The sequence below is a fragment of the Manacus vitellinus genome, unplaced genomic scaffold (genome assembly GCF_001715985.3).
Source record: "Manacus vitellinus isolate BGI_N305 unplaced genomic scaffold, ASM171598v3 scaffold_1_pilon, whole genome shotgun sequence".
NCBI lineage: Eukaryota > Metazoa > Chordata > Aves > Passeriformes > Pipridae > Manacus > Manacus vitellinus.
The window spans coordinates 36608422-36752295 of NW_021939396.1; the positions used below are offsets into that span (position 1 = coordinate 36608422).

At 37.3% G+C, this 143874-nt stretch overlaps 1 long non-coding RNA gene across 1 annotated transcript; it reads left to right on the forward strand.

Annotated features, from left to right (window-relative positions):
• The first annotated feature begins 55994 nt into the window (after positions 1 to 55994).
• Positions 55995 to 121687, forward strand: LOC108640338. Its single transcript, XR_003915743.1, has 5 exons — positions 55995 to 56185; positions 109495 to 109718; positions 110310 to 110385; positions 113594 to 113728; positions 121569 to 121687. It is a non-coding gene; the product is annotated as an uncharacterized LOC108640338 (long non-coding RNA).
• The last annotated feature ends 22187 nt before the right edge of the window (positions 121688 to 143874 follow it).

Consider the following 143874-nt stretch of genomic DNA (forward strand, 5'->3'; position numbering starts at 1 on the left):
CGTCTTCTGCCTACATTTAATGAAATATGACCCAAATATCTAGTCAATGGATTCAAGGTTTCAATGCTGTCCAAAACCACACTTCCCACCTCCAGTGTTCCCAGCATGTGGATGTAGCAACTTCAGTGGCTGCTTCCCCTCTACCTTCAGCAAGGACTCCCCAAGCAACCACAGGCAGAGCCCAACACTAACTCACTGATCACCAGAGCCTGGCCTCCCACTGATCCACATTGTACCACAGGGCAGGGAGAAATCTCTTCTGCAATGGCCTGGAATGGCTAGGCTGGGCTGTCTGCAGTTTTGGACAGGAACCTGATAATTTGTTCTAGTTATCAGGTTTGGTACTAAAATCTTGGTAAAATGAAATAAAGCTATATGAGGTGGAAGTCAACTGATTTCTACCAGCTGAAGGTCTGTTCTTGTCTTCTTTCACCCAGCAACGAGAGAACCCTCCAAAAGTGCAGTGAACAATCTTCCGAGCCTGATAATTCTCAAGTTATATCCACAGCTCATTCAGAAGGTCTTGTCCTTTTCCACACAACTTATTATTAACTACTGAGTGTTAAGTGACAGGAACTATAGTAGTAATATGGCAAATATTGACATTATGATGAAATCTGAACTATTCTCTAAATAAATACATTCCTTATCTTGGAGCTGGCTGATATTATTTTGGCTGTGAAATACGGATACATTGCAAAGCAAATGATGTAATGTCTCCACCAAAAAGTCCATTATTTCCCTTTCCTGTGCTCCCTTCCTCTGTTTGCTGTTCTTTCAAGCACTGCCTTGTGCAGTGAACTTCTAGTCATATAAATACTACTACTGAGGAATTGAGGTTAGTAAATTTGCCTCAACATTTGTCAGGCTTTTTTTTTTTTTCTAGGGTTGGCTTCAAAAGAAAAAAAAAATCGGTAGAAATACTTATAACTGCATCTTTTCTTAAGAACTAGATCTAATTCTAACAACAAATTCATTCACAAAACACACCCATTCTAATTAAAGATTGGTCAACCCACATTCGTGGTGTGTTGGGAAGAATCAAATTATTCTTTCTGGTTTTGGTAGGAATCCATAGGGAGGAATTTGCAGAAAGGGTTCTCAGTGTATTACTTCAGTTACACTGCACCCATGAGAGGTTTTATTGAGTGTGACAAGGCTCTGCTGCTCTCCAATTAGAGTTCCACATGCCTGCCTTTGTATTAAAATTTTTAAGAAATCATAAAGACTGATAAAGGTGTTCTGAGGTAGTGTAAGGTCCTAAATTAGTAACTTCCTCTTCAAGTCTATAGCTGCTAAAATTCTGAATCCAGTTGCTGTCTGGAAGTATTTTTAAAGGTAAATATTAATTTACATAATGCTCCACATAATTTTAAAGATTTATTAGAAATGTGAATTGTAACTTTCCAAGAGACATTGAGCAGTTAGACTCTTGTTGATCAAGAAATCAATGACATAATACTTAATAGCAGCTATGTGACTCATCAGGCAAAAGCTGACTCCACAGGCTTCTGGTAAACTGTGGGAAGGTATTGGGTAAAGGAAGAAATCCAGGTCTTGGGAGAAGGCAGGTGAGTTGGGGCAGGATGTCTGCTGTTGATGATCTTTCTTCTGCAGGCAACATGTTCTTTGGATCCCTCTGCAGTTTTCGGAAGCTCCCAGGAAAACACAGAGGCTTTAAACTCTTAGCTTGACTTCAGACCATAGTGCGATGTGCTTTGCACTCTGGGCTGTGATCATGGGCTCCCATTTTTCCATACCAGAGGAGCTGCTTCTTAGTACCATACCTCCCAAAACCTGCATTCTACCCTGGCTCCCACCTTTCTTTTGTGTGAAAATGAAGGCATAGGTGGAGCAATAATGAATTCTAGACCTGCTCCCAAAATACACCTGGGAGGTAACCAGGCATAAATTACTGTGGGTTAAAGGATAGGCTCCACCCCAGACATTATACTGGCAAGCATGGTATAGTGGTTGTGTATGGAAACAGGTGTGAGCTAGGACACTAATTCTAAGAGGAAATAAGAGTGGTCTCTGGCCAGCACCCCTGTCTGCCTCCTAAAGGTTGATTCATCAGTGTTCCTAATCTCAGATGGTAATTGAAGACTACTGTTACTGAAGCGTTAAAAGTGCTTAACAACAAGGCAACATAAAGAAAAAATAATTTTACTGAGAAATTTCAGCTGAATTTTTTTGAGACTGGAGAAGGAGCAAGGAGAGGACATCCATGCACATGCAGCTTCACAAGAAGTCATAGATATCAGTGTTTCCCAGACTCTGCCAGGGTGCAGCTGCCATAAGGCCAGAATCACCTTCATTGAGTTTGACTGGTGGGCACAGCACTGGTGCAGCAATGGCCTAGTGCAAATTAATTCTTTCATGGTTGTCACATCAACTCCTATGAGAATGAAGAGAAATTTCCTTCCTTGTAGAAATGAGGGGAGCTTCAGGGGGAATGATGGCTGTAGAGGAAAAGGGGAAAACCCTCTAAGGGTGGAGAACTGTGGAAGGGGGACAAATTTCAGCCTACCTTTTTCTCCTTGGCTGGGTTTCATGGTGGTATCATCAGCCATGACTTGCTTTGAGTTGTGTTCTTCCTTTATAAAGCAGTGCAGCCTTCTGAAATGTCAGGTAGCTGGAGAATCTTCTACAACCCCTCCTGAGGCTGGGCCATGCAGAGCATGTTTGGAAGTATTTAGGTGCGGCATTTATTTATGAAAATGTAACTGCCATTGTAAGCACACATCTGTGTGTGTATTCATCTCTTTAGAATGCTATACATAGAAGAACTATTTTTAAAACAAGAACAATTTAAAATGAACAGTAGAACTTCTAATTAAAGTTAACAAATTCCAGTATAAAGACTGTATGCCTAACATCATCTCACCAGCAGTTCACATATACTGTTGGTATTTGTATGATTGGGTTTCTCCCTTTGTTTAATTAATTCATGTTAAAGTCCTGTTCCCTTCCCTTCCCCCCCATTATTCATTATTCATCCCTGGGTTATTCATACTGAATGATTTTTGAGACTTGCTCTGAAGACATTATTCATCTATTCACGAGGCTTTCTCTCAGAGTATTTGTTTGAATGCATTAGACGTATTAAGGAACTTATCTTTACAATCACTTTGCATATGCCTTCTCCCCTGTATCATGTGAGGATTCCTCTCTGATCACAGACTGACTATCTGTATGATACCAGGCACAAGAAGAAGACCCAGAAGTCAGAGACAGACTCTTCATATTGACCTGCAACACATGTAGTCTTGTCCAGGAGAACTTGTTATACCTTAACTTAGCCTCATCTGCAAAGTTAAAAAAACCCAGCATTGACTCAGTAGTCAGAACACCTCTTCAGTCTTCTCCCTGATTGGCTGAGATGATGGCTTCTAAGTCAAGGTTTGTTTTTCAGTGCTGGGTTATTTTTTGTGACTCTTCGGTTTGTTGTAGTCAAATCCTTCTCACTGCAGTTTTTCTCATGCTGTTTACAGAGACAGTGTCAGTTCTTTATTTCCACTTGGCCTTCCCCACAGCCTGACCTCATCTTGATCCAAAGAGGCCCTCTCCTCCCCAGATAACAGGGAAACAACTGAAGGTGGGCTAAAAGAAGGGGAATATTAGGTAAACTTGAGAAGAATTTGCCCTATAAAGTACACAATGAGCTGTTTAAGCCTTGAGTAACAAAGAAAAAAGAAAGCATAAGGATAACTAAGCCAAAACAGCATAAGGAAACTTCCTTAAGTGTCCTTTTCACTAGCAGGGATGTGGTTGGAAATATTCCCTCTCTATTTACATCTCAACTTGCTTGTGTTGGAAATCGTCCATTCTGGATTGCATAACAACAGCTGACTAACTCACAGCCACCCAAATCAGTGATCAGAAACCACACCTAGCCAGCCTTATTCCCCGAGACTTCTGCTCTCCTGCTCCTCTCCCACCACGGATGGGGAATTGGCTGCTTGTCCTTGGACAGCAGTCCTTATCCCAAACCCTGTCTGTTCACCACGTTCCCTGTATTGGGTTACTTTCCCACTCCCACCACATCCCCCGAGGTGAAAGACAATAAAAAAACAAGGTCATAACACAAACTCCAGTCTTTTATATAGTAAAGCACTCAAGAAGGCAGGAGATTCAAGCACATAAGCAACTCCTGTGCTTATTATTAAAGGTGATGTTTGTGTCTGAGATGGAGAAAAAAGCAACTTGATCTGCCATAGACATAAACTCTTTTCCTCCCTTAGGGTCTAATATAAATATACACTACAAACAGTGCTTTCTGAAGTGCCTCCCATGTAAACATCTGACAGTGGTGAGCATGAAACAGATGAAAGCTATGATAAGTCAGTGAAACACATGCAGCTGCATGTGATACACCATGTCAGCAGTATTTTAAATAACAGGTATGAAGCAGCTCTAGAAAATGTGTGTTTAAACTCATGTTGTGAAGATACTAGGGTTTTTTTGTTTGTTCGTTTGTTTGTTTTTAATGCACTATGGGTCAATTGGAAGTGTCAGTTGGAGTTTCATTATCTTGAATCATAATTTAAAAAAGGTTTGGTCTCTTTAGTTGAGTAATTGTATGTGTGGCTGAGCAAAAATAAAAAAAAGGAAAACCAAAGGTAGCTGAAAGATTTATTCGTGGATTAGAAACATAGCAATTCACATAGATAAGGAGAAGTTTACTCAAGAGAAAAGTAAGAAAACAGTCACAAAAAAACTTGAGAGCTGTGTGCTCTTGTCAAGAAAGCCAGTAATGATTACCAAGAGCATGCGTCTCAGTGTGGAATTATAGGCTGTGATTTAGTAGATGTTCTGCAGCATTCTGAACCTTCCTGATTTCTTGGCATTTTATGTTTTGACCACCCCCGTTCCATGCAATTTAAAATGGAATCCTAGAAACACATGAAGCCAGAGCATCTCAAAATACCCGTGACTAGGGTTGTAATGAATGAAAAAGGTCTTGCAGAGACAAAGAATCCATTTGCAACAGGACCCAAGGTATCTGGCCTTCAGATGATGAAGTGATGGTGCAAAATTTTTACAGGTGTCCTGTATAGATGTTTAATTGCACTATATTATCCAACCACTAGATGTCTGCATACTATAGAGCTTCAGGCAGGGTTTGTTCCCCAGCATAAAAGGCAAACAAAGAAAATGTGTATCTGCCGATGTCTCTCTCTATATCATAATTTGGCATCTGTTTTTTTCTGACCTATTCCCCTTCATCAAGGAGGGGTCTATGGGCAAAGAGATACTCTTCATGAAAAATTATGTGTATGAAAATTGAGACTGGTTTCTATTAAAACTGGAAAGTAAACTGTAGATTAAGCCATATGTCAAGATCACATCTACTCAGATTAAATCACAAATAAATACCAGAAATCAAATACAAATTGCCACTATGTAAGTCATCACAAATTCCAGGTCATATGGCAACTTGAAGAAGCAGTAATCCCAACAGAAACAGAAGCAAGTCAAGGTTTGGAACTGATGTCCTCAGGAGTAGTGGTGGCTGCAAAGTCAGTCCTGTGGCCCCAGTGGGGTCTGGGCACACCCATGGCTCAGGGCACCACTCTCCCAGCATCACTGTGGTTGCAACAGAGATCTCCATGGTGTTTGGGCCATTAGCAGCAAAGCCACCAGTGGTTTTGAGGAGCACCATGAGTCCCAGTGCTGGTTTGACTTCAACTCTTAAGGGAACCACACTGTTTCTTGTTGCTTTTTACTTGAAAAATGGAGCCTATCTGTTTGGTTTTAATGGAATCAGAGCTGTTCAAGAATATAAAGCTGAGCTGTGAGCACAGTGAGCCCAAGTGCTTTCTTTGTAATCATTTTAGAGCAATGACACATTGTTCCTGAAACCTAGGACAGCCCAGGCTAAGTGTGCTCTGCATGGGCAGATGTTTATATACGTGTTTGGCATAAACACTTTTCTCACAGGGTTTCCCTATGGCACAGTGGTCAGCAGCCCTTCCTAGGTGCTCACTGCACTGAAATGCCAAGAATGGGATGGGAAAAAAAATTCCTGTACTTTCAGAGGTTTTGCCACTGCCTGGAAAGAAGATTTTGCTTGAGTTTAGATACCCGGTTTCAAAGGTCCCTGTTATCTGAGTTCATGGGAATAAGTGAAGTTTGTGAATTTTTGTGAAAATTACTGGTTTACACATGTCAGTACCTGCAGTGTCTCAAGTGAGCACCACTAAAGAGGCAGATTAACTGTAATCCTATAATCCTTGAATTTGAACCCTGTCTCTTTCCTCCAAACTCCTCTTCATACCTGTATCAGGTTGCTTTTTTTGCTGTTCCAAAATACAATCTCCTCTTGCTTCTCCTGACCTGACACCTTCCCTTGCTGGTGTGCATTCTTTCCCAAATGAATTTAATAGTGGGTGGCTGCAGAGCAGAACTACTTTTTGTGTGCTACTTGATAATACAGTTTTGAGTGGTGTATTATGTTCAGGCTTTCCATACGTTACATCTCTTGGTTGGTTAATCAAGCAACAATTCCTAAATCCAGCTTCTCATTAACAGAATTGAATCTAATATTAAGGATTCATTCTCATTTTAGGGTTGATTACCACAACTGTGGTTAGTGTTCCATTGCAATTAACTTCGTTTTTAATCACTAAAGAGCTAGCAAGCTCATTTCATACCATTTTCATTTGAGGGTCATAAATACAGAGAAGGAAGGTCTGATTGGTGTCTTGAAATTGCAAGCTGCAGAAACTTTCTTTCACTGTCCTTAATAGTGAGTGTCAAATTTTGTAGAATCACAGAATCACAGGATCATTTAGGTTGGAAAAGACCTTTGAGATCATCAAATCCAACCTTTGTCCTAACACCACCTCATCTACTAGACCATGGCACTAACTGACACATCCACTCTCTTCTTAAATACCTCCAGGGACAGTGACTCTACCACCTCCCTGGGAAGCCCATTCCAATGCCCAATCACTCTCTCCTATGTTTAACCTAAACATCCCCTGCTGCAGCTTAAGACTGTGCTCTTTTATCCTACTGTTGGTTGCCTGGGAGAGGAGACCAATGCCCACCTGGCTAAAACCTCCCTTCAGGTAGTTAGAGAGCGATAAGGTCTCCCCTGAGCCTGCTTTGTGAAGCTGAGGGACAGAGTGATGAGTAATTTCTTTCTGTTTTTAAGAGATGAAGGAACAACCAATAAGTTGCCATTGCCACTTCTTTTATGAGAATGCTAAGCTGTGCGTTTTTTTTTAATTCACAAAACCTCTGAAATTATTTTGGGAAGATTATTTTTCTTGAGAGAAGAGCCCACAGTATGTGGGGTCTCAAAAGTAAAGGAGCCAATGAAGCCCTTGGAAGGTGCGTCTTTGTTCCATCTGCAAGGAAAGAAAATGCCCTTCTTGGCATTTCTAGAATTTTACTGAATGGGAATGAAGTTTTATTTAAGTTAGAATACCCTAAATTACCGAGATGTTAAATTTCAACCGGTTTTAGTCATGCTTTATGGGACTTCTGATATATTAGCTAAATTTCTCTTTTCATTTAGCCTTCAGTTCCTCTCTAGACCAACCTGCATTATAGCTTTGTTTTGTTGTGTAGTTGTTTTTATTTATCAAAGAGAGAGAGAAGAAAAAGGAATGCTTTTTGAGAAAGTATCTATCAGTTGTTCTGTAAATGAAAAGGGTGATAATATGTGGTTACATTACCATCTCTTAAAAGGAGATACTTTGTGATCTCGAATACATACCTCCTCTTGCTAATTAACCAGTTAGAAAAGAGCAATCTGGTGTTACTTTGGGAATCTTTTCATATAGAAAGAAATTTAGCTGCATTTAGATGAGATTGATTTTACAGTTTTTTAATAATGCTGATTTCCCAACAATTTCTAAGAAGGAAGAATCAAAATATATTCAGTTTTGGGCAACAAAGACCAGGTGATAAGATACCTCTGCTTCCCTCACTTTCCTTATGCCTGTCCCTTTCCCTAGGAGCCAGAAGAATGAGAGAAAAGAATCAAAACATGGTCTGATTCACAGCAACAAATTTCAGCTGACATTTTAGCTGTAGGTGGTGCACACCTACATGCAGAAGTGTCACTCAAACCAAAGAAGTTGCACCTGTAAGAGGAGGGCATTTGGCTAGAGCAAGGGAAGAGTTAGGTATCTCTCAAATCTGTTAAATCTGCTCTCAAGAGTTTTTCAATTACTAATTTAATGAGATCACGAGGGTTCTTTTTATCTCCTTAGTCTTTTAAATTTTCTTTCATTAGATTTTAATGAGATTTTTTTCTTCTTCTTCAGATAGAAGCCTTCCATTTTCTCAGTACATTCTTCCTGTTTGTACACAGCAACACAACCTTTCATTCAGAGCTGTGGTAAAAATATATTCAAGTCTGTACGTGCAATACAGACTGCATGACCAAAGTGACTTGCAATTACTTATGATCACCCAAACTAAAGTAGATAGGTTCACTCTATTAAGCCTAGTCTTTATAAAAGGGACCACAGATTGTCACCCATTATTTCCTTCATCAAACTGAGAAGCTTGCATTGGCCTTCTGCCTAGTTTTGAGTTACCTTTAGTCCATATTCTCAATGCTTTATGTTTGGTACTATGTGTAACTGTATTTGCACTACATGCAGTGTTGCATGTGGTTTTCACATCTTTCGTTTCATATGCTTTTTTTTAACTTTTTTTTTCTTTTAAGTCATGTCTCATTCCTTTTTGTTCATCAGCCTTCCTCCAGCTTTTATACCTTTTACATCTTTTACTTTCCTTCTAGATTCTTTCTGTCACATACCATTTCTGTCAACAGGGCGTACGCGGGCTGTGCTTCTACTGTGTGAGATCTGTGTGTTCCTGGATCAGCCCGTGGTACAAATCCAATCTGAATGAGGTACAGGCATATTTCTGATGAATTAGCCATAGTACAGTGTATGGATATATGCCAGGCTTTATCCCAACTACGGGTAAACAGATGATGTGTATTCGGCATAAAATTAGAGTGGGCAGGATGAGCTAAAAACTGATCTGTCAAGACAGATTGAAGTTGTACTAAGAATTCAAAATATTTGGAGCAAATTAGAACTGACAGACTGAAGTTGTTTTAGTGCTTTGTGTCATATGGCCACAGGGTTTCTGATCTTGTAGTAGGCATCTTAAAACAGGTTTACCATCTTTTCTATCTACAGCCTCAGTAACACTAATGTCAGCAAAGTAATGAACTTCCTGCTATTAAGACCGGAAAGAATCATTCAGTTAACTTCACCTGATCCCTGAATAACACAGACTGTAAAATTTCCTTCATTAATCCACAATGTGTTCAATACTCTCCCATAATTCTTTGATATCAAGGTCCCATGACAGAAAATATGTGAAGCATCTAGTAATACAGTTTGGACAACACAGTCAACACATCATCTAGGAAGCACATGCCTGGGATTTGTACCTAGAGTCACACTTTCACACAGAACCTTAGCAAACCTCTTAGCTTAGAAAGAGCCATGCTTGGGTCCCTGAGACCCACTCCTTCCAGAGGATATTTAGCCCAACACAGTGATCCATACTGTGCTGTAGGGTGAGACTGGTGAGACACATTTGACCTAGGACATTGCTCTGAGCTGCCTTTCGGTTGCTCCTTGCAACTGACCCCTGGAGCACGGTAGGAGAGGGCTCTGCTGATTTTTTTCTTTTTGTGAAACTGATTTTTAGGAGACAGGGTTTAGGCATGCTCCTATGGACCGAGGAGGAGAAGTCACTCATTTGGACCTTGCCAGGAGATAAGTCTTTTTATTCCCTTTTTCCAGCAGATGTGAGGCAGAGCAGAGTGGGCTGCTTGGCTTGGCTCAACAACCCTCTGCTCCCCTGATGCTGGCAGCCAGATAGTCACTAGCAGAGCACAAGGCACTTAGGCAAGCACTGGTCTTATCAAGGAGAGGCAGGCATCAGCAGCTGTCTGTGCTCAGCCTGGCTGTGAGAGTGTCAGCCTGACTGTGAGAAGGGGACTGCCAGTGCTGCTTCCCACATCTGGCTGGTGTCTGTAGCTTAGGGCAAGGCACTAGCCATGGATAAGAGACAGCTGTTGTGGATGGTTGCCACACCAGGTAACTCCATTGCCTGATGCTTGCCTGCTGAGATCTGCGTTTGGCCATTGGAGTCAGACCATACTTTCGAGGGGTTTACAGGCTTGGCACATCCAGTGCTTGTGCCTCAGACAGACACAGGATGGAGATGCAGTCTAAGAGAGCATCACTGGCCTCAAAGACTTCAAAAGAGAGCAACCTAAGGAAAAGCTGCTCCATCCCTACCAAAGATGAAGTCAGAAGTGACACTAAACTTTGAACTCTATCAGATGAAAGGAGGTCAGGTATACAATTAGGGGGGCAGTTGAATGAGAATATGAGAAGGAAAACAGGAGGGACACAAATTGATCAAAATAAATCCAGAATCTTTCCTGTCACTGCAATCAGGTGATGGGTCTCAGGCCAAGAGCCAGGCAAGGGTGCTGAGCACTTCAGACAGGAATGCAGGAATCTCATTGTAGATTCAGTGAGAGTGACAAAGATAGTTTTACTTTCGGAAGTTTTAAATAAAAGGATAAAACTGGGGACTAATGGCATATAAAAGAGCTTAGGCACTTCTTGGGAAAAATGTTTATAATTTTTTGCCCATTTCATTGTGTAAGATACCTTGATATGATGGTAGAGTGATTGGATTTGGCCAAAGTGTAACACTTTTCTCCAAATGTGACTAAGTCACCTTTCAACCAAATAAATCACCTACCTCTGTGCATGTCCAGACATCATCTTCCAGAAAGAAGTTTCCACTCTTTGTCACTCCTATTAGTCCTTCAGCAACAGCTGCAATATGAATGGGTCTGTTCTCTTTTCCTGACTTAGAGATCTCCAGAACATGTGTTTTTATACAAAAAATTTCTCTTTATTTCCTGTTTTGCGGGAATCCCTACAATCAGTAGGGATGGCCCAAATGCTCCACTTCTCCAAAGTTCTGTCAAGGATCTATCTCTTACATGCTACTTCAGGTTAAACATCTCTGAGCAGTAGGAGATGGCCTGGAAGCTATTTATTGCTGGTTTATCATGTTTTATCACAAGTTTTCCTCTTGCCAGAGCTGTAGTAAGACATTCTAGTACTCAGAGTATCTAACAGTTTATCCTTTTAATAATGCACTTTGAATAAATACAAAATCATAGAATGGTTTGGGTTAGAAGGGACCTTAAAGATACTAGTTCCAAGCCCCCTGCCATGGGCAAGGAGACCTTTCACTAGACCAGGTGGCTCAGGGCTCCATCTAGCCTGGCTTGAACACTTGCAGGGATGGGGTGGGCATCCGCATCTTCTCTGAGCAACCTGTTCCAGTGCCTCACCACCCTCACAGTAAAGAGTTTCTTTTTAATGTCTAATCTAAACCTACTCTCAGTTCAAAGCCATTGCCCCTTGTCCTGTCACTATATACTCTTGTAAGTAGTCTCTCTCCATCTCTCTTGTAGGCTCCCTTCAGGTACTGGAAGGTTAAAATGAAGTCGCCCTGAAACCTTCTCTTCTCCAGGCTGAACAGTCCCAACTCTCTCAGCCTTTCCTCATAGGAGAGGTGCTCCATTCCTCTAATCATCTTGGTGGCTCTCCTTTGGACTTGCTCCTACAGGTCAATATCTTTGCTATACTGGGGACCCCAGACATGGAACTAGTACTTGAGGTGGGGTCTCATGCAAGTAGAGTAGAAGACAGAATCACCTCACTTGACCTGCAGGCCATGCTGCTTTTGATGCAGCCCGGGATATGATTGGCTTTGATACGTGTTCAAATACTTAAATTCTCAAATAAATAATTCAATAGTAGAGTTGCAGGCAGTAAATATTGATTTTTCACAGCGAGTTACTACAAAATGGTGTTGGTTCTGCCTAGCCATGTAGTCAGTCTCTTGAAAAAGGTTTACTGCTGTGTCTGGAAATGGATGGTTCTCAGTGGTACCTGCAGTGAGATCACGTCTGCTTTGGGAGGGAAAGGCAGAGCCACCCCAGTGGCCCTGATGGACGTCTGAAGTGTCACTGCTGGATCCAGGTGCTCATGTCTTGAGCTGAAAAGAGTAGTGAAAGAGCTTGATCCTTCCTGGGTCGTTGAAGGAAAGTTGTAAAGGAGTAGCCAAAATAAAGCTTTTTCCTCCTTCATATGTTCCTTACTTCGGCGAAGTTCAATGAGACACACCTTGAAGCAGGCTTGGCCAGGAGAATTTGCTCAGCAGAGGAGGTCTCCCCTTGCTGTAGATGAGCCTGTTTCTGCTGTAAAAACACAGGGATGTTGATCTGCACTGTCTAGTCCTATCCCATCACTGAGGCAAGAGTGGCTAATGGGTATTTGTATAACTTGCTTTAGAGACCTTCCCTTGTGAGCCTTCCTCATCTCCTTAAAAAGGTTTTCCTCTGGGCTAACCACATTCAGCTAAAGTGACCATGTCCCCATGCCTTTCCCTGATTCCTCTTGGGTCCTTCAGGATATCGCAGTGCAGCAGGGTACCATGAGGACTGGGGGCTCCCTGGGGTGTCAACACAGGGCCTGGGAGACAGTCTTGTTCCACCACCTCAACCAGGACCAGCCAGGAGACAGGAGCAAACACTGTCCCATATCAGGCACCTCCCTGGGAACAGGAAGAGTCCTGGCAGTGCCCTCAGGCAGTGACACAGAAATTTGTCTTCTTCCTAACAACCTTTTACTTGTTTTAAAGCTGTGTTTGCATCTGTTAACAGTCCTCTCCCCTGACCAATGCATGGTGCCCATCTCCACTATTTTCTGCACCAAGAATTTTTCTTAATTTTGTTTAGTCAGTAATCTCTGTGGTACAGAGAAGCCACCATCCCACCTGAGGACAAGTGGTGCAAGTGACCATCAGATACTACTGATCCCACCTAGTACCACCTCCTAGTGGTTCCTGATGTCCCTCTTTCCTGTTTTCTCTGCCTCCCTCATGGTGCTCACTTTGGCAGACAGAAATTTGCCATTGATAGCATCTACTCTCCTGGACTGCAAAATCTGAACAACTTAATTTCATGGGCTTCATCAGCAAGTCTTGGGAAGAAAGCAGCTGATTAAATAGTAACTAATCCTCCTTTGTTGTTGGAGTGAAAAGTAGTACAGTAAAACATCTTGCCTGTTGCCCATATCCTGAAGGTCAAAGGGTAAAAAAAGAAAAAAAATTACAAATAACTATGTTTTGGATAAAACAGTAAACTTCCTGATCAGAAAAGAGACTATTAACACATACTCCTCAGACAATCATGTGCTAATCAATTTTAAATTAATATAATTTCACACCTATTTCACAGCTCTTTCTTAATTCCTGGTGCACATTTTAAATCCATACGTGACATTGTCCTACTCACTGGCTTTCAGCATTGAGAAGGAGTCATGCCTAGGCCGCCTGGGAAGAAGAAGCAGAGAGAAAGGTGAGGGGACTTTGTGGTGCTGGTTCTCAAAGCCCAAGCTGTCCCCTTCTGCTCAGTCAGGCTCATCCATCCTAGTGGAAAATTGCTTCAATCCTCCTTACTTTGTTCTTACTTTGCATTAAATACTGAGAGTCGCCTCAGTGTATTAAATACTGAGAGTATGTCCCTCCCTGGCATGGGGTTTCACCACCTGCTCTGAGTGCCAGCGCTTCAAAAGGGCTGCTACAGTTTGTTTGGGCATGGGTGGCCTGCCAGGGATAATAAACCACAACTGACTTACACAATTTTGCTTCTCTTCCATAAAAATGTAATAGTTTGAGGTGGCAGGATGGCATGGAGGGGTGAAAATGAAGAGTTGTGGCATGATCGTGCTGTGAGCCCTCTGAACTCCTGTGGTGAACAGTTCTGTGATGCTGTCCTGAGGCAACCTGGCCTGAGTTGAAGGTGGTCTGTTTTCCAGCAGCTCCTCTTGAACACTCTTGCCCATGAGTTTTCCTCTGCCTAAGCAGGGAAAAGGCAGCTCTAATACGTGAAGACAGAAACTGAAGAGTCAGTTTTTTTGCACACCCAACTGATGTTTCCATGTGTTGCCACCAGAGGATGTACCAAGCACATTTTTGCTGGATCAACACATAAACACATAAACAGATTAAAATAGCCAGATTTACCAGCAGAGGTAGCATAACTTCTGTATCAACACAGGAAATATCAGTGTAAACAACAGTTCTTGAAAGAGAGAACACAGAGGTAAGGAAGTTACACACTGTATTTTCTGATGCATTTATCTGACCAGCTCTAGAGTCATTAATGTATTAAATGGTAAATGCATTTCTGATTTCTCTAATGCGTCGCTAATACTGGGAATATTTAGGTTAGGCCACTTTCAATCTTTAAAGCAGTTTCTATCAAACGCAGCAGCCATTTTGATGTTTGAATATTTTTCATTGCAGTAATTCGTCTTCAAGATTTGGGGTACTCAGCAATTTAGGCACTGGGCAAAATAGAGTGTTCAAAGACACAATGGCTACTAGAGTGAGGCACTGACTCAAAAGGCATTTGAAAAATGGTCATTATAAAAAGGAACAGTAAGAGCATCAACTGTAGATAATGAGACAGCATTTAGAATTGGTGTTTTATGTAATTTTCTCAAAGAGAAATGTCAAAGATTTCTTAGTTGTTACACCCGGTAGGAAGAAGAAAGTATACACTTTTAACTAAAAAAACCTAATCAATCTCATCCTGGCATTTCCCCCCTTATTAGAGGTACTGAATATTTCTAGGAAACCACAGGTATACTTCAAAATGTTCATTCTGAAGATGTATAATGTAGCAAGCTATTCTGAAATACTCATTCTGCATTAATTGTTTTCAGATTTCAGTAATGGTCTGACTCGGACTACTCAATGCCTGATTCAGTGACAAACCACCCCATTCAGTGAAAGAGGATCAAGCCTCTAAAAATATATTTTAAAAATTAAAAACTACTTATTTTATATTATACCCTGAAATAAAGATGACTCCTTATAGGAGTTTTATCTTCCATGGATAAACTGAGTTATGTAGTCGTAATCCCTTCCTGGAACTGACTCATTTATATCTCTCTGTTTGCTTAGGTACCAAGTCTCATCTAATAACTCAAGACGCATTAACTTTCTAAAACTACCTGTTTACTTGGTACATGACCCCTCTGTATTATGATAAACAAATATGAAATCAGATGGATTGAGGAAAGACTCACTGGTCTCTATTGAAGTCTGCAGAGAAGAACGATTCTGGATACACAGTAAATTGCAGTTATTGTTCATTTGAATGGGATTTTCAGTATAAAAGTTAGCAGAATAATTTTCCTTCAGTTACAGTGCTTGCAACATCTGCAGTTGCTGTAATAGAGAGCAGTGGATGAACAGGTTCATCTTCTATACTGTAAATACAATCAGATTCCTTCAGCCGTCAGTGTACTACAGTTAATTTTTTAACCAATCGTACATTTTTCAGTTGCTGGTACTATCACTAGCCCCTTAATCCTGTCCATTTGAACTCAGCATGGAAACGGTAGGAAGCTTGAATGTTGCAGTAAATTTGTTTATTGAGCATCCAATTACAAGACAAGTAGTTTTCACTTCGTCCTAGTGAAAAACAAACAAATCCCAAGTACTTTTTCATACTTTGTGTTCTCATGGTCAGTGTTAAGCATCTGTCCGTGACAGCTGGAGCCCCTGGCAGACCTGTAACATGTCAGGTGCCTTGATCACTTCTTCCGAAAGTGGCAAGTCACTCTTCCCTCTGCGGAGGGCAAGTGCCCTCCCTCTGTGAGAGCAGATAGAGAGGAAATTTGTAGCCCTTGGCAGCCCAAGTCCCTGCTCACACTTTGGCCCATGCAGTTCATAAGCCATCACCTAAAGCTTCTCATAGTACTTTCTCAGAAATCCCTTAGCTCCAAGAAGTTAGGATATAACTTCCCTATTCTTGACTGCTTTTGAATTTTCTGTTTCCCTTATTTGAATAGCACAAAAGGAAATCAAACACATCATAGAAATCTTATACACAACTGAGCAAACAAAACCTAATCAACATTTAAGGCATAGTGGAAGAGTACAGTTCAAATATTACTGTTTAATTGTTAGAACATGACTGTAACTGACTAGTTAAAAGCACATTCACATCCAGATTCCAGTAGGGGGGAAGGCGTCCTCTGGATAAAGGATCCTCTGCACCCAGCTGTACCCCAGGCAAGTCTATTACAGCAAGCAACACTGAGTAAGCAGACACCAGAGGCTCCACAGGACAGAATGGGGAAGTTCCTTCTGAGAGCCCTGTTTATGAAGAGACTGGAGAGCCAAGTACACCTGGTCTAGTCAAGTCATCCCTTGTGACGAAGTTGTTGCTGCTTGCTGCCATCAGGGACACAACTGAGCAGTCCCACACCCTCTTGAGTCTCCACCTGAGCCTCAAAGAACCACAACCTCCAGAGGAGCCTTCAAACGGGGCTCAGAAATCCCGAAGCCCTCTCCTCAATGCCCTTCTTTCTCCTGCTAAACCGTACATACACCCAAAACAGGATCCAACTCACTCTCCTTGGGGCACCTGGCACATGTGCTCTTTTGCCCTTTTGTTGTTTGCACAGTGTCTGCCATGAGGTATTGTCACTTGCACAACTGAAGAGTAGGCAACCCACCCCCTCACCCCTCCCCCTGAGATACAATAGGTAGGACAATGCTCCATCACTTGGGTAAACAGTGCCAGACAGAGCTGGTTAGAGCAGCCTTTCATCCTGGCAACACTTTTAGCTCTGGGGTTTGCATACATGCCCATAAAACTGAATTTCTCTCAGAACTGTTATGTCAGAAATCTCCAAAGTGTTTTGATTAGCTCGTTCTGGGAGATTTCAGCTTCACATGGTCTTCTTCTCTGCAGTGGACATATTTGGAGCCAATTTCTGGTGCTTAGTTTCATAATCGCTAGCACTTCTGAGACTTCTCAGATGGGTGGCTGACAAGAAGCTGCCTGGTTACATGAGTTTTAACACATCTCTCAGTGAACTCTGAGACCCAAATGCAACATCTGCTAGAACATGTACGAATGTCATGTGGATTTATGATATTTGCTTGAGGATTCTGGAGCCATAAACCAATGAATGGATTACAATGAGATAAATACAGTATTGTCTTCTGTCAAAGGCAATTCTGTCCTGATACTTTTCAATGCATTATTTAATTGAAAGCAGTTTCCATTTTGCTCAACCTAGTAAGTTGAAAGTTTAAAAGATAAGCCACATTTCTTTGTTTGAATATACTGTCAAATGCATTTGAAAATAAAACGCTCAATAACGATAATGTTAAGACTGCTCCTTATGTTTGTGGGTTTAAAATGTTAAATCTAATAATACTCCTTTGTTGAAACTGGGCCAAACCTACTTCACTTGAAATCAATGGGAATTTTGCCAATGACTTAAATGAAAGCAAGGTTGGGGCCCATATATTAGCTTCAGGCTTTAGGACTCCACAGGAGCCCAGAACTTCCACTTTCTGGAAATTAAATATTTCCAACTGTACTGATCTGTCTCATTGTAAATTGCTGCCACATCTCCAAAAAAGCATTAAAATGAACTCTGACAAAGAATGAAATATTTTTTTATACTGCTGCCAGATTCTGCAGTTTTAAAGCAGCAGGGGTAAACTGGAAAAATACCTTTCCCCATCCCCCCTCCCTGAACAGTTGCATTTCTCAAAGACATGAGACGCAGTGCCAATCCTGCAGGCAAATACATACAAGGAGAATTGTGAAGCACAGGTACCATCTGCTTGTCTTCAGCAAGCCTGTGCACAGCCTGGGAGCTGGCCTACACACAGTAACTGGGTAGCTATAGCTGCTGTAGCTACTTCAAAGGTTTTTTGAAGACCAATGTCTTAAAAAAAATTACTAAAAATTATTGATGTATTTTTGTAGTATACTGATCTGTTTTGTTTTGTCAGAATGGCTCAAAAGAAAGGGTAAGAAAAGTTTAAATACTTTTCTTGCCAATTCTAATCAAATTAATTAAGTAAACTCTTTTTCAGTCACTATGAAATTGCAATAAAGTCAGTAGGCAGATGAAAGACAGACCAGATAAGTTTAAACTGATGTAGAGAATGAATAGTCCTTTCAACCCTCAGTCTTTTCAAAGAACAGTCAACGTAGCTCACGGAAAATAGTTTCTTCATTTGGACCAGTACCCTATGAAACACCAAGTTATTGCAACCAATGTTTTAATTATGGCCTGAGAATGCAAGTAAACATAAAGGAAAGCAAGAAAGAGACAGGACCAAACTTACAAATTGAATTTGTGATTTTAGTCTCCCCAGATACCAAATTAATCTGGTTTTGGAGAGACTTCCTTCCTCTCCTCATTTAGTGATCAGAGAGCTCAGAGATGAGCATTACAGAACAGCTACAAATCAGATGGTTCAGTGACATAGTGCCGGTATCCCTGCTTGCCTGATTTCCTAGCCATCACGCCTTCAAGGCTGCTCAAGCTGAGGGTTTATCTGCAAGTCAGAGTTCAGAAAAATTGTGAAGGCACTTCAGGAATCATAGAACCAAAAGGTTTCACTTGGAAATGACCTTTAAAGTTTAGACAGTCCAACACATAAATATAATAAAAATATTATATTTTGTCTACGATTTCTTTTTTGTACATCATTACAGCACAGAGGAACACTAGAAGTCATGTTCTGATTGCTGTGACATACCAGAAGACATGATCTGTCTCCCTCTGCCCTGCAATCTTAAGAAACTCGAAAAAAACCCCAGCATTTTACAAGTAACTGAATAGCTCTGCATGCTTTTCAGGGAAATTTACGGAATTCATCCTCTCCTTCCCTTTACTGATATCACAGTAAGTGGGGCCTGATTTAGAGACTCAGAATAGCAACAGATACAACAGACTTTGAGCACTTTTGAACAGCAATGCCTCCTGAAAACCAACATAATATGTTTGCATTGAGTTCTTTCCACAGCAGGATGCGCATTTGCAAGTTCAACTTGAAGCACATTAAAAGTGTGTTATTACATCTTTCTATAGTGAATTATATGTATGAGGTAATCATTTCTTCTTGCTCGGGATGGATAATGATGGACTTGTTTTATTTATCTGGGAAAGATGGAGTTTGGGGTACAATGTAGTGGTTAAATAATTGCCAAGTCACCATAAAGACATTACTCCATCTACTGTGCACAATCACACATTCAGTCAACTGATGGTACAAGCCAAGCAGAACTAATAGAAACATTGAAGGTGGATGTTTGCTGCCAGCATCTCTCCTGCATTTACCAGACAAGCTATTTACAAACCTAGAATGTGAGCTACTTAACTATGACTGAATTGAGTTTTAAAAGTAAAACGTAGCTAAAATTAAATAAAACTGTTCACTTAGAAGAGCTAGAGAGTTACAGACTGGCTACAGATTAGATTTTCAGTAGGCATATAATTCACCACTGATGATATCTTCACTTTTAGGCTGTTAACTGCTCTTCTGAAACCACATATCCATTATTACAGAGAAATGGATATTGTCAGTAGATTTCCCAAAATCTTAGGAAACAAAGCTGAAAAGAAGCTCCAGACATCATCTGCTCACCTCCTCAAAAGTATCGGGTGTCTTAAACCTTTCCTAAGGGAAGTTTATGCAGCTTGTTATGACTTGTCCAGTGTTGTAGCCCATTACCCGGTGAGCTGACACAGATCTCTTCAGCTGATTCCTCCAAGCTTGCACTGGAGCTGATCTCTTTAGGTGATCTTACTAGCTCAAGTGTACAAACATAAGTGTTTTTTCTATGTGTGATACCATGACAAAAAAAAGGTGAAGGAAATCTGTCAGTGAAACTCACCAAATTAGTGATTTGGTGATTATGGAGTTAGTTAGATCTATTGACCTATTTTGCTTTTAGTGACAATCTGCTGCCTTTTCATTTTCAGCAGCAATCTACTGATCCCTCTATTTGTGGTTCTTTGATGAGCTGGCACATATTCATGCACAGTGATGGGGTTTATGGAGCTGATGGCACTCATGCAGCACTGTTTGTCACCCTTGGCAGATAGAACACCTGTAGGTGCTACCTGCCGGGGGTGAACCTGGGGAACCTAACACACCTTAGCACCACTGCACAGGCTGAGGGTTTGAATCTATAGAACCATAGAATGACTTGGGTTGGAAGGGACCTGAAAGACCATTTCTTTCCCACCATACTGGCATGGGCAGGGGCAGCTTCCACTAGACCCGGTTGCTCAAATCTGCATCCAACATTTTTTTGAACACTTGCAGGGACGGGGCATCCACATCTTCTCAGGATGACCTGTTCCAGTGCCTCACCACCCCCACAGTAAAGATTTTCTTCCTAATACCTAATTTAAACCTGCTCTCTTTCAGTTTAAAGCCATCCCCCCTTGTCCTGTCACTACATGCCCTTGTGAATAGTCTCTCTCAATTTTTCTTGTAGGCTCCCTTCAGGTATGAGAAGGCTGCAATTAGGTCATCCTGAAGTCCTCTCTTTTTCAGTATGAACAATCCCAATTTTCTTTTCCTTTTCCCATAGAGGAGGTGGTCCATGTCTCTAATCATCTTGGTGGCCCTCCTCTGGACTTGCCTCAATAGGTTGATGTTATTCCTGTGCTGAGGATTTGGTGTTTTGCTATCTATCAAGTTAGAAATAAAGAAAAAAAAGAACAAAAGAACAGGAATGGGGAGTAATAGCCTGGTATTTTTGGCTTGATTCATTGCAGTAACTAAAAGCTTCATGAATACTTATGCATCTGTCCTCATGGTAGTGAGATGCAAGGAAGGAGAATCATTGCATTTGGTATCTGTGGAGCTTGGGTGCCAGGAGACTGAATGACATCTGTGAGCTCACAACCAACCACAAGTTATTATAGCTTTGGATAACTGAAAAATGTGAATGCCAATTTGTACACGTGTGAGAGTGGAGTTCTGCTTCTTCATTAGAGGAAATAGTTTCTCTTGGGCTCTGAAAGCAGTAGATGCTTATTGACTTCCTCAGAAGAAAGAATAGATCCAATCTGAAGGTAGGAGGAAGTTTTTCTATTTACTGAACCTTATTTGTATCATTTGTAGAGTCTTTACAGAAGATTTCAGACTTATTGCTTTCACCATTGTAATTTCTAGACAGTGACATTCTTTCAGAGTTGCCTATTTGTGCTCAGTTTACCTATTTATTGTCTTCTTACATATGTGACAGATCATATGAAAAAGAACATAAAGAGAGACTTGTGGGTCTTCTTGATTTTTATTTTGGTAAAAAAGTTTCTTGCAAAAACTAAATAGAAAAGTTTGTTTAAATTTTTTCCCAACAAATTCAAGCAAACCTTTTCTAATAATTCCCTTCAAATGAAGAGATTCCAAAATATATGTCCAATTTAATCTTGATTACACTAACAGTACCTAGCTGGTGTCAGAACAGATAATTTGTTTATTCACAAGACCTATAAGTTTATACAATAAGTTTATATATTCTTCTTATGTGTTCCCTTTTCGCATAAATAGTAGTGTCTGTTTGGTTTATTGAGCAATCACAAGCAGCTCATCAAGTTTTATTTCATAGTAACATTTAGTGAGACATATATTTCACTAATGTCAGCTCACCTTTTCCTCTGAATGTTCCAGCTCATGCAAGAAGCTGAGCTGTTTTTTTTTGGAATCCCCTTAGTCTCAATTCATGTTCATATTTCTCTAGAGCATAATAAAAATGGCTTCTCAGATTGATAGTCAATTAGTGTTTTGCATATACCTGTGGGTTGACCTTGGCTGGCCACCAGGTGCTATCCAAGCTGCTTGATCACTTCCCCTGCCTCAGGAGGACAGGGGGAGAAAAGGCCCATAAATGCTTGAGATAAGGACAGGGAGATCACTCCCTGTTTACTGTCTTGGGCAAAACATACTCAGCTTTGTGAAATTCAATTTATTGACAACTAATAACAGAAGATGATAGTGAGAAATAAAATCAAAACCAAGCCCACCTTCCATATGTGCCCCCCTTCTTTCCCCACTGTCTTCCCAGTCTCAACTTTACACCTAATCTATCTACCTCTTTTCTTCCCCTGAGTAGCATTAAAGGATGGAGAATGGGGCTTGCCATCAGTTCAAAAATCTTTTTCTCTGCTACTGCTTTCTCCTCACACTCTTTCCATGCTCCAGCATGGAGTCCCTCCCATGGGATACAGCTCTTCACTAATGGGATACAGTTCTTCACCAGCTTCTCCAGTTGACTCCATCCCACGCGCTGCTGTCCTTGAAGAACTTCTCCACAATGAATACTTTCCACTGGGTATGGTCCTTCAGGAATAGACTGCTCTAGTGTGGATCCCCTGTGTAGTTACAGGTTCTGTGAGAAAACAAGATCCCGTGTGGGCTGCTCTTCACAGGCTGCAGCTTTTGCCAGGAGCCTGCTCTGGTGTGGGCTATCTATGGGCTGCAGCTTCCTTTAGGCTGACATGGTTTTCACCCTTTCTTAAATATGTTATCACAGAGGTACCACCTCTGATGGGCTCAGCATTGAGCAGGGGTGGGTCCGTCTTGGAGCCAGCTGGAACTGACTCTGTCAAACGTGGAGGTAGGTCATGGCGTCTTCTCACGTACACCTGCAGCCTTCTGCTACCAAAATCTTGCCACATAAAATGTCTAGTATTTTCAGTACATTGTCACCATTTTTACAGCTGCTGCATGAACATTACACTATTTTGATGTTCTCTTTAATTTTTTTCCTTCACCCACTCTCATGTTTTCAGCATCCTTTCTGCATTGAGTTAGCTGAAAATCTTTCGCTTTCCATTCTCTGTTCAGTTTATGCAGTCATTGGATTGACTAATCACCAGTTAGTGGTACTGTCCTTGTCTAGCTATAGGCTTTTCCAGAAATGATCACTACTGTGTCCTGAGCTACTCAGTGATGTTCTACTACCACTTTACAGCCCTGTTGGACTACGTATGCCATAGCTAAGGTACCAGAGCAGCAGTCCCTCTATGAATCTGTGTTCCAGAACGAATACTCCGTTACATTTTCTTGTGACAAATGTTGCATAGAGTTGAAACAATGATAGCTCTAACTTTCTGGAATACATTATATTACTAAATTCTTTACCATAAGCAAAGCTTAAGTATGCATGCAGTTTACTTGTATTAACTCTGTAGTTGTTGCTTATACTCTTTTTCTGCACACATATGGAGAGACCCACCTTTTCTCAAGAAAGTTTATCAACTATTAGATAATTTTTTAGTCTCTGTCCAAAGAACTTATGGAGAGAAACCTGGCTGGTAGATCCTATTACTGTTTTTGTGCTAAGTAAACATCTTGGCAACATTAAAATAATTTGATCATTTTGCACCACGTACTTTATATGATTATAATACTTAAGCTGCATGTTATAAAAATGGGGTATGAATAAAGTAGAGCAAGGAATAGCATGATTACTAGAAGACCTTGAATCTGAAATAACCATGAAAATATTAAAGTTGTAATATTTATAAAAATATGGACATCCTATATACCAAACTAATTCATAATCTTAAAGTACAGTTGATAGCAGATGTTCTTTTTATAATGTGTGTGTACATCATGCACATTAAAATCAACGTTTCTAAATTGAATATTATGTGCTTATGTGATTATTTGAAATGAATGGACTCAGGATCACTACCTAGTAGACTTAATTTCAGAATTTTCTAATTTCTGAGTGTTTTAAATGGAATCTAGTATTCTGTTGTCTTATTTTTTATCCAAAAATATCTCTTTCTAGTAACAACCAAAGTATGCCTTTGGTGCTGAGCTGGAAAAAGGGTTTATGTCTGAAAAAAAAGTGTCAAGGAAATAGATGATGGGATGGAAATACAGCAATATTCCAATATCACCACATATGTATGCTTCATAAAGCTGCTAACAATTTGTGTATAAATCTTGACATTTGGTTTCATTATTTGTTTGGTTTTTATTTATATTCCTCAGTGGGCTTATAGATATTCTCTAGTGTATATTTTCATCAGCTATCTTTCTTCTTAACCTGTAAAAGCTCATTTTCATTCTCCTAGACAAAGTATCTTCATCTGATATCAGCCTTCTCATATCAGTAATTCTATTTTCTTCTGTGAAAGGTCTGATGATCCGGCTACCATGATTATCTGACACGCACTATATCTATACTACTTCTTCATTGCTTCCCACCATTAAACTGGAGGGGAAAGTGATGTCAGGAGACAAGAAGATGAGAGAATTATTTTGCATTAATAAAGCTCACAGCCATGACTGACTGATAAGGAACTAGGTGGTGATTGCAGAAGTATAGTTTCACTCTCTGGATGAAAGGAAAAGTGAAGGTATGTCTAAAAGTCATCGCAGGAACTGCAATTGGTCATAATCAGACATATTAGTACATGATAAGTGCATGGCTTAGTGAAACGCTGAGTGACAAGTCAAAATTGTCAACATGTGCCTTGTTAAATTCATTGCTCAGTTACAAGCAATTCAGAAAGACTAGCACTGAAGACCCTGTTTATCTCTTCAGTTAGGATATTGCTATTTCCTTAAGCAGAGGATTCTAAGATCAAAATAGGAAGCAAAACTATCTTTTTTTTAAACAAAAATGAATAAACCAAACATTGGTAACGTGAGATCCAGAACTGCTGGATTTCACAGGTTTCTGGTAGGCAAAAGAAGACTTCTTGGATAACTGTTGGAAGGACAGACCTGAACCCTTTTTGTTTCACATCAGTTATACCAAGACTAACTTTACGTAAGAACAGGAAGCTGTTGGTGATAAAGTATTGGTAATTTTTTTTTTCTTTTTATTCATATTACAGCCAGAAATGAGCTCCATAAAATAGGAATTCTGACCACACTGGTTACGTCTGGTGATCGTGACTGGGGGTTTGGCAATCACACAGGGTATGACTAAGCTAGGGAAACCAGGACTCTTAGAAGGCTCATGGGCAACTGTGTGAACCAGACTGTGTCCTAAATTCAGCTAAGTCAGCAAAGATATAGACGAAGGCACATGGACTGTCAACAACCACTGTTCTGCTTTGGTTCCCAAACTGGACACATGCATGTGTGCCCTTCTGACTTCTGCCAGATATAACCACTGATGTGAATCCATCAATACTTATGCTTTTATTCAGATTTAAAGATTAGGTAATTTTGGCTGTAGGAGTGAGCCAAAAATTTCTTTTGGTAGTAGTCTGTAGCTTTAATTTATAACAAGGGTTTAAAGCAATACCCACAATACTTTCTGATATTTTCCCCTGCAGAAATACGTTTATGTTTGCCATCCATTCAATTAATTTACATTTTCTTTAGAGATAGAACTAAGTCATCATCATGGCTAGGCTTCATGAATGAAGATTTGGGGAGGGCTCTATCCATGTTTGTTACAAGCGCATTGATGTCTAAAAAGACCAATACTAGATAGACACGTCTGGTTGCAAAATGCCTTTTGCAACCAGAACTAAGTATTACATTACTTAAATGATGACCTGTAATGAATATTAAACTGGTGATTTGATGAGAGTCTTGGTTAGAGCAGACCAATTTACACCAGAAAAGAATATGAAGCCATGAAAAAGTATTAACCTAAGAGTAATAACTAGCATGTAGAAATTTTTAGGTAAGAAAAGCAAAGAAGGAATCCAAAATACATTTTCACAATAAATCTAGTATTCTCATCTGCTCCTGGTTTAACATTTTCACTTGACAGATTAACAGAGATGCATAGCATATGGATTGCTGTGCAATGAATTATTGCATGTGGTATTCAGGCCTAAAGTACATAACTCTTTAAAATGATCTACAATAGAAAATTATAAGTAAATTTTTCCTGCTCAGATTAATGCTAGTATTAGTGACAGTGACAGGAAAATCAAGTTAAGATTTGGCTAAATTCCACAATTTCTTGAGGTTCATAAGTATACGGCTAATTTTATTAATATAATTATTCTGTTTTATAATTTCTGGTGTTCCTGGTTACGGATCTCACCAAAACAAAAAAAGTACCAAAGTATGCAGAATCCATTCCCCAGTCCTTCAAGAAAGACTTTTCTCATGCTGTTTATGGATAAAACTGCAATGAAATGTATTTCAATTAGACATAGATGCACACTGACAACACTATGATGACAGCTCAGTTACTATAATACATTCAACACAGAATGCACTTGTGAATTTGTGACACTTTTCTTTTTTTTTAAATGACCCTAGAGAGAGGTTCCATAATTTTTAGCAATGTTTAGCCAAGGTCCTGAATGGCAGTTTTAGACACAGTGAGTAAAATCCAGACCTTGCAAAGTAAATGCAACTTTTAATATATAGGTAGTGGGTCCAATGTCTGCATATTCAACTTACTAGATGTCTGCTGAAAATACAGTACAAAAGAGAGGAAACAGTCCAGGAGGTTACTGGGTGTGTGGAAGAAAAGATCCTGACATGGCTGTTGAGGGAGCCAACTAGGGAAAGTGCTCGCTGGACCTGCTCTCACTGGACCTGCTCTTTATGAACAGAGAAGGACTGGTGTGTGATGTGATGATGGGAGGCCATCTGGGACACAGTGATCACATACTGATAGAGTTTTTGATTCTTGAAGAAGTAAGGAGAGGAGTCAGCAGTCCACCTTGGACTTCTGGGGGACGGAATTTGGCCTGTTTAGGAGACCGATTGATAGAGCTCCTTGTGAGGCAGTCCTAAAGGACAAAGACTCCAGGAAGGCTGGATATTATTCAAGAAGGAAATCCTAAAGGTGAAGGAGCAGGCTATCCCCATGTATCAAAAGACAAGATGGCAGTAAAGAAGAAAACCTGTCTGAACAGTTTTGTCTAGAACTCAGGGTAAAAATGAGAGTTTATGACCTTTGGAAGAAGAGGTAGGCAACTCACATTGTCAAGTCGTGCGGGGAGAAAACTAGAAGATCCAAAGCCCAACTAGAACTTAATCTGTATTAAGTGCTGTAAAAGACAATAAAAATGTTTCTATAAATACATTAGCAACAAAAGGAGAGCTAAAGAGAATCTCCATCCTTTATTGGGTGTGGGGGAAAACATAATGACAAAGGATGAGGAAAAGACTGAGGTACTTAAGGCCTTCTTTGCCTCAGTCTTTAGTAATTACAAAAGGGGAGGCTTAGTTTCGGTGTTAGGAAAAAGTTCTTCACTTGAAGAGTTGTCAAGCACTGAAAAAGGCTGCCCAGGGAAGTGTTTAAGTCATCATTCCTTGAGATATTTAAAAGACATGTAAATGTGACACTACCTGTGGCACGGTTTAATGATGGACTTGGTAGTGCTAGGTTAATGGTTGAGCTTTATGATCTTGAAGGTCCAACCTATATGATTCTTTGATTCTATGATTTTATATTCTGATTCTGTCTCCCCAAGAGACTATAAAGAGAGATCCTAAGAGTTTATGGGATTGCCAAGGAACATTCCTCATGAAATCCAGACAGTCCTTCATATGCTTGATAGAGCATTTTTGTTCTTCACCTCAAGAACTGGATTACCAGTGCTGTGGTCTTATATCATACTATCTTTAATGACTGCAAAATAATTACGTTAGATCTTTATTTGAACTCTCAGGGGAGTCTTGTCTTTCAGCATTACCCTTTCATTTCACTAATTTCTGAATTTCATTCACTAGGTTTATTTTAAGGTCAAAACTAATAAAAACTATTGAGTGGGTGGTCAGAGCTCTGTTACAAGAATTTTCCAAGCAAAGCCAATAGTCAAAATGAAGTATCTATAATTCAGTTAAAGAGAACGAATTTCACAGGTTTGAAAAAAAATTCACTTTTTATACGACTCATGTCCATGATGGCAATTACTATCGTCAGATGTACTTGCAGTAAACATGATTATATACCTAAAATCTCTACCAGTTTAATTTAATGAATAAAAGCATTTTATACTACTAATAATAGCTGTGAAAAAATACAATCCCTCCCATGTACATCTGTGGGGTTTTTTTAACCCAAATACATGAAAATGAAAATACTATTATGTTGATATAGACTATGTTTTAAAACATGTTTAAATAGCAGTGCAGATCTGAGGGTGTATGTTGCTGGACCACATAATTTTTTACATGATTAGTCCACACTGGACTATTTTGAGACTTGGAGTCTATAAAAATTCATGCACATAAGGCATCTGACTATTTAGAAAATGCACATCGAATAGTTTTATAAAGCCTTAGATACATAATATTGCTATCCAAGTTAAGGTGAGTCTGTTGTGTGGATGAGAATTATGTAACTTGTAAAAAAAATATGGTTAAGTTCATAGTCTAACAATTCTGAAATTTTATTAATTTGAAACTTGCTCATGAACATTTAAGCTTATGATCTGTTTCTTAAGCATAATATCTTTCTGAAAAAATGCCTTTTGGAGTATACAACAACAACAAAAAACATTAACTCAACTCAACACTGGTTATTTGAAGTGCTTCCTAAATTGAAGTATCGCATGCCAATACTGTGTTCATCTATTGCATCTGAAGTGTGTTACAAACTTTGAAAATCAGATTGCCTCAACCACACAAAGCATTTACTCTTCCTTCCTGCAAAATAAATAGCTTAGCTCAAGTGGCTTCTTTTAGTCATGTATTTCTTCCTTGGGGAAGGGAAATTGGTATTTTACTTACAAGTGCTGGTACTTGCCATGTATAAAAACTATGTTGCCGAGCTTTTTACAAACTCTCTTCACAGACCTCATTGCTCTTCTACGGATAGACATGTTGCCCATTTCTGACATCAACAGATGCAGTGCTTTGAGACTCTACAGAAAGTAATGGTGCCTGACATTTCTAGGGTGAAAGCCTCTCTTTGGTTTTAGTGCTAATGGAAACAGACTTTTTGTCTTCTTGAGAATCCAAAGGCAGAATGTAAATGGCTAGGTAGTAAACAGAACAGATTTTTTTTAATCCCAGAAAATAAAGAAACCCTCTTATTGTAAAGTTATAGAAGTTTTTTAAAAAAAAAAAACCAACACTTTTTTTCCAGAAGTTGTCTTCTTAAATATCTATTAGATATCCATTCATACTGAACAACTATCCACATTTATGCTTTATACATACTGAAATTTGACATAATTTGCATGACATCAGTGACAAGTATTTTTGGGTGAGAACAAATCTCAGCCAGATCGCTATAGCAATTCACAGAACCATTTTATGTTAGGATGGTGTGTTCAGATGGCTTGTACTAAAGTTACTTTGAGTTACTTCTACAGCAGTTCAGAAGACTAGATTCTCTACTTAGTAAAAGAGACCTGATAAACAACATTTTTTTCTGTTCTTAGGAGCTAAGGATCCAGTGAAAAGAATTCTCTATGGTCCAAAACAGGAAGAGAAAATATAAGGTATTTTAGAGGATAGTTTGAAGGGCAGGGAATTTTCATAACTGGAGGTTTCCTAACAATGGTAAATGTCCAGGCTTAGCATCTGGGAAGTGATCTTTCTTGAGAAATACGTACTGAACAACGATCCTTGTATATCATTGAATTCCTGTAATAACACAGTTTCAGTGTATAGGATAGCTTCTTTTGAATTCTTGCTTTGGAGCTGAAAATCTGATATTCTCAGTGTTTGATTGCCATCGTATTTACATTAGATTGAAAGAGGCTGCTAAGAGTGCTGTAATTCTTAATATCCCAACATACATATCCATTCTGGTGCATCTGCGTAACACGTGTGAAACTGAAGAGGATGAGATTCACCCACACTTGATACTTCACATTTTGTCAGACAGTGGCCTAGGTCCATAAAAGTCACCAATGGTCAAAATTTCAAGCTGACCATAAAGTCTCCAGTTTTATAGAGGTACTAGATTTTGCATGATGCACTCAGCGTTATATCACTGAGATTTTGCTCATCATTGTCTGCTTTGTCTTACTGTCTTCTGGAAAAAAGTTCTGCAGAGGCCAGTTCTCAGGCTCAAGAAACTTTCAGCGTTCAAAGAAATAAGGCCAATATCAAAAAATTTTTCAAATAAATGTTTTAGGTTCCTTAGTTCAATGAAATTTTTCACTTTGGGCAAAACATTCTGAAACAATTCTCAATGAGATGAGAAGACATAAAATCTAACTGAAACAGTGGCATGCAAAATATTAATTTACAAAAACTGTATGTTCAGAAAAATTTTCTGATGGAAAAGATCTGTGCAGGTCTTTTTGAAACTTTACTTCAGGTAATATGCAAGATAATTCCTTCCAGCTTTAGACCTCTTAAGAAGCCATGTATTGATGTCTTAAATCAGAGTGCCACTGATGTCAGAGCAACAGTTTGGTACCATTAGCAACTGCTCAGAGATATGATAATATAGACATAAAAGAAGCAGGTTCTGAACAATTGATTTCTTGTTAGTTGTGCTCTCCTGGAGATTCCAAACCCACATGAGATCATTAGGTATTCTTCAGAAAGCTGGGAGTCAAATGCCTTATTTTAATTTTGGTTTTTTTTCACTGAAGTTTTCTCTGTTTTTGTTTCATTTAGCTTGTTTCTTTCTGGCCTCTATGGCAACAAGAGACTCCTATGATGACCTCAAAGCATTGAGTCCATCATTATCTAAGTCTCCTTGGTTTTTGGAATGACTCTTTTAAAATCTGTGTCTGTCAGATGTTAATGTCATGTTATTTGGATTCATTTTTAGAAGGGAACAGTCCTGCTGTCTAGATAATGAAAAGAGTTGCCCTACCTATTAAACCAGCCACTTAGCCTGCCTTTGTGTGCCCTGTTCTCTTGACTGTAGAAATAAAATTTTTCTGGTAACCTCAATTGCATCAACAAAGCAAAGAGTTAATCTCAGCTAAGTAACTTTTTTTTTTTTTTTCTTACACCGATATGCACATACAGAGAGTATGAAGTAGAAGAAGAGCAGGAAAGTTACACACATAGAAAGTCATCAAACTCCCAAACACTGTCATTAATGCAGAATTTTGCCACCCACAGAAGTCTTGGTTTTGATCTGAGTTACGTTGGCCATTTCAACTCTCAGTCTTTTTAGGCTGATCAGCTTGTATGTGACAGTTTATTGGTTACCACTGACTTGGAAAATTTGTATTTGAGAGTTTTACACTGTATTTTGTATATTTTTTTTAAAATGTTCTGATGAAATTTCATACTTCAGTTTTCTGTTCTCATCTGAATACAGAACTCTTCAAAGTTAGCAACCATCAGCTGGGCATAGTTACTTCAGAGCTCACCAGGAACAGTGACTCAGAAGGTGTCATGTTCTTGCTATAAAATGAACACCCAAAACTGAATTAAAGATTCAACTAGAAAAGAAGTCACAAGATAGAAGTGGAATATATACACTGACACGGATGTATTCCACAAATGGTCACATCACCTTTGTTCAACCTGGATAAATGGAAGTCATAATGTCAATGCAAACTTATCTTTTATGTGAAAAGAACATCTTGTGCAACACTAGACATGATTTTCTTTCGAACGAAATGATATTCAGTGGTCCCAGATTCATGTGAGTACTAAAAGTTCGAGCATTTCAGTACTTTCAAACAATGGAAAAGAACTGCAAAGTATAATGATTAGGACTTAAAACAGTTTAAGTGAAATTAGAAATATGACACTACTATTTTAACAGTGAGATAATTAATTTATGATATAGCTTATCAAGAGAAATATGAACATTTTGAAGGAAGATTTTGTTCCCTTCCAATTAAGATTTAGTATCTACCTCTGGGAGAACCCTCACTCTAACACAGGAATGCAGAAAGCATCCTGTGCTTGATTCAGGAGCTAAACCAGGAGTGTCTAATGGCATCTGAGATGCTCTAGGAGGTGTGATCTGATCTCCAGATGCTGTGCAAGTACAGATCTGTCTTTACAGCAGTGGCACACCTACTTGTCCTGGATGTATGTTTCAAACCCTGCGGCACCCAAACTGGCACAAGATGCTCACGTCTGAGTACCTTGTACAATAGGAAATGGAGCTGGTCTGTTAGCAGTTGGACTTCCTGTATTGTTTCCTAACATTTTCAGAAGAAAGTGAAAACCGGATTGCATTTCATTTTTCTGTTCTATAATATCAAACTTGCAAATCCATGGAGAGAATCCAGTAACTTTATTTTTTGAAATTTTCAAGAAGGCATATGAACTTGCTTTCTCTGAAACATTCTTAATGGGTTTATTCTGTGCTGCCTAATAACAAAGATAAATTTAAAAAGGACATGCATGTAAAACTGTTTGAATCTAACCTTCCTTTTTTTTCTTCCAAGCCTGTTCAAAAATCCTTAACTAACTAGCTATCTAATGACAAAACTGACTAAAGATCAAGTAATGGACACATTATTTTCCTGTTGCATTTCTTATCTGGATTTTTTGGTCATTCCTGAGTAATGCTATTCATCCAGGAGAGGTCTATGAAAGTGGGAGTGTGCTACACACAGTGAGCCAGTGACAAAGAGAGAAGCAGTAAATTCAAGGCTTTTTTGGCTATAATGTGCTGCTTTCTAGATAATGGTCTCTCTTGGTGTTTTAATGAAAAGCAAACTTATCATTAAGAAAGAGCTCCATAAAAACTGTCTGTCAAATATTTTAAGCTTCATTAGTTTAGATTAATGACTTACTTGATATACATGACAATAGGTGAAGCAAATCTTTGTTTATTTATTGACAATTCAATGTAACTGTGACATGCACAAACAGGCTTCCTCCTGATTAGTTCCATGTTTTAAAGTAACTTTGTGTTATAGAACTTGTTAACTACAGTATCATTTTATTGAACTCTGCTCTGTGAATGATGTGATCTACATTGAAAGGCATCAATATTGCAGCCATTCCAGGCAGGCACTGGAGCATTATGTACACAGATTGGAGTAGATATCTCATTGTTCAAATCCATGGACCCATAAAATGTCCAGTTATTGAGACTGCACAGAGAGGACAATGTTTTATTTCACAGGATCTGTGATGGAAGGTCAGAGAATGAAACCTGAACTAAGTGTAAGGTTCAGATTAGTTTCACGGTTTTGCAGAAGACCTCCCTGAAAGTTCGGACTCTGAAAGCTCCAGTTCTTTCCCAGAGATCCATGGCAAGGGTTTGTAGCACACAGCGTAGCACTCCCATGAATAAGTAGTTGGGGAGTAATTTCCAGTATGAAGCTCTTGTAAAGTACAGTGAGAGGGAGAGAGAGAGAGTGGTAGAAACTAAGTTATGTGAGCCTTTTATAACAGAACAGCTTTTCCAGGAAATGCTTGAGGAGTAATGGTACAAAGATGTTGAATATTGATATGTGTTTTGCTTGTATGAAATAATTTATATTTTCTTTCATTTGCAGTTTGGAAGCTGTAACTGTACAATTGTGGTTCTCCCTTATTAATACCCCTGAAAACGCATAGCTGAAAGTGGGTTTCTTTAACAGTAGCTATTTTAGGCAGAAGTGGTCATGTTGTCTCTTGTTATGCTGCTTTCATGCTTTCGATTATAAAGATCTATTTTTAGTGACTTGTAAATTCGCCAACTTGTTTGGGCTGATATTTTACAGATTGGACGTTGACTTTAAGTTACAATAATTGGAAAAAGCCAACCAAAACCTTTCAAATGTTCTGACATAAAGATCAAGGTCAAGGGCAAAGAAGGGGTCAAAGAAGGGGTCAAAGAAGGGGAATGGGAAAAAAAAGTCTTTGTCCAATTTGCACACTGCTGGGTGAACACAAGTGTCCTGAGTCTCACTATTGTTCTGTTGCTGGTAAAAATGACAATGCAATGGCAAACTGTTATCTCAGGGCTCCACAGCTGACCTGCAAGAACTACATTGCTGCTATTTGCTCTCTGCTCAAATCCCCAAAATTCTTCTCTACCTCTGTTGTTTGCTTCCACAGGACAGAATTTCCTCAATTTTCTTTTCTTATAAACACTCAATGGGTCACACATAAAAACACACAGGAGAAAAGCTAATAAAGTAAAAATATGAAAACAATTTTTTCTCCTAAAATGTGAAGGAAATGTCTTCAAGAAAATATGTGGGTCCAGCAGTTAATCAAGTTATAAAAGGAGCATTCACTAAGGTGATGCTACTGGAGGAAAAAAAAACTAAAAATTAATTGTGTCAACATTTACCGCAGAAGAGGCCAGAGAGATTCTTACTCCAGAGCTACACTTTTCCAGAGGATAAACCCTCAGGATTGTTTCCCTCAGGAATTCCTAAGCAACTGAAAAAAGCAACTACTGAACTACTACCTGTGAATAATAATGGCCTTTAAATGATTTGTGTTACCTGAAGAATGGAAAGTTATAAATATGACATCAAAATTTTTTAGGATTTTCTAGATTAACTCAGACAACTATAAAACAATGAAATATATTATATAAGAGTAAATTTGTAGAAATATTCCAGTTTTTAAGAACAGAGTGAGTAATAAGATGGAAAAATATGATGTACTAGGGAAAAGCCAATGTAGCCTTTGCATAGAGAAGTCATGACTCATGTATCAGTCATCTTCAAAGGAGCCTCTGAGCATATGGTTCAGGTGAAAGTATAAGAAACAGATGGTAGGAGTGGGTAGATGGTTTTCAGAAAGAAAGGAGCTTAAACATATTCTACATGTGAAAAATGTGCCATTCGACATATTCATAAATGGATAGCACTTGAATGATAAGGAGAGAAAAATCTGAAAAGGATCCAGAATTATCTGGGATAATCTAAAGCTGATTATGAGAAGTTGTCAAGGAACTCAAACTTACAAGTATATGATAAAAAGATAGATGAAATTAAATGTTAGTAAGTGGGATGTAAAGCCTAGGAAAAAAATAACCTATGATTATTAATATAGGATGGCCATCAGTTTAAGCTGTTGTTTTGAAGAACAGTTTGCAGTAGCTTCAAGATCTCTTTCCCAAGTGGTGGTAATTAGAGTTCAACAGTGTCTATAAATGTAACTAGAATTTGAAGAATAATTAGGAAAATAATTAGGAACCTAACAGAATGCATAATCACGCCCCAGTGTATATTATTAATCTATTAATATTTCAAGATTTCATTATTCTAAATTTAAGAGATGAAGCTTGTGGCCCCAAGTATGCAATAGTGAAAGAAAAAGGTATAATAGAATTACCAAGGATCCAGACAAATACAACAAAAATAAGCGGACATGTGGATTGTCCATAACAAACCTACAGAGCAAATTTAAAAAAAAAATCTGAATTTGGGAAAAAAAGGTAACAGAACAAACGAGATTTGTAGAATGGAGAAGATCAATAGCAAACAACTCTTCTCACAGTGCAAGTAATATTACCAAATGAAATTGTCACAGTGGGCTTTGAAAGACACTAAAGGTAGACCTTTAATGCACAAAAGGTATGCTTTTAAAAACAAATTTAGAGGGGGATCAGAGAAATTCAGGCAGGCTGGATACACTGTTGGCCACCACACCTGATGAACTGTAACCTCTAGAATAAGGTAAGCACTGGCTGTTGGCTGGCTCACACTGCTGACACTGCCTGATGGAGGTGTGGGATTGGACTCACCTTCAGTGTCGCCGCTTCTGGCTACGTGTACATTCAACACTGAGAAATGAGGAAACTAAAAAATTATTACTTTTATTAAAATTCCTCTTTAAATAAGGATTGTGACATTTATTGCATACTGGTCTGCCCTTTTCATCTACTGCAATGCTCTCCCATTCCAAGTCCAGGAACAGTTTGGGAATAGAGCAATGCTGTCTAAAATTGTGGCTCTGGCAGAACTTTTCAGCAGTTGCAGCTGTCTGGTGACTGACGCAGGGAACTACAAGAAAATACTGGATCAAATAAAGCCAAACTCCCTTGGACACAGCCTGGAGAACACTTTCCTACCATATCTTGGCTTGTGTGCCAAGCATATCTTGCAGGCAGATATCCACGAACATCCTCCTGACTTTGAACTGCGTAGCATCAGCAGCACAGTTGTAGCCAACTTATGATTGTTAGATGACAGCATGTTTTCCATACTCTGCTCCTGGTTTGGGGGTCTCAGACCCCTTGCTTAAAGAAGAACTAAACTCCAGACCATCTGGTCAAATTTGCGCACCCAACCAAGAGGACGTACAGCCATAAAATGTCAGGAAGTCACATCAAATTGGGATTTTCACAGCTCATCACTAATTTTACTACAGCACCTGGGAATCTGATTCAGGAAAGTACCAGGAACTTGCAACTTCACCTAAAGTCAGGAGGATTGTGTAAGCTACTATATGACGTTAAGTACTCTGAGAGATCTGATCTTCCCGTGTCTCAAATTCTGCCTGCTAATCAATGGAAATATTTGTTATCACCTATGTGAAACCACTCTGGCTATTGCGTAATAGTCATGCCACTCTTCAGCTCACAAACATGTTGTGAAAATAATTAATTAATATTTATGTGTCACTCATTTGTGGAAGTAATGAGTGTCACCGAAAAGAAAAAAAAGTATTTTTCTGTCTTTAAATCTTCATTTTAGCAACAAATATGACCAGATGTTGCAGATAGAAAAGGAAAAAAAAAACCAGAATATTGACTAGATCATTCTTAAGATTATTTTACATGTTGAATGAGGTAGGTGGCATGTAAGGAATTATTTTTTAATTGTATAATAAAAGACAATAATAGAAAAATGCACACACAACTATACAATGTTAATCCCAAGTCTGACATTTCCTAACTATAGGGGGCTAGCTTTGAAAACCTGTTTTTTGAATGTGTGATTTGTGTATAACATAAACTATGAGGTTTATATCAGCATTTATTTTTAGAAATTTTATATATATATATCTCCATCCCACACTTTCAGTGGAACATTTTATATAAGTTGATAATAAACATATTCTAAGGCAATTTTAGAGACATTCACATTTTATGGGTTAGCCCATCCAGAGTAGTACTCGATATCTGCATAATAATATCATCACATTGAAAGGAAATAGGGAGTTTGATGGTGGATGGGTTATTGCAGATCAGTGAAAACAGAAATATTGGTTTTCTCCTTCATATAAGGTCTATATTTAGTAGAGTGTGACCATGCCATCACACCATACAGAAAAATTGATAAAAGCAATGCTGTACAACCAGACTACTTATCTTAAAACTAATTCACTTTCTATTATACCAAAGTGATGACAACAATGTTGTATAGGAATTTTTAATATTTCTAGACTATGCTTCCATTGCCAGTGTCATGGACAGGAAGAGCATATACTCTGTTTCAACAGGTAGAATCTGAATAACATTATTTGTACTTAGAAAAAAAAATTACAATCACAATAGCCCAGAGCAGAACCACAAAATCTGCTTATAATTCACCATTCTCCACAAGAAATTTGCTTCCTTCTATGACATCATAGAAGATTCTGTGTTTCAAGAAGAAGAAAGTAGGGCAGAAAAAACACGTTCTTCAGCTCCAAGGTGCAGTGAGAAGAGTGGTCATCTGCTGTTTTAATGCTTTTGTGTCATGTTGATCTGAAGGAATTCATGTTCTCAATGCTTCTTCAGTTTCTCAGGCAGCATAAAAAAAAAATTCTTCTGTCCTTCAAACAACAGTCATGAGGGAACCTTGTTTATCCCTGTAGGATGCTGTTAATGAGCTTGATGAAGGGTCAGTGAATAGGAATTTTAAGGTATTGTGTTTAGAGTTTTTTTCCCCTTAAACTAATAACTGCAATCTATTCTTTTTTTCTCTAGTCACCTTTTATGTGGTTGGTAGCTATTTCATATCACAAGCATCTGGAAGATAAATGTTCAGAGCATGAAACATTACTTTCATCCTCTATCCATGCTGCAGATCATACATCTGGGTTAATGCTAATAAAATAATCTGTATGTAGAATCAGGGAAATAATGAGAATGAACTACTTTCAGGTCAGGAACAGATATGTGCAATTTGCCTTGAAAGTTTTATATGGTGAAGGGCTTCAGCTGTGCAGGCTGGGCACGGTGGTTTGGTCCTGGTAATCTTGGCACTTCTGTGTCAAAAGTACTGTCCAAGCCTGATATGCTGTGCTGTTTGCCATATAGCTGTCCTTTGAGGCAACATCTGGGCTGAGTCCCTTCACTGAGCTGCTGGTATTGTTTTCAGCAGGTACCAGCACCAGCAGGAAGGCACAGAGATTCCCACATGGCAGAGGTGCAGTGTCTCTATTCAGAGGAAAACAGGTTTTTCTAGCTTCAGCAGATACAAATTTCCTGATCTCAGAAGCAGTAATGTTTATATCCCTTTCTAACTTAAATCCTGTTTAACTGAATTTAAAGCACACTTACTGCCAGTATAAATGCATGATCCTTTTCAAATCCTACTAAAGCACTGGTCTCAGTGATTTCTCTGGCATGGAAAGAGCCAAGGGAAGCTCAGTGCAGATTAGGATGTAGATCCTGTCTGTGAAAGAATGATCTCATGGACCAGGCAACTGAGACAGAAGTGTGTTAAAAGGTCTGGCTCCTCTCTCTATTGTTTTGGGAATGTTTCTGTTCCAGGATAGCACAGGAAGAGAGCTTTAGATATAGCTAGATGTCTAAGACTTATCTGTTGAGATGTCTATAGACAGATAATTTGCCCAACAAGACTCAATTCCAGACAAATAAAACAATTTTCCTTCAACTTGATAACTCAATATGACAGGACATCCATGAATGCCCTTTACTCTAAAGGGAAGTGAAGGTTGGAAGGCTTAGCCACGTAGAGGTGTAGATGCACAGCGAAAGTTTCTAATGCCAGCTCATCATCTGTTTAAATCAGCGTGACATCAATGCCTTCAAGAAAACAATGTCAATTTACAATAATTAAATATCTAGTGATATATTGAAATTAAGGGATTTCCCCTCCCCATTATTCAGGTGCCTAAATCAGCTATCAAACTAGGAGAAAGGAAAGTCTTCCTCTTAGAGGGTGACTCTGAGTCAGAACCTGACCTCGCTGTGCCAAATTTCAGCCCTGTGCAGCCTAATCCTATCCTTTTGTCAGATCTCACAGGACCTAATCAACTGCATGGAATATACTAGGCACTTAAAGCTGAGGGGTTGATTTATCCCATAAGAAAGGTTTTTGAGTGGAAATTATGTTAAAGCTTCTCTTTGGTCAAAGAGCATAAAAATATACGTCAGCCAAAGAGGGACCCATTTTCATGGCCTCTAATCAGGTGAATAATCATGCTGAAACCTGCAGACTCCTGTAAAGTGGCCTACTGGATAAAGACCAACATGTTTAATAAATTTTATATAAGGTTGGTTTGTTTTTTTTTCCCATTGAGAAAGAACAATAGAACACATCTAATTCATTTCGGTTTTTAAATGAAAGAATGACTCAGAAGCCACAGTCTGATTAGCAAACAGGAAATGGAGAAAGACCTCTGAGTTGTAACTTTGATTCAATATTCTACAGATAATTTCTTTGAAAAATAGTGGAAACAGACTTTAATATTAATCTGTCACTTAAAGGATCTAGAGACAACAGTAAGCAGTATCAATGAAATTCATCTAGTGACATTTTTTTGTTGTCACAGACTAAAAATCCAGAGATTTGGCAGAAAAAAGGAAAATACTCTAGGTTTTCTTACTAAATTATGAAGTTGCAACACTTTTATAGATTATACTGTAAGGTAAAAAATGTACAATTTCAAATTTAAAAGCTCAGTTTTCATAAGAGCTCAGTTTAGCTTGGTTCACTGATCCTACCTTGCTGCAAAAATAAATTTTGGCAGTGCTTTTGTCAAACAGGATGCTCAGTACTTTTCACTATTAAAATTCCCTGCCACTAGAACACAGACACGTAGGAAGTGTGAGATCTTTAGAACTTAATCCAAAGGTTTTTAAACTCTCCTTATATTAGCTTGAGTTTATCTTTATTAGAATATAACATTTGTTTTATAAAATATCAATTAGTAGTCTAATATAACTCAAATTTCTGCCTCCAAATAAAATGCTACAAGAAAAATACATTGTTCCATTGAGACAGTGAATAAAAACAAATCTCAAAATAAGAACAACTGGAGGTATCCCATGAGAAAGAGTCTTCTGAATCGATCTATTATTTCACAGCTTGAAATGTGCTACTATTGTACTTCCACTTGATTATATGTCTTGTTATCACTTACTCCAGTTGATCCAAATTGAGTGCTTCTGACATTTGCAAAGTTACTCCTATATTCCATTGCACAGCAGGGAAAACCTTGCTAATGAAGAAATAAAAAGTAGAAGAAATGAATAAATATTTAGTTGATGGTAAAGAGGTACAGTTGCTGGTACTTAAATGCTGAAAATAAAAAAAAAAAAACCAACATAAGCCACAGTAACACGCTTGTTCATGTCCTCTAAAAAAGGATGCTAGAGGTGTTTTTCTCTGTGCCACAGGGCACTTTCATTTCCTGATTCTATTATATACTAAGTGGCCACCTGAACCTGCCAATGAACTTGTTCTATTGTGTTTTTCTATTTTTAATCCAAAAGGAGTAAACACATTTCTCATCAGAGGTGTCACACACTGCTCTACATTTGTGAGATTTATGAAGGTGTCACTGAGTTATTACAGAACCATTCATTTATAAATAGGTGTCCATTCTTTGGGAAATCATAAATGATAGGAGTATTGCCACCATTTCACAAAATCTGTATTGTAAGAAGGATGCCCATATGAAAGGTTTTTTTGCACTACACTGGTCTAATTTGTTTTTTTGTCACTCCCCCATTACTTCAAGGCTTTCTCTCTACTTTATGGTTATGTTCAACCAGACTCATGTACTGGATGGTCAACGGTAGTACAGCAGGGAATGTGACAACTATTTCAAAAGTCATGTGTACATAGAAAATAACCCCTTTAAAATGTTCTCTTTAACTAGTCAGGTTTGTAAACTCTGATTCAGCTGTACTGTTCTGTATACTTTTTTTTCATGGTTTTTAGAAGTTGATGTAGGGGTATACTTAGTAGATGTTCTTCATTAAATACCTACCAAGCCTACCCAGGAGTGAATATGAATGCTGCTGTAGCCATATGACAATAATATCTCTTGCAATCTCCAGTCATATTTCTCACTTGGGAAGAATCCTTAATATATCATTAGTGTCATTTTAAAGAAATTTGAGAAAAAACTTCTCTTTCCAATCATGAGGAAAACTAGTCTAATAGGAGAATTGCTGCAGAGACATGAGAATCAAAGGCAAATTGTAGAGAACAATATAGGTGTTTTAAAGGGTTCAGAAAAAGCAAAAGAAAAAAAGGAGAAAGAAAAACATAGCATCAGCATCATCTAAATTTACAGTTCTTTTAAATGTCATATGGGATATTATGGCAATGTAATTAGGTTGCATTAAAAAAGAATGAAGCACTATTTCCTGGCTTATTAATCTTTCTTTAATGTTCATTTTGTATATTACACATCCTGTCAGAGTTTTCACTATTCAAATATTTCAAATATTATTTTGACAATCACCAGCACCACAACCCAGAAGAAAAATATTTGCTTAGAGTGTTGGATGTCACTAGGCTTTGAGTATGTCTCCTAATCATCTAAGCTAAAATGAAGAGTCACTTTCTATGCTATAGGGTGAGGTTTTTTGGTTTGTTTTTTGTTTGTTTGTTTGTTTGTTTGTTTGGGGTTTTGTATGTGTGTGTGTGCGTGTTTCATTTGCTTTGAAAGAGGGAAAAAGCCAGAAGAAAACTCCAACCACTTACTTTTGCAGATGTCATCTAATTTCCATTTAAATATAGCATAACGGAATGGTTTGAAGTCTTTGAACTCTTCAAAATTGATTTTCATTTGATATAGAGGAATAACGATTGTATCTTTTTACAACTGGTGCCTGTCATTCTCATCTATGTCCTCATCAAAGTTATGATTTTGTTCTGACAGCAGGAGCTTTGTTCCACTTTTGAAGTCCTCTTTCACGCATGTAGAACATTGTGTTAGAAAAACAAATGCCTTCACTCTGGCACCAACTTTAACAGCCAAGAAATAACATGAAAATCCATGTACAGACTCCAAACAGCAAATGGGATTGATTGACATATGTTTAAAATAGATCCTTTTCTGCACTGATTTCCATGCCCAAACTTTGAAGTCTAAGAAGCACCCAAGGGTATGAAGTCTGCCTGTGCTCCCAAAGGAGGATTGTGCCTGCAAGTGTGGTGTGTTAGATGAGAACTTCCTACTCACCTTTGCAACGGACTACCCTTAGATACAGAAGGATTCTCGCTTCTTATGCTGAGATGTGTTTATAAACCTCTGCAAAAAAATGTTTTGGCAAATATCTTCCAAAAACATAAAAAAGCTCTTTGGATCTTCTGTAAACATAGAGGGGAACAGAGGTTCCACAGACTATCTGATAGCACAACTAAAAGCACAGTAAACCAAATGTAGCCAAATAGATTTAATAAAAGGCAAGAGGGGAATTTTTACTGATTCATCCATTCACCTTCATGAAGCCATTCTCCTCTGCATGTCTTCCCACTGGCTCCCATTCATTGCAGAAAGTGTAGATCTCTTTTTTGCTGCTTCAGTGCTGTGCCACCAGTTCTCTGCTTCTCTCCATCTCCATCTTCACATTTAGGTCTATCTATACATTTTTATTCTTCTCCCTTCTGTGCATTTTTTTTTTGCTGATCACTAGTAGAAAGGTTCCTCCTTAGCTGCGTGCATGAAAATATTACCTTTTCTTTGCTCATGTCCCTCTTAAAAGACTCATCTCCTGCTCTATCTAGCAGAACTGTTATTCATCCACTAAAAAAACAAATCAAACAGTTCCAGTGGAAATGTGCAGTCACATTTCAGCTGTTAGTCAGGATCAAAGAGAGAAATCCCACTACACTTGTCTGTCTCTCTTTTTCTTACTCCGAAGACAAGAAGGTAAAGCTCTAATAAGTATACCAGAAAAACACAAAAAAACTCTCACAAAGATTCCTAAGCATCACGGCATTAAAAGAGTAAGTCAGCAGTACCTTAACTTCAATCCAGTTTTTCTTAATTGTTTTGTGTTGTAGCAGGGAATAGGTTTTAATAATGCCTGGATCTATTACTTACTTTTCCATCTGAACATATACCAAGGTTCTCAGGGCACAGACAAGTTTCTTGTTCTGTATAGATCTGCTCAATAAGTAAATAATAAATGGTTTAACCCAGGGGCATTAATGGAAATCAATGCTACCCTATTTTTAACGTGATGATATCAGCTATGTTGTGATACTGAGTTAGATATGGGCAGATGTCAGAGTCTCTTATTAGTAATATCCGATAGATTAGACTTTGCTCAAAACATATCTATGGAAAAAGACCTAGGGTTTTTTGTATAGAGTGTATGGTGTATCTGAATCTTGGTCCGTCCTGTAGTTCAGTAACTGACATTTGATGCACCACTCCCACAAAGTGGGTTATTTTAATTAATCATTATTATTATTATTATTATTATTATTATTATTATTATTATTATTATTATTATTATTATTATTTCTTCTCTCACCCGTATGTAACAGTAGTTTGCATCTAGTAAGGGGATGGTGATAAGAGATTTTGCATTTGAATTTTTCCTCTTGACCTTTGAACCTCTTGGAACAACAAATTGCTTCCCTTTATTTTGTGGAATAACACCTTTCTAACTGACACAAACTCCCTGGGGGGGAGCAGGAGGAGCTGATAGCAACCCAGACCAGTTTTCATCTTGTGGTGCTGTCCTGAATAGAGTATCTTTAGTTATTATAGCAGTATACAAAACCAGTGACCTGAGTACAATAGTTGTGACCCATAGATTGCACTGTCAAGGAATTTTTCCAGGATACAGTGAGAACTGAGTAACTAGCAGTGTCTTATTTGCTGTGCTTGCGGACAGAGAAAACCTTGTGGGTGTGACTTAATAGAACTAGTCCATAACTTGGAGAATTAATCCAGATAATTAGAGAGCATGGTGTCACATTCCTCTGTGCAAAGGGAAAAAACATTTTAAGAGACAGGATTCGCATACCAAAGTACTACTACTAGGTAATGCCTACCCGTCCCTGTAACCTATCCCCACAGGGTTTAGGAAACATACAATGCATGACATGTTGGGAGTGATGGTCTTGTCATTTTTGGACCATTCTCTGAAGAAAACACAGACCTGCAAAAAAGAAGCATCTATGTCAGCATTGATGATACCAAGGTCCAATATCACTGACAGAGATGATTTTCTGATATCTGCACAGCGATGGTGTTGCAGGAATCACATAAGGAGGATTGCAGGCCATCTGACTGCTTGTCTTTCTACTTTGCTTTTGCAGTCCTAAACATTTCCATTAAAACTGACATTCAAGTGAATAAACAGAGGGTTTTAAATCTGATGTGCATTTGTTACCTAGAGAAAGAACCTTGGTGTTATTTCTGCTTACAGACTTTTGCAACTACACTGAAGCAGAGGCAGAAAGGGAGGGTTTACAAACTCACTGCAGGTTGTGTCCGTGTGTCTAACAGTGGAGAACACATACTTTGTGTTGCAACGTGGCCCCAGAGGATACTGCATCATCAGTTCAGACTGTGTGTGACTCACACAGTGTTTATGCACATCTGAACTATGTACATTTTAATTTATTGAGGAAGTTCACCATACAACCTACTGGAAAATAAAAAAGTCCATTATAAGAAACTTGGACTTGAAGAGCATTGGGACTGAGGCTGAGCAGACAACTGGCAAGATAATCGAGTGTTTGGTTCCTTAGGTCATCCACAATTCAGATGTTCAGGCGTCTATAGAAAGTTATGTTCTGCAGAAGTAATATATACTGTAAATAAATCAAGATAGAATGAATTATTTAGTTTCTTTCTGATATTTAGCAGCACATTGCCCATCAAATTTAGTGGAAGCAGCACTTGCTCAGTGGAAAAAACCTGACTCTTCTCTGTCTCAGCTGTGAGACTAACTGTATCTGAATTTATATATATAATGTCATGGGCCTTTTGAACCCCTTTTTTTCCCCCCTGTGATTTCAGGGGTCCGTGGGGGAAAGGGGTTGATGATATCATACTGCCATCTGCTGACCACTGCCAGAAAGTTTAACCTCAATGAGGAAAACCCAAATCCTAACAAATGTAGGATTTAACTTGTAAAGTGGGTGAGGAAGGGGCAAGAGAACAAGGTCAGGCAGCTGCCAGGGCAGGGGCACATCAGCAGCTATCTCTCCCTCCCAACCCTGAGCCTGGGTTGCCTCTCTTTCCGCACAGCTCCTTAGAGAGGTGCTGCACAGGCTGGCTTTAAATTTAATTATCGTGAGAGCTCATTCATTCAGCCACTAAGAGAACCTGAATATGCAGAATGTAGAGTTTCTTTTTTTTTCTTTTTTTTTCTTCTTTTAAGAGAGGCTTAAATACAGTTTCCATGGCAGTTAATCCAACTTTGACCTAAATTAAATTTCAATGTCTAAAAATTCATTCAGCCAGAGAAGGACAATGCTTAGCCCTCTCTGAACGAGGCACAGAGCTGTGTGAGAACATTTCTCCTTCCCTGTTTTGCTCTTTGCAGTAGGAACCTATATGATTGTGAACCCAGTTGGTGCTGCTGAAACATTTGCCAGGGTGCCGGAAGCAGCTCAGTGACCTTCCTAGGAATCCTGTTCCTACACATGGTGCACTCAGGGCATAAGGATTTGGTGACATATTGCAGCCTCACAAGGCAAGGCTAGGAAAGGCAACCATTCAAAAATATCTTATTTCTGTTTTGAAATAAAGATTAGTCCATTTTATGTCCTTCTGAGGAAATAATATTCTCATTGATGATCACTCTCATAGAACACTCTCTATTTTATGACACTATCAGTACAAAACAAATAATTCAGATATTATGGCAGTATTTTAGATGATACCTAGTATCAAAGATAGTATCAAAGACTCTCTCACCATAGTGGTGCTGAAGAACAATAGAGCTTTTATAATATAAAAAGAACTTTCCCTACCTGTTATCATCCTGATGGGGACATAGTGCCTGTTTCAGTCCTGCCCCAATAGTGGCAAATTACTTTTAACGTACTATATATTTCAATGATATCTAGTTAAGATTTCATTATGACATCTCAGTATAAAATATAATGTACCATTTCTATGATGTTTTGCTAAAACATTACTGTGGGTGAGATTTTTCACATTAACCACAATTGCAGAAATGACTGATGTTTAAATCTGAAGGCAATTTTAGTCATTATTAAACTTCATTATAAAATAAAGTATGTGGGTGGAATTGTGGTTTGATGCTTTTGTAATTTGCTCTACCTTTTCAATGTACTTTTCAGTTACATTAACTGAATCATTTCGTCTTATAGATGCAAAGATGAAGGAGAAGAACAAAAACATGCCCATTAACTGAAGCAGTGCAAATGTGCATAGTTAATGGAAACCATTTTGACATTTTGTATTTGATTCCATGGTGTGTCTACTCAAACAATTTCAATGGCATATTAGAACAAAATGCTACATTGTGCTCTTCACTACAAATGCAAGTAATAGACTTCAAAAATTACCTTTCGACTGAAAGTATTATCTGTTGGAAATGAAATGTTTTACATTACGAAAGGCTAATAGCAGTAAGGGGGAGCAAGGCGCTGCAATGAGAACTCAGACGGAGAGGGTTTTTTGACCCTATGTTTTCCAAATGCCTGTGTTTTTACAAGTCATGGCAGAATTGCTTAGAGAGTGACATAAACTTGTGTTTAGTGGCAATTATTTCACCATGTTACAGTGAAAGGTTTCTTAATGCAAGATCATGTTAAATATTGGGGCAATATTTTTTTTTCTGCTACAGAACAGATAATTGATTGCTTTTCTGAAACCAGTTATTTTTTTCCCATGATTGAATCAATTCAAGGACCAGATGCAGTCCAAAACTTATTTCCACTCTGATGCTAAAGCAATGCTTACCTATTAAAAAAATTCTGTGTTTCACTGTAGGATAATTTATCTGTTGGCAAGCATATCATAAATAATTTTTATATGCGTTTAAGCCTGATTGATGAAAGTATTTCCATTTCTTGCTATTTTCAGGCCAGGTAAAAATTGCTGTATCTTAAATTTCACATTTGAAATTTCATAGAGGTACCATTCTTCTGATTGCCTCAAAAATATTACCTTATAACCAGTTCTCTGTGGCTATACACCCAGTAAACTTGGAGCAGCTGAGCTGCAACTCTGGAATGCAACTGGAAAAACAAAAACCTCTGCATATACATTTCAGCTGAGTGCTGGTTTTGGCATTTCAGTGAAATGTTTGGCTACAGATTTTTGCCTCATTCAGATACACTGTTGAGTGTTTGGCTGATGGATAGACTGCAAGCCCCTACAAGCCAATTCAGTCTAACAAGAGCTTAGGCTATGCTTGCCTTCCTTCTGTCCTCCTGCCTGCTTTTCTGTGTCAGGTTTTCTTTCCAGGTGATGTCTGGAATTCCACAACTGACATCAAAAACTTGTTATAATTTCTAGTTGTTATCCTTGATTCACTTCAGGGAAGAAGGTTGTCACTTTTTGGCTCCACTTGATTGCTCTACCATATATGTACCATTTCTGGTGACTAATGCAATTTTTCACAACAATGAGATATCAGAATTTCAGGACTCCTTATGCATTTCAAAAGAGAACAAAACCTCATTCCCTTTAGCTTCCTAGTCTTCTCTAGTGCACTGTTCCTCAGTCTTTGCTCCATAAGCTACTTGCTCCTGCCAGACATTCAAAAAGTGAAAATATTGCAAATTAAAACAAACAAAAAATATACTTCTATACATCTTGAATTCTATGTAATAAAAAAAAATAAACAGGTTGAATGAGGTAATCAGAAGCAAGAGACAAACATTTAGCATTTAGGCTAGCTCTTACTGTATCAGTGTCAGTTGAAAGGTACAGGTAGGAGCCAGCCACTGATTCCTATCAGTGCCTGCCTGCAGGCAGAGAGGCCTGCCTTACTAATTAATTTTTTATCATACAATACATATAATACTCCTAATCCTTGCATAATGGCAAGTATCTCTACTACAAAATATTTGTAAATGGAAGAGTGAAATTATTATCTTTAAAGAAAGGGGTCTGTTTCTTCTGCTTACAAAGTTAAGCATGTTATCTATCCTATTGCTCCATTACCATCAGGATTGGGATGAAAGATAGTCTAATAATTTTTTTTTGGCTAAATGCTTAAACTATTCTTCAACTGAAAAAGGATGAAAAATATCTGCTTTACTTCTTACGGATAATTCTCATTAATGGAAGATCTAGTTTTCTGATTTTACTGGATCCTTACTTCTTTTATATAGTTTAAGACCCTGTGCAAAATAGAACCACTAAGCAAAACATCACATATTCAAAAGGCTGAGGCATTGCATCAGTGCTATCAGTGTTTTATAGCTTTTTTTGTCTCTATTTCTGTATGTGTAGGCTATTGGAAATATTACAAATTTTGTTTCTTAGTGTCTTAGGTAACCTGATTAAAAAGATTCAAAAATAGAGGAGCTTCTAGCTCATGTATCCGGACACACAGTCTCAGAGACTGATTAACCATGGTGTTATTCATGCTGTATGCTACTGAAATTCTATTGGCATAAAACTGGACTAACAAACAGAAAAAGTAGTTCCTCAAACTCTTTTTATAGAAGCTGAGCTGTTTTGTTGTGTTATCCTTCTATACAGAGCATAAAATATATATGAATAAGGCAGTTTCTGTTGAGTCATTGCACTGAAAAGATTTTCTTAACTTTAACCAGCATAAAGGTTTGCAATGTTTCCTGGACAAAGGTGGAACTTGAGGTCAGAACACAGGTGTGGCTGTGGGAAAAAGACTATAAGACAATTTTTGCAGAAGAGAGGGAAATCTTGAGCTTTTATTATTATTGAAATTAATAGCAAAGCCAAATTCAAGTAAAATTATCAGAAAAGTGACGATAATACAGGAAACAAGTTAATTTAACATTACCTGTCCCAAGATATCTATAGCCCAAGCCTCAAATGGAAAGTTGCAAAGAAGTCCCAATACACCCGAAAATATGGAGTTCAGTGCTCAATAAATGAATCTTCAGTGCAGAACCCTGCTCCATTATCTAATTCTTAGTATGAATCAGCTTTAATACAAAGATGAGTGCCATGGGAACTTGATTTGTCAATCACCCTCTGCACCAATTATTTCTAAACTTTAATGTAGTTTTTTTACACTAACCCTATCCTAAAATTGTGCTCAACCTTGACTAGCAGGGATGAAATATTCTTTGTAGCTTCTGCTCTTGCCAATGACTGGATTTTGCATTTTCTTTCCTCAAAATTAAAAGCTTTAAACTATTATTTTTGAAGTGTTGTAACAATACTAACTATAAATCTGGTAACTTTTTTCTCTAGGTTTTTTTTTTGTTTTGTTTTGTTTTTTTCTGTTGCTTTTTAGTCCAAGATCAGCCTCTGTTTTTGGATCTGTCTTTGACTTTTGTTTTTTTAAAGACAGATAGCATAAGGTGGTCTTGATATATAAATTGATCTTGTTGATACTGAAGGCAAGATGGGGCAAGAGGCATAACCATCAGAGCTATAATGACATTTGAGTTTATGACCAAGTTCTTGGTAGAAAATAAGCTTCAGTTATATATATATAACAGTACAGCCCATTTTCCAGCCATCCACTCATTATTGAACTAGGTGGTAAATCACCCTTTAGAAGGTAGCAAAGTACTTACAAACCTGTGACACATTAGTTTAATATCAGCAAGTCCACTTCTAATGTAATCGTCTCAGAAATCTGTAATTTTATATTTTGACTAGTCAGACTGGGATTTTCTTGGGTGCTGTTTCTCTTCAGTGGAAGAGAAAGAATCATGATAGACTAATTATATTCTCTCTCAAAGTCGTGTTACCATCTTTTATAGCATTCAGCTCTGGGGTCCCCGGCACAGGAAGGGTATCAACCTGTTGAAACAGGTCCAGAGGAGGCCACCAAGATGATTAGAAAGATGAATCACCTCTCCTGCAGGGAAAGTCTGGGAGAGTTGGGATTGTTGAGCCTGAAGAAAAGAAGGTTTTGGGGTGACATAATTGTGACCTTCCAGTACATGAAGGAAGCCTACGAGTAAGATGGAGAGAGACTGCTTACAAGAGCATGTAATGACAGGACAAGGAGCAATGGCCTCAGACTGAGAGTAGGTTTAGATTAGATATTAGGAAGAAATTCTTTACTGTGAAGATGGTGAGGTACTGGAAGAAATTGCCCAGAGAAGTTGTGGAAGTGTTCAAGGCCAGGCTGGATGGAGCTGTCCCTACCCACAGCAGTGGGGTTGGAACTGGATGCTCTTTTAGGTCCCTTTCAACCCAGGCCATTCTATGATTCTGTGTTCAGTAGTACAATTCTAGATATTAAATTGTTGTTATCTTCTTCACGTCCATGGCCAATACATGGAGGCCTTACTGGAATATGATTTTTCACAACACAATGGAGTTGTGGAGTTTTGTATGACCCCATACTGGTTTCATATTTAAGCCTTTCATGTTAACAGCAGTTTCATTTCAATAAGGTAGTAATAGCACCTAAAAATCCTACATATCAGTAGAAAGATTCCTCGCCACTGCAGCTATCAGGAAAACCAAGTGTTTAAGAGTTTATACTGTGCAAGAATAAGTGACAAGGAATTCCATTCTCAATAACACAATGGTTTTTTATTTTGAAGCCCATTTTTAGCTACTGTAGCACTGTGACAGGGCTTTTGATACATTATGGCAGTGTTTCTAGCTGGAGTATCATTCATAGTGTCTGAATGCTCTGATCTCTAATTGCAGGGGATCCCTGTTCTTGAGGAAGATGAATCTATAGGATGTTAAATTACAAATGTGCTCTAGCATGAGCAAGGCTTTTCCTATAAGAGTCTACCTCAGAGGAAATGCTGTCTTCAATATCTTGTGGAACACACTACACACCAAAAAAGTGTCATTCCGTAACGAGGACATCTGTTGGAATACTGGGCCAGGTACAAAGATGCAGTTTCACCCTGGGTATAGTGGCAGGGGAGAATCTGATCCAAGGGGAGAATTCAGATGTAAGCCATGCTAAACAATGTTGAAAGGCTGAAAGTTAGGTGAGTTGTGTGCTGCGAAAAGCATCAAAAGCATAACTGATCAGGAAATCATGTTTTGGGCTTAGCTGAAAATACCCTCTGAGTGAAGACTTTTAGGAGACAGAGAAAATCCTCAGTTTCTAAAACAAGAGTATGCTAGATGCAGATCTATTCAGTATAAGGCAGGTCTGATGGTAGGGTTTCAAGAGGAATTTAAATGAAAGAGAAAGATTAAGCACCTCTGGTATCAGGTGGCAACTTACTGAGGTTTTCCAGATCATACTTCTGAGCTGAGGCATCCTTTACTGGATACAGACTTAAATCAGTAGTCTTCTACATAAACTTAACAGGTTCTGCAGCTGATTCTTTAGACTCCTTTAGTACTTACAGCACATGAGTTTTTCTTAAGAGTTATGTATATAGATATAGATATATTTATTTATTTATTTATAAAAAACTCCATCCATACAAATGTTATGTGTTAAAAAAACACATGGATGTGGCACCTGGGGACATGTTTTAACCAGCGGTGCTGGGTTAACAGTTGGACTAGATGGTCTTAGATGTCTTTTTCAACCTCAATGATTCCATGATTCTATCTGCTCTTGAGCTCCACTGGGCTAGTTAGAGTACAAGTACAGTGTATGTTACTACAAATAAGAGTATTTTGCAGATACAAAGAAGACAACATTAAAGAAAAGGAAAAAAATCTGAAACAATACTCTTTGCCACAGTACACACAAAACCTGGGCTATTTGTGTTTTGTCCTTATACTTCTGCTTGATGATAGACGTGCATTCTAGAGAAATCATTTGTGTAAATGTGGTCAGACATAACTTTGTGCCTCCTGAGTTTAAGAGTTCATACATGAAATCAGCAAAGACCAAAGATTTTAAGCCTTAGTTCATCTTTCTGTGTTTATGGGAGGGATTGTTTCACCTTCTTTTCTGGGAACCACTTTTTCTGGTTTTATTCCAAACCAGAATACTTTTAAACTAAACACACAGACAAAGAAGAAATTCACAATTTTTCATTTATGCTGTTACCAACTTAATACTATGCTGCAGTTAATTTTTCAAGAAAAAAAGTAAAACATAAGCATTTTTAAAAAATATTAAGTTAAATATTTACTCCTACAATTCTTATAAAGAAAAATATTAATTATTTTAAAAATAAATAATATTTTGAGAATCCTTAAATTTTGGCTTTCCACTTCCATGTATGTAAAATGGTTTCATTTTCATGACATTTTCATTAGGCAATTTCTAGCAAAGCAATTCCACTGTGATGATCTCAACTGCCATTTGAAAATATCTGAAGTGAGCTTCTCCACAAAAGAAACAACTCAAAGACTACCCAAAATTTATCATGCCACCACCCTAGTGAAAAGATTAACTGTAAGGAGATCCAGTTTTCAGGGCTTTCTGTGTAGAGGTGACACTCCTGTGCAGTGCTTTATTGGAACAGTTTTGCTAGTGAGTCAGCTTTCATTAGCAAAAAAAGGCGAGCAGAAATATTTCTTTCACTTTGCCTTTCAAGCTCTCTGTTTGTCGCTTTGCCTGTTAAAGACTCACTTAGTTTCAAGCTCCAACAGAGATTTCTCATTAGCCAGAGCATCAGAACACTGCAATGGTGTAACTTCCATATCATTAAATCTTTGATGCATCTGTCAAGACTACCAACACCACCTGCCATAGCTGTGAAGATATTCGTCCATGGGAAATTTGAATAGCACTGTGACTTTCTATCATACAGGTCCTTTTACAGCCATCACTTTTGGCTGCCATCAAAGATAGGTCAAATGGAGTGCTGGATGTGTAACCTCTTGGCCTATTACATTTACTGGAAACTCAAATCCTGGTTAAACTATAGTCTTGAACACCAAAATACCCGAGTCTATTTGTGCTTACTGCACATCCAAGGGAAATGTCTTCTAATTTAAACTACTGAACTAGTAGTTGAGTGGACTGTCATTTATTCCTGTGCTTTATTGTCCTTGATTCTTTTTTATGTAAGTTTCACCATGGGTGTTGAGGTGCATAAACTAGTTAATATTTTTTTGCATAGTTGTAATATCTAAATTAGAAGCAAATTTGTCTACCTTTTTTTTTTCACTGTTGAGTTTTCAAACGTATAGAAGAGCAGTATTTTGTTTCTAATATTAAGTTGTATGTGTTGATTTAATATTGATTCTGAGATAGCCTCAGAGGCAGCATAATAGAAGTGCAAGTTATTAATTTCTGTAGCACTAGACTACCAGACTATTTTCACAATATGAAAGATTAGAGAACATAGGAAAGAACTGCACAACAACTAAAATTTACAGGATATCCACCTTCATCTGGTTGTTATCTGGAAAAATTCTGTGCTTTGAAAAATCATGGTAGTTGCAAACTGGACAATGGAACTAGAGCTAAGGTAACATATAATACTGAAATAAAGGGAGAGATCCACTACTTTCAGCATTTGCAAAACCACTGTTGACCTTACTCTGACACGTAATGTAGAAAAACACGAACCAACCCAAGATGTAACAACCTTTGAGAAAAGCAAGATGGCACAAGAAGGGTGGTGTTGTGAAGAAATAGTATCTATCTCAGTGTCTGAGCCTATGTCCTGCTAGAGGCCACCCTGAGTACAGTCCCAAGGACTCTACTGTACATGGAAGCAGCTTCCACTTTACGCGCATGAGATTTTAATAAATTATAGCCATGCATTTGTGTGTTCTGTATTCATAGTTAGTGTGGAGCTGAATTTTGAAGACACCTAAACACACCTATGATTGTTTTGGTACCTTACTTGGTCTTTACCCAGTAATTGATGTGCCCAGTTTTTTTCTAAAATTGCAACCCCCTAAATAAACAACTGCTATTTAAAAGAATAAAAACTACTTGGAGACAAAAGTATTCTTCATACTACAAAAGGGTATTTCCCACATCCTTCCCCCAGGGGTGCATCTGCCTACAGGGGCAGAGAATTGATTTTCCTTCAGAGAGGATCAATTGTGAACCAGTTGTACTTTTTCCATATGCTCCAAATTTCACAGCTTCAAGGATGAATCTACTGAAGATTTAGAATCTTGTTGAGTAGCTTATTAGGTTATTAGACTAACTCTACTGTGTGTAGACTCCTACGTGGACAAGATAAACAGGTGGCACGTTAAGGGTGGCGTTCTGCTTCTGGTTCCTATTCTGCCTCAGGGTTCATTTGAATATCCTGCATGACACTGCATTGTGCCAGGCAAACATTATCTTCATGATTAAGGACTGAATCCATCAGGGTGCTTAAACACCTCACTACCAACAAGTCTAAAGTTGGATTGTCAGAAGCCTTCAGGAACTGCCTCAAATCCATAGGCACCAATATTTCTGGCTATAAAATCCACTGCGTTTCTGTCACTTAGAGCTATTGTCATCATGCTGATGACAGGAAAGGTGTCTTTACCTTTGAAGAACACACAGAAGGAGGAAATGTCCAATATACATCCCTCAAATCTCTCCTTTCATTGATTTGCTACTGGGAACTGAATAAAGTTTCTAAGAAAGCGTGTTAATAACTAGATTTTTATAAGACAGTTCATTATGTCCTGTCCCTAATGAAGCAGTATGACTTTTTATATAATAAATACTCATCATCAAAGCATTACAATTAAAATTAATATCACAGATAATTAAAATGTCAGAAACTATCAATGTTATAATGTTGAACACTCAGTTGTCTATTGGAAACAAAGTACACGTGATAAAGTGAAAATTGTAATAAATGATTTTTTTTAATTTTTCATTTGGCATAGGAAAAGTAGAAGTAAAAACTTTCTTTAAAAAAATATTAGGATGAGACTGGGAATAGGCTTTAGGAAAAGATTATCATAATGTTACACTTTATTCAGACAGAAGAGAGCTCAGTTCCTGGGAAGCAGCAGTGACTAACCTCACAAGAGTTTGATCCTTAGGATCAGTGATCAAAGTTTTACTCATCTCAGGCTCTACTTTTCTGTTTGAACTAAGTACTAGCAGTTACCAGTATACTCAAGTGTCATCTCTTTTTTATCATGTAAATGTTCCTATAGATTGCTTTATGGGCCTAGGAGTTGGACCTCTTATTTATCATGCCTGTGGTAGTTCTTCCATTTATCTATAAACATTTTTGATTGGATCTTTAGGAAACATCCTGATAGGCAAAGTAGATAAAATTTTAAATGAATCTACATAAAAATCCTTCTTATGGCATACATTATCAATAGAACAAGAACAATCTCCCTGCCCATCCTGTCCTGCTCTTCACACATCCCTTTAGTTAAAACCCATTATTTTTTACTTTCCCAATACTATTCAGCAGGAGGATGCTTTCACTCATCTATTTGGTGGGCTGCTTCAGCTGCCATGGCAGATGCTCTGATTAATTACAGGCCCCAACTAATTTTTTAAAAAACTTTTTGATGATTTATCAGTGAAGGGGATCAACAGATCCTTTGATAAATCTCAACATTTGTTATAAATTTTCTCTTGTAAGTTTCTACTTCTTTTCCAATAGTAAATAAATTGTGACAGTGGGTTATTTGGGAATTTTAACATTGGCAACAATTTCTAGGCTTAAATGGGCAGAATTATCATCTTGCATCATAGTCCGCCAACTGCAGCATCCTGTTCCTATGAAAGACCACAAAAGATCACATAGTTGCAAGAGAAATCTGTTCATATGCTTCTTTGGAGCTTTAAAGCTGGAAACTGTATGGAACTGTATGAAGCTTGTACTGAACTAAGTGGATTTATGGTGATATTCTCTACAGCGTGGAGGTGGGACTGGAAGAAAGAGCTCGTCTCTGGAAGGTTACAAAGAGTTTCAGAGGTCGTATGGGCAGGCTCAGTTGTTCTCAGACTATTGAGGAAAATTTTAATCTATTTCCCTCCTTTCCGCTTTGGCAATTGATAAAGAGCATAAAATTCAAGTTTTGTGTTAGGTTTTAACAGGTTTTTTTTCCCCACTTCTTTCCTAGTTTTTAGCCATAATTGGCTTCATGGAGTTGGTCTGTTTAATTTTTCAGCTAATCTTGAGTGTCTCCACTCCATACAAGATGCTCTGGAGGAAGGTGGAAAACCCTTTGCAACTGCCATCTAAACATCAGGTTTCCCACAGAGGTTTGCCTGCAAGTGTAACAAGTTCTTTCTTTTTACCTGAATAATTGGGTGACTGCCCAGAAAGAAAAAGAATGAACTCTCCAGCTCCTGTCGGATCTTCCTGAAAATGTAAGTTTCTGTACCAGACTGAAAGCAAAGGCTTCTGCATAAAACATTAATATACCAAAAATGTTACTACCTATATGGACTGCATATTTGCACATCAAAGTCCTACTTTTTCCCTTCAAAAAGGTCATACCACACTGATCACATTTTGTGCTTTCTCAAGAAATCAGGATTGATCCGTTAGCTTTAGAGAAACTTTGGGAGATACTGGATAAATGGTAAATACATAGTCAAAAAGAATCCATTGAAATGTTTGTGAACCATTTTTCAACCACCCTATAACAAATTTAAGATTGAAACTGAAAACCCAAGATGGAACTATTACTGTTTCTCAGGAAGAAAGCAGAAGGGAATACAAGCTACATGCCCCTACAAGGTCAGTTTTCTTTAACTAAATTTCCCCAAGGATCCTAGGAGCACCTCCAGTAGAAGAATCCCATGGTCTCTTCTATCTAAATCTGTGGGAAAATTGTCTCCTCTTCTTGAAGTTGGCAACTGGTTTAGCCAAGGGTGGGTAAGAGAATTGCTCCAGTCAGTATTAGCAAAACCTGACTAGATAAGTTTACAGGTACCTTGTGTTCTATATTCTTTGTCAGTCAGGGACCTACCCACAGTGACTCCAAGAAGGATATAAATCCCATCCATAGAGCTGATGTATCATTCTCCATTTTCCTCCCTCCATTTACACCAGGTGCTAAGGCTTCACCCAAGCTACAGACTGCAGCTTTGATAAAAAAGTGTCTCTAAACAAGGGAGCTAAAGTGCCAGCACAGATCACGAGTTTATTTAACCTTAATACATGTTTCTCTTTTACTTGTTTCAACTCTCTAAAAAACCTCATGCTTCCCTTTTCACAGAAGAAGCTAATAAGGTTTTTTACTTATTTATTTTTTAAATTTGGCTTATTTTTTTTGCCAGTTCCTTGAACTATTCCCCATTTTTGCTGAGAGCAAGGGAGAATTTCTCTCTTTTTCCCCAGGGCAAGTGAAACAAAAGTTGGGGCAGAAGATTCTTTGGATATTCTGGAGGATTTCCTGTGTCTCCCCCACACAAAATGAGTACATTTTGAGATGATTCGTGGTGGCAGTGGATCCTCAGACACAGGAATGTTCTCCACAACCAAGACCCAAGAGGGAGGGAAGCTCTGTGCAGGGACCAGACACTGCACTAGGCTGGCAGCCAGCAGCTCCATCACTGTTGCTGCTGTGGGGTCTTCCCAGGGGCAATGCAGGGAGATGACTCGTAGAAAGGATGAGACACCTCTGCCTACAGAGCTACAGAGCAGTCTGGTTCAACAGTGACAAATCTTGGCTTGGTACTAAGCGGTAGTGTAAAGGACAGGAACACTACGGGCCATATGGCAAACATTTTTAATTGGTAATGGGTGTTTATACATTTCATACTGCCTCTCCGGAGACATGACTAGAAAGGTGAGATGACAGGTCCCAAAGGAATAGAAGTTTGTATTTCTGACTCATCATTCACCCTACCTCTTTATTAAGAATGTGATCTTATTCAACACAAGTATACAAAATACAGGAGATGCAATAAATAATTGGCTAAACCAATGAATTTACATTAATGGCTACGAGCATGGATACAGATCACTACTTTGAGGACTGAAAAAGCGTATGTATTTCAAAAGGTTTTCTTCCGTGAGCATTCAGATGATGTGATATTTGATCCTGTATGTTTTTTTTTTAAATTTAGAATGGCTTCCCTCATCTTTTTTAATATGTTTATCTTTGCTACTTAACTAATATTAGCGAAGCAGATGATGCATAATTTATATAAAGAATGATCTCCATTCAGCACTTAGAGAAGCAAGAAAGTTACAGGCAATCACCAGCTTCACTTTTTGATAGGCAACGCAATGAGCATCTGTGCATTAACCCAGATTCTGTAGGTGTGTTGCTTCCAAAGCAAAGGAAATGACTAAAAAGGCAACCCCATTGACCTTTATCTCTGGGTTATCTTTTGTAGCCCTTTCTCTCCCATCATTTAGTGTTTCAGTATGATTGTCTGAAACTGGATGGATCTGAGCTGCCGAAACCACCAGCGAGCTTACAAGAAGAACAAGTAGTTGTACTGTCTTCCTCATCCTACACACTGACTCATTAATATATTTTTTGAAGTTCTGGCAGCTCTGTCAAGAAGTCTGTGAAGGAATCTTCAAAAAGGAAACTTTGCACTGAGAAAATGTGCAAAGCAAGTATGTGTTTGGCAGAGTGGTAGAAACTATAGAACAGTTTCTTGCTAATTGCTCAGATAACATAATGCAATTCAGGAAACAATACTGGACTAGAATACTATAAAATAAAAAGCAAAATAATTTCTGGGTGGAAAACAGTAATTTTGGCATCAATAACAACTTTATAAACATAACATGTTCTGTGTATGTCTTGCGTTAAAGTAAGAGGGAAGGAGCAAAGACTAAGCTTTGAAACATGCATGAAGTAGACAAGATTTTTGTATTGTACTTACAGTGTTTTCTTGCATTGATTTTGATGGAATATATAGGCTTCAAAGTTGTTAACAGGACCAACACTAAATAATCAAATAAGGTTCAAATTTTAATTAGAGAAGACTTCTTTAGTTTCATGACATAAAGTTACCGTTACAACAATTTTAGGCAAAGTTAAATATACAAAAGAAGGAACAAGAGGCAAAGCATTTGTAATATAGCATAGTAATTAAGCCTTGTAATAACACTCCTTATTCCTATTCCTTTCAAAAGCAGAGAATATTTGAAGAAAAATCCTTTGACTGACAGGATTTCAGATGGCTTATAGAAAAGAGAAATATATTCAAGTTTATCTACTTTATTGATGTTAGAGTCCTGAAGGTAGAGTGGGAATAATAAATGCAAAATTTGTAGAAAAGAATAACCAATACTGTAAAGAAAATATCGGGTTCTGGTTCTCAGTTTAACTTTTCTGTCTGACCTCCTGAAAATATAATCAATATAGCAGAATAGCATAACTTCTTGCTCACTGCTCTTATACCTAGCAAATTCCATAACTTTGTGAGGTTATTTAAAGACCTCATTATTACTATGTCTTTTTATTCATACATTAATGCGTGCTACCAACGTGTAATAGATCACTAAGTCAAACTTAGGCTAAAGAGTAGCCAAAAACCCCCACAACTGAGAACCAGTTATGTGTTGTAGAGGTTCTTCAGGACTAAAGTCATCAAAAGAGGTGACTACTCTCTGAATTGTTCTCTGTATTTCGGTATGGACAGACTTACTGCATAAAATAGTATGACAGGGGCCTGAAGATGCCATAGTGGAGTTCAGCATCTATGAGAAGGATGCTAAAATTCACTTCTTACTTCATCTCTTCCGTAGTCATTATTGACAAATCAAAAGGCAATGAATAAAATACCCTACTCTCTATTTTTCCCATTAATTACAATTGATTTCTGATATAACAATTTTTGTCTATACGTTTGTAATCTTAGTCTTTTCTGTTTGCCACATATCATTTCAGTACCGTCCTTGGACTGTAGAACTGCTTCAGAAACATTTATGCTTGATTTGCTTAACTCCTTGTTTTTATCTTTAACCTCTCATGGTTTTTGTAAACATTTTTATGTACCACAGGGTTTTGTGTTTTCTTTGCTTTAGACAGTATGTGTTAGATTCTGTGTTCTAGCCATCCATCCTTTGGATCAGCATGTTTTTCCCTGAAGTTGTTCATTATATGTGTCTATACAGCTTGTTTTAAACAAGATGGGATGCATGTAATTTACATAATCAACTCAGTGTACTAAGTGGAGGAGCCACTATTTTCAATATCCTAGAAAAACAATACCAGTCTAAAACAAGAATATTGAAAGGACCTACTTCTCTAATTAGTAGACAAGGGGTTTATCTTCTATTTTATTAAAAATGTTACTGTGTCTAAGTGTTTTGCCACACCAAAGATTAGTGACATTTTGATCTAGGAAGGTCAAAAATAAGATGCCTCAACTAGTATTGCACAGAAGCTGCCCTTTATGCTTTACAAAGTAAACAAGACACCATACATAATTCCCCCCTCAAAGAGTAATGTCATATACAGGCTATATATGAAGCTGCAGAATATAGTCCTAAAAAAACAATCCATATATGAATATTTTTGGTGAAGTTATTTAGAAGAAATAGTTAAAAAATAGCATTTTCAGAGTTCTGTGATAATGAGTAGAAGACGTAAGCAATGGTGAAGTTACCATTTCTCTTGTTCCAGGCACCTATATACAGTACATTTTGGAAAATTTTCCAATATTAATTACTTTGTCAGAAAATTTTGGCCACTAATTCTTGCTAATCTTTCTCTCTGTATAAAGAAATTCGTGCTCACTGCTTCCTCCCCCAGAAGACACATACCATACCATAATTAGGCCACTGCAACATTATTACTATTTTTTTAAATCAGACTTTTAAAAACATTGCTTACAAGACATTTTATCTAGACATCAAACAATTCTTTTAGTTATTTTCTGCTTCCTCACCAAGATTTTCAGTGTTCCTCAAAACTTATGGACAACACAACTCTACTCAGAATTCCACTATAAGTTTCACCAAAGTCATGTGTAAGGAAAGCACTACCACAGTTTTAGTCATTAGTCCCCAGATTATGCACTGAGAAACACATAATTTGTTCTTAAAATTTTGCATAGAATTCAAACAATGAATAAATCAGCTGAAAAACAGAGGCCTTGCATAGTACTGATTTTGGCTGTATCACACTACACCTTTGCAATTTACCAAGCTGTGTGATTTACTGTGCCTCCTTGCCTTTACTGGTGTTTAGTATTCTGGTCAATTTATGAATTGAGAGGAAAATTTATTGTTTATTTCTGGATAACTTAGGGGAATATGAGTATAACTGAGTTAGTCTAGAGGCAAAGGGGATATATATTGCTCATAGATGTCCTCAGACTGTGGTCAACTCTACAGAAAATAATACATTGAGATGTCATAGAATCATAGGATGGTTTGTGTTGGAAGAAATCTTAAAGATCGTCTAATACCAACCCCCCTGCCATGGGCAGGGATGCCACCCACTACATAAGGTTGCCCAAGGCCCAACCCAACCTGACCTTGAACACTTCCAGGGATGGGGCATCCACAGCTTCTCAGGGCAACCTGTTCCAGTGCTTCATCACTCTGACTAATGAAGTTCCTCCTAACATCTATTCTAAACCTTCTCTCTTGCAGTTTAAAGACTTGCCTTTTGTCCTATAACTGTCAACCTGTACGAAAAGTCCCTCTCCCTCCTTTTTAAAAGCCTCATTAAGGTATTAGAAAGCTGCAATTAGGTGTCCCCAAAACCATCTCTTCTCCATGCTGAACAATTCCAGCTCTCTTAGCCTGACTTTGTAGGGGAGGTGTTCAAGCCCTATGATCATCTTTGCAGCCCTCCTCTGGATCTGCTTGAACAGGTCCATGTCTTTCTTTTGCTGAGGACCCCAGATCTGGACCCAGCACTCCAGGTGAGGTCTCACGAGGATAGACCAGAGGGGCAGAAACCTCCCTCAACCTGCTGGCCACTCCTCTTTCGACACAGCCCAAGATGCCGTTGGCTTTCTGGGCTGTGAGCACACACTGTTGGCTCATGTCCGGTTCTTCATGCACGAGAACACCCAAAACCTTACCTTTGGGTCTACTCTCAGTGACTTCTCCCAGTCTGTACTCGTGTCTGGGATTATCCCAGATGTCACTTAATGGTCATCTGTAAGCAGTAAGAAGAAAAATTGTTGTAGTCATCTGAGTATCTTACTAAACTTCCTTCCCTTAACAAATAAAAATAGGGTTTTTACCTTATTAGCTCAGATAAAATGTTTGATGTGGGATAGACCTAGAGACTGCTACTAGGATACAATGCTTTTCACCTTGAAGTCACCAGTTTTAACTTCTGTTCCAATGCATAAAAGAAGTTTTCCTCTGTTGTGAGCTTGCATTTCACTTCCAGGCCAGCAAAAATGTGGTTTTCTGCACAAAGTGTTTATGCTTCTCTTCTAAGCAGACTGCCTGGGGCCATGATCAGAACCTCCCTGGGAGACCCCAACCTCACTGCGTGGTGGAACAGGGTGAGCGGGTGAGTGGGTGTGTGTGGGGGGTGAGCTCCACCTCTGCAGTGATACCTGTTACAATTTGCCCTTTCAGGGTAGAGTACAATGCAAAAGTTTGTCTGATTTTAATTCAGCCCCTCCTCTGTCTCCTCCCTGAATCTTATCTGGACTGGAAGGAGGTAGAGGAGGTAAATGCTCCTTGTCTGCTGAAACAGCCTCACACCACTCCCCTTCTACCATGTTTCACTTTTTTTTTTAAGACTATGATACAAAGACATGAGACAGACGATTTTTCTCTGCAAGGCTTTCTGTTTAATTAAAGGCCTATTGTGCCTGAGCTAACTCTGGTTTTAAGGAGGGTTCTGTTTAAAATCAGGGTAATAGGTTATTACAATTCTAGAGAAGAACATTTGCTGAGAAATATTTTACCCTGGTTAAATTTTTGTGGAATACCACAAAATACAAAATAGATCCCTTAATCTCAGTGGATATCTTGAAAACTTATTACTAAAATATATATATAAATATGTAAGTACTATTCATTTTTTGAATGTTGGCATGTTGTAAAATTCTGTTTTCTTTTCATTTCATGCTGTTGTAAATAAACTGAATCTGTACAGTAGGTTTTTGTCAGACTCCCTGAAAGACAATTTTATTTTATAGTACATCCTAGACTGACAGCCAGAAACTGTTCTGCACCACCTCAGTATAAACAAAATTAGCTTTTCACAATATTTTTGCAGATGTTAAAGGTCATTAATAGAATGAAACCAGATGACTAAAGCAATACATTTGGAATGATTGGGTTTTATTTTTCTCCCCAGCTTAAAGACACAGAGTCCTCTTTTCTTGACTACTTGGCTACATTTCAAATGTTCTTTTTTTTTTTTTTTTGCTATTTAATGGTTTCCAAAATCATAAAAGTGAAAGTACTGGGATATGTATTTCTTGGCTTATGTAACCTCACTTGTGTGAAAGATTTGGGATTTTTTACAGAGACCAATATAATATTAACTCTTCAAACTACACATTCCTGGAACAATAGTCCAACCTCTACATCTTGGTCAAGGTCGCACTTTTGCAATGATCAAAAGAAAGATGACTAGCAGATGAAGAAAAATCATCTTCAAAATTCAACTATATTATGGAATAAGAGGAAAACTCCCCTTAGAAATGTAGTTCTGTGGATTTTGGAGTGCATTGTTTAAGTGTGCATTGTTTAAGTGAGGGACAATGTTAATAACAACTGAAAGCTAACCTTTGTCTTTCCTATAGAACAGCTATGTCAGAGTGTGATTATTTTTGTGGTTTATCTAAATGATAATGAAGAGTCTTATTTGCCTTCTAACTTTAAAATTCTGCTGCTACATATGCAATACTATACTCATTAGTTTAAACTATATTAAACTATATATATGTTTCTGAAATGAAAGATAAATAACAAATAATTGCTTGTCAAGCAATGAAAGTATCTTAAACGCTTTTAAAGACATATAGTTTGTTGATTCCTTCCAAAAACTTTTAATATAAATAAAAAAATCACAAATCAGGCCCATCCTGAAAGCTGAGATAAGAATTCATGTATGTCTAGTTTGGAGCACCTTTAAAAGAGGTATGAAAAGAGAGAAGTGAGGCTGCTCATTCTATACAGGACTGGATTTTATTAGGACATGGGGAAAATTAAAAGGCAAGAAGGTAATGACAAGGAGTGATGGAGTGTGTTTTAGTGGGAAAATGAAAAGGAGAAAAGTTGATAAGGTAGAGGGATCATTTCAAGGCCCTATCATCCAGCAGAGGGAAGTGGGAGAAGCTGTTCTGTGGTAAGGATAACTTAGGAAGTCTTTCCTTACCTTAATAAAACAAAGAAAAGTCTACATTCTTGTGCGGAATGTAGACTACAACTGAGAGAAAGAGAGATCGGTGGTTTCTTATCTTGATTAATTCAGATTCTGAACAAAGACTTCAACTCTATAGGCAGGCAAGGAGATAAAATAGAGAGTTTTGAGATATTGGAGGGAAGATGTGAGGCTTGAAACTAAGCATGAAGGAAGAATCAAGCATAAAACTATTTGTGAAACAGGATGAGTAGCAAGATCATAAATATATTTGAAATAGGAGAAAAGGGAAAAGGCAGGCTAAGTTTTGGTGAAACAAGGCAAGGAGTTTCATTTTAATATGGACCATTTAAGGTAGAGTTGGGATATTCAAGTTGAAAGCCTGGGGAGAGAGCCAAAGAGGCTCCAGTGTATGACTAGAGACATGATTTGACAAAGAGAGATAAAGCAGTAATTTGTCATCAGAGGACTACAGAAATGGTAGTTGAGTCTTGTTATTCCTTAGGTTAGAAAGGGGCACTACAGAGGAGAAAAGGCTAAGAACAAAAAGCTTTGGAGAAGCTTTGAAACCTTGTCTTCTCTAAATTAAGGTAGTTGAATGTACAAGAGGTAAAGGCATAAGCTGATAAGAACAGCCTAGTGAAACAACAAAAGAAACAAAGAAAAGAAAAAGCTGTGAAAATGCTTCATTCACTTTCTCAAGAATAAATAGAACAATGTGCCATTTACCTGTCTATAAATAAGTAAATAAATAAATAGATAAATAAAATCTTTCTCCATGACTTATCACTGGAATGCTGGCAAATAGGGAGTAGAAGGTTCTGGTACCTTGAAATATCATGGCATGACCATTTTCCTATGCTGTTTATTGCCAAATAGTTGCTTTGAATTTTGTGGCACATACCAACACCATCCTGATGCTGCATAGTTTTGTTAAGAAATTATCGAAAAATATCTTTTTGTTTCTTTTTGTATTGCTTTATTTTTCTTAGAATCTATTAGGACAATTGTGAAAAACTTTTGTCTGAAGAGATTTGACAAACACCTGGGCTGCAACAAGGATGAATAACTGAGGTGGGTAGGGGGAAATCTTTAAAGGTTAGTGCTAAATACATGCAGAAGTTTTATGAGATAGACCTTTAAATACCATTGCTCTTTAAACAATTATGGGATAGGTGTACTTCGTACAGCAAGCATATAATGAAATAAAATTAATGGATTAAACCAGTGGGTAACGTTCTCCATCATGTTAGAGATAGGTATGGCAGGACCCAACAGCTTGTCTTGCTCTCTTCAAAGAGTATATGGTAATCTGGATGTACTGTAAATGCAATCATACCACCATTGTTTTATGGGGAAAAAATGTTGTGATCAGTTTCTATTCTAGCCAAACAAATTTAGATGGATGAAAACCTCAACTAAGAGCAAATAATTTTCATAAGAGTGTACAAATTTCTGAGGGTAGGATTCAAGGAAAGCCCCCTTTCCCTTTTCCTTCCGTTTCTCTTCCTTTTCCCTTCCCTTCCCTTCCCTTCCCTTTCCCTTCCCTTCCCCATGGAAAATTATTTTACTTTAGCAAGAATGCTGTGACATGTCCTTTGATCTACTGGAGTATTTGCATATGCAGATATCTGTGAGCCACACTTTGCTGGTAACAGCCTGAATCCTTTGAATTATCAGAACACTCATAAACTACAGCTCTTATAGCAAAAATCAACTGATGAATTTGTCAAGCCTCTCAGTTTATATTTTCGTGCCGATTCTGCAGATCAGCTCAGTGCTACATTCTGGTGTCCAGTGCCAAAGGCTATGTACTAGAACTCTTTTAGTCCTAGCTTATCTGGACCACTAAACAACAGCCTGTCAATGTAAAGTGCCCTGTGAGCAGAAAGTCTACTGCATGTAGAACTAAAGACGAGCAACAAGTTTAACTAAATAAACTTGGCTATTATAGCTGATTTTTCTTTACTTAGAATTACTAAAGTGATTCACACTTTTTTTTTAAAGAACATAAAACTAATCTATCAGCTCCAAGAGGCATTGGCTAAACCTTTCCATTGTGGTTTCCTTTAGAAAGTCCTATTTCAATTAAATATTCAGATATTTACAGTAGCTTTTCACTCAGTTCTAAATAGCAGGCATCTGTGATAACTGTGTTAACCTTTGGTAAATGTTGACCCATTAAGTATCTTCTTCAGCTGCCTAACAATAATTTATGTTATGATATAAAAGTAATTTAATTCTGTTGAAAAGGAAGCAATTTAGATATTATTCTTTATGTGTGTGAATGGGATTCCTATAATCAATTATGTAATCGAGTAAATGTATTTAGAACCATTAAAGTTAGACAGGTTCCATTTAAAATTCCGATTTTAAACAACCCCAAAAAATATGATTTTCTTGTATATTTATATATATTTATACACTGTATGTACACATCGAGTTTCTTTTCACATTTAGGGTTATTTAGCTACCAAATTAATTCAACACTATGAGCTCACGCTGCAAAACACCATGGAAATGGAGTATTTACATATGCTAATGACTTTCAATTAAGAAACATGCAAATAACTGTGAGAAAGCAAAATTAAAACACTATACTAATAACCTGACAATTACAAGGAAAACTATATTATGCGAGACTACAAACATAATTGCACAAGGTCTATCTGACTGCAAGGGTAGCTAATACAAATTGTGCACCAAGTTGTAACTTATTACAGTCCCTGACAGACTTCTTGCTGTAGGACTAAGGCCCGTTATAGTGCGCAGTGAAGTGCTGGGGTACCACATGAGGGTCAGGGACAGAGGCAGGACAAGAATCAGGTCAGGAAATTTATCATTATGATGAGCTTTCACAGCTCCCTCTTTGGTATAAGAAGTGAAACTGCAGTTGGTTTTTGAGCTGTTAAACTAAGATAAGCTAAGCAGCTGCTTGGTGGCTTGTGGTGATTAAGGATTTTCCCTTTCACATAAAAAAAAAACCCAAACAGATTTCCTTCAACCAGAAGATCATAATTTCAAAACTTGTTTTTTATTCAAATTTTGATGGACTATGGAAATTTAAAATATTTCAGTAGAAAGTCATTCTGGAAACTGAAATTCTGTTTTGAAAATTCAGAATGTTTCCTTTAACAAGGTAGAAGTCTGTTTCAATATTACCACAACATTATAACACTTTGTGGGCCCATAATATATTACTACCACTATAGATGGATATAATTTGATTACTTAGCTATAAAATTTATGTTATATAGGGTGAGGAATTCATTCTTACCTCTCACAAAAGAAAACTTTCTGTCCTGTTGTAACAAAAAAGCAAATCCTTTAGAAGAGAAAAAAACATAACATATAACCTAGTGCCTTATCTTATGTGACAAGAACTTGGTTGTTGGCTGCATGTAATTCAGGGAGACAAAGTCTGTTTCAGCACACACATTTCAAAGAATGATTGTAGTGACTCCCTATACTTTTCCTGTCTCACAGACCCAATAATCTTTATGAGCTATAACTTTGTCCCACAAACACTGAGCTAAGGACATCTCTGCAGAAATAGTTACAAACTCTTCTAAGATTCTGTGAAGGCTTCAGCACACTGATTCAACTATATGTGTACACATCTTTACCAGCATACATCATTGGCTGTACTCCAGAGATTAAAGCAACTTTGCTGCTAACTGTAGTGGTGAAGAAATGCAGGAAGACAAAGAACTGATTTTTTCCTACCTCTTCTGTTATTTTGATCTAGTTTTTATAGTCTGTGTTCACAGTGTTGTTAAATCTGTCAATCTTTATAGGCATTTAAGACTCAGTTGCTTCAATGGGTAAAACTCATCTTTGTATTTGTATCACCAAACTCAAACCCTGCATTACATTTTACCTGTTAGAAAATAATTTTTAACCTTAAAGTAAATGCAGGTCATTTAAAAACTCTCCTTAATGGTAATACTAATGATACAGAAACAGAACAGTATTTGATTTTACACATTGCTCTTCAGACACTTCAAATGTATTTTCATTTGGTAATGATTATAACAGTGGTGGCAGATGCCTCAGCCTGTGTACCACCTTGCATGTTAACACCTTTCTTCAGAGAGGGGACATTGGTTCCCACTGGGTTTTAAACTTGGCAAGTCACATATTACACAGCAGTTTAGGCATTTTTGAACAAGTTTAGGTAGATAACAGAGTCAGAGTTCGTGCCTATCAAATGATCCTTAACACCTCTGTGGTTTCTATACAAGATGTAAAAAAGGTCAGAGGAATAGAGGTAACACTGTAAGACTCCACTGCACTATAATCACACTACTACAGAGATGATGTGCCCTTAGTATGAGTACTTACAACCCTATTATCTTCTCTGACAAATGAAAAAAATAAGTCAATAACAGTTTATGTCACTACCTCTGTCTGGTCAAAAAGTTTTTGGCATTGCTTGAAGTTGTGGTCATTGAAAACAAATCTGTCCTGAGTTAGTGGTGGTCTTCAAAAGGTTCAGAGTTCTGGTTTGATTCATTTAGGCTTATCCAAAGCTTATCCAATCCTCCACTCCATAAAACTGAGCTAGAAATAATACAAGAGTATGATTTCTGATGAGATTTAAGGTATTTCTTTTTCTGGCCGAAATGACTGCAAACCAGCCCCTTGCACTGGATTGGTACGCTTTTATTCCATCTAGGACAAAGGAAATATTTCACATCACTGCATGAGTGAGTGCTGTTAACTATCCGAACACCTACTATGAATCCATCAGGAAACACAAGTAATGTCCTGTGAATCAGATCAAAACCTTTCCCATACTACCTGGTAACATTAAACTAGTCTTAATCCACATAAATAAGCTGTTAGCTGTCATATGGCAAGCAGGGTTAGGTATGTATATGCCTGACCATTTGCTAGAATTTGTATAAGAAAGGCACTTGACCTCTTTGGAAGTTTTGGAAGGTCTTCATCCAAAGTCCTCTGAATTCAGTGGAAGCCCTTCTAGAGACAAACAGTATCGCTACTGGATGAACTCTGCCTAAACATTCTGCTTTTGTCAGCAGTTCATGCTATGATGTAGGATCCCTAATTTTTTTATTTTTTTATTGTAGCCCGAGGGTGAATCAGTTTCTAAAAGAAAAATGTTGACCTTTTTTTTTTTTTTAAGCTACAGGGATGTTTCTAATATATGTTAGATATGGGTCACCTACTAAAAGGCTTAGCTGATCTTTGTGCAGTTATCATTATGTTTATTCCTTTTAGGTGTTTTCTTTCATTTTCTTGCTCTTTTCCTTTCTACACCATATAAATATTTATTGTATCCCATTCCCAATTATTCCTGTAATTTTTCCTTTTCTCTTGTTTTGTCTTTTTGATTTTTTTCAGTCTTAAGCAGAATGTGATGGCTACAAAGTGTGAGGTTATTTCAAACTCACTGTGTTCCATCCCATTTGGACTTCAGCAACCTTGTTCAGCCCTTCTGTTGATTTGGCAGTCTCCTATTGTTGGTTAGCCAGTGGAAGACAGTAAAATTGCACATCTGAACAACCCCTCATCACATATCTTTTGACTGCCTTACAAGTTGAAAGAACAGGTAACACAAGCAACTGAAACTAGAATGCTTAAGCACAGTGTTGTAAAAGTTCTTCTTACACCGTATTTTTAATAAAAAATGAAGTGCTATTCCCAAGTCTCCACTACTGACACACAACTGAGTAGAAAATATAGAATCCAAATGACGGTATTGTAATCCAGTGTTTAACCTTTTCCTTCCATGTAGTGGCTTACTGATGAGGGAAAGTAGATGAGCTTGGTGTTTGACAGGTAGACAGGGAAGAAAATTCATGAACCAAAGGATTTATGCTCTGTATTACCACATGTGTGATTAGACTTGTCTGAGGAAAGGTCTGTAGCCATACAGTCTCCTGGTGCCAACTGTACTTCCTAGAGTGCACAGACATTTGATTTCAACATATGAGGCATAGAAGACAAACTGCTAAGAGAAGGTGTAGCAGATAGTGTCACTGAATGTAGCAATTTCATAAGATGATGAGTCCAAGTAAATGTATAACCAGGCATCATATATATGCAAGGTTGTTGAAGAACACTGGATACATTTATTCATTCCGATGTTTTAATTTATTTTCTTAATCTCTTTTTTTTTTTTGTATTCTTATAATTCTTTTTTTCCCCCCACCCACTTAAAAGGAAGCTGAATGAAAGGATGGTGATGCGTGGGGAGAGAGTCAGGGCTGGCAGATTGTGTTCAGCATCCTCCACATTCCCTTATTAGTTTAGTCAGATACATTAGTTCACATTATGAGAAACAGATGAGAAACTGCTAAAACATACATTATGAGAAACATTAGGAGAAGCTGTTAAGCATATATCTAAATAATGTTAAACAAACAGCAACTCCAGCTGAGGGCCAGCTGACTCACCAAGCTCTGTAAATTTAAGCTTTGCAGCACTTGCACAGTATGTGTATTCCCACTAACCATCAGACAGGTTGAGTTGTAATGCTGAGTAATCATTGCATAAACCCTGTGTGGGAGAGATGAAGAAGGGCAACAAATTGAGGCGGCAGAACTCCAGCAAAAGGAATTGATGACAGCATCCACAGTGCCTACGTTATACCTGTTCTTCATCACAATATACAAATTTCAGCTACTCTAGACACTTTGTTGGGTGAATTCCACATGCTTTTCTTTTCCTTGAATTTTCTTCTCATGTTACAGAAAGGCTATTTTAAGTTCTGTGCAAGACAAAGAGCTAAAATATGTCAAATCTAATGAAGTACTAGGGAAATAAAAAAGGGTGTTTCACAGGATTATCCACAGAAAATCATATGTGGCTTGGCAGAACCTGTAAAATAAATGTTTATGGTTGCATGACTCACCTTTGTTTTGAGCTGACCTGTGGAAAGCATTAGTAGGACTGCTATGACACTCAACTCTGCTAATGTTTTCACTATTTCAGTTAACCTGGCTTGATGATCAGATCTCAGTAGAATGGAAAATGCATGTGTGTCTGTGTGAGATGAGGTCAGTCCATGTCATCCAGAATGATTTTTCCATGAAAGTCTTTTCTTACACTTGGATTCAACACCTCAAGCATTGTCAACCCTTTGAGCATCTTTAGGTAATAAATTTTGCAAACCTTTCAAGTAGGATGGCTCAGATTTTTTTGCAATACTGCAAAAACAAGACAAGTTGCTCCTCTTCACACAACATATTCATGCCAACAGTTTGATTTCTAGGAAAATTCCATGTCTTGTAAGACAGACTTATACACATTTTGCTTTTGGTATTGCGTAGAAATTCATCTGTGATACATTCTAACTGTGTTTGGTTTGTTGTTTTGTTTTGGTTTAAATTTTATTTTAACAATAACTTGTCTTTTTTAGATACTTTGGAAATGTAAATAATTGTATGACAAGCACGACCAATAAGGAACCGAAATGCTGTGTAAGATACTACCTTTCCCTTGTAAAGCATGAATAAATATACATATGACAAATGTATAGCCTCTGGTAGCAAATGTTGGGTTTTTAATAATTACTAAAGAGAGAGAAATCATTCCTAATAAATAATGCATGCTATGCACTAAACGAGTCCCCTAGCAGGATGGCAATAATTTTGAGTGTACATGTTGTTTGTGAAATCAGGTATCTTCCTCTTCCAAAGCAACCAAAATTAGAAAGCAATGGGGGTTCACCATTCTCCTGGTTTTGGCACCCTCTTTGTTCAGGTTTCCATTCTGTAGTTTGGTTCCACTACTGGTTTCACAGGTTTGAACTATGTACAACACACTGTGCTCCAAAATGGAAGATTTTTTAAAGTCTGAGTTTTTGTAGCATAAAAGGAGTTTGGTTGCATGATGTTTTTTAGTCAGGGAGTCCTCTCAATAAGGTTTTCCCATCATGGTCAGATTTCTTAACTTCCCATTTCTTGACTTCTTAGGCATCCCGTCATGAATGGATGAAGTTCATAATTTTTTGCTATCTTCCCTGAGATTCATGAACATAGTATGGGCTGTGATTTGCTGCTGTGTGTCTAAAACATATTGTGCACCAAATTACAGTTGCCTGCTGACTGTTTTGCTATTACATTTTTTTTAAATTCAGCCAGGCTAATATAGAAGGTGGAAGTAAACTGCTACTTTTGCCTCACAAGTTTTTCCTTCGTATTTTAAATGAGTTTTGCTAGGGCCATGACTGAACCTCTTCTGCATTGATTTTTCATTAGCCCTCTTGCTAATAAGAAAACACTGACACAAATGCAATTAAAACAGTTTTGGAATTTCCACATGCAAATATTTGCACCAAATTTGGTTGTGTGTAATAGGGAAGCAGACAATGACACATGATTTATTTAATAAGTGATGACTAGCTAACATTGACAAAATAGAAGTTATTAAACAGAGAATAATTGCAAAAGACTTTCTGTGTTTGATCTGCTGTTAAACAAAATGTAGTTAAAAATGTGGTTAATTTTAAGCAACAAATGTAGTTGATTGAGAAAAAACCTTTTACTTGCTTACGGATACTGCACAGACAGATGTGGAGGTTAAGCGGGTTAGGTAAATAATTCACTGTGAAATATTTGCTCAGCAATAATACAGCTTCACTTTTTTTCTGTTGTTGTTACCTTTAACACTGCCTCCTTTTTTCCATTCTCAGTTCTTCTAGAGAGACAAAATTGATAGCTACATAGGAGGAGTATCTGACAGCTTAATGAACAATTATTAGTGTCTGTGACATATTTTCCAACAGTTTTTCATGAAGAGATGGGTGGTGTAATCCACTGCAGTGTTTAAGTGGAGCCTCTTTTGTCAGCACCTGCTATTAGAGAGCGTAACACTCAGTGGGACTAGAGTATTTACATCTCTTTTTAGGGAATTTGCAGTTGTAGGTGGCTGGAAGCAAGCTGCTGCACAAGGGGGACTTTCTGTCCCAGGGTACACAGACAAACCATGCACTGTTTGGGGGAACTAAACATTGGCTATGCTGTGGACAGGTTTTTTAAGTTAAATACTGTCTCAACAAATTACATCTCTATTTGTTTAAAACCAAGAGAAAGTAATGATTGCGGAATTGTACAAGACTTACAAAATAGCTAATACCACATATGAGAGTCTTAGAGTTCATCATAGTAATGTGAGCCTGTTCTCTGCCTATGAATAGTCAAAGCATCAGAGTAAAGTGGAAATTCTTCTCATTTACTGAGCCACAGTTGGTAAGGGTTTAGTGTTCAGTGCTTGGAAGCATATCTCTATTTTTTTGTTGCTCAGCTAGTTAAAAAGATCTTGTTGGATAATTGTGAATGTTATTATCCAAATTGTAAACTGCTTATCCTTGTATAGTCCCATCTATTTACCTCTCTACTGAGTAGCCCGATTTGCAATATTGTCCTGGTTTGAGTGGCACTAATATAAGTTGTATGCTCTCAGGTTTGTAGCCTGTTAGCCTACAAAGTTGCTATGGAGTCACATTTATCTTGGTCAAGCTAGTTTTTTGATTGCTACTAAGACCTTCAAGACAACACAAAATCAATATTCTACATATGTGTAAGGTGTATGTGAATCTCTTATAATAAACTCTTCATTCAAGGCAAAGACAATGTCTTTGGACTGAAGAAAAGACACAAGGACTCCCTGAAACAACATCTCAGCCTCGGTCATATTGATAGACCACTTAACTGGTCTACTCTGGCCTCAAACTGGGAGGCCTGGAGATACACCATCTATAACTCAGTTGTCTCCTTTGAGAAAGCACGCAGAATCACTCTCGAGGAGAAAAGACAATGCAGAAAGAATCGTGTCTTGCAGAATATACCATCTAAGGAGTCTTTCTGCTGTGCCTTTTGCAATCGGACATGTCTATCTCATATTGGCCTCATTAGCCATCAGCGTGCTTGAGATAACAAACGTGGACAGAGCCTTCCCAAATCTTCGTTTGCGAAACCTAGCCATGACTGACTCAACAGAAGGATTGAAGGAGATGAGCTGCACTGGTTTTGGCAAGGTACACTGTGATGGTCACAGTTATGCTAATGAGTTTTTAATGTATATACCATCAAGGGCAATCATTTTCAGAATTAACAGCACTGGACAATTTGGTACCAGTACTGGCTAAGAAACATATTCAGCTACAACAAAGAAAATAGCATCAATAGTGAGCACTTTACCTCTAGTGAGCTTTCGTTAAAGGAACCAATGGTTACAATTAAACTTAGCAGCAATTTCTTTTTTTTGCATTTAAATGCTATTATATTTATTTTTGTAATAATGTTTTATAGGAAATTCTAGCCGTTTCATAAATTATCTTTCTAAACCAATGTTTATGCTTTAAGGTAATGAGTAATTTTAGTGTATTATTTCTTAAATAGCATCTCTAGGAAGCATACTTCCAATGAAATATCTTATTTGTTTCTCTGGTAAGAGAACAGCACTGCACTTTTCTTGGATTAGGAATAAAATCAAAATAAATACAATGTATGTATGTCACAAGAAATGTCATCCTGCCAAAATATAAGTTAATATTTCAGCATCACAGTGATCAAGTTGTCAGTTTATATGAAATAGTGCTTCATATAAAAGGCACTGTTTGGAAATAACAGTGTACCAATTATAAAAGACAGAAAGAGAGTCCTGTCATTTCATGATTTGAAATATTAATGCCTTAACTCAAATACATGAAGAAATGCTAGCTAGTGCAACAACAATTAAAACTCAATAGCACTTAAGAAATAAAATATTAAGGTGTACCTTGTCAAGACTGATGTATGCACAGTAATTGACAACAGTCAGTCAGAAGAGATTAAGTGGGCAGGATTGTCATTTGTATAGCCAAAGAGAATACTCGGACATTTTTGTGGGCAGGATTGACATTTGTGTTTCCAAAGAGAATACAAGGACATTTTTTGTTAGCACGGTGTGCCTTATTTTTTTTGTTCTCCAAAACAAAGATTTCTTTACCTAATTCTGTTCCTTTTAACTCCTTCATCTGAAGTGGAACATGAGCATTTAGAATAATTTATTTTTGAGACAGTAGCAGAGAAATATGAGGTGTGGGTTAACTGGGAATCATAAGTATTTCTTGGTCACAGGGGAAATGCAAAAAACATAACTGAAAAATTTATAATCCTAATTCATAGTGTAGTCTGTTTCTCAACTTTTCAATGTTATTTATTTTAATTTCAATAATATATTTCATATTCAGCAAAGAAAGTATTAGATAAGTTGAGAAGGGAAGTTTTACATTCATTTTCTCTCATCAGTGTTTCATTTTAAATGTCTTAACTGATATTAATACTACTTGGCTTTTTTATATGTTGAGAGACTATTCTTGCAAGGTTATTGAGAGATGGAAAATCATTCTTAATCTCATTTTACATCAAAATCCTGGTTCATAGAGATGCTGAGATACTCGCCTGAGGTTACATACAAAGAACTAAATCTAGCAAAATATTTAAAAACGTGCACAAGTACACTGACACTGAAGTCATAATCAGATCCAAATCTTAGCGACTGATCAATAGGAAAATATGACTTCCCTTAGATGCTTCAGGTATGGATGTATATGGCTGGTTATCGTACAGGGACAAAAATTTTGACATGGAATTTAAAAAAAAAAAAGAGTATTCTTGACCAAAGGCAGTTGTGTCTGAATGGGTTAGAAATGCAACCTTAAGTATAAAGGTAGACTAGATAGAACTCAAATTCATCTCACCTTATTTCACTTACTGGGCTGTGAAAGTGTTTTACTGTAATTCGGTCTTTGAACAGGGATGCAGAGCTGCCGATATGATTATGACAGGACAAAGGTTTAACAGGGAGAAAGTGGGCCAGGAAGGCAGCACTGTGAAGGTCTGTGAGAACAGACTCTAACCCTGAGGTCCAGAACACCTTCAATAAGTGTTCTTGAATACTTTATCTTTGCTTGGTTGAAGCTTTGGATCTGGACTTCAATCATACAAATTCCTCCCCCCGTCAGTGCATTTTTGTTTTTGATTAAATAATTCTTTGTATCTACACTTTCTCTTGGCAATTAGTCACATGTATCAGAAACATGTCTTCAGTAATCCTTTTATTGGATTCTTCAGGATCACGAAGTACAACTTGACATTTATTTCTAAAAGCCAGTGGATTGATCTCCTATATTTATTTACCTAGTGATTCTACTGTTTTAGTGGTAAAAAAGATCTTCAATGGGGATCTGAAGATATGTCACAGACTTACATCAAAAATCTAGAAGTCACAACGAGAAGGACAGGAAGGAATACAATATTTTATAAGAATAAATAATTCAAGTGTACGAAACTCATTTGGATTCCCTTTTTCTTAGTATGATCTGACAATCTATCTGCAGATATTTTTTATTTTAAGCTTTTCATACAAGGGCAAAGACTGAAATAAATTTAGTAATTTAATTTCTAATCCATACCAGCACTCCCTTAAGACTAGTCATGCTCTACACATGCAACTTCTATTTTGCTGGTATCAAACAGATAACTTATTTTTAGGAAACTGTTATTATTTTTCTTTAGCTCATGAACAATTGAATAGTAGTAGCATTTAACTGAAAAGCTTCTTATAAATGGTAAAAAATAATGTAGAAATACTGACATCTTAATTTTTTTCCAAGCTTTACATGGTTCCGGTGTTTCTGTTTCATTTTCTGATGTGTTCATGTTACGGTTTGTATGGTTTTTGCTTTATTTAAAAAAACTTTCTTAGTTGTGTCTAAGAATATTTCAGGAGCTGTCTCATTTACCAAAATTACTGGGTTTTTTGGGCTTGCAGGTGATCATTCTTAGCGAAGTATTAAAGGCCCTTGTGGATATTAACTATGAATTTTGAGCTCTGTATCTCATGTATACGCTTTTTCATCATATGCCAGCAGTTACGATCATAGCCTTCACGTTAGATATGACAGTCAAGGTGAAACCATGAAATATCTTCAGGAGACACCCCTTATCCTCTTCTCTCTCTCTACTGAGATGTCACCTTCTGTCCTCAAAGTTACCCGGGAATTTGTGTGTGGATTTGACTATTTATCAATGGTGGCAGTGGTGGAAAGAGATGCTCATGTACAACCTAAGTCCATGTACTTGCCAAAGGTGAATGCCAAAACTACACTATGGAAATCTACCTTGGAAATCTCATCTGAAAATTGTCACTGCATTTCTTGTCTTTGTTCTCCTGTTTGGAATTCAGAAACTATACCTTAAATGAACTCCATGCAGATGGTATAATCTTACAAGGTGAGATTCATTAGGGTATTCTTGCTCCTTTTGTATATTGCTGTGGATCTGACTAAACATTAGTGGTTGGCTGCATTACCAGAGAAATTGCTATTTGATCACTGACAGGCACTGCTGAAATCTTATCACAGTTATAAAATGATTCCATGACAATATTATTAGGAAGAAGTAGAAACCATTGATTTATTTAGCACTTCATTGAGTTTTATCCAAGTTAGAATCAGATGTGCAATAACTCACTGTAACACCATTGGAGACTTGCACAAGACCTACTTTTGTCCAATTGTTCTGCCAAGAAATAGAATTCCTGGTTAAAATGGATTGAAATAAAATGTAAAAGTAGGTTAAAAAAATGACTGATATTTTTCTCTTCTCATAAGATTTCCTGAGGTTTTTCAAAGTCTTTTGAATCCCTCTCACTCTTTCCTGATCTGTTCACCCGTTGTTCAGCTTTTTACTCAGCCCTGGTCCTGCCCTAAGCAATAATTTGACTCTGTCTTTGCAAAAATGTGTGGGACAAACTACATGTAACTCAGTGCAAACTTGTCATGGGAGCAGGCACAAAAGTCAGCTGGAAATTCTGCAGGTTAATGTGTAAATTGAGCTCACAAGGCTTTTTCCTATATACTGAACTACTACTGCAGAGACCATGGAACCACTGAATGTTTTGGTTTGAAAGGGACCTTAAGGATCATCTAGTTCCAGTCCCTCTCCCATGGGCAGGGACACCTTTCATTAGACCAGGGTGCTCAAAGCCCATCCAGTCTGCCCTTGAACTCTTACAGAGATGGGGCATCCATAACTTGTCTGGGCAACCTGTTGCAGTGCCTCACCATCCTCACAGAAGACTACAGATTGCCTATTCAGAGGGCAATACTTCCTTTTTTAAGCAAGTCAGATCTGCTTTTACTGATCTTCATAAGGGAAATGTCTTCTAAAAGAGGAGACATAGGGTAAGCTGACAAAGGAAGACTACCAAAGAGAGGGACAGAAGGCAAGGTCATGTGTTATCAAAACAGGTTATTGGAGCCCTTCATACCTGGAATGATTTAGTCTTGCATTTCCAGTTTGGGTTGAGGTGCAGTTTGGGCTTAGAGGTCAATCATTTATGGCTAGAGTTCATGTTTGGAACATAAGGAAGTATGGCGAAACCTTTGCTTACTCCTAAAAGTACCAGAGCGTGTGAAAGGGTGCTCTTCTGTTCCTCACACTGTGTCTGCAAAGACAAAGATGAGCGTTGCTGCACAAGCTCAGGCGAAAATTCAACTCTTAGGGGTGCAACACTTAACAGGGCTATCAAGGAGAGTGGTCACCCCATGGACCACCATGGTGAGATAAGGGGAGAGGGTCTCTGTACTTACTAACTCAGGAGGTCACAGCCTAGGAGTGTGGGACTCCTTAGGGTATACAAGAGAAGAGCGTTTCAGGATGGCACAAGATGTGCTATGGGATGTTTAGAGGAGGAACGAAAGGCAGAAAAAGAGGCAGATCTAGTGGAGAGAAACAAGAATGGGAAATTAGAGGTATAAAGGACCTGTGTGAGGGTGTTCCTGGTAACTACGCTTGCCTGACCCTGCCATGCTTTTGATCGGCATTTTATCCTGTCTTGTATTCCCTACTCTGTGTGTGTGTGTGTGTGTATGTCTGTGAGGGTGTGAATGCCAGCAAATGGGGTCAAGACCATGGTCTGAGGGACCTGTGTGTCTGTGGTCACAGTGACTGGAGGGAGTGAGTGTTCAGAGGTCAGGGAGCATGATTGCTCTGGAAGCACAACTGCTCTTTACACACACACAGAGCTTTGCCATTAATGACCCTCCGTTATGTACAGCCAGAAAGGGGTGCAGGATGAGCCTGCTGATGCTGCTTATGTTCATGTTAATGCTCTGTGTGTCTGTGGGTGTTGATCTCTGCAGCTAGTCATGTATATCTGGGTATATCTAGATATGTGTGTGATATGTGCACATGTGCCTACTGGGAACACATGCTCAGCCTCATTGCTGGTTGTACCTGGAGACATGGAGCTGTGGCAGCCTCACCTCTGTTATGTACTAACAAGTAGTACATAAATAATATGTAGGCTTTGTTGTAGCTCTCAGATGGAAAGGGAGTTCTTGCATTAATGGCTTGACACAAGATATCATGCTTCAAAACAAGTGGTCAAGAAATATTTAGTAATAATGGAGGACAAACATAATCATAAAGTGCAATTTAGCACATAAATAGTAATGAAATTTAAAAAATTTAATCAGTAATAATACAAGAAAAAAAAAATGGCGTTCCACAATTTGAGTAACCAGACTTATGGGAGATCTGTTAATCTTTGTGCGAAGTTTCTAATACTTCAGTAGCAAAACAAATTTAATCATACCATTAATGAGGGAAGGCCTAGATGTCATTTAAGTTGTATTTGGTTTCTCCTTAAAGTGTATGAGTAGCTATTAAAGTTTCTGCCTTACACTGGGGTGAAATTGCACTTATGCTTGTGAGACAGTGATCAACCAGTCTTTACGAACTTAATTTCAAAAGTAAAAAGGAACTCCACTTCATTATTTTTTTATTATATTCTTTATCCTTACATGTATATCATGCTTTCTATAACTGGAAAGTAGAAAACACGCATGCTGTCCTTAAAAGTGAAAGGAAAATTACCTGGTTTACCATACATTTCTCGGCTCAACATTTACTTTATTCCAGATGTGGAAATAAGTTCTGAAGGAGAGACTCATTTAATACTATGGTAATAAGTAGAGATGTGTTTATAATGAAATACAAATTTGCCAAAGATATACTGTGTGGAGACTAAACTGGCATGTTTCCCTTTTTGAGACAGCGGATTTTTCCGACAGAGAGATCTCAGCAGTACCAATGTAATAAAGTATTTGATGTGGTACAATATGGAAAAATGTAAGTTACGTTGGAGCAGACGGAGTGGAAAGATCATAAGATGGCTAGAAAGGATGATACTAGTCTGCTGATGAAAAGCAAACATTGACCAGAGGGAAATTAGCAACGGGAGCCCCACCAGTTCAGTGCTGGGAGCAACGTGATCTAAAATTTCACTGATGACTTTGGCACAAAGACTGGGAAGTGGCTGATGAAATCTGTTGGCAAAGATAAGATGTGTTAGAAAGTATCAGAAGATCCTTAGTATTTGAATAATAGCAACAGGATAAAACTTCTCAATAGGAAGTGGAAGTTTATGGACTTACAAACCTCAAGCATTAAGAACTAGGAGTCATCATGTAGAAATTCCTGAGGGAAGGACTGGATAGATTACTTTACCAGAGGATACTTCCCAGTTGCCAAAACTGTGTAACATAAACCAACAAATTAAATAAATAGAACAGATGCAATCATAACATGCAGTGATAGAGGTATTTCCCTTAGAAACGAAAATCTGTGAATGATACTGTACAAGACACTGGTGGCACCAGATCTAGTATATAATTTTTACTTTCCATTTCCCAGAAGAAGTGGTAAGAGCTAGCAGAGGTGCAGAGAACAGCTACCAGGCTTGTGAGAAAAACACAATTTTTTTCTCACAAATGAACTATATAGCTTTTTCCTAGGAGGCTGTGATACTTTAAAAATTGTATGAAGAAAATAATCTGGAATTTTAAGCAAGATGAACAAAAAATTAAAGTGTTGAAAAATGGGGCAATTTATCACATGCTTTTCATCTTCTTCAGTTGGAATTCACTCAGATGCAGACTGCAAAGCATAGAAAAACTACACAGGGATTAATTTCCTTCAGCTTATGCAGAAGAATCTGAATAAATCCTAACAATTTTCAGAGATTTCTCCTGACTTTAAGAAAATAAAGCTGTTAATTCATAACCACCCCTATATTCCCATCTTTGGCTGTTTGGAAGTGCCCAGTACTCTAATATTTAGGCATGGTATTTTCATTTAAAGATAAAGGGGAAGGAAAGCATTTGGGAGGAAAAAAAATCCCCAAAGGACTGAATTTTAAAAGGTTAATTCCAAGTGCTGAGGGTGTAGTGTCCAAAATCATAGAATCTTCTTTATTCTATCTGATATTATCCTTCTTTATAGCTGACAAATGTTAACATTAAAAAAATGAAAATGCCCTCTAGTTCTCTTCCCTTAATCTTAACACTGGATGACTGCTCCACTACATTAATACTTGCTCTGACTGTTCTTTTGACTCCCTCGGTGATTTGATCCATAAATCGCTCCTCTCTGGAGCCCAACAAAAATTACATATTTATTTTTCTGCCTGGAGTTTATGTTCCTGAATTTTCAATGCTACAGTGATACAATGGTTCTGTTTTGCTTAGTGTCTTACTTCTTGCATGCAAAACTTCTAGAATGGTGGGTCATCATCTCTGATGAGGAAAATAGTGACATTTTCAAAATGTATATTAAAAACAGTTGAATATCCAATGATATTGATATGGTTCTAAGATATTTGTTTCAAATATGCTATATTCACAGAACTTCTATAAACACAAGCAAATGTCATCTTTTCAAATCACTGTGCCTTTTTTTTTATGCAGTAAACAAAAAAGAAGTACAAGGTTATGGCTCTATAATCTGGTATTAAATCAAACTAGTGCATCAACCCACACAGCGTAAGAGAGCACCACTGGGAGATGTCTACCACTGATCTCTCTGCCTTGGAAGGCTTAAGATTACATAAATGTATTCTCTTTCATTTAACCTACTCAAAGCCTGTCTCTTTGAATCAAAACTCATGTTGGCCACTCCAAATTATCAAGACACAACTTATCTACAATAGACTGCTCCAAAAGATTACTGACAAATTATAAGCAATTTCAGCTGCCTGCAAATGTTTCCTGTGGATCATTTTGACTGACCTTGAGATCAACCTTCAGCAATTCGGGTATTTGTCTTTCATATATTTCCCTAGTGGATATGAATATCAGTTGTATAAAAAATGATGGATGGTGGCAATTTCCTATTAATTGCTACTGAAAAAAAATAAAATCCTAGCACTTCTGATGGGTAGCACTGACCACAGAGAATGGGAAACTGTACTCCAGGTGAATGTTTTCTCTGACAATTTTTGTGCAAACAAGTCTTGAATGATGCCTTTGAATAGTTGTGAAAATGTGTCATTGGCAATTGTCCTAGAATAATAAACAGAGTAAAGAAAAGATGAAATCACCTATTCAACAGAAGTAACTGTCAGAAACAAGGAAGAAAATATGCTATTTTTTTTTCCTCTTACAGTTTATCTACTTCAGGGAAGCTGAGTCAGTTACCTAAGACTATCAGGCTCAGTGAGTATTTTGGTTTTTGAATATTGACAGATACATCATCATCTTAAGCATAAGTATTTATCATATTTCTTTGCCCATATTTTTAGTATTTAATTGCATTTTAGAAATTCTAGAAACTTTCAAAGTGGAAATTTAGAAACAAATAAAAATGCAGTATTTTCACTGAAGAGCGAGTAAGCCCCAGTGTTACTGAATTTCCAACAATGTTATTTGAATGGTTTTTATTCAAAAACTTTATGTAAATGGGTATCACTTGGTATATGCATGTTTCTTGACACACAAGAAATATTCTTACTAAAATGAAATTCAATGCTATCATGTGCAAGAGCAAGAAGGTATTCTCATACTAAATTCTCTAGCCTTTTCATTACTTTCTATTTTCTGGAGAGGATTCATTATTTTAGGGATTTATAACAGCTAATTTTCCTAGTCTGTCACAAATCAGAATAAGTATTTGAGGAATATTTGGCCATTAGTAGTGGTTGTGAGCTAAAACATAACGCATTTTTTTAACACGTATTTCAGCCACACCTTGAAAGTCCAGTTCACATTAAGGATTCTTGTGGCGTGAAGGATGGGAAATGAAGACAGTCTGAAGGAATGTGCTTCATAATGATAAGGACAGCATTTTAAAGCATTTTGGCACTTAATAGTGTATATAAATAACACTGGGTTCCTGCTAGATGAGATGCTTAAGTGTCTTTTTAAACTCAGCTGGGCATCTGTTTGCACTATATTTCTAGCTCTTCACTGCTTTCAAGGAAATTCTGATCAGCGAAAACATTTTCTTCTTCTAAGTCTCCATCTTACCCTTTCAAATTCAGCTGCATGTGTGAGAGTCAGTTTGGATTCTTCCTTTCTGTTCATCACAAGCAATGAAAGCTTTGCAAGCACAGAAATGCCCCTAGGCCTAGTTTTGGAACAGACAGAGCACTTTTTACAGTGCTGCTCAAGAAATAAGATATTCCTAATCATGTTTTGTCTATGTTGTTCACTCAGATGAAACTAGAAAAGTACACAGGAACACAATCTATTGAGATGGTGACATGCTTACTTAGTAACTATTTCTCTGAAACATACTTTAATAGGTAAAAGTAAGGATATCTACTTACAGCAATGTAATTCATTTTTATAAGATACATTTACTCTCTGTTAATTACTTGGAGAGAAACCTTTAAGAGCTGTCTGTGCTGGTAGGTTTTAGGGTGCCACATTTCCACATATGACTGAAATGATGCTGAAAATGCTTTCCCCACTCACAATAAAGTCAGCACTGAACTTATATTGTCATTTTTTTAAAGATTTCTCTCCGTCTTTCCTCCAGTCTTCCATTCTTTTGAACAGAGATTCTCAGGGATTGTTCTCTGCCACAGAGCGTGGATATCTCTGGATTTCACATGGATCCCAGAATCCTTTTCAGCACACTTATTTCAGCACTGCCTCTTACAGTCTTTTCACAAACTGTAAATCAGAAACAGGAATGAAAGGTCCAGGTGAGTGAGCAGACATAAATGCTTTACAAGTGGAAAAGACACAGCAGGAATACTGGCTTGATAACTGAAGCAGTTTGGTGTGGGAAAACACTTGGTTATGGGTAGAGAGACATGGGTTGAGCCCAGATTTTGCTCAGGACGCTTAGTATGTGTAAGGTTGACTTTGCTTAGCTGACTTTAATTACATTATTTTTTTTCTGTGCAATCTAAATAAGGCTCTTAATAGTTTAGTTTCAAGTAATAAAGTGCCATTCATGTGTGTAATTTATTACTAAGTACATTAATATTTATAGACAGAGTTGAAATTCTTTAGTCAACATTAGTGAATTTTCTCAGTCAAGAAAATCATCTTTGGTCCAATTCATTTAGCAAGTGGGGAACTGTCTAATAGAAACCCTTTGCATGGTTGCTGTGGGTCAAGCTAAAGTGATAGAATAATAAAATGAATTTTTGAGTTTTACTGTATTCTCATCTCTTTTATAAACCTTTTGGCTCTGATGTCTGGCATAATATTTCAAAACAAATCCAAGTCAGAATGCAATTCTTGGAATCATAAAATGCTATGTAACTTAGAATTATCTTAACACAATGATTTGAAAATTCAGTGGGGCAAATTCATCTGTGCTTCCTCTTTGCTCTGGCTGGGATCAGTTTAGGGAAATATTTATTCATTTGATTTATAAAGCGTAAAGCTGCAATTTTTCTATAAGATTAAGAATATGAGGGTATGGAAATTTTCTTGCACCTGCTGTATGTGTTATAGGGAGGAGAATGGTTCCTATGTTTATGTCATTCCTTCTGTTGAAGTAGGTCAGCATTGACTAAGCAAAGTCACAGCATGAAATGACATTTGTTTCTATGCCTTAATGTACTTGAAAGCGAGGTGGAGCATGTGAAAGATTTATTAATGTAAGGAGTACAAGTGACCATTAAGTGCACAGATGAAAGATTTCTGTACATTAATTAGATATCTGCAATTAAGTTTGAAGAAAAATGTCAACTCCTTGTAAAACATGAGACACATTAGGGAAAGACAACACAGGTCTCTGAATTAAAATACCATTAAGATGATTATGACTTCAAAAACATTAAAATATTAATTTTACATATGATTCGTTAAGATTCTGAAGTCTGTTGTGTACATAACCAGAATTAATAAAGTTCCAGTGCTTGACATTATCAAAGTAACATCTCGTATTTCTGAGTCAATGGCATTCTGCATATATAGTTGCTGCAATGTTTTTTTTCCAACTTCACTTTGAGTCATTGTTGTGGCTATGAATTTAACAATGCTTATCATCCAAGATATACTCTAAATCCCTGAGTCATAAATGCTGCAGAATGATAAGAGTTTAAATATTATAACTGAATGTCCAAATAGCTCATAGTTAATGTAGATGAATAGATGACTGCTGATTGGCATAGAAAGGAAGTTTCCCTTGTGTGAGAACTCATGGTTTCCAAATAACTGCTGGAAGTATGTGCAACTGTAGCCAATGACAGAAGCTTTGAAATAACAAATGTGAAGCTCTTGCACTAACAAGCTTCTTATCTTTATGTGTATATGCCTTTCTAGTCTGTGTCTTTTTCTAAACATCTGGAATAAAGATAGTTGATTCCACCCTACAGACAGACCATGTGGCTGCAGAATAGAGAAGGTAAGAGGAAAAATAAACCACATGGCCAAGAAAAACAAACCAGATCTGGTTAACATTGAAAAAAAGCACTATTGAACACATTATTCCAAATGTTGCAAAATTCATATCTGATTTAAAATAAACACACAATGTTTGTCCAATTTATGAGGAAGCTGAAAGAGTATGAGCTTGTATCCTCTGCAAAGGGGTGTTCAAATTTACACTCTTAAGTCGATTATATCTAAAACTCACCTTCCCCATGCTATGAGCCTGTATTGGAACATGAGATCCCCTTCCATTCCAGTGTCCTCTTATCCTCATTCATTTGCCCTCAGAAATCACAAGATTAAGCCCAGACCTTGGTGGCTTAGTGTATTCAGCCAAGAAGCCTGGAGTCTGGTATTCATCTCTCTTTGCTCATTCAAATTATCCAACAAATTAGCTGGGATTCACACAAGCCATTTAGGAAGGTTACCCTGTTCACTTGGTGGAAGGGGAAGGGTAGTAATTCCTCTGAGCAGCCTCCTGGCACACAGGAAAACCTTTCCTGTAAGAGAGCACACTCTGTGAATGAGGGGTTGGCTCTTTGTGGGGAACAACCACGTGATGTAGCGTGCTTGTGAATGGAGATACAATGCAGCAGGGGACTTAGGATTTATGTATATAAAGTATTCCATCAAGTATGGGTTTACGATAAATTCTGTAGTATTTTAGAGTATTGTAGAGTATCAACAGAGCTGTGTGGGAATCTGCAGAAATATACCAGTGAAATCTTAAAATAGTGTGAGATCTCTTTTGTAGATAAAAATAAGGTCTGTAGAGTTCCCAAACTCAGATGCAGTTCTTTATTTTTATTAATTTCGTGAGGAGTTTCATAGGAAGGAGAATGAACAGACATGACTAACAATGGGCTGAAGGGAACAGTAGCTGTTTGCATATTGTTTACAAAATTAAGACAACATGTTTTGGAGCTGGCAGATCTGGGAAATACAGTGTCTGTGCTCATATGCAGGTCTGCAAAGGAGAATATGGAAGGACAGCTGACAATAGGAGAGCCAGGACTCAAGGGACTCTTGTGTGGAGGGCACTGAACAAAGAGAGAGTCAGAAGGTGGAGATAGCTGGTGAAATTCAAGAAGAGGGATGCATTTTATTCTTCACAAGAATAAATCTGAAGGGAAATATCAAGAATCAGGATGGATGATGTATGATCAGATATGCTATTAGCAGAAAGGAGAAAGACTGTAGGAAATATGAAAAGAAAGAAGATTCAACAGAAAGGTCATATACAATAGCAAGCTTTATATAAATATTGCTTGGAAGACATTTGATATCAGTATGTTCAGCTAAATAAGAAATTTGAAAGTGGAAAAAAGAAAAGGAAAAGAAATGTATGGAAAAAGACCAGTGGGCTTAGAGGGCAGGGACTGCTTCAGTTCTCTCATGGCAGTGCGGTGCCCAGGGCTGGCCTAAGGTACCACACAGCATTTGCATTAGGTGGTGAGTTGTGAGCAAACCCATCATTATTTTAGCCTTTAGCTCTTGTATCCAAGAACTGTCATGTCTTTTGAAATGTGTTTACAGCTTCTGACACATGCTGTCATTGTTGTGGGGCTTACAGTAATAGGGGTAATTCTGATCCAGGTCTTTACTGCTAACAATAATGAAAGCCAATACATGGACATCTTATCCAATAATGTTCTGTACTGGGTAGGGATTTATAATGACTCTGTGTAACATGGGTTTTTTCCATGGCACTATTACAGTTTTTTTTAATTATTATTTGAGTGAATTGTACTGATTCAGATGTCAAGAAAACCTTTGATTCCATACTGTTCATTTTGGGTCCAAGTAATTTTCCTTTACTTCCCAACATAATTTTTAATTTCGATAAATGTCGCTGATCCAAAAGTCATTGATCAGAACTTTCAGGTAAATTGATTGAAAGGGATTGAAAACCATAGAACAAAACAAATCCCCAGACTTCCTATATACAAACACATCAAACTCTTCCATTTGAAATGAGTTTGCTTCTTCTTTTCATTTCACAAGATTTCACGTGTAGGAATGACAAAGCCATTTGCCAAGTTATCAAATAATATAAAGCAAAGCCTAAAGCTACTTATTTAAGCTAGGTTTATTTTTCCGTGGTTATCTCAGTCTTGCTTTCTCAAATTCTTGCTATCTTTCTCAGACTGAGTGCTCACTGTTTACAATAATGGACACAAAAATACTATATGCTCTTTCCCTTGGTATAATATATCCTGACAAAGGAGATTCTTAGGCTTCTCTTCTAGGAAAGTGTCTTCCTGTAATGTTCATACACATGCCTGTAACATTGCAGGCCAACAGGCTGTATGATCCTTTAGAACTACAAGCTGAACCGCACCACTTAAACTGTATTTGAAAAGCACTGAAATTGTTTTAAGTGAATACATAAAAGTAGGGGGAGGGTAACTAATCAGTATATTGTTTTTTTGACATATTTGGTTGTCTTTTAGAAAATGCATTCATAATTTTCTCTTTGACGTGATCTCAGCATCCAGTAAAAAGCTGAGAATTTTTCATCCTACTGACAGGACTCCATTAATAAAACAACAATCTTTTGTGTGTAGTAATCTTTAATCTTATTTTGTCACACACTTCTCAGTAGCATTTCCACTCGTTTTACAGTATAATTTATGGCACTGAAACAACTCTCTGCCCTGAAAAAGGTCAGTCTGTCAAGGTTTACTTGTCTTTGAAGAAAAGTAATAGAGCATTATTTATGAAGCAAAGAATCCGCTTCAATACTTTAATCAATCAGAAAGATACTTGCATTATTGTATCTTTTGCCAAAAAATACCACGAGCAAAGGATACATCAACCTTGCATTCCCTTTTATGTCGCAAAAAGCCTTTTACCTTTTATGTCTCCTTCAGCTTTTGTGTTTACTGCAGTATGAAAATAACAAGGCTGATAATGTTTGATATCTGGGAACAATTTGTAAATTATGAGAATAGGGATTGATCTTATCTGATGAGGAGAGAGACTCCAGACAGACTAACTAGAGTTATCCACTGTGCTTATCACAATAAATTCATCTGATAAAATTTTGGGGGTGTGGGTTGTATTCTGTAAACTAACGTCTCTAGAATGAGAACTGCAAAAATTTAAGGGACGTTTATGATATCTCAAAGTTGATAGGCATGAGGCATAACAACTTTTTGTACCCATATGTTTTTAGACATCATTATAAGCATAAATTAGAACATTAAGGGGGAAACAAATTGGTAGTTCATTAGAGAAAACAGTCCCACTTTAAATTAAGTCTCTCAAATAAGAATTTAATTTAGGTTTAGTAAGACAGTTTTATGTGAATGAAATACCAACATATTATTTAAACTGCTCTGTTGATGTTTAAGAAGTGTGTAATAAGAAACATATTATATATCAGTTGTTAGATACTAGCAAGTATTTTTTACTAATTAGTCCCTATCTGTCATGAAACCTCTTTTACAATCAGGATGAATTGCTTCTTGCTTAAATCTACTCAGTTATCTGCTTCCTTCCCAGAAACCCCTAGCACACTTGTCACCTATCTCCATAAGGTACTTGGTTACTAGTCGAAGTCCTTTGCATTTTACTCATTATACCGTCAGCTTTACTTACTGAGTTCCTGTTCTGAAAAGATGGACATTATCACTTTCTTAAATCTCTGTTGCAACCTAGACAAGGTTGACAGAAACCTGAACTCTACCTGAATCTTCATGATAAGTCAAAGCAAATTACATGCCTGTACTACATGTAAATTCAGCTGGCGATCACAGAGTCCTTTTTAATGTTTGCATCTTGAGCACTTGTAACTAAAGCAAATGTGCTAAACATAAAAATCAGATCCAAGGGAGACAAAAAATATTTGCAACATCATCCTCAAGATTTCTCGGCATTTTTATATCTTACAAAGATGATTAGAAGGTAAAAACCCGTGCAGATAGGTGGGATAATATCTCTACTTACATTCTTTCTATTGGATTGGTATCCAGAAAAGAAACACTGACAAAGTATGCAGACAACCACAGAATCACAGAATGACAGAACATGCCAAGCTAGAAGGGACCTAGAAGGATCATCGAGTCCAGCTCTTAGCCCTGCACGGGACTATGCCCAAGAGTCCCACCATGTGCCTGGGAGTCTCATCCAAACGCTTTTTGAACTCTGCCAGGCTTGGTGCTCTGACCACTGCCCTGAGGAGCCTGTTCCAGTGCCCAACCACCCTTTGGGTGAAAAACCTCTTTCTAATACCCGACCTAAACCTCCCTGACACAATTTTAGGTTATTCCATCAGGTCCTGTCGCTGGTCAGCACAGAGAAGAGATCAGTGTCTGACCCTCCTCTTCCTCTCATGAGGAAGTTGTAACTGCAATGAGGTCTCCCCTCAGTCTCCTCTCCTCCAGGCTGAACACATCAAGTGACCTCAGTCGCTCCTTGTACGGTTTCCCCTCAAGGCCCTTCATCATCTTTGTTACCCTCCTTTGGAAGCTCTCTAATAGCTTACTATCTTTCTCATATTGCTGTGCCCAAAACTGCTAATATTTCTTATTGATTTCGTTATACTTTGTGGATATAAGGATTCTCAAGGTGAGCAGATGGTCCTTTCACAGTTAGTGGAGACTGCCATCTATGTTAAGTCTAACAAGCTAAATTTTGAATGGCATATTGCCTAATCATATGAGATGTTTAAATATGGTGGATCTAGCTATCTTTAAAAAAAAAAATTGCCTGTTTTACTTCTGATAAAATAGTTTTTCTAGTTTAGTATACATTATAAGGCATATTATGTCTTTGTAGGACATCTAATTGCAGACTTATTTGCAGTACGGAAGTAATTAATCTCAAAATACTTAAGGAAGTATTAATCTCAAAAATGAATGTACACCATGAACTTTGTTTTCTGCTAATGATGGTATGTATTTTAAATTAGCAAATGCTGTGTAATACAAGAAAGAGTGGAATGGTAATACTGATTGCCAAATAAACATGGGACTGTACAGAGTGCATTAAATAAATAGTGGCACAAATGCTTGCTTGACTATGAGCAGGTAATAATTATGAAATATGAAATAATGATCATATTAATGCACTTTAAGTACCCCAAATACCTGTGTATCTGAACTGAATCTGTACTAACAATTACAGAGTCCAAAGCAAGGGAATTTGATTTTGAAGTATAGCTTCTAAAGTCAGAGCTGATACAAAGGATGTTGAGTTTTAGTAGCCAAATAAAAATGAGTCAAGAGTGAGACATAACTGAGTACTCTCAGGGACAGATAGACCACAAAAATAGTGACCAGATCTCACCATGGAATTTCATATGAGCAAGTATATGAATGATCTTAAAACACCAGTCATGACTAAACAGAACCTTGTAGTTGAAGGTAAGCACGTGTTAAACTGATTTGGTATAATGAGGACCAAATTGATCTGTGCTTTACAAGAGCAATCTCTAAAGCACAGTGTTAATGCACAGTGTTGCACTTCAAGTGGCATGGAGTTGAAATGTCATAGCCAGCTCATGATCCAGTGATATGATGTTCTTTTGCCACAGTTCTGTATAATTCTTCTGCAAACTAGAATCCCCTGTAATGAACAAAAATCTTCCAGGAACTCAAATGACACTTGTTTTTCACATTTGAATTAAAAAAAAAAAAAAAGAGACAGAGAGAGACAACTACTTTAAAAAAATCTATTATGAAAGAATTTTGCAAATACTTTCTTAGGTTTGCCTTCATATTTGGTACACAGTTTCGAATTCGGCATTTAGATATTGTGGAAAAAATCTTTGTGAACTGTTACCAGACTTGAATTTTCATTGACTATTTCCACTTATTTCCAATAGCAGACTTCTTTTACATTGTAAGACCTGGTCTGTAGACGCAGCCCAGATCTGGACTGTGTGTTAAATCATTTTCATTACAACTTTTTTCCTTCCTGTTCACCTCTTTTCTATTAGGTACCAGGTAGAATTTTCCTAAGTAAAATCAGACATTTCAAGAGGGGAAATTATTAGCCTCTGCAAAGGTGTGTAAGACTTTTTGTTCAGTTGTGCTTTCTGTTTAAGAAAAATATACCAGGAGAATATGAAAAAGAAATAAAAATGTGAACAACCCAAGTGTGAGCTGAATTCTGTGTGATAAAGATAGTAACAAGAAAGGGTCTGTTGGTTTATACTGTTTCCCATTCTTGATACAATCATTGTCTCAAGAACAGATTCGTATTCTGCATCATTTTCTGTTTCCTTTATAGTCTTACGAGAATGAGGAATGAAAATTTTAATGCCTCATATATTCTGTGAATTACTGTAGGCGAGTATGCTGTACTACTTTGATCTTTCCTATATTCTGTGGTTTGATTGGATCGTGATGTGAATGGAAAGCAGCACAAAACAAATCACTTTCTGAGAGAACAATTGCAATGCGAATAGGTGCAGAAAGAAAAGAGTACCAGTTCAACCCGCTCCATTATGCAGTGGATTGAGTAGAAGTAGAGTTCAAATATCTGCTTTTAGAGGTACTAGAGATTATCTCAATTTTTGGGTTAAACAACCTATCAATTTCTAGCAAAAATTTTGACTGAGTGTTCTGAATATAACTGTCTAGACTTGGATCCAGGACTGTTTTATTTAAGTTCAGCAAGGTTATAGCACAAAAGGAAGGGGAGGTGAAGTGGGGCATAAAAGAAATTAAAAGATTTAGAAGAAAATAAAACAGTCGAAAAATTAAATATGTCTTAACCACCTTAAAAATTCTTGCATCATGTGTCTAGTCATAACTGGAAAATAACCAGCCAGGACAAAATGCAGGGGGAGAGAAAAGGGGAAGCCCAAGTTGCCCCTGGCAGAACTAGCCCTATGCTTTCCTGTTGCCTGTAGAACAGAAGGTTTTCCCACACCAAGTAGCAATGTCATCCCTGCCAGTCCCATGCCATGTGCTCCCTCAGCTGGCAGGGCACTGGAGTCAGAAGTTGTGAAGGCGGATAGCTTGTGCCTGCAATGGGTAACAGCATTTCCAGTGAACATCACGGTCATCTGACTTTCAATGAACTCTTTCTCCAATCAGCCCTGTTTTTTATGCAAGTGATAGGTGGTTTTGTTAAAATCAAATGTGCCAGGGTGCACTATAGTTGGGAAATTATAGGGACAGTTTGTAATACTGTGGAAGACCTACCATGAAACATGGTGAGCAAAAGGAAAGAGGGGGAAGAAAGCAAAAATTCGTGAATGGCTTGCTACCATATTCATGATTACAATAAAAAGCTTTAGAATAGAGCAGAAATAATACATTGCATTGTGTTAGAGATATGAAGCAGGCTTTTCCCTGGGTCTAAAACCAACAAATGGCTGTGCCAGGTTTTCAGATGTGGCACTTACAACATTTTTGTGTCCATTCGCTGCCACACCCCTGTGCTTATAGTTCATATCTATATTCAGTGGGATATGCCAAGTATATTTTAAAGAGATAAGTTTGGCATCTATATTTTAGTATCTAAACCTATGACATGAAAAAGCTAGGACTCAGAAAAGATTTTAAAGAGTTCTTTAAATGTTCTCTTCACTACTTAGATTTCAAATCAAAACTGTGCCATAATTCAGAATATATAGCTCTCTTAGACTTGATATACAGTTATATACATGATTATCTTCTAAGAATTCTCGCAAAATCCATTTGCTAATCTATGTGGAAAGGGTACAGTAAAATTGGTCTACCTCTCCTTGAGGAAACACAAAGTTACCACACCTCCTGTGAAACCAGTGTCTTGTTTGACTTCTCTTTTCACATGCACGTGTACTTTAATGGTGAAGAGAATGAATGCTGTATCAGACACAAAAGAGATTATTTCTTCAGGATGCTGAACTCATATAATAAATACTAGTGGTTCTCTACTTGCAGACTGAAAAGCAAAGGTTTTTATTAAAGTGGTGGATTGCCGACACCATAATATACTACAACAAAGCCACGGTTTTGTATAACATTTCTAATACCTTTACTTTCTTTAGCACGACTTGTTAAAGTCTTTGAATACTAGATGCTTTTCCATTCTGTCTTGCCTATGATATAGTTAGCTGTATTTCAGCTTTATAATGTCTATATTTCTAGTCATGCAGACAAATCTATTCATAATTACTCTTGACTCAGTCATCATGGCCAAGCAGCACACTACATCAGTGCACTGCATCAGCACCCTATACTGTGCCCAGGGTGTTATGTCCAAAAACAAAAGTAGGGTCTTTTACTGTAGTATTAGGGTTGCTTCCATGATGAATCTGGTCCCTGGAACAACTCTTTCAATACAAATCAGATGATATGTGCCTGGTACTGTGTTATGAACTTACCTTGAAATGTCCCCATTTCTTCCAGTTTCCTTTCAAAGATTCCTCTCTTGTTCCTTCATCCCACCTTTTACTTTTTTCTTTCTCATGTCTTATTATGCAGTCTGCCCCCTAATTACCATTAGAGCAGCCTTTTCAATTTGTGTTTGCAAAATCCTACAGAAATTCATCTGAAAAAAAAGGATAAACTTGGCAAACCTGTGACTAAAAGGTTTTTGGCATGTTTTAAAATAGACACACTTTTACTTCTCTGTTTTGTTATGGCTCTATGACCCCAGAGAGATTTTGACTTTTTATTTCGTTTTTCCCATCTTGTTTCAGTGTTTCCATTTCAATTTCTGACCTCAGTGTTTTATTTTAAGGTGATTTTTTTTTCTCTCTGTTTCATTTCACAATTGTACCCTTAGTTTCTAGTTTTATTTTGACTTAGTGCTGGGATATTTTCACTACTCTCTCATGTTGCCCTATTTTTATTTATTTTTATTCAGATGATTATGCAGCATTTAAAATTGCTTCAGTGTAGCCACTTGAAGTCATACTTGAAGTCAGTCTGTTCTCATGAGGAAGAGCTTATTAATTTGTTTGTTTGAAGATGTGCCTGACTGCAGTCCAAATCAGAGCAAAGAACATGCTTGGTGAAAGCAATATAGGAAGTGAAAGCACTTACAGAGATTCTCTCAACATAGCAGACAGGTATTCTTTTTCTGTTACCCTCACTACAGTGCTGGGATGATATTTTATATAGTTTACAAGTCAGAAATTGTGCATTTAATTCACTGTTCCATCCCAAAACTTGCCTTTCCCTTCTACACTAGAAACATTGCAGTAAAGCAGTACAGTAGCAGCACAACCCAAAGGCATTTTTTTCATCAGCAATGTCAATACCTTGCTTTTCCAGCTACAGCCTGGTTTAAAACAGTGATCCTGAGAACTGACAGCATGAGGCTGAGCAGAAGCACCCTTGTTTTGTGGACTGGCCCACAGGTCAGCAAAATTTGAGAAATGAAGGTACAGTAGACCCAGCAAATTAAGAAGGGTATGTGTGGTACAGTTGGTTGGATACAGCAGATAATTTTGAAGAGGGAGAAAACGAGTAAGGAGTTGAGTGACCTTCAAACAGTCAACAGAAATTTGCCTCTTTAAACCAGCAGAACAGCAAGCTATAGTCTGGGCTGTCCGACCATTGAAATGTACCTGGATATGCTTATTTGAAGTGGAAAGGACACTTCTGGTAGCCTGAGGCCTCATATTGGAAAAAATGTCACTATCTTTATCTCCAAGAAACATGTCTTTTTTTAAAGGTAAATCTTCTGAGAAGTCAGGAAGTGTTCCTGTGGTGTGTTTAACTTTGACACCATCACTGCAGCTTTTCATTGCTGGAGATGCTGTGAAAAAATATGTGTCATATATGAGTTGTCTAAATACAGTTAGTGAAGGTTTGTGGTCTGTTGTCTGGAATTAACAGATGTGTTAAAATACATGAAAGGCAATTCCAGGGCAAGTATTGAAAAAAATTAGCTCAGGAGAAAAAACAAAGAAGCACAGTGTGTTTTCAAGGGCTGAAATGAATTCTGCACTCTCCAGAATTCAAGCTAAGTCCAAACATCTTAGTGGAACCTTTTCAAAACAAGCAAAAATATTGTTGCAAACATACTACACCAGCTGGGAGCAAAGGCCACTGAAGACAAAATTATTCTGACTGCAAACCTGCTTCCTGTGTGACACTCTTGCTTCAGATGCTCTGTCACTGTAGTCTGAGGTGGTGAAGTCTGGACTCCCTCATTTTGCTGGAAAGAGGGATCAGATCTCTGTGATACCATGGGAAGCACAGTATAATATGGCCTGAGTAGCTGGGGAAGTAAAAGGGTACTCTGAACCACCGTATGCGTGCAAGGTACTGCAACATCACAGCAAGGTGCTTAGTCCCTCCTATTAACGATGCTATTTAGCCCAACCTTTCTGCTGCGGAGTTGCCACTGTATTTTTTTCCAGTTTTGGAGATAGCTCATTCAGTACAAGATTTTGGATCCCAGTGCTGTGCTAGATTGCAGCGTTAATACAACGTCTGTATATTAGAAAGAGCATTAGATGATGAAAAACTGATGAGAGGTGGCATAGGAAGCAGTGGCAAACCACAAACACTAGCAGCTTTCTCCAGCATGATTGTGCTTTGTTACACAAGACCAAGGGCCACTGTCCTTTCCACTGAGATACACAGCAGTTACTGAAACAATGGAATGTTGCTGAGTCCTTTTGAAATGCTGCAAAAGGCTTGCACATAGAAGAATCACAGAGTCACAGAAGATGGGACCTACAGGGATCGTTGAGTCCAACTCCTGGCCCTGCACAGGACCATCCCCAAGAGTCGCACCATGTGCCTGAGAGCATCATCCAAACGTTTCTTGAACTCTGTCAGTCTTGGTGCTGTGACTACTTCCCTGGGGAGCCTGTTCCATACTGCCTGATGGGTAAGAGCGGGGCTCATTCTGTCTCCACATTCAGCCACTTTGTTTTCTACTCTTCTATGCCTTTTCATCTCACTTTTAAGGGATATTAAAAGTGATACTCTGTATCACTGAGTGAAAGAGACAAATTCTTGCACCTTCCTTGCTCACCCTGTACTTCACTGAAAATGTAAGACAAAATGGCTGCTTGTCAGTTTCCAAATTCTAAACTCAAAATAAAGCCAAAGAAATTTAATTTTAAATTTTCCACTAGAAGTGTCTTAACTACATTTTAATGTTGATAATTGAAGACAATTGAATTAATCAATCATTTTGATATTAGGAGGGAGACATTTTTGTTTCATAAAAAAATCCCAAATTATGATTCTTCACCTTTTTTGATCACCTTTTTTGAATAAATATTTCTTTTTCGTTCTTTGTAGCATATTTTTACCAAGCATTCTGGAATCATTCATTTATCAAATATAATACAGTTATTGCATGTCACATCTAAAAATCAGCACTTGAAGAACTTAATTTGCAGGCACTTTTGCACTTTACAATTTAGTCATATAAGTAGTACATTTGAAATCAATAATACTAAGCTGTATTTGAGATCAATCACGACACCAGGTCTGCTGATTTTATCTTAAATATGTATACTGTTCATGGTATTAGAGTGTTTGAGTTAGTCTACAAGCTCCTCAGGGCAGGACACGTCTTTGTCTATATCTGCAGAGTGTGAACAGACAGTTGGCTCCTGATAAATAATACAACACAATTTTCTAACTATAGGATGCAGAAATTTCAAGGAAATGAAATTTCAGGTTGCCTGTAGATAAATGCGCAGAGAACACATTTCAAGAAATGAAAGGTGGAGGACAAGGGAAACAATTGTTTTACTTTACAAAATCCCAAGGTTGGAGGTTCAAGGATAGGCACTGTCAAATTAATTCCATTTAGTTAGCATGGCATTAAAATGAGCTGTGCAGTTTTCTAGGGATTAATAGTAAAGAAATGGAAATCTTCCTTTTTTTTAATTTTTTTTAATTTTTAAAATTTTTAAATGAGATAAAAACTTTTCAGATCTGTAAAATTCCCTTTTGCTAGAGATAAGAAGTCTGCTTTACTAGTTGTCTGTAATCAAGATTGTGTGACATCTACTGAATTAATAGCTCCCTCTTTTACCTAACTAATCATCTCTAATAGCAAAGGAAGATATTTTAAGGTATAAAAAAACACTCTGGGGGTTTGGAACTGGTCATAAGAAAGAGTAAAATCATTATTGCAGAATATATAGAGGTGTTAACATCTTAAACACAAATTCATAATCATGACATATGAAAAGATTTTTTTTCCCAGTGATATGGTTTTAACTTTATTACTTCTTTGCTAAACAAACTGTGATACATTGCTGTAAAATTTACACAGAAACCTGCTGAAAAAACCCATGCACCAAAGCTGGCTCATAGGTATATAAGCAATATCTCTTCAAATCAGCTCCCTGTCCCTCATATCCCAAGAAAGCATTCATCCTGAGAGAATAGAGCAAATTTCAGATGCTACTGACTTTCACCATTTTCTCTGAGAAAAACAACCACATTCCTGTTGGAAATTAAAAGATGTCCTTCCGGTAAAAATACAGAGCATCATATTTATCCCAGAAGTGCCTTTTTCTCACCCAGCTTTGCTCACTTTTTGATTTTATAAGCTCTCTGATTAAAACTTGTCAATATTTTTATCTTTTTGACCATATTCCCTAGAAATCTTCCATTCAGGGAGCTCTATTTTTCTGCTATAAACACCTATGTAGGATGTCGTGTCTGGAATTAAGTTTGATTTCTCTTTCATTTTATCTGGCCCATTAATCTACTTATAAAGGTTTGCTATTTTTCCTATCTCAGAACCCTGAGAGACATTAAGAGTTTGGCTTAGATTGATTTCATCCATCTGGCTATCATCCACATTTCTCTTCAGACAGTAAAAACAACACAGTTTCCTCTGATTAGGTCAGAACTAGACAACTCCAACACAACTACTGTGGTACCAACTTTCAAAGAGTGATAGAGACTGAAGAATGGCCTATGGAACAGGGTCAACAAGAAGATATGCAATCCCAATCATGTAAGAAGCAGAAATGGTTGCCACAATTAGTGTTTTAACCAAATGTTACCAGAATCATGACAGCTACCAGCACAGATATTTGATATAACTAGTCAGTGTGAAATCAGTGCAAGATGACAGGCTAATTGTACTGAGTCATCCTTCCAGTTGAACATCTTCTACGATCCTATGATGATGACTTCTGAGGCAGTTTTGACCAGGGCAGATATTTACCCTCAAAGCACTGGAGAACCTGCCTTTTCTTAGAGACAAGGAGAAAATGGATTTCTCCAAGGAAGTGTGTGAGTCGCCTCAACATTTCATAGATTTATTCATAGATTCATGGCATGTGAGGTCAGAAGGGACTATCAGATAGTCTAGTCTGACCTCTTGTAAATCATAGGTCATTAAGTTTCATTCAGCTTCCCCCATGTCAAGCCCAACACTTTTGTGTTTTGCTAAAATACCTTTCTTGCTCAAATATGGGGTATTTATTTGAAGATATGCAGAGACAGGAAAGCCCCCATTCCTCTTAAGGTTTGGTTCTAACAATTTATGACATTCTTTCAGAAGCATTTGTACTTTGTTTTTAATTGGAATTTTGCTTGACTTTTACTTTGAGCTCTTTTGTTCCTGTTATCCCTTTCTCTGTTATATTAAAATTACTTCTTAGTATCTACTATTTTCTCCCCAGTACTAGGGTCTGTGATCAAGAACTTAGAATTCTCTTTGTTAAAGTGAATAAACCAGACTTTAAACGTCTTGCTATGAGGTATCTTCTCAGAACCAATAATCTTTTTGTAATTTTCCTCTCCAATGTCTGTAATTTTATCAACTGTGGAATTAAGGATAGGTTTCCTATTAAATTCACTGAAATTGTACATCAGACTGTTACCTGACTACTTGTAATTACTTTTCCCATCACTTATCCCTTCTTCCATCATAACACCTACAAACTCATATGCAACACATATCCACTATACTTTAATAGCTTTACAGTATATATATATTTATATATGCCCTCTGGTTCTCCCTCTAATCATCTTTTTTTGCCTCTGAATTTCTAATTTTGCACTTAGCTGTATTAAAACCACAGTATTTGGGTAAAGGTCTCTCTCATCTGGTATGTCTACGAGCCTAAGTTCAACCTGAACAACAGGTTGTAAGAGAAAAAGCACTACCAAGCCAAAAATGGTTGTTAACAAATAAAGTTACAGAAGATCACATGTCAACTCCTGCATGTAATAAATATTATCAGTATGGTGAAAAAACAAAATGTATGGAATTTATAAATTGGAATCACAGAATCATAGAATGGTTTGGATTGGAAGGGACCTTAAAGATCATCCCCTGCCGTGGGCAGGGACACCTTCGCTAGACCAGGTTGCTCAAAGTCCCATGTTGGAGTAGTCTATTCCTGAAGGACTGCACTCATGGAAGGGACTGATGCTGCAGCAGTTCCTGAATGATTGTAGCCCTTTGGAAGACCAGGAGAGGTTCATGAAGGACTGACTGTCTGCTGTGGGAGGGACTGCATGCTGGGTCAGGGACAGAGTGATGAGAAAGGAGCAACAGAGACAACGTGCGATAAGCTTACCACAGCCTCATGCCCCATTCTCCTGTGCTGTTGTGGGGAAGAGATAGAGAAATCTTGAGTCAAGCTGAGCTCTGGAAAAAGGGAGGGGTTGGGGAGAAGGTGTTTTAAAAATTAGTTTTATTTCTCATAATTGTATGTTTATTTGATTAGTAATAAATTAAATTAATTTACCCAAGTTGAGTCCCATGATGGTAATTGGTGAGTGATCTCTCCCTGTCCTTATCTCAACCTTTGATTATATTTTCTCTCCCTTGTCCAGCTGAGGAAGAGAGTGATAGAGCAACTTTGATGGGCACCTGGCATCCAGCCAGAGCCAACCTACCACAACAACCTCAAACTAAAAAAAATAGAAAAGTAGCATCTGAATGGACTTGTAAATATATGCAGATTACTGGGGCCTTGGTTGAAGCTGATCCAGTTCATGAGGTGTTGGTTTCCTCTTTCTGAAAGCTCTAGCTTCAAAAGGCAGCAACCATGTGTCATACCATGATATGTTGCTGGCATGTGCCTGGGATGCACGGTGAACCTGAGAGCTTGAAAATGTGGTCAGATTCTCATTTTTGGACATAGAATAATAGAAACATAGAAACAAAGAATCATAGAGTAGCTTGGGTTGAAAGGGACCTGAAACATCATCTAGTTCAATCTCCCTGCTGAACATTTATAATGCTGTCCAAAGACCAAGAACTGGTATGCTAGCCATACCTTCCCATGTATGCTATGATTGCTCCTTCTGTAAGTACTGTTTTAATTAGATTTTCACAGTTACTCACCATGATTAAGTTCATATGATATAGAAAGACTGGTTTCTTAGCCAACTTTATTTCTGTCTCTGCTTGTTCATCTGAGAAATCTCCAGCTAAGATCAAATTTATAGCGTCTTTGAATCACCATTCTCCCTGATATAGACAAGGCAGCTAATTTTACACACTGAGTCATTTCAAGATTATTGTGCTGCACTTAGATAATTCTAAGAACTGGTAGAAGTAACAGAAAAGAAGGTCAGTCCAGAGACATCTAGGCAGTCAGCATGGTTAAAAAAGGAGACTTTCAGGAAAACAAAGAATAGCTTTTCAATTTAGGGAAATTTTAGACCCAGTATTTTCCTATTCACATGCCCCACATGAGGGACAGCATTCTTCATCTTCCACTCAATGTATCACTAATGTGTCACTTTCTGGATTTTCTTATTCTTTTACTCACTTCTTGGCATTTATTTTATACTTTCTTCCCCATGAGAGTCTCTCTTGTCATCTGCTCTGTCTTTTCTTCTAAAGATATCCTGTTCCTTCAGTGTCTCCTATTTTCCTGTTGCAATTAAATATCTTACTCTCTTACCTCTAAAATATTGCACTTGCTTTGTTGCTTGTCTGTATGATCACACTTACAAAGGCCTAAGGATAAAGAACGATAAACTGTCTCTATTTCAGGGAAATTATAACTATTTCAAGACTATAAGCTGATTCTACAACATATCTGATTTTCACCCCCTTTTCACTTCTAAAAAAATCCTTATTTTTAGTTTTACATATTTAGCATCATTTCATTCCTTTTTATATCAATTCAGAAATTGAGAAATGTGAGTGGTTTACACATATTAGAAGTTTCTCTGTGTCCTGAGTAGTCAAATCAAATCATCTGGCTGAACTCTCAAAATCTGAAACCAAGGAAGATATGAATACTGCCTTACAAGTGTACCTTGAAGCTGATTTTGAGGTGTTGGAAAGACAGTTATATTCAAAAGACAGTGATAGTTTAGGAAAGGAGCATGTCTGTAAAACTAATGTCAACTAAGAGGACTGTCAAAAGGTAACGGAGACGAAGAGTGAACACAACATCCCCACCTTTCACTGTTCAGGATTTCCTCTGATCTGAATTGCCTTCCCTTCCAGCCCATTCATAGCTTGGCCTTTGGAGTTAGCACTGATTTTGGCACTGACCCCAACCAGAATGACTGCTGAGCAGAGACCACCTTTCCTAAACCTGGCATTTGTGCTCCTGCTCTCATTTCACACGGGCTTGTGCAAAGTGCAGTGGCTGTGCTGCACTCTCCTCAGTGGTGGGTTTTACAAAGAGCTCAGCCTTTGGAGGTGATGACAGGCACTTCTCAGAGATGAGCCAGGTAGTTTACCAGGTAAGCAGGGCATTAGTTGTTTGTGTGGATTTTCAGGTGTATCAATTCCATAGTAATGATATTGTTCTCTGTGTGTTTGGAGCTCAAGGTAAGGCCTTGAGAGGAAAGTGAAGTCAGCTGCCTCACACACATCAAGGGGATCTAAATATCCAACAAGATACAGGCACAAAGTAGGCTTTAAATAATGCAAAAGCCACTAGAATTCAGTGCTGTGCTGAGTGAAAAGGAAAAAAAGGTGTTAAATCTGTCTTGGTACCTTTATTCCCAGTTTGTCTGCTGCTAAAGTTTAACCACTGAGATGACTTTCTTTGAGCCCTTTGTATACTGTAATAAACTGTTTCTGCCTTTATCTGACTGCTAGAGCTCAGATAGGAAAGAGACTGCCCAATAAGTGCATTAGACTTTGAATGTGCTGTCAACCTTCACTCCATTCTGCAGAGAAATGTCAGGAATTTTTTTTGTTTGTTTCATTATAGATATTGCATGTGGGATCAACCAGGTTTTGTATTTTCCCCAGCAATCACTCTAGGACTATGGGATTGTTTTGCCTTCCTGTTAGAAACAGCAGACATAATGTCCGTCTTTGTGTTACTATTTTGGTATATTATTTTTTTCTTTATCTTTAAATGTACCACCCATCTAACCCAATCACCTTTTAATTCAGAAAATTCTACTGCAGCTTAAAAAAGAGAAAAATTATCCTCACACAATCAGAAAAGCATGCCTTTTTATTAAGAAAAAACAAACAACAGCCTATATCAAATGTAATCAGCTGTACTACTAAAAATCAAAATAACTACTTTGGAATTCTAAAGGAGCTTATAATTCTGCATAAAAATTTTTTAAAGTAATTTTAATAAAAAATTGGCCAGTGTGGGTAGGTATAACTCTGCTTGTCAGCACATCTGTATTTTTCTCTCATCTAATAAACTAGCCAGGACATTGCAGCAAAGGAACATTATAATATTAACAATGTTGCTGGAAAGCTCTGTGCTTTAGAATGAATTAACTTTCACTGCACTGCAGAACATACAAAGTGAAATTGGCTCAGCTCAGAATAGCAAGTTTAACCCCTTAGGAGCTGCTGAGCTCCACTTATGTCTCGATGATGGTTTTTGAGCAGCCTTGGCATGGAAATCATGGAGGTAGCTGATGTATTTGGCAAATTTGGAAAACAACTGCCTAGAAAAAATCTGAGAAAACATTTTTATTTTATTCAACAAAAGAAAAGGTTGCAACTTTGTACTTCAAGGAATTTGCCAAGAGAGAGTAGTCAGGTTTGAGAAATGCCAGGGGGTTAATATTGTGGGACTAGGACTGAAACATGTGTCTTATTATCTGAATATTCATTCACAGCTCCAGAATGAATAATCCTTTTCTATGTTTGCACCCAGGCTTTGATTTTCCTCCTCTTAAAAATTTATTAGCTAAATGACTGAAGAATGATTAAGTGAAAATCTGAGAGCTGATCAACACTGTGCCCCTTCTGCACTGATCCTTGCATGAATGCTCATTGGAAAGCTTTCATCAGCACACTGACTTCCATGGGAAGAAATTTTTTTTCAGGGTGAGAATACTGTGCAGGGCAGCTGCTTTTGTGATATGGTCAGGCAAACATGCATTTGGACCACTTAGTGCCTTTTGCAAAGGTCATAAACCAGATGATAATCTTTTATTACCATCATACCCGACTTATAGTCAGTTAGAGATCTAAAAGAGAAACATTCTGCATACCAGGTTTTTTTTCCTCTTAATTTAAATAAAATTAAAAAACTCCAACCCTCAGACAAGATTATCTTTTCATTCAAACAAATAAAATTTATTGGAAGTGTTATTTTTCTGCCTGTATCATGGCAGGAATTTAACGTGAGTTTGGGGGTTGGGCAGGCTGAGGGCTTATCATTTTACATTATAACTATTTTATGCATTTTGCAGTTAAAAATTTTCATATCTTCACACTGAGATATATGAGGCGGATTAATTTTTTCTCTTTTTACTTTAGACTACTAATTTAGTCCACTTTTAAACAATTCCTATTAATTTTAAACACCACAAGAAATCTGGAGAGGGTGATATGCCTGATACTGCTGAGTTGCTGCTCCTCCTTAAGGTATGTTTTAATATTTTTGTCATTTTCTAATCTGTGGCTATTGTATTTTCAAATACAGCAGGGTAAGTATCTTCTAACGTGATGCTTTTTACTTGGTCTATTCACAAAAGAAAATTTAAGCAGCCAATTGTATAATGAGGAGGAAAAACAGAAACTCACTTGGTAAAGTGAGTTGCAAAGAAACTAGTGCAATAAGTACTGAGGAGTGAAAAGAGAAAGATCAAGTTCAATTTTAATCCTTTTGCACTAAAACTTCTAGTTGGACATTTCCTACTCTATTTTCCTTTAGCCAACTCACAGCCTTACTGTACTTACCAAAATTCAAACTTTTAACATTCCATTGATCTTACATCTCCAGAATTTCTCACTCATCCAAATAAAACAACCTCTCTGCTCTGCTTTCCTACCATGGGCCCAATTAAGGAACTACTAACTCTGCTATGGCTTTCATTAAAGCTCTCGATCTCTCTTTGCTATTTCTATTTCTCACCTTTTCATGCTATACACCTACTTTGCTGAAGTGATTCCTTGGAGAATTTACCTGATTAATTTGATTACTAGTTTTGAGATCTATTATCCGTTACTTACACAGATCTAATTGCAATTCTGCTTTATTCCTTGCCATACACAAGTAGCACACTACAAAGCTAGGAAAGCTGCTTGCTGGATCAGGTACACTTCCTGCTAAATAGGTTCAGCTTTCATCAGCTTGTGAGAAGTGTCTATCATATGTACATATGTATATCATGTGTACAAATGTATGTTCATGTACATATACATACACACACACTCAAGAAACAGAATGTGTAAGACAGTCTAATATAAAAAAATAGAAACATGTAAGAATAATTTAATATCTCTAGATTCCGTATCTTACCCCAAAATGTCACTGGGTCCATAAAAATCTATTCTACTCAACTTTATTTCCAAAATAGAAACAATTGTTTCCTTCCTCATATTTTATTCTCTACTTTTCCTGCCTTTCATGTCATGTGAAAGAAATGGATTTTCTGTGAAAGTAGTACAAATTCTCCTTCATGCCTATATCAATGTGCCCTCAAGAAAAGTTCCTTACTTATTTCAGTCATGTAAAACAAAATACTGGTAATTAATCCTACACACAGAGTGTGTTAGGTACTGTAGATCTATTCCCAGAAGAGTTCAAGCACAAGTGAAGTTCTGAAGAAAATACTGGGAAACTGTATTTTCTGAGATGAAAGAATGATCTGTCTTCATAACTTCAGAAAAGTCTTAAACAGAACAGTTGTTAATGTCATAACTGAAAACTGATGTAAGAATTATATCAGTACTGTATCTTTATTGCACCATTACCACAGACAGACCCTAATATAGTCAAATTTCAAAAAGAATAGTTGAAAATACTTTGAGTGTACTGTGTCCAGTAACTATCTGTTATCACTATGGTTGCAAAAACAAATATTCACTATTGGAATGAACTTCATAAGAATAAAAGAATTCAGAGGAATGAAAAAGCTTACTGCTTGTATTAGAATGGGACCTAAACAATTTAAGGAATGATGAAATAGATAGGATCAGCTCTGATCTTCCTGAGGGGTGCCTGTGTGATCTGGGTTCTGATTGTATGAGGGTATGTACACAGTCTTCAATGTACCATCTTATGATACAGCAGTACATTTTACAAGTTTAAGCTTGGTTTTGAGGCATAATCTCTGTAACTCAGAATTTAGCCCATTACTACGATTTGCTAATGACCCTGGAGACCATGTTGTCCTCTAGTCACATACAAATAACATGATTATACACGATAGTATAATGGTTAATAATTGATTTTTTTTTTAATCTCATCGCTTCAACTTTGTAGTATTTGCTTATCTGTTTTTCTTCTGAAACCCTCTCATTACCTTACAATGCAAAACTATGACATCAGAAAAGAAAGTCTGCTCTTAATAACGAATTAATTGTAGGTTTTCACCTCTCTCTGGTATCTTCATCTTTCTTCTCATCTCCTTTTCTTATCTCATGCTCTGCTTCTCAGTTTATCCTTATTTAATTTCACTCCTAGGAAACTCAAAGTTGCCAGTGAACAACAGACTTGAATCCATCATAGAGTCAGCATTGCATTTGTCAAAGATTACAACAGCTGCTCTAAACACAGAATACCCTAAAAAACCAACCCTCATCAATGAAGATTTAATTAATACACCAGAATATATTCAATTGAAAGACAGAGGAGAAGATTAACTGTTTTTTAATAGATACCTGTCCGTAACTTCTACTTCTGATCCTCAGTGAATTTCTGTTTTTCATGTTCTGTCTCAGAAATATTTCTTATCCTGATATCCTAATGAATCTTATGCTTTTGGTGTTTACACATTGCTGATGATTGACTGGGCATGCAATTATTGGTCACTAGCAATTTTTTGCCTTCAAGATACAAAAATCAACTGTTGTTCCTCTTTTAAGACTGACTTTTGGGGGGAATAGAGGGTATTTCCCTTTTGGACGTGGAAAAATACTAAAGGAAGTGGATCTTTCTTTATTCTGGCTGATTTATTTCATCCTCAGACAAAGAGCTTTGGGGAAATTCATGTGGGTTGAGATGTTGAAGTTCCTGTATATATTATAGATTTCATATTCTTATCTTCTTTGGCATCATTCATGTCTGGACAGGGTAGACCTTGTCAGGCAACTATTTTTCTTAGTGTTCAGATAGGTACTGTGGATCATTCTGTTCTTTAACAGTACCTAACAATTGTATAATATGCACAGATGATTCTTATATCCTGCCACTGAATTTAAATTTTCCTATTTTTTCAACTCCTGACACTGCCCACTTTAGTTTTGCTTTATTTGTGATTTTTTCCTCCACCATCTATTTAAACAAAATGTTTCATTTTAACTTATTTAACTATTGGTAATTTTGAATTCCTCAAAAAATAGAGTCAGGATACAAAACCAAATACAAATACAGTCTCAGTCTCAAGAAAATATGTGATTTGAAGGAAAAGGTATGGAAATTAATAGTATAATTTGTCATCCATCTAGAGCATATCTAAATCCAGAATCTAGGCTTCTAAAAAAAAATCTACATACTAATGTTAATTTTGCTGTATGACATCTTTATTTTCTTTACTGTGTGCTACGGTTCAGGGAGGAGAAAGACTGGGAAAAATGCCAGAGGGATATGACCACTTGAAAAGCAATAAACTTGGTAGTTTGACTCCTTGCCCTAAGGATGCATTGGCATCTGAGGGCTCCTTCCTTGTAGGTTTGATGGCAATCTGCATTTTCGTGAACTGTCAGACATGATTGCCAAAGGTGATGATATTATGGCAATGAGATTATGACAAAAAGATTTGATTTTGTGCTAGAAACCTTCATATGCATTGTCATAAAATGTGACGAATTTGAAACTATAGGCAATGAGAACCAACACAAAATTTCCAACCCAAAAATTGCAACTGTGTAATATTTGTTTTGTATCATCATATAAAGTCTTAGCAAAATAAACTGGAATAAATGGACAGGATGTTATCAGATAGGAGTTTTGAATTTTAAGTCTTTTCTCTAGCTCAGAGAGGCACTCTGTAAATATTGCCTTTTAAAATGGCTACCTGAGATACTCGGAGCTTAGAACATTTCCTTCCAGCTATGTCTATCAAAGCAAATAATAAGCAGAGCTCTTGCTATGCCACTTTTTTCATTATGCTTGTCAATGAAGAAGCAGAATAAAATTTTCAAGATGTGAGGAAAATGGAACATATTTAGTTAGAGGGATCTTGGATTCACTTAGAAAGTATATATTTTCTTTGAAAATGCTAAATTGTTTGAGAGATGGGAACTGAGAATAACAGCTTTTATTTTCTAAACACCAATTACATATGAGTGAAAAATATGTATCTGTGTAACTCTAAGAATAGGCTTAATTTTTTGAAGGATCACACAGATAAGCACTTAAAGGAAAGGTACAGATGGTTGCATGTGCATCCTGAAAACTCATGGCTGTTATAACAAAGGCCAAATCCTTTGACAGATATTCTGTACATATACAGCTATCTTTATGTTACTTTAGAATTCTGTAGGCATAAAGAACTCAATTGCACATAAGGACAAAAATAGAGGCATCCATTGAAAGGCATTGCAGTATTTTGTACAGTAAAATGCAAAATGTGTTATCTTAAACTCAATAAAATCTTTTCAAAGACACCTAAATGCTCCTGTTATATTGAGAAAATATTTTTAATATGGGTCTGATCTGCAGCAATATATACTGGCTGATGTGGTTGTGTTTTGTTATGGTTTCTTAGTTCCCAATTCTTTTGGCAGAAAACCTGTGCCTGATTTCTGAACTTAGCTACGCTGGCAGATATTCCTGCCTAGCTTATTAAATCATCTTCTGAATAACAACTGATTTCACATTTTAAGCATCAATATGTAACCACATAGCTGAAATCAGAATCAAATGCCTTCAATCAAAAATGTGAAAAATAAGAAAAAGCAGTCATTCCCCCACCCTCCAGATTTCTGGCTGCCTGCCATCTTGTAAAGATATTTCAGTCTCTGCAGCTCAAGCCTTTTTATTCTAATGCCTCCTTGTGCAAATGCATGTTCTCATGTGTCTTTCTCTTTGCTGCAGGCATAGTGCACCTGTTTGAAAGGACATAACTATTTTTTTTCTTTTGCCATTTCCCAACTGCCGGCTCTTTTGGCAGGAATCTGTCTCCAACAGCTGAGAAGGCAGAAAAGCTAAAACCCTTTTGCTACTAAGAAGATCTACCTACCTTCAGCTCTGTGAAGAGCCATGTGACACTACTGGAACTTGCTTCCCTTGGATTCTCGTGCTAAGTCTGAAATTTACACAGTAGTGGAGCTTCCCAATTGTTTAATGCTAGGGACATGTTCCTGAGGGACAGTCAAGGGCATGGGTAATCTTTTTCTGGCCTGTTGCTTAGCTTTTCAATGTTGTCAACACTCCTTATAAAAATATCGTTCTATTTCATGTTGCAAAATTTGATATACCCATTTCTCTTTTACAGAGCTCAAACCCATATGGCATTTGCCTCCTGCTGATACTTCCACACCAGGAATCCCTTCAGCAAAGCAACTAAGACTCAAAGAGAAATACATAATATGTTCTTTGCTCCTTATGCTCGTATACCTAAGCCCTGTTCTCTAAATCAGAGGCCCAGAGAAACCTCTGGTGAAGATCAGGAAATCCTACCTACATTTCAACCTGGAAGCCGAAGAATTTTCTATTCTGGTAGTCACAGAAATTAATCACTCTTCCACCCTAGATGTCTATTAGCAGTACTTCTCTCTAAACTTATACAGATCCACTTGGAGTATAAATGCCAAGCCACAGTGCTTCTGTCTCCTGTGCCACCAGCAATAAAGGGGCTGAAGTTTGGGTGTAGTTACCAACTCTGCAAATGATGCACAAGGCAGAGTCCCCCTCACTGTCCCACAGCTCTTTTGGCTCTAAAGGGCTGTCAAGTGGCAAAAAGTAGTAAAAACTTATTCCAGTCAATAAAGAAGCTGTGGTTTTGAGTACACACAGGAAACCATTCTTTTGAGTAAGAAGACATAATTTAATTTGGTCACTCTTAGCATACACTTGCAAGCTGAACAAAGACAGTCTAGATAACAACCATACTGTTCTACCAAATGAGTTCGTGAGCAGAAGGAAAAACAAAATGTACACTCGTGTTTTTTTCTGAAGTGACACAACTTACTTTCCTTTCCTGCTTGATGTCTGTCTGTCCGTTTGTTTTGTCAATGTCTGTATGAAGCCATGTGATGTTCCTACGTTAGCTATAAGTTTTTCAGCATATCTTATTGTATTTTATCTTAGGCAAAATGAATTTTAGGATGGTGCCCCCAGAAAAGATTTACAAAGCTACCTCTGTGAGAGATGGCTGCTTCCAGATGTGCGTATAATGCTAGTGCAGCTGCCTCTGTGTTTTAAATTCTTAGAAACATGTGGTTTCCATTTTGGTAAATTCTACATATCAGTCAGTTCAAGAGATGTGATACATTTCATATTTCTGTTCTTCAATAAAAGGCATTGTCCTGGCCTATCTCCAGCCCAAGGGCAAGAGAAAGTGTTCTGACTAAGTAGGGATTTGTTCAGCTCTTCTTCTTCTTCTTCTTAAATCTACAGCAGACCAATGAGCTATATACACACATGGTAGAGTCAAGGTTAGTCACAGTAGGATCTTCAGGTGGTGAAGATCTAAAATCAAAACAAAACAATACAAAACACATACCAAAAAAAAAAAGAGAAGGAAAGAGAAGAAAAAGAGGAGCCAAGACAAAAAAAATCTACTCATGGAAAAAAAGAATATGCTTTTCTAGCTGTGGTTAAACCACAAGACCATGCTAAAAAGGACATTACATCAAAAAGTATTCGAATTAGGCATTGCCAAAGGTAATGATGCATTGGAATTAATTGAAGAGCATTCATCATGGGAAGCTTTTTAGGACAAAGATTAAAGAATCACACAGAGCTGATACTGTTTGGAAGAGAAGGGCAGAGTGGATATCTCAACTTCTCTTTGGTCATAGATGGCAGAGATAAAGGGATTATCCTTTGGATGCTGCCTCAAGACCTAGTTAGAAATCTGTCATTTATCAAGTACCCTTGCAATGGATAGAAGTTTCAGAGAAGCAGAAACATCATAAACATTCCTTACAAATTCTTATGTGTATTCTTAAAGTATTCTATGCTTGGTCTCTATAGAAACAGATCATATTACTGCACACTTACATGTTTATGATGTGTCAGGTGAAAAGAGATAATGCTTGAAAACACATTTTACATGTGCACAAATACCATCTCAAACAGAAAAACCACTCACTTGGTGATGTATTTACGTCTCCTAAAATTAGATGAGAGATGGGCGCAGAAACCCCGGGAATGCTCTCAGTTTCAGAGGTGACCATTCCTCACTACATCTAAAATATTTCCATTAAAAAAAAAATGAAGAAAGGTGTGGTTATGATGAGCACATGACCAAGAAACACAGTTATGAGAAGAGGCAACAGCTAAGGCAGTACTTTTTATATATGGCACCAACTCTCTAGTAAATGCTGGGCATATGTTCCTTCTGGCATGCCCAGTACAGGGTCCTTTTTGCAAGCAAAAGGTAGCAGAGAGAGAGGCACTGCCTTAGGCAAACATATGAACCTTCCCAACCATACTGTGCAATCAGTACCTCTATAAACTTCATGTTACCTCCTATTATTCACAACTCTCTTGTCCATTCATTCTTCTGACATTCACAGAATTAAAAAATGCAGGTTAATAGGAACATAAAGACATAAGATATAAAGAAACCTATTCATGGTTGGGTGAGCATCTTTAGATTTAAAGGTAAAAGACTAACTTTAACTCCTGAGTCCTAAATTTGGGATGCATGCATGATATTCAGCTGGCCAAATGTAAAATTAAGTCAGCAGCTGGATTCTTATGAGGACACTTATGGAAACTGAGGAGAGTAGAGAAGTGAATGCAAAAAGTGAATTTTGACACAGCTAGAACAAACCAATGAGGTAATGTTTTGTCATTTGTATTTAGCCGTGGTATTGCTGACATTGTTCTATTTCCATCACTTAAGACAGTAAGTTAATTTTTTTTAGCTTTACTTGTTATTTTTAAAATTTTATTATAAATAATAATCTTTTCCTGGTTTTTTCTTTCTTTTGTTTTCTTGTTTGTACTATTATGTCCTATTGTGCCATTTGTTTGTATTATTAAAAAAATCACGTGGGATATGTTGTTAAGGGTTAACAGTGTAAGACCACTTACCTCAAATGACAACCACAGATAAAACTAGGATGGTAACTGAAAAGCTTGGCTTAGTGTTTGGACTCTTCATCAAACAAAACAAAACAAAATTAGAGTCTTTACTCCCTTTTTATGCTATAAAAGTTATGAATTTCTGTTTTCAGACAAAAGGAAGCTATGTTTTAAATTAAGGCAGACACTTTCCAAGAAAAAAATTCTGTTTAATCAAAAATGCATCTTTCTGTCAAAGAAATGTGGAGTAGAAAATTCTCAGCCAGCTCACTTCTGTTTCCTATACATTCTCATGGGATTAAGCTTCTTATTTCAAATAGAAGAAAGAGATCTAAAATCCCCAAATCATGCATTTCGACTTCCTATCATATGTCAGTCAATTTTTCCTTCAGTTTTCTTTCTCTGCAGTCAGCTTGTATGTTTCTACTTAGGCATTCAAGACTAAGAAATAGTTAGAAATTCATCATCAATCTTTATTCCAGGACAAAATAATTTTGAATGATCTGTAATTAATCACAGAGATCTCTGTTTTTATCAGCACTACAGGGTCTCCCAAAAAATAACCCCTCAATATGATACCTTCTGTTTTCAGTGTTTATTTTTTCAATAAAAAGCCCAAACTTCCCCCAAAATAAAATGCAATATCTTTCCAACAAGGGGAAAATATTTTCATATTCTTTCTCACAGTAATCTTTTATATAACTTTTTCTTAAACTCAATAGAAACGATGAAAAGACAATCATATTGATTACATATTCTTCAAACAACTGTCACCACAGAACATCATAGTATTTGACTATAGCTTTTGAATTACTGTCTTTTGTTTTTGTGTGTAGCTCTGCTGAGGTTTAATAACTGATGGGAATAGTGGTCATGTACAAAGAGATCTTTTTTCTTCCAATTCACTTTATATTTCTTCTGATCCTCTTCCTGTCTTTACTCTGCTTTTAATATGTGCAATTTCATTTTGTCAAATAGGAATGTTTATACTTAAAGAAATTGCCTATTTCTTTTCTCATAGCTGTAGGTACTGATTTTTGTCTCATAGACCAGAATACTGTGGATTAAAAATTCTTTTCTATTGTGGTTGCAGCACAGCAATATTCTGTATTGTATTAATTCAGAAGTTCAGTACTTAATGAGCTTTCTTTATACCACAACACCACAAAAAGTTTGTTCACTAAATGGATGCAACTGAGGATTTAACTCTTTGCTACCACTGATAAAGATGTAGCCTGTAACAGCATGCACTCACAATCCCTCTTTAAAGATATCATCTATTTTAGAAAACAATTTTGTCTAACCAGGTGTCTCCTTTACCGGCCATTATTTTGCAGCCCAAAGCCTCTGACTGAATCAGTAACAGCAACTGCTGAATGTGAGACCTCTCAATTTAATTCCGGGAATCTGTATCACCCAAGGAAAGACCTAGCACTACAGTCAACATAACCCCAGGATCATGAAGCCCTGTGGTAAGTTCTCTAGCGGCTGACAGATGTACAACGGAAAAAACACCCCAAAGTAGTTACTTGACATAAGATCATAAGTACAGGAGTAACCTTACAGCTTTTCAATTTTAAAACAAATATTTCTATGAAGCTGCATTTCCTTTGGAGTCGTGCTGTGCTGGGTTGCTAGCATCTAAGAAGCATCAAGTTCACGTCATAACCTTCCTCTCCTTGGGGATGTCCTCCCTCCTCTAGCTGACTGTTTTCACAAAATGAGTCTGAAATTACTGAGTGTCAGCTGAGCTCTGCCAACTGAAGCCTGGTCAGCTGAGACTGACCAACAGGTTCAGAAGTTAGTATGGTGAGCTCACTGAAAATTCATCAGGGACAGGTGCAAAATGCTACATTTAGTAAAGAATAATCAGCTGTCCAAAGGCAAGCAGAAGAAAGGCTAACCAGGTGGCAAAAGAAGATCTATAGATTATAATTGATCACATTTATAAATAGTGCTTTGTTATTAAGAAAACCAAACAACACGTTAGATTGAATAAAAAAGAATACTTCCTGTAAGACAGTCTGAAATACTTTCTCCACCTGAAGATGATTCTGGAATGTTTGAAGAAAATGCAAGGAGGAAAACAAAGGATCAGTCTTTACAACACAAACTCCAAGGAAAGACTCAGCAGGCGATGATATCTGAATAAAGGAGGCCCTGAGGGTGGATATGATGTCTGATGTCAAAAGGGTAAATAGAAAAGAGGAGCAGAAACATTTTTTTATGTCAGATTTTAGTTGGGTAGGACAGAAAGCTGTCCTACCTTTCAGAAGGCTGAAATTGCATCACGGAAGGCTCAGAAAAGGTAGTATGAAATATTTTTAATACTACAAAAATGGAGCACTGCAATAGACTGGTTGGAAAAATTGCCTTCAGAGAAAGTCTTTAAGACAGAGCTAGGCTCAGGTGCATGGGAATTGTTCAAGAGCTGATCGTGCCTTGGAAAAAAAGAATTGTCTACTTGAGCTCTGGGACTCTCTTGCCACCCACATTTTCTATTGGCTTGTTAATCTGTTGCCGATGCACAGACTTGCAAACAGTACAGCTGTTGAGCCTCATCTTGTTAGGGAACTGAAATAGAAATAAAAGCTGAAGATTTGAAGAGTGTGTCATCTTTCCTCTATATTGCTCAGATCTGCTTCTTTACAGTCTGATCTTAGGCAAATTATTAAAATCAGATTGTTGGGGAGTTTGGTATTTGAACTACAGATGGTTTTTATCCAGAAACATGAATGAAACAATAAATACAGCTGGCAAAAAATACAAAGAATGATTCTGAATATCTTTGTGCTTTAATCTAAGGAATTCCTTTTCACAGTTATTAAGGGAATTGTTATTTGCTGCTAAAGGTTAAAAATTCTCAGACGTTGTTCCCAGAGTATATACTAGTTTGACTACAAAGCGTTTATAATCTGAATTGGGGTTTTTGGGGAGGGTGAAATTGCTTTGTCTGTTAGTGTTCAATTATTATTCATTGTCTTGCTAGACATCCAGTTAGGAAACAGGAATCATACGACGTAGTTCATATGACTTTGCCACATACCATGAACAATAGCTAGTGAACAGCAAACAGCTGAGGCATTGTTTGCATGAATCCTCTAGACTAAAATGTGTGCATATGTTTGAAAATAATTAAGGCAACTATAAACATGGGAATAAATCACAGAATCAGAGCATATGACAAATAGGAAGGGACACACAAGGATTGCAGAGTCCAACTCCTGGCCCTGCACAGGACCATCCCCAAGAGTCACACCATGTGCCTGAGAGTATCATCCAAATGCTTCTTGAACTCTGTCAGGCTTGGTGCTGTGACCACTTCCCTGGAGAGCCTGTAGTTCACAAACACAGAAACTATATGCTTTTAAAGCTAATTTAAGTCCAACTAATCAGTGAACCAGTCCTCCTCATGACCAAATTAGTAAAAAAATAGTTTGCTGAAGCAACATGTGAAACCTTAAGTCTGCGTTTTGCATGTTCTATCAGCTCAGTAGAACAAGAGGGAGCACAGGCAGCACTAAGGGTATATAGAGGGAAGGAAGATAATGTCTTCACCTATCATGTTTTGAGTGTGACTGCTGCTTTGGTTTTCATCCTCCAATTATCAGAAGTGATCACACAGAAACTAAGAGCTGATAGAACATCTTTAAGCCAGGTGCTGCCACTTATCTGCTCTGGTATCTACTTTTTGCTCCCACACTAATGAAAAATGATTTCAAAAGAAATGAAGATCCTGTTTCAATAAGACTGGGGAAAAGATGTAACCTAAAAAGCTGTCTACAGACTCAGGAATAAGTGAAATGTTTTGACAGGGAAAAATATGTGTTGGCAACATTGCTCGACTCAGATTTCAAAAGTAAAATTGAAACCATGCTTCTACAGGCTGCAGACGCTGACAACTGGAAGCCTGTTCTGCAATATATAGCAGTTAAGAATATGCCAGCCAGCTCCTCCTCTCCCCACTTTCTCGCATGTACAGGACAAATACATTTCTAGGAAAAGAACAGTCTGACTTGGTAATTTTTTGAAAACAAACAAACAGAATCCAAATCTTACTCTCATCTGACTGCAAAAGGTTCAGAGAATACACAGAACATCTGTATCTATATATAAAACTGCAAGGAAGGTGATATTCTTCAGACTTCTCTGGCCCTTTCAGGCTAAATCTGGGCTGAGCCCATGTCTGCGTGGTGTCAGCCTACATGAGGTGCAAAACTGGACCCATGAAAGACTCCCATCTCAAGAATCTAGACTTCAATATCAAGAAGAATGGTCTCAAGTAAGATTGGGAAGATAGGCTTTATAAATTCATTTGATCAGTTTGAGCAACAACTATGAAAAGTGAAGTTACCAAATCCTTATGACTAGGGAAGTACCAACACTTAAGGCAAATCATTCTCTCTCAGTCTCCTTCTGTTGTGTTCATGTGAGGACATCTTGAGACAAAGCAAAGACTCCCTTCCTTGAAACCTATTGCAAACAAAACCATTAAGTAAATCTAGAATATTGATTTTTCTCTTTCCTTTTGGACAGAAATTAGTTGTTTCACTGTCTTTCCCTTGATTTTTTTTTTCATTTTCCTCCTGCAACATTATACAAGCTCGTATGAGGCAAACTCCTTAAGGAATTTGTTCTACAACCTTCCTTTAAGGTTTCCCAACTCTATATATTAACTTTCTGCTGACATCTGAAGCTTTGTTTCTCAGGGCACTTAGCAGAGGAGAAAGCATATGTCTGAATCTTTTTTCAAAGAATACATTCTGCAGATTCTGTTCCTGAAGAAGTGTATTTATAAGAGATGCTTCAGCACTTCTTGATTTGGTTTGCAACACAGATGCTGGTATATTAGTGCTCCAGTGCACAGGGAGTTCATATGTATATATAGTTCTTTCCTAAGTATGAACTTGACATGGCAGGTGAAATGGTGTGGTTCCATATGCTGGTCTGCTTAGAGAGAGATTCTCTCAGGAACCCTTGGGTGATGCTCCTCTCTATCTCACATGCAGACAGGGCATAGCAGAGCACCCTTCTATCTGCTCCAGTTATGTCCAAACTAAATTTGTCCTAGAGGAGCAGGCATGCAGTGGTTCTGATTTTGCCTCCAGCAAAGTGGACAAAAAGGGCTTTCTGGAAGGCAGCAATAATCCACAGCACCTTCCTCTTCATGTGAGCAGTTACATCAAGAAAAACCTTCAGTGAGACCTCAAAGACAAAGTGGTGTCATACAGCAGCACTCTGAAATGCTGAGGGTGGATGCGGTGATGGAGATTCAAGAGACCTCCCAAACCAACTGCTTAAGAACATGTGAATCTGCAGCCTAGAGGGTAACTGTGGAGGTACATTCCCCACACTCTGTCTTTTGAGTTAATTTCTCTCCTGGCTTTGTGGAGTTGAGATAGGTACAGACTATCTCACCTTTGTCCTTATGCTCTGAGTTCAAATTAGGTTAATAAAGTGGATTTTAAGTGAATTATAAGCCTTATATTCATTAACCACTAAAAAAAATGAAAATTAAAAGTGTGAGGGAACTGGCAGAAGAGAAGAATGCAAAAGTAAGAAGAAAATGAGAAAATGCAGAGCAAACAGAAAGCAGGGAAGAGGCAAGAAGGAATGAGAATTTTCTTCCTATTTTAAAGGTCATTTCCTCCCTCTGGCTGATTTCTCTAACAATAGTAATATATACTACCAGCACCAACATTTCAGGGGTTATTTTTTAACCTATTGAAAGGATGGGAACATTTTTGGCTGAAAATATTAGAACATTTCAGTAAAAAAAACCCTACTGAAGATCATCTGTCATCACACTCATTGCAACAGTGTCTTTCACTTTCTCACACTTAAAATTCAAGTCTTCTGTGGCTGAATAGGTCCCTGGATAATAAGTAGGGATGTGTGAGGGATGGTTAAAAAACCTAAAAGTAAGGATAGAGGGGGGAAAAAGTACAAAGAAAGGCAAGGAAGAGGGATGGAAAGGACTGAAATAGAGAAAGTGAATAGAGATAAAGGAGAGTAAGAGATAAATGGTAAAGAACTTGGCTTTCACTTGCACTGACTACTTTGTGCAAATCTGACATTGAAGAGTTGCTCTTATTCTTTTTTACCTCTATTCCAATAAATCTAAATTGCAGATAGACCTTTCTGATTCAGACCTATAAGGAAAGAGAAGGAAGAAAAAACAGTTTTAGAAAAAGGAAGCAGGAGAAAAAGATAACTAGGGTTAAAATAAGGAAAAAAATCTGGAAAATTTTCATGAACTTCAGGCTTTTCCTTTTCAGTTGTTACCTACAGTTTTTAATAGTTTTCCAAATTTTGAAGTGTTTCAATTACCATTTTGGAAATTTTCCCCCAAACTGAGCTAGTGAAAAATTTTGTTACTTTTGCTAGCTTTCAGTCATTTCTACCTTAAATATAAAATAAAAAATGTAATTGGAGGAAGTAAATTTAAAGATTTAAAGAAATATCAAGTTTTAGAAAATAGAAGATGAAGGAGAATAGTAAGGAGGAAATGAGATTTTTGCATTGGAAAGACCCTAAGTAATAGTAATATTAACAATACTGATGACAACCAATCACTGAATGCAACATTGTAATAAGAGGATGGCAAAAACAAATGCTTACATTTCACTAGAGGAAAAATCATGTGAGCACTCTTTATAGAAAATATGAGAAATAGGGCAGAAATAAAATTTAGAAATGATGTTACAGTGAAAGCTTTAAAAATAGCTGCATATTTTTTCAGTTCTCTGGCAAAAAAGGAAGGCAATATTTTGGATCCAAATAAACATTTTGTTTGAACCCAAACGGAATGTTTTATTTCACTTTGATGTCCTTTGTTTACTCGCAAAATAGGTCTCAATGTAAATTTAGATAAATTTTTAAGCAGAATAACATTTTTTTAAAGTTTTTAAAATGTCAAAATAAACTACTTAGAATGTTTTGCAACTCTTTTCCAGGGATATTTTTTCCTCATGTCAAACCAGTTCCATAAATTTGACAATATTTACAAATAGTTACAGACGCTCTTGTTTTGCATTTCTTGTCTTGTAAAACAGACGACCTTTTCTGACAGGCACTGTATACAAAGTTAGAGATTGCTTTTAGATTTCATTTTGTAGCCTTCTTATTTCCTTTATTTCTCATCATCTTTACTCTTCATTCTACTGGAAGATTTTGGAAACCCAAAAGATTTCCAGGTTTGGGTTTTGGTTCAAGAGACCTCCCAAACCAACTGCAGTGCTTTCTTCTCTGAGCAGACCAACATAGGCTGGGTGTAGTGGCATGTCCTGGTCTTGAAGGAGATCAGCACTAACTGCTCTGAGGATCTCCACATGGTCTTCTGCCCTGACTCGATGTTAGCTAGATCTGAAATGCCTCTGACAGAGGTTTCTTTGATCCGGCTAAGGGAAGCACTAATCTTTGTTTCTCAGATTGGCCTTCAGAAATGCCCAGGTCACATCTGCTCCATGCAGAGCCAAAGATAGCTTGCAGCTGCCTGTAGAGGATCAGGTGAACGTTCTTTCTTAACCTCTCCTCTGCTTAATGAGGTTGAGGGAACAGGTACCACTAGTAAATCAGATTTTATTCCACTTCTTAAATAGTGAAAAAAAAATAATTTTGAACCAACATAAGCAACAGATGTGGTGATTATGAGTGCCTTGTGATCCAGAGAGATATTTGGTCTTACTAGAAACCTGTTCTTCTCTGGGAGCTGGCTTGGCTCCACTGCTTACATCCTTGTCCAACTGATAGAACTAATAAACTGTATTGAGATAATTCACTCTGCTCTTTGTCATTAGATCTCAAAGCTGTTAATGCTGTCAGTATCCTCATTCTAAGTTCACAGAAACAGAGCCTCCGAGAGGGAAAGCACCTTGCCGATACTATTTTGGCAGAACTGGAAACTGAGCTAGTGAACCCCATTATGGTGCCCCAAGCACCAGTTAGCCTTCTTAGCTCTGTCACAATCTATCGTGGTACTATTATTGCCACACTCAGTTATGGTCTTATAAAGAATATTTTGATACCTAATGAGTGGTTTAAATGTGTCCATCAGTTTTCAGGTTTCAGGGTAATGCCTGCTTAAAAATGAAGAACATATCTCAGGTTTTTAATCAGGACAGGCTCAGGTTTGATTTCCTACCAGCTTTACGCCGACTTGCATTGACTTTTGCAAAGTTACTCATGATTTGCTATGGAAAGAATGGGAACAGGATCAAATGTACTGGGTGAATGGTTTTTAAATTGCTTGTTTTTCCCTTCCTTGTTTTGCAGTTCCTATTTTGTTAACCTCGTGTTTTAAAGTAACTGTATGTTATATTTTCTGAAATCCACTATGAGATATATTCTACTCTGAACGTATACACATAGCTTTTCCTAATAGTAGTGGAAGTCATGAACGTATACTGAATAATACAATGCAGTGTGCATAAATCCTATGGGGAATCCAAGTCCTAGATAGAAAAAAAAGAAATCACAGTATTTCAAAATGCCAGTTGTAACATTGCAGTGAGTTCCAGGCACATGTTTGCCAATAATGAATGGAAGGGTGCAGATACAATATTGGAACTGTCTCCTGCAGAGTAGTATCATATATAATCATACATACTGTCAGCTTGCTTGATTATGTTCAGGATTGCAAGCAGCACACACAGAAACAAAGGAGAATTTCTTATGTACCTCAAATTTAATTTTTATGAGAAATATATGGAGGCATTAATCAGTGATTACAGCACAGGAACAAAAGTTCCTGTATCTTTTCATATTTGCATAATAAACACACCTTTGTGAATTCCTTTTAGAAAGATAATCACACATTCAGAAAATTTCACTTCCTTAAGAAAAAACATTTACAGTGTTAAATCATTATAGCAATTTAATTAATTGCCACAGTGTTTCATTTAATGTACATAAGCAGCCCACGTTACTAATTATCTTAATTTTGTAAAATCCATGATCACAATTCAATCATTAATCAGCATATCAGAACTTCACTCCATTAGTTGCTGTTTGTAACAGGGCATCTCAATTGATTATGCTGTAGATTTTTTATGGGTCTTGTTTTATAAATTGAACCTAGTCAAGTAAACATAACATTTGGTAATAGTCTTCATAGCAACTGTCAAAATGACTTATTGTTTTTCCAGTCCTACATTCCTTCAGAATTAATATTACCTTTGTGCTCTTTATAACACTTATTATTAAAGCTATAAAATTCTCTATGTTTAATGAGTGGATGTTTCATTATATGTATGGTTTGCTTGACAGATTGAAAATTTTTCTAATCTGTTTCTCTTTTCCTCTTGATTGAAGGATTGTAAATATGCAATTAGCAGCTGGAGTAGAAGTAAAAGCAGAAAATGTCAACTGTCAAGCAGCTCCATTGAAAGACACATGATGCTTCAAGCTAAGACAGAAAGACAAAAGCACCTACCAACAAGGATGAAGGTTGCAAAATCTTTGTTTAAACATTCCATTAATCTCTTCCATGAAATAAATATAGTTAATACATCCAGGAATGAGGAATCCACTATGAAAAATGCAGTTTACTTTTGTAATAAAGCTCTGTGTGGTAATGCTATACTCTATTGCCAGTAGAAATTCTGGATTTCACTTCTGTTATAATTCATAACATATATCCCTTTATGTAACATATGACTGGCCATATCACAGTAATGAGATTGATTTCCCAAGAATATACATGGGAAAAGTGTGCAATACGTCACTGTTGTCTAGAGTACCTTTCTCTCCTAGACTAAAACATATAGTTCTGCTTCCAAGCAGTTGATTGCTTGTGTGTCCTCTGTATGAAAACCTGGGTTTGCCTTGGCTCGTCTTATGCAATGGCTGACTATGCTTTCGTTCAGCACCGTGGAAGAGGAATGCTGAAAGGAGGCAAGAGGGACATATAGAGATATTTGTTTCCATTGACAAATAAAGAATAACTGTTTGCAGCAACATGCTATATTTAAAGCCCTAGAAAAGCTCTAAATAATTAAAGAGACTGAATTCTCTAGATATTCCTGGTTATCCATACCAGTAGGAGATGTTCAGTGTGAGGCACAATGAACAGAATGAGGTTGTTTTTAACTTAGGTAATAAAAGAGTTTGCCAAGCCAAGCTATGCAGAGGTATGAACTCTTGCCTGGACAACTGCCCTGTTAGACTGTCCTATTAGACCAGAATTAACCTTTCTGTTTCCTTCTCAGAGGCAGTTAACAGAGAGGTCCTTAGGGTTTAATGCTGTGAAACATGATTGTTCAATGTGTGGCTAAATAACACAGGGTTGTGGGAATAATCTACCTATCAACAATTCCAAAAGCTTTTGATGGCTTTCTGGCCAATAGACTAGTGATTCTGTCCCTTTCCTTATCTTCTTCATTTATTTTCATATAACTTTTAAAAAGGTAATTAAGTGCCTCTATTATCTCACAGAGCAGATTTCCACATTCTATAGGTCATACATATTCAAATTTATTCCAAATTTTCACAGTACATAACATTTTAGTTTTGTCTGTCATATGTTAGCTAACATGCATTAGGTATATAATCTAAAAATGTCATGTATATCCTGTCATCTGATAAGATGACACTTAGAGAAATATCTCAAAAAGCATCTGTAGAATGGTAGACAGCTCTGGTATTGATCAAAACAGAAACAGGTCCACTGATGATGTCCCCATTATGTTAAAGAATAAAATTTATTCCTGCAAATCGCGCTTATGATTCTTTGGTGATTCAGCTGTTTCACATAGGTAGGACAGATGAAACTGCTGAGAAGTCTTGTGTGTCACAGTCTCCCATGGGATGGGGCTCCAGGCTCACCGAGGCACATCTGCATGAACCATAAGCATGCTGCTGCAGGTCTGTGCACCAGCTCTGCTCTACTCCCAGGGTGCTTCACTGGCTTGATCACAGCTTCTGACAGAGTTCTATGGTAATAGATGTGTTGGCTTATAGTTTGCTGCTTTTGGAGCATGTGATAGTTGACACAACAGAGAATGGACTTCACAAAAGGATTAAAAACAAAAAAGCAAAACCCAGAGCAGTTAAAAGTTTCTTGACCTATGTAAAATTTTAAATACCTGTCAGAAAATGTCTTACTTTTCTCAATACTTATATCCCTCATATTACTCAAAGTCTTGAGTATCAGGAATCTGGTTTGATGTACTAGTTATCGCTAATTAAAACACAGATGAATGGTTAATAATATGACACACTGTTAAGAGATAAAGTATGACAGAAAAAACCATAAGAACCAAGCAGGAACAGGTTGTCAGGAGCTGGCAAGGGCTGGCCAGGAGTAGGAGCCAGGCAACAACATCTGAGTGCAATGACAAGTCTATTTGAGGCAGTGTCCTCACTGACCCCATCCCACCACCCGCAATGGGGCAGGGCCAGGGATGGCAGCCAGGGTCCCCTCAATAGAAACTGGACAGTAATCCTGTATTCCTTCACCTGGTGGCCATTGAACCAGAAAGGATAGAGACCGCTGGCTCTACACCTTGCATGAGCTAACCAGAAATTAACTTAGTTTATGTTAAACAGAAGAATTAAGTAAGGCAGGTCTATAAAGGTGGTTTCAGCAGAGAAAACTTTTGCAAATTAGTTAACGAAGACTGCTGGACTGAGGACTCTGGGAATGTGCATTTAGAGAGCTTGACATTTCTTTAGGACAAGGTGCTGACTTGTTAGGGTTTCTATCCAAGCAGTGGGGAAATAGGAGGAATCACCAAGCTGATTTGGTGCATGATCACCTGGCAAGTTAATTAGTAATAAGGAGAAATCATACAAGAAAATAGAAACACCTGAAGTAAGAGTCAAACCAGAGGTCAAACTGTATAGGCCTTTAGTGAGAAATTGTACAAGTTAGACTGATTTACTTTCCAAACAAACAGCAAAAAGTTCTGTATATGTACAGAAAGAAAAACTTCAAGGATCACTACTTTGCAAAACTGGGCTAGAGATTAAACAAGATCTAACTATACCCAAAACCTAGCTCAATAACTCCAACTGGTCCTCTGTAAGAATTTGCTATAAGAATTTACTTACTGTTAGTAAATATCTCCTGAGCTGTCACAATTTCGAATCTGAAACTGACACTAATTTATGTGCTTCAAAGTGTAAATCTATTGTTACTGATTAAAGATTAGGGAGAAATCCAGTGTTGAGAGGTATGTTACTCCTCATTTGTGGTTCCTTTTTGCTGTTTGTTGAGAAGTGTCAAACGCTGACCCTTCTCAAACCAAAACCAGGTATACTTTAAATTAGTGTAGCAAATCCCACAAATCACTTAATTACTTTGTTTAGCATTAGTTAAACAGATCCCTTAAGCATGCAAGTAAAGCTTTATCCTATCTGAGTAGCAATAGCAAGTTTGGAATATCTATAGACAGAGAGTGGGCTATTTGTGTGCAGAATTATCCGCTTTGTGGTCCAGGACATTTATTTTTAAAGAAAGATTTCTATTCATGAATAGAAGACTGGACTGGAAAGGTACTCCACTTTTCACAGTTCATATTGTCTGTTTCACTAAAGAAAAGAGTCTGCTGAGGAATCCAAGTTCCACGTAACTCTCTGAAGATGGTGTTCTCATCAGTCAGTGTTTTGCATGTGACATATGACTTAGAGGAGCTATTTTGGGACTATTTCTAGGATCTGGTTTTAAAACATTGAGTGAAAAAATAAGGAAGTGGGCCAAAAAGAATGAGAAATAGTCTGAAATTATACTAGAGAGGATAATATTTTGTCTTTCAATGTGGTTCTTCTTCTCAGGATCCTAGGGAGGGGGTATTGCCAACTGAGCATCTGAGTGATGTCAAGGTCCCAGCTCTGCTTCTTGGCCACTGTACCAGGGATCAGCAGGCTGGGCAGTGGATCCCTCCCTTCTCCAGAGCACCATCTCCTCCAATCCTGATTCCTCTGTGCCACTCAGACATTTGCACCACACCTCTTCTTCTGCCAGGATACAGAAATGCAGGGAAGAACAGGTAAGGAAAGGGTTAAAGAAGAAAAGACATCTTTTCCATGTCACAAAGAATTTGTTCAAGAATTTAAAGATTTCAAGGTCAATTTCAAAATTATGGAGTCGTTCTCCAGAATAAGAGATATTTGATTTGACAAAAAACACCCCCCCCTTTTTTTTCCCCTAAAGAAATTCCCTTATTTTCAATCTACTGAATTTTTGGCGTGTACCGCTTCATCAGTACAGTGTAAAGATAGGAGGTAATCCTTGTCTCCACCTCAGATAAAACGTCTGTACAAACTTCCTTCTAGACAGCTTTCTGCTCCATCTTTTTTTTTTGTATCCATTCCTTTCCTCTTTCCCACCCCATCCCCCAAAAGATGGGGCCAGTTTTGCTAACCTAATCAATCACATTTGAATGAATAATTTTAAAGACATTTAGTTCAAAACTCTGTTAGATAATCTTGCTTAAACTAGAGGAAACAAATATACAAGACTGAAAGGACCTAATTGAAACTAGAAAAGGAAAACATTGTCATTATAGAATTTCAAAATACCTGACTACCAAAGATATGAACGTGAAACAGAATGCCCTTTGTTTGACTTTCCATTGAGTGCTACTGCCAACATTTCCAGAACCCCCATTATTATTCATAAACAGAATTCTCCATAACACCATACAACTGTCATGTAAGCAATACAGATTGTATTGTTCCACAAGAAATTTTTTTTCCTAAAAAAGCTTGGCTCAACCTTTCTTTCTCTCTGGCACTGATGCCCATTTTACTACAAATATATGCAGAGAAAAAAGGAAGCCAATACCTGTAACCACTCATACACTGAGCTTTCACAGCTGCAACACCCACATGCCAACCTCCAGAAAAGGTCTTTCCCAGGAGCGGCTTTGAGTTTGGGGCTGATTGGTTCCCCACTGCCTCCTTTGTTGTCAGTCCAGTGCTCATGAAACATCACCATCAAATGCAATCTCTACTAATATATTGATAGCCTTAGTACTAGACTATCCAAATTCATCAAGTTGCATACTTTGCAAGAAGGAGAGAGGAAAGTCATTATTTAACTACTTAAAAATTTCTTAAATTAATTCCTGCCCACCTTTCTCAAAAGAAATCAAAAGCTTTAGGAAATGGATGGCAATCAGTGACAAGACCGAAACCCATATGACTGAAGTGTTAGCAGACCAAGCCAGATGAAGTTGTATTATATTTAATGCAGATGTGTCTTTCACTTTAAAAGAAACAGCTGCTTTTAGTTTAAATTTCATTTACGATGGAGTCAGAGATTATCAAATGCCATTCCCCATTCACTTCCAGCCGCCATAGGAAGCAGTATTAGATAAAACTCATGCAAGGAGGTATTCTTTGCTAATGCTGGCTACATATGAGGGAATTTAAGGAAAAGTGAGAATGATAGGCAAAGAATCAGGACACAGTGAGAACAGGCTCTATTTGAAGCTAAACTTTCAGAGAATGATAGTCAAAGACTGCACAACCTTAGGGAGCATAAGATCAAAGGTCTATCTAGCCTGTCTCTAGCAGAGGGCCAGATACTATCAAATGACTGTGAAAATCGGAGGTTTTGGGGAGGGATCGTTCCCCTTCCTAGTTTGAAAGACTTATGATTTATGGTCTCCTTGAGACAAAGAATGATCCAGGCCATCATGTTTAATCCTGTCATTAACTGATGGTAGAAATACTATAGGATTTGCTATATGAGTTGTTCTATGATAAGGTACTCAGATCTACAATTTTAAGCTTACTTTAAATCATGAGTTTTTTTCCCTGTGACCTGAAATTCTAGGCTTTTCGACAAAGAACTGTTAAAAATAAGGCAATAAGAACACTAACTACAGGTCATTACCCTATATATTACCCTACAAAATATCTGATTTCTATTCTGTCATGTCATTGTCTTCTTTTTCACTGAGTGTTGTTTATTTAGCTAACAAATGTTTAGCACCAAATACGTTTTATTTTCAATCGTATCCCTAACCCACTTCCGTGAATATAAATAAAATAATGACAAAAAACCTCCAAGGAGTCCAAATTTCACTCCAATTTTTTGTTCAAAGATAAAAAAGAGATCAGTTAAAAAGCATGACTGATCTCTCTGATATACCAAAGCCGAGACACCTGCATCCAGGCTTTTAACTTAAAATCATTTAATCTGCTTTCTTTTTTCATAGAATCATAGAATTGTAGAATCATAGACTGGTTTGAGTTGGAAGGGATCTTAAAGATAATCTAGTTCCAACACTCCTGCCGTGGGCAGGAACACCTTTTACTAGATCAGGTTGTTCAGAGCCCCATCCAACCTGGCCTTGAACACTTCCAGGGATGCAGGCATCCACAGCCTCTCTGGGCAACCTGTTCCAGTGCTTCACCACCCATTTTTCCATGCTTCAGGATGCAGTTTCATTGAGGTTTCTATTTCCACATTGGAAAATAACATAATTGAATTCCTGTGGAAGTAATACTTGATATTTATAGAGCATGTTTTATCAAGGCATTCTTGAAAATGTGTCACAAACTTTTTTGATTGATGATATATGCTAAATAAATGAAACTTTGCTCATCTGAGTAAATAAAGAAGAAATGCAATTTTTTTTAAATAGTGGGTGTTGTGTGTGAAAATACATATATTGTGAGTGAAAATACATATGTGGAAACAAAACTCTTTGGTTTTGCCCTCAGTAGACTGCAGACATAGTAGTAAACTGAGTGAAACTGAATACATTTATTTACTGCTTCTTACTAATGAACATTGAACAAAAATGAACACAAAATTCGTCCAAATTTAATCATAAACACCTTGCTTTATAGCAAAAGTCCATGAATCTAGGAAAAAATATTTTGATCTGTGCTGTACTTCTGTTCCCCTTATGGGTTAAAACTGGTGATAAAAGAAACAGTAATACTGAGAGTATGGATAAATATTATCAGTTAACTGTTAGCAAGAGTGATGGAAGTAAAATTGTCTTTAAAGACTAGTAGCTTTAAGCTTAAAGATTTCAGAGGAACCTAATAGTCTTTGGTCCATGCCACTAATCGATGTTAAATTGGAAGCTGTGCAGTGGAAGCTGTGTGGTCATTTACTGTTTTGCACTGGCAAAATATTTTATTTTTTGCTGGTAGAAGCTTGTTCTACTGTTAAAATGATGGTGCTTCTGAATGCAAATCTTTGAGTAGAGAAGTTAACTTTTATATTTGTCTCGAAATCTGTGTTTTCTCAGTGAAATTATTACATTTTACCTTGGAACAAACCTAGAAAATATGTGCCAAAAACATTAGAAAATGTATATAAACATTTGCAGACTAAAAAGAAATTATTGCCATAGTAACTGGGCCCCAAATTTGCAGACCTACTTATACTGATATAACCCAGAGACACTCTGTTGTTTGCCAGGTGAAGCTTGACATTGGTGAAATGTGAGATCAGAATTTAGCCCGGGGACCTTGAATTAATTTTTAATCCTAAATCAACCTTTAAAATCTCGTGTAGGGGAGGATATGTATAGCTCAACAGAAGTTACATTTTACATTTCATGCAAACTTTCTTCAAAAAAATCAGAAGGAGTAATGTATCTATTGAATAAGTTATTTTAAATTTTGGTACATCTTAAGACTGACTAATATGCAGGGGAGAGGTTTTGGCACTTTGGTGAAAGCTTATTCATTATATAAGATGAACATCATTCAAGTGCAGAATACTCTATTCATTTATTGTACTCCCAAACCCAGGAAGTAGTTGCTGATAATGATTTCAGATGAGGCTTTATCAACCTCCTTTTATAACCATTCTCCATTCATAAACAACGGCCACAGAATGAACAACAGTGAAAACTGAAAGAAAAGAAAATGTTGCTGAATCCTCAAATTCTCTAATAGTTGAAAAGGTAAAAAAACTAAAAATGTGGTTCTGCCTTGACAGCACTAGAATAATTTCTTTTGAAAAGAGCAAAATCCTTCAGAAATAATAAAAACAAACCCACAAACAAAGCACAGGTACTTTGTGACCTGATTATGAAACAGCCCTGTACTTACCTGCACTCCAGCTTTCACAAAGATAAGAATTTCAGCCTTCATAGACTGACAGAGACTGATGGTCCAAAAAGGAGCCTGAACGAGTTGTACAGAGAATCTGGAATGCAGTGAGTTTAACATTAACAAAATGAAATCCTTTTCATGGAATATTGAATTGAATTGGCCCTTTGAACTTATTGTTGCATGTTTTTTAGCAAATCTTGCTAACACCCACATAAGGCTGAATGTGTAACAACCGTACTCAGTTACCAAAGCTAAGATTAGAAAAGATAGTTATCCAAACCCTCAATCATTCATTGAGGATTAATTAAGAAACTCTCCTTGCTACATAATTATTTCCCAGCAATTTAGCTCAGGGCTTCATGTGTTTAGCTAGGAGTCAGCTGAAGGATCCGATACGGTCACTTCTGGAAATAGGAAATAGGAAATTGGATAGATGGGCTAGCGATGCATTTTGGTCCCTGTATTCCTGGGTCCCTGTTTCATATCCAAGCAGCATTCACAGTGCAGTCAATACAGGCTCTTCACTTGGGTGCCATTAATGACCTTCTGGATCCTCTGTAGACTCAAATCAGATGTCTAGATTTGGGCATTGTACTACATTTTTATGTCAAACTTTCTGCATTTCATGCTGAAAAATGGGAAATGAGTATCCTTTTTTTTTTTTCCTGAAGCATTAGATTTCTGAAATTAAAATAAATAAGGCAAAGCTGACTAGTTTTCTGACTTGCTTTCTGGTCAGAAAATTTTGTATCAAGCAGAAAGTGAGACATGAAGTTTAAATTAGGCACAGAGACACCAGAGTTAGAAAAATCCAGTAACTACAGTCAGGATTCAACTTGATAAAATGTGTTTTCAAGTTTACAGCTGTGGAATTTCCACTTCAAAATAATGCGAAAGGAAGTGGATGCAAAGAAATTTGACTGAAGAAAGCTGCCAGAAGAGCTACAGTATGATGGTGTTTTTCCCAGAGTGCTTGTATCAGTGAAAATATAGAGCAGCAGTCCTGTAAATGTCAGCAAGGCCAGATACCATTAGAGATTTATACAGAGAGACAAAGCCGTTTTCCATTTAATTCAGAATTGAATTCAAAAGCAGCCAATTTAGATCTTTGATGTGAAGTGTTCTTTCAACGTCAAATCCCATTAGAAAATTAGGACCTGATTCTTATTTGTATGAGAATATAAATGAGAATGTAGGACATTTGCAAAGGAGAAACTATCTATGACAACACTAAGGTTTGAGATTCATATTTTTTTTACTGTTCTGGAGCAACCTGAACTGTACTTCAAGGAGATAAGAATCATACCCCGAAAAGTCTGAAACCCACAGGAGCATAGATATACACTATGGAGCCAAAGCAAACTGAGAGATAGAGTTATATTCATACCTTGACCTGTGCTAGAAACAAGTACGAGGTGGTGCAACCTCACCTTGAATCTTGCGACAGTTTTGGTCACCATAATATAAGATAGATATTAAGCTATTAAAGAGTGTCCAAAGGAGGGCAATGAAGATGGTGAAGGGCCTTGAGGGGAAGCTGTATGAGGAGCAGCTGAGGTCACTTGGTCTGTTCAGCTGGGACAAGAGGAGACTGAGGGGAGACTTCATTGTAGTCTACAACTTCCTCATGAGGGGAAGAGGAGAGTCAGGTACTGATCTTTTCTCTGTGGTGACCAGTGATAGAACCCAAGGGAATGGTCTGAAGCTGTGTCAGGGGAGGGTTAGGTTGGATATTAGAAAAAGGTTTTTCACTCAGAGAGTGGTTGGGTACTAGAACAGGCTCCCCAGAAAAGTGGTCACAGCACGAAGCCTGATAGAGTTCAAGAGGCATTTGGATGATGCTCTCAGGCACATGGTGTTACTCTTGGGGATGGTCTCATGCAGGGCCAGGAACTGGACTCAATGATCCTTGTAGGTCCCGTCCAGCTTGGTATATTCTGTCATTCTGTATAAACATGTATACATGTCTCACATTTTCTCTTAAGAAAAATCTCAGATGAGTATAATCTCCAATAGCAACCATAAGGGAGATCATTTTGTGAAGAACCTCAGCTTTATTTCTGCAAGATATATAGATATGAACTTGAATTGGAGATGGGGCCCAACCTATAGAGGAAAAAAAATAGTATCCTTTTTTAGTTCAGTGACAAAATGTGGAGAGCTGTGATTTGGCCTAACATTATGGTATTTGGGCTTGAAGAAACCTTTTGAAGTTAGTACACACAACAATATACTTTCTCTATAAGAAATACAATTTAGCAGATGAATAAAGTTTCTCATTGGTATGAAAAACAGGAATCCTCAGCTTGAACGGGTCATGTGCAAACTGGAACTGACTAAGGGACTGACCTTGGTTTGAAGGGGATTTTCTAATTTTACTAAGAAGAAGTTGGGGATAGGGGTGGGTGTGGGTGTGACGATTTGGACGGAAAAGAGCAGAGCAGAAACACTGCAGAAGAATGCAGAGCAAGTAACATGAAGCCTCGTAGACACTTGAAGCAGAAACCTGAGGAACAGCTAGAAGTGAAAGAGTTTCTGGACAGAAATGCTAAAAAGAGGTTCGGAAGAAGGAAGGAGTAAATTGGTTCCCCTTACTTCTTCCCTACCATCTTCAGAGAATTGAACCTGAATAAACAGATGCCACTATGCATAGAAATGTGAGTCCTAATCTGAAGAGGAGGCAAATTGCAAAACTCTTACCTTCCTCCCCAGCCCCAGTGGCTACCCTTGGGTCAAAAGGGATCCAATGATGAAAACAGATGAAGAGGAATCTAACGATATTAAAAAAAAAAAATCTGGTCTGCTGGAGCTGTATTAGTTGTTTTGGGTGGCATTCCTCCCTTTTTGAAATTTTCTGTATATTTTGGCAGTTAGATAGCATTTCAGCGGAAGTTTCATCTCCCACTCAAATTATGTTGTACATATGCACGAAGTACAGCAGTGGGGAAATGCAAAAAGTATATTTTCTCTGGTAGCTGGTACTGTGTGTATAATTATTTACAATGAGTAAGCAATTTCCTTCAGGTCAGACATGGAGAAATCTTTTTACATTTGTGAACATAAAAGACAGTGATCTTTGTTACTTGTATGGGTAATAGCTTCTTTTACCTAAAGTAAAGACTAAAACTAGCAATTCAGAATTAAACAGAATTAAATAAAGGAATTTGTTCTGTATTAATATTTTTCTAGAGATTTTAAAGATGAGAAGTGCAACCTTTTTTATGTGTTGTTTCTTTTGTCTCTGCTTATGCATTTGTTGAATACGAAGTTTCAGAAGTCATCTTTTTATAGGAAGTATAATTTAGTGATTAGGCTAAAACTAGCATATCAGGACGAGGAGATCCATGATGGGGTATATCTGCAGAAGTGGGCTTTGTGATCTGCTTTTTGTTTTGTAGCAGGCTAAACTGTAATCATGAATCTGAGACCTTCCAAATGCCTAGAAAACTGTTCTGAGGATTGAAATCATTGTCAGAGAAAGCTCTCTGTAACTAACAACCCAATTCATCCCTGTTGTAACTTGGTTTGAGACACTCAGTCACAGCTAATTGTTTTTATGAAGCAGATAATGTAGCCGAATGAGATTTAGGGGTATAGAGAACAGTTGGGGAAGTTGAATATGAGAAGCAATTTTTTTCTGGATGTTAGTTTCTACCACTCAAAAGTACTATTATTACAGTACACAGTCAAGTCAATACTGTCTAGTATTTTACTTCATTTCAACACAAAATTAAATTTATTAGCTAAAAGGAAGGCATTACAAAGCAAACTGATATTCTGTGTCTGATGCTGCCCCTAGCCTTTTGGCTTGTCATCCCCCCATCTATCTTTTTAGAGCTGTTTGTGTTCATAGTCATCAAAAGAACATGATGAAAGGTGATTGATGAACTGGTTTGCAGGGTTATAACAAAACTAGACTATTAGGAGTTATCATTTTCTATACTGCAAACAAATCCCTGTGTTTCTTAGTACTCAGAGGATCTAATTATGTCTTCACAAATTGTATGCAACCACAGCAGGTTGCAGGGGGAAATTCTGACCTCACTGAAAACTAGGGTAAACTCAAAGAATTTGATGGGGTCATGATTTCATGTGTGATGGCTATCCTAAGGCTCTCTGTAATGTACAAAGGTATTAGTGTAAGGCTGCCTAAATATGTAACTTCTTGTTATAAACAGATTCATACAAAAACAATCATGATATTGTAAAGATTATCTTGTGTGTTTGCTGTAGAAGGACACTCTTTGCTTATTCACTGATGAATTTAGGACGAACAAGACCTAAATTCAGACAATGCATGTGTGAAGTCAGCCAAAATAGAAAGAAGTTTATATATATCTGTTATCAGAGTGGTGGCAAATGCTTAATGCTTATAACTTTTTAAAGTGTGCCAAGGAAACTCCTCTATAGCAATGCAGTACTACGTAGCTTCTATTCCTCAACAATGTTCTGCTTTGAAGGATCTGTCCTTTAAATAAGGGCAGAACTCAAGAAGAAGTGAAATTGCAGGCAGAGGAAAAATAATTTACAATGGTATGAAGCAGTATTTCATTTTGCCATAGCAAGTACTGTACACTTCATGCTAACAGGAAGTATGTTAAGAGAAAAATGAACAATAAAAATGCTTCTAATACATTTATTATTGTAAACATAACATGCATTATATTCAAACACTCAGTATAACTTACTTAATGCCACAGGCCAATTAGATCATCTCCAATCACATGTGGAAAGAGCTCAAGCTAATCTAATTTGCCCAAGAATGCTCCATTTATTTCTGTGTTTCTAATGTTTTTATACCATTATAAAGTGATCACTAAACATGCCCTCCAGTATGGAGCCTATGTGCACTCAGAAATGTAAGTTCAGAGGACCATTCTTCTAGCAAAACAGTGTTAACTGACTGTTCTTCTAAATTATGTTGCTTAACGGTCAGTGAACATCTGATGCTAAGTAGAGAACACTTGGATCTACACCTGAAAATACTGCTGCTAATATTCAATTGCAAGTAAAGTCAATTGTTTAGATTATCAGAGGAAGGCAAAAACAGCAAACCACGACAAACCCACTACAGCCTCTAATTTTTTTCGTTCTGTGTGTTTTCCCCCACAGCAGTGCTGATCTTTACAGTGGGTTGAATGACTCAGGAATTTTAGTTCTCAGGATATTCTGGTTCTAAATAGTGTTTTGTGCATTCAAAGTCCTAACCGTACAACAAATAATCTGAGGCTATAGTATTGTAAAACAATATATGGGAAAAAAAAAAAAGACCAAAAAACCAAACCAGAAAATAGTGCATGAAGAAAAGTCTGCAGTGATATTTGGTGCTTTTGTTTATTTTGTTACAAGAAGGGTTAGCTCCACAGTAAAAAGAGCAATGGAGAAGACAGTGGCACCATTTTAATATACTGTCTTTAAATGAAGGGACATTTTATGGCTGAAAATTTTGTTATGTTTTATGAAAAATCTGGAGAGTGCTCACAATTTGACAGACACTTCTAATTCATAGACAAGGGGTACACATCACTGGGTAACAAGTTGAAGACTTGGGTCTTATGAAGGAAACACTTTGTTTCTTCGTGTTTCAGATGGGTTACATTATCTCATTATTTCTATCTAGTGGCATCAGAGTTTATCATATGGATCAAGTTAGCCCCAGTAGTCTGTTTTTCCCTTCTTGTCATCTTCACTAGAAGCATTTGATCAGTACACTCACGCAGTGTGAACCCCTAACTCAAAGTTGGGTTCTTTTTTCCTTTCCGTTGCATTTCTCTTAACTTTAATGCATGTAATACGTTGTGTTTCACTGCCACTGGGGAGCATCATAAACATCCAGGAGATTCCTATGAACGTTTCTCTAAATATTTTCTTGGTAAAACCAAGACTGGGACTGTATCCATCAAAACCCAGAAATATTCACTGCCATGTGAGACTCATTCAAGCAGTGTTCTGCAGCTGTAGTTGTAACTGCATTGAATGTCTTTAATAAAACTGTACTTTTCCCTGGAGTGATTGAAGTAAAACATAATATTTTAGTTATATACTCTATCTCATATGAAATATAATAATCTGAACTTACAGTATGTTAAAACCCTTCGTCACAGCACAAACTGAACAGTAGGCAAGGTCTAGTGTATGTTACAGGACATTAAAATGAGCATTCAACCAAAAGAAAATCATAAGCTGACTCTGCCATAAATCTTGTGAATTCCTGGTGGTTATTAAAATTCCACCAAAATTCACATGCTAACGAGGTGATTCCAGTCAATCCAACTTATCAACCTTGTGGACTGATTAAAGCAATCACACTATTATGAATTAACTGCTGGAAGTAGGATTTTGTAAAATGCAACACAAAGTGGAAGCTTTGGCTTGCTTAATACTGAAAAGTTAATAGGAAACTGTAAATTTTAAGAAAAATATTAGGCCAGTTCATAAAAATCTCTGTATGTAAGGACTGATCCATTTTTCTCTACATTTTTCAGCATTCATCTGCTCAAGTAGCCAAATCATTTATACTGTAACCATTTTCAAATGCCATTCATATATACTCTTAAAAGCTAGGATATATACTCTTGTCCATCCCGCTCCCACTTCTGCTCTAGACTTCAACCTCCTCCTTAATAAAGCAGGGAGATGTCCATTTACAGACAGCAGGAAATAACTCCATTAATCATAGAAAAGGATTCTATATGTAGAAAAAAAAGCATGTACCACACTTTTTCCACATAAAGACATGATATTCATATGGAAAGGGCCTGAATTAATTTTTATGAATAGGGCCCTTGGTGACTAATTCTTTTCTGAGGAGGGTAACAGGCAAATGTTATCCAGATGCATTCCTCTGGAATTATTCCCAGTTTCTGGAAGTGAAAACTACTGTACCTGTAGTACAATACAGGGTAGTCAGTGAAACTTGATATCAGCATAAATAGTGCAACTGTGTTCCCTTCACTTCTCGCCATTGCTATAAAAATCTGATCCGTTGTAAACATCTACCAAATCACCTCCCAGTAATTCAGTAATACCTGTGCCTGTTCATACACAGATCTGTGTATGGGAGGTAAAAGAAACTCTGTGAGGTTGCAATCCACCTCAACAACTGAGTCTAACAAAGGTCTTCCAGCTTTGAAAATTTTCTGACTCCAACCAACAAAGGGAAATAGTTATTCCATTTAGAATGATTTTTAGGATGGAAACACTATACCCATCCTGCTTACACAATGTTAGCACAGTGATTTAGAGTCCACTGTTACAAACAGTCATAATGATACTAAAGAAAATACTCCTGCAACACCCTTTTTGGAGTTTATTCATGGTGTACTACTACCTTTCACACATAAAGGTCAACGTACTCAAAAGAAACAGTAACCGCTGTTGTGGTGAAGGTATGGACACGGGGCAAGAGGATGTGAAGGGACTTGCACAAGCCATTCAACAAACATCTCCAGTGGAAGCCTCAAGGATTTTCAAAGTTAAGCATTAGAAAATCCTTAACAAAGAGTTCTAAGTACAGACCAGCCTTTCAGTTTGTCTCCAGTGTGGTTATAAGTGGCTTCTTGTAAGTGTTGGAACAGTTTGAAAATACCCCTTCAGAACTGCGAACAAACGGTGTTGTTGTAACACACTGTCCAGCTATTTGCCAAACTAAATAAGAAAAATCTCACTTTTCAGATATAAAAAAAAGCCCATTTTTCACCCTGCAAGGTTTATTTGTTCATATGTGTTTTTATATTTCTTTGACACTACAAAGCAAGAGGAGACACTGTGTATATATTCTATATCCTGTCACTACCTCTACTTTTTTAACAGCTTGTAATTGCTTCCAGTAATTTATGAGACGTTAGATTGTAATTTCTGCATATGAGTAGGTATTTGGGTTAAGAAATTCTTTTAGACACTTGTTAGAAGTTTTTAAAATATATCAGTTTCTCTCCTAGTTGTAGCCATTGAAAATTCTTGTCTACCTGTATAACTGGTAGAGCGATACAGGGATTTCCAGGGGTTATTTCACTGAACTTAAGACAGGTATCTAAGATAAATCTTCTTTTTGAGATATGGTCCTTTCTCTGCTGCCCATAGAAAGAATTTAGACAACTGTCTTAAAATGGAGGCTTATATGTTAGGCTGCTGTAGTTAAGAGAAACTCATAATTAGGATCCATGTTGCCCTCTCTCAAACTTCTTTGTGAGTCATGCAAAAGAGAAGACATGTTTAACTGACACACAGTCAGAAAATAAGGCGTTGATACACATTTTAAAACTCCTAGTTACAAGTCAATAGTTCCAGAAGAAGTTCTGACATGACTTTTTCATTAGGAAATATGTGAGAAGTGCCATACTTGTGGTAGCGTGATTGGACACAGAGTTTATTGTCACTTGCCTGAGAAAAGCTATGTCACCCTGACTCCTGCTTACACCAGCACATAACCATCAGACCTTTGTAGCAGATAGCCATTCTCTGAGCATTGAATATTCCAAAACGTACCAGTAAACCTCATCTGATATGAGGTTTTGATTCTAATTTGCAAAGATACTCTCTCTACCCTTTCCACAGACAGGTATCTACTCTGACTATGTAATTTAGAAAAATACGTAAATATTTGTTATTGGAAAAACAAATCACAACAAATTACCACTTCTCCTTCTCTTCCAGGTACTCCTTGACTAGAAATTACTTTCAGATGTTCATAATTTTGATGTTCTTCTCTAATACAAAAACAGGTGTTTCTTGAACAAAGGGCGGTCCAAGATAGTAGTCAGAGCTCCAGTGATATAATCTGAAAGGATGATTAAAACCTTCAGATTATAGTAGCTTCTCTGGAAGCTAATTTATCTAATGAATTTCAGCACAAAGCAACTTATTATACAGGTTCCAAAAGCTTCTTTTTTAACAAGGCAAAGAGTTGATCTTCTGTTAGTACTCAAACTGAAAATGTTTCACAGCCTTGTAAGAAACAAGTCTTGTATTCAGGCACTATTAAATGGACACTTTTTTAGTGCACTATGAAAAGTGGGGATTGATCTGCATGTCGTATTTTGTTTCACCATAACAAATAGATATTTGGTAGCGAGAGAATGTATAAAACATTATGGTGAAAATATTATATGGTGAAAATATATGTGAAATATATGTGAAAATACTGTATGTACAAAGATGGCTAATCCTCTAAAATAATATATGGTGAAATATATGTGAAAATACTGTGTGTACAAAGATGGTTAATCCTCTAAAACACTTAAACACTGGTGTGTTTTTACTCATGAAATTACTGTTTGTCATGTACTTAAGTGTTTGCAAAAGCTAGATCTTTAGACAGTAAATGTTGGATTTTTAGTACTTAACAAATGTGAGAAATCACACCTGTGTAAGTTTCTTCAAATTTGTAGCCCAGTTCCCACAAATATTGTTTCCTACTACTGGAACAGAGCTCTAAGGTAGGACATTTTTCCAAGTGTTCTTATTTGCTGGAATACTGAACAAAGTCCCAATGCTAAATGCCACACTAGACATCATGAAAGAATGTCACAGCTTTTGTAATATCAACAGAAATAAAAACATAATACCTTATGCTGACTGGAGGAAAATCTTTCTTCTGATGTTTTCTTCAGTTCTCTTTGGCTTTTTCCTTGTTCATTTGTTTTATTTATTCTGTTTCTAAGAATCAGAAACCAATAGACTGGTTTCCTTGACAAGATAATATCCCAGCAGCCATAGTCATCTGGGCTGGAGAAAATCAACTGTCATATATGCTGTGAAATGAAGCAAGAGTTTAAAAAGGCCTTATAAATAGATCCACTCCTCACTAACATCGAAATGGATTCTTCCCCTTCTCTGACTTAATATAACCTGAATTTGACCTGCAGGGTATATTGCAAGGCTCATCATTTTTCACTCTATTGAAAATGGGTGTATACAATAGCTATTGTAAAAGCAGAGCATTGATCAAGCAGGGAGGGAGGATCAGTATGTGAAGAGATGCTTCTTAAATTGCTCTATCAGGTGGTATTTTCAGATTACATCAATGGCTTTTAGGCCATATGGAGAACTTCTTTTTTCACATTTACAGGAATCTAAATAAATAAATAACTCTGTTGCATGAGCTATGAGCTGTGAGCATTAATTTTTCACACTGCCTGTTACTAGCCTCAACTGCTCCAGTTGAGATTTCTGGGGTCAGGCAGTCATCCTGACAAGGTGGGTAAAATGCTCAGTTTGCCAAGGAATATAAATAGTACTAATTTAATGGCATACCATTCTTGCTTACAACTAAATCTATTTCTCTTTTTTTCTTTCTGGGCTGTCAGAGACCATATCCATCTACAACAGCAAGTTTCTTTTTGGTATGTGATGTAGAGCTCTTATGACTGTTATTTTCAGGGCTGTGCCTGTTGAGCAGGTCAGGCAAAGCTGTCACTGACCACCCTAGTACCACTGGCAGTGGCATCCCAGTAGCATCCTAGTGATTCTGACTTGTAACATCACCCCTGTTATTTTATTATTGCAAAACAATCACAATAAACTGCTAATTAATTAGGGGTTGACACTGATTCCAGAGTCAGCGTGAATCAGGGTGCCATGCACAAAGTTTAGTAACACCTGGACCATAAGTCACTATGGCATATCCCACGAGCAAATCCAGCAGCTCTTTCCCCTCAAAAATCAAGATGCTCCATCAGCTACATTGAACTGAAATATGAATGCTCAGGTGCTGCGTGTGCCAGTAACAGCACTAATCACTCTCATTTCAGAGTTGGTATTAAAGACTCTATTCATGCCACAAGGAGAGTTATGCAGCTGTTCAGTACTTTCTTTTAGAACATGCATGTGGGAGGTAAGTTGCATAATGAGACATAGCCCTATATTATGTCCTCATCTGTATGTAGGAGGATTTGAGCAAGCAGCAGCATATCTCAGTTTAAAAAAGGCCTTGAAGAAACACCTCTTTTGGTTTGTAGAACAGATCACGTGATCATTTCAAGATGTTTCTGCAGCACCTCAAGAACAGCAAAACCCTTGATTTTCTTTCTAATGAAATGGAAGAAAGTTGCTTCCTGGAGATCTGTGCCACCAAAGCAGAGGTCTTACTGACCACACACACTGATACTGCTTAACAATAGCCACTTGTCATATGGACTTGTGCTGATAATTTAGCAATGATGTTGTTGAGATCATGATTTTGGGTGATAATTTCTGTAACTTTCTTCTCATTAGTTTCTCCGAGACCACCATGCTGTCCCAGGAAATCCTTTCCCTATGGACTGAACATCTTTCTCCATGTTTCCTCACACAAAATATTCTGCTACATGCCCATCAAATTGGCCGTGGGCACAGAGATACACTGTTCTTCAGGGTACTGTGATGAAAAATATGATTCATATCTACAAAATACAGCTCCCAGGGCCAGGGCAGAGTCATGGGGGTAGCACCACATATCTTTGTGCAACTTCAGAACCCATGTCTGGGACTAAGGCATCTGGTAAGTATATAGAAAACACTCAGTGGATATATGGTTCTATTATCGGTTTTTATAACCTATTGTATCAATTTCTGAATTAGTAAAAATAACCTCAGTATTTATGCATTTTTCATGCCAATACTTTTATGTATAGTTGTCATAGACTGACCAGAAAATTTTAATTACTGCTATTTAATTTCTAACCAATATACATATGCCATTAGTATAACTTTATTTAGATAGCATTGGTTTCACAGAGATTCATAAAATGATCTGCATTGAAGAGCACAACCTCTCAGCTGTCACATTATCAATACATTGAGTTCTTTATGAATAATTTTCTATTTATCTCTTCTAGAAGTAATCAGAAAGGAGTCACTTTAAATAAACTTCTATTCACAGATGATTGATCGATTATAGAAAATGTAATTTCCTATCCTTTCCAAAGATCTAATTTTGTATATAACTAAGCATTTAACTATATTGGAAACAAGTTGATTTTACTTTTCTCATGTCAGAAAGGTTAAATCAATGACTTACAGTTGACTGTTGAATCCTCTCTTACTTCAAGTATAGTTCCCTTTGCAAGGACTGAGCAGAACAGAAACCATCTGAATATATGGTAATTTCAGCTAAAAATATTTGAATGGAGAATGTGACCAAGTATGTGCAAGCATGTGTCTCTAACTACAAGGATTCATCATGCCATTTCTAGACCAAAGCACTGAAATGTTGCATAACAATAAAATACGTTTATACTGGACATGACGTGCTTTCAACTACCCTGGTACAACTCAGGGAAAACAGTGAGGCAGCACCTAAACAAATAAACAGAAGATGGCCCGTTACTGCTTGCTCCTCAGGAAGAAAGCATATGGATATTCAGCAGTTTCAGTGTGTAAAATAAGGGGAAGGCACACTGAGATGAATGGGCTGACCAGAGGTGAGGCTCCAGGGGAGAAGCCAGCAGCTCCTCCTTCTCCCTGTTCCCTGAACCATCCTCAAAGTAGGACATGCTGGCCCTAGGAAGTCAGAATGGACACCGTGCAGATGGTGGGCTGGACAGCCACTGCAGCCACAGGGACAGCGTGTCTTATCTAGACTCATCTGGCCTTGTTTTGGTTTTCCTGCTGGGCAGCACAGAGCTTGCACTGCATCCCTTTCACTGACTCATATACAGTGTTCCCTTCTGGCTTGTTGAATACTTCCTGGGTTGCTGAACACTCAAACAATTTAAAAATACTATTTAGCAATATTATGATCATATCTTTATCATTGTCAAGTGTGCTGAGGCATAATTTCATCTCAATGTCTAAAAAGTTTATGACTGCAGGTTTCTAACCACAGAAATTTTCCTGCCAAAACTGAGTAGATTGTAGCTCAGGCCTTTAGAGAAGGGGAGGGATAAGCCATGCCATGTGATAAAATAGCCTTTCTTTGTCAAATATAGTTGGTTTCAGTTATGACTCAATATGAAAAGACAGGTTCCTAAAGAAAGTTTCCACATTTCAGTGCCATTCATAAATATTTTAACTTGCTTTTACTTAATGCACGAATGAAAAAACCATAAAGAGGATTTGACCTTAAACCCTTAATTGACAAAGACTAGTTTAAATCCTCTGCAATAGCCGACTAATGCAGTACCATTATGAATCATAAGGAATCTTAGCATGATGCATTCCCATTGTCACTGAACTAGTTAAAGCCAGTGAAGCATGACTAAATTGTTGTGACATTTTCCCAGCCCTACTATTACCTGTCAGATGGGAAAAAATCAAGGCGTCAGGACAAGCTTCCATATTGATGTGCTTGCTGTTGATATTAATTGATGTAAATGGATAAGCTTGTCCATCAACAGTAACAAGCACATCTGCTCATTGTAAAAAGAAATCTTCTTAACCTTCTGTTCTTTTCAGACTCCTTTGATATGAAAAAATAGTCACTTCTATACTCAGCAAATATGATGTTTATTGTGCTTGTTTTTATATTTTTTTCTAATTTGCTGACAAAATGAAATATGAACTCTTCTGTTATTTCATGTTTTTACTCACAATGGATTGAGTTATATAAAGTAGGACATGGACAAATTACAAAAGCCAGAACAAACAGGGTACCTAATAGTCTTACATAACTGCAAACAGTCCATATCTGCTTTAATCCATCATCTTCCTTACTGCTCTTCAGGAAAAAAAAAAATAAATATTTTTCTTTCTTTCTTTTTCTTTATTCATTTTAAGTACAAAGAAGTTTTCCATGGACTAAAATAGCAGGACTTTGCCTGAGAAATACTATGGAGATCTATAACAAAGACTCCTTCGAGTTCTTTCCTGGATGAATTTACTAATTCCTGATGAATGCTACATGTTGTGAAACAAACAGACTTCCCCTAAAGATCTTATTGGCAGTGTGGTGCCCATGACAGCAAAGCCTGCTCGTAGAAGGCACACATTTATTTCAAACGTCATCCTCTGTCCTATGATTTTTTTTCTTCTGCCTAGTTAAAAATAAAAAAGTAATAACAATTAAAAGTACAACATAAATAATCATGCTGAATTCTGTGTATTTTCATTCAGCTATGATTTCAGTCTGGTTAGAAATGTGATGTCTCCTAGCAGAAATAAAGTATGCACTGAGCATCATGTTTGTTGTTTTGAAATCATATTAATGAAGGCAACCACTGCTGCAGACTATATTTAGCATTTCTGTTGATAGAAAGAGAGAATTCAGAAATATCTTCATGTTGGTGATATTTACTGGAAAATAAAACCAAACATTGAGAGAAAGATAAACGGAAATGTAATCAAGTTAAACAGAAATATTTTCAATACAGTACATAAGAAAATTGATACATCTTGAAGAGAAGCAAACTGTAATGTTTTTGAAAACCTCAATATTGTCATCATCTAATACAAACCTTTAACTTATTTTTTTATGTTTTATCTAACAGCTGTACTATGAAGTTGTCTAAGTCTAGAGAGACTAGACTGTTTGCTAAAGAGGGTGAGTTGTGAGGTAGACCAAACTCCTCTCTCTCTGCAATTGTAATGTCAAATTAAGGGGCTTTACTCGAGGAAAATGTGGAAAAACAGAAGAAATAACAACCCTTTATTAAGAAATATATGAATGTTGGTA